Genomic DNA, 144179 nt, shown 5'->3' on the forward strand with positions numbered 1-144179 from the left:
TGTTTTCTTTTTAAAAATTATGAGAATTCCTTTAGAATGATTTAGAGATGCTGGAGTTGGACTGGGGCGAGCAAAGTTAAAAATCACGTGACACTATGTTATAGTCCAAAAGGTTTATTGGTAAGCCCTAACTTTCAAGGTGCTGCCTCTTCATCAGGCGATCTTCATCTCTTCATCTGCTCGGACTAGAGAATAAGGATTGGTGTACGGGAGGAGTTGAAATGCACAATAATGATGTGTTAAATGTTTATTGAAACTCTTCTGCAGAATTAAGTTCACAGAATAAACAAGTAAAATCCTGTTGCCCACCATATGAATAATACCCGAATGTATTTTGATTAAACGAAATGAATTTCATTACAGATACTTTAAAATTTTAAAAACTGCAGTGTCCTCAAATCTAAAATTTAGATATAATGTAATATGATACATAATGTTATTAATGACCTGAGGGTAATAAATTGCAGATTGAGAGATTATTGGAATGAACAACAGACAGAAGCAGATCCAAAACTGGATTGAAAATCAATTCAAACTCTGCTTAGATATTTTCTAATCACCAAACTGCTCTGGCATATCTCTGTTGGAGAAGGGAACTGAACCCACACCTCCTAGTCTTACAGGAGAGACACTATTAGAGATCCACAAGTGTCTTTCATTATGTTCCTAACAAGGAAGGGTGGGATTATAACCAATTGTGATTACTCAAATGAAAACTAATCAATATTCATTCCGATAATTGGGCTGGGAATTAATTGGACTGTTTCTGTGTGTAATGGACTGAGAATGAAATAGTAATTCCCAATAATGATGGTACTAAGCATATATGCTCTTACTTAAAAATTAACATCATGACAATTGAAAGAAAGATAAATACACTTATTGTAAATTCATGAAAAATATGACTACGGAATGTGTTTAAAGCCGTTTTTATTATCATGAAAAGATAGCTAGAATGCTTAGCAGCAGGATGTAATCACAAAAAAAATCATTCAATGTGACTGTTCTGCTGCAGGCAGCTCCCCTTCCTTATATAAATGCATAACTTCCAACAATTCAAAATTTATTCTGATAAAGAAAAGAACACATGCATGTAAATTCTTTTTTCCTGTTGACAAAAATCACAAATTTGATTTTTTTTAGCTTTAAAATATTTAACTATTACTGTGATCAGAAATACAATAAATCTTCATGTTGAAGAAAAATATAATCAAATCAAAATAAATATCGATATTCACAATAATTGGGAGAGTGAACACTACAATACCTTTCCATCAGTTAATGTACTGAGCCATAATTCCACTGTTATACCCCTTACTGGAAGGATGAATTATTAGATATTAGCAATAAGTAAATTATTAATATGCTGTCAGTGAACTGAATATTAATGAGAAATCTCACATTGCTGTTTGAACGAGCAATTTGTCGAAGTAAACTGTAATTATTAGTGAAATGTCTTAGATGTCTCTTAACCAAAGAGGCTGTGATTACTTTGATTGTTGAAACGAGTAGCATTCAGATATTTATAATGACCATTGGATGGAAATCACTGCTTTTTGGTGCAGAGCTGAAAGATTTTGTTATTGTACTATTGGCAGTAAGAATTAATGGATTAAATTATGAGGTCCATCTCACCTTACTGAATATTTTCAAGTTTTCTAACAGGTTTCTGGTCCAATCTTCAGTTTAACAAGGGTCATTTTGCGACAGCACATCAGTAACTGCAAACATTTTCGAAACATCTCCAACAAAGTTATTAATCTGATAATTCAGAACAAAAATCAAAAAAACTCTGTAAATTAAATTGACTATATTTTGAGATTGTAGTCAAATTCGTTCTCTACTTATTTCCTTCCCACTTCTGACACCAGTGGCTAAATATTGATGAGATTAAATTTCATATGAGTTAGACGTTAACTTTCTCTCACAGGAATTGGTCATTTGGCCCATAACGTTGTGCTGAACATAATGCAAAAGAAAATCATCCCTTCTGCCGACTCTTGGTCCATATCCTTCCAAATTATCAAAATGAACATTAAAGAGCCTTAATGTATCTGCCTCCACCACCAACCATGGAAGTTCATTCCAGACATCTACCACTCCCTGTGTAAAAACAAATTGCCCGTTACATGCCCCTTGAATTTTCCCCCTAACCTTAAAAGCATGTCACATAGTTTTTGATGCTTCAACTCTGGGAAAAACTTTCTGACCATCAACCCTATCTATGTATCTCATGATTGTAGAGACTTCCATCAAGTCTTCCCCAAGTCTCCGCCACTCCACAAAAAAGCAATCTGAGTTTTTCTCGCCTCTCCAAATCCAGGAAGCATCCTGGTAAACGCCCTCTTTACCCTCTCCAAAGCATCCATACCCTTCCTAGAATATGGCGAACAAAAGTGAAAACAACACTTTAAGTATGCCTTAACCAAAGTCTTATAAAGTTACAACATGGCTTCCTGACACTTGTAACCAGTTCCCTGACCAATAAAGGCAAGCATACCATTTGCCTTCCTAACCACCTAATTACTTGCATGGTCACTTACAGGGAAATGGTCTTGAACGCCAAGATCCCTTTGAATAATAAAGCTGTTAATGTCCTGCCATTAACTATCTACTTTTCCTTAACATTTGAGCTTCCAAAGTGAAACACCTCACACTTGTAGGGATTAAACTTCACCTGTAATTACTCTGCCCATAGCTGCAATTTATCTTTTTCCTGCTGCATTATTTGACAAACCTCTACATTGTCCACAACTGCACTGAACGTTATATCATCTGCAAACGTATTAATTTCCCCAGTTAGATTTTAATCCATTTCACTTCTATATATTTGTATCGCAAACAGAAGGGTTCCAGTACAGATCCCTGTGGAAAAAAGACAGATAATGAGGGAAATGCAAAATTTTTGAAGAAATTAGGATTTTTTTCAATGACATAACAATTCTGATGAATAATCTTCGAAGGTGTGATTTTTGTTTTTAAATTAACCCAATGTTTTAATTCTCAGTTTACTGATTTTAATGAATATCCAGTACAAACTGCTTTGATAATATTGAATCATTTTAAGTGTTGAGTTCTAACATTAATTATTATTTAATTGTTATTTCAATTCACACACCATCATGAGATTCACATTTTAGTTGAATCCATTATTTCTTAGTGCCAGTATCATAATGAAATATTAACATTCTTTTCAGGTCAACACACCTGCAGTCAACCAAAGAATGATTGTTGGATGAGAAAACTAACTATCTCATTTTCTTTCATTTGAATTCTCATATTAATGGAAGGATCATTAAACAGTCTTATCAATTAAGAGATGGCTAACTGTTTTTAACATAAATATTTATTTTTTTCCAACATATTGCACAATTACATTGCAATAAGAGTTTTCTCATCATTCTTAAATTTGTTATCAGCCATTTTAAAACTAATTATTGTCAATATCTAACCGGCAAACATTGTTGAAATCCAATATCTCCAACAGTCAATGTGGAGCTATGGCTCAATACATCAACTGACGTAAACAATATTGCACTCTGCAATCTCTTAATCTGAGCAAAAATAATTGTAAGTGTTTACGCTTTGCCAGATTGAATTGGTGGTGAGCAAAAATGCAGTCTGAAGAAAGGTCACTGGCCCAAAAGTATTTTCACTGATTTCTCCCCACAGATGCTGCCAGACCTGCTGAGTTATTTTCCAGCAATTACTGATTTTGCTTTTGATTTCCACTATCCACAGTTTTGTTTACATTCTTGTATTGATTGTATTTCACTTCAATTCTAACATCTCTATATATCTGATTATTACAATAAGAGCTAAATAATTTTCATGTTAAACATTATTTAAATTTTCCAAGTTTCTTGTGTAAATAAACCAGAATTTACAAATGATTGCTCTATGCTTTAACAATAAATCTTGAATTCTTAGCAATCACAATTTTTTGAAAATGAGGAAAGTTATCTTTCGCTGAGTAGTCACATTGAAAGACGAATGCTTTATTTCCATTTCATGTGCATTACAAAGCGTGTTAATTTTTATTTATGCAGATGAATAACTGCTTCAAACATATTGACTGACTTGATTAGCATGAGATCTATGTTTATTTAAGATCATTGTTGCTTCGTTCCTTCATTATTAGAAATAACTAATTCTTTTTATCGATCCATTACACTCTGGAACTGTCTAATACAATCCTAGTCCAATTATAACAATAAATATCTCAGTAGTTTTCCCTGTGAATAAACACAATAAGTATGTGATTATAGTCCTGCCCTTCCTGCAAGGGATTATTATGGAGGACTCGGGTAATGTCTGTACTAGTAGACCAGGGGGCATGGGTTCAATTCCCACCTTCAACAGAGATGTGTCAAATCACCTCAGAGTTGATTAGAAAATATCTAAGTGTCTATTGAATTGCTTTTCAACCAACATTGTCTCAACTTGTAACTGTTGTTCATTATAATGACCACAACATCTTGAATTTATTTGCTTCACATCACTGATTAAAGTATGAATGTTATTACGCTGCTTCTAAATACCTCTCAACTTTTAATAACTTTGCAGTCTTAAATATTCTACGGTGTAAATAATATTTAAGGTGAGGGGGAAAGATTTAAAAGGGGTCTGAGGGGCAACTTTTCCACAGAGTGTGTTTCACATATTAGGATGAGCTGTGAGAGGAAGGGCAGAGGCTGGCACAAATACAACATCTAAAAGACTTTTGGACAGTTTATTGGTTAGAAAACGTCCAAAGGCGTATGGGACAAACACAGGGAAATGGGACTAGTTTAGTTTCGGAAACCTGGCCAGAGTGCCAAGTTAGGCTGAATGGCTTGTTACCGTGCTCTATCAGTCTAGCATTCGACAACTCAAACTTCACTGTGATTGGTCAAGGAAAGAACAAACGGGTGTTAATTGTATTTTGTGTCCATAAAAAAGTGAAATGAATTTTAAATAATTTTGTCACATGAAATAGTTCGCTCTTATTGTGATAAGAAATACAATGATTGTGAGCATTGAAGTGAAATAAAATTAAATCAATTCAACTGTGTTTCCATGGTTAAAATAAAAATTGATATTCACAATCATTGTGAGTTTGTACATTGCAATAACGTCACATTACTTCATGTACTGAGCCATTATTACACATTTATACCCTCAACTGAACTGAAAAATAATTAGATATTAGCAACACTCAGATTTTCGAAAATCTATCAGTACACTTAGAAGAAGGAGATTCAATTTCGCTACATGACTGTGCAATGCGCAGACATGAACAGGAATTTTTGCAGTGAAAAGTAGTTACAGATCTCTGAATTCATAAGGCTGAAATTACTGTGATTATTCAAATGAGCAAAAGTCAGTTTGCAAAGCGTGTTGGATGCAAAATGATTGGTTCCATTGTGGGATCGTTGACCTGAAAACAATAGCATTGTTGCAATGGATTAAATTAAAATATGGATTAAAATAATATATGGATCTGACGATACACGTTAGGAAGACAAACAAATTATTCTGCAAGTATTATAAGGATAATGAATTCATAATAAAAGTTGTATTCTGAACAAATAAATTGACTCAATATTTTAAAAATACTTTGCTCTGATGTTGATTAGACATACACTAAGATCGGTAAACTGAAGACTGAATTATAATACCGAGATTGATGGATTGAGGACAATAAATGAGCCATTCAATAGTTCTTGAAAAGAATTTATATTTTTGTCAAAATGCAGACAATAGAGAAGTAATGCATTTCATTCAATGAGTTTACTTGTAGAAACATGTGTTCTTAATTTATGAAATTTTATTCTGATCGATGTTCAAACATTTGTGTCTGAATTAGGAAGTAAATAAAAAGATAATGAAAGTGAATATGAGAGTGACCACAAGATACAGTCCATGATATTTGATAGAAAAAGGAATTCGCATAATCTTATGAGTATTTAATATTAATAAATAATTAACTCCTCAGGTACTGAAGCAGTCCAAGTCCAAGTACAACAAGACCTGGACAGTATCCAGGCTTGGGCTTACAGGAGGCAAGTAACATACATGCCACACAAATGCAGGCTATCACGTATAAGAAATAACCTAACCACCATCCCTTGACATTCGATGGTGTTACCATGACTGAACACCCACTATCAACATTATCCTGTGGATTATCATTGATCAGGAACTGAACTGGTCTCACCACATAAACACAGTGGCTCCAAGAGTAATTCAACTCCTGGCTCCTGAAATCCTGTCCAAACGCTACCAGGCACAAGTCAGGAGTGTAATGGAATACTCCCCACGTGCCTGGATGAGTGCAGCCCTAAGAAAACTCAAGAAACTTGATACCATCCGGAATAAAGCAGCCCGCTTGATTGGCACTGCCACTACTGAGCATCAGTGGTGGTGAGGGTGGATGCTTGTGGATGTCCTACCTGCAATCTCTGCCTCTTCTTATGAACAACGATAAAAGAATCTTACATTGCTCAACTTTCTCATCAAAACAGCGTACTGTATTCACCTCAACCCTCCAACCACAAGGGATGAACTCAGATTTCTCCAGTTTCCTCATTTCCCCACCCCCTACCTTGTCTCAATCAAATCCCTCGAACTCAGCACCACCTTCCTAACCTACAATCTTCTTCCTGACCTCTCCGCCCCCACTCCATTCAAATCCTATCACCCTCACCTTGACCTCCCTCCACCTATCGCATTCCCAATGCCCCTCCCCCAAGTCCCTCCTCCCTACCTTTTTTCTTAGCCTGCTGGACACACGTTCCTCATTCCTGAAGAAGGGCATATGCCCGAAACGTCGATTCTCCTGTTCGTTGGATGCTGCCTGACCTGCTGCGCTTTTCCAGCAACACATTTTCAGCTCTGATCTCCAGCATCTGCAGTCCTCACTTTCTCCTCCAGCCCTCTATTATACCAACCAGCAGCATTTCCAACACCAATAGCAGCTCCTCTTAAAATATTTTGTCAGTAACTTGTAATAAACTGGTTAATACAATTACAGCTGAAAATGTGTTGCTGGAAAAGCGCAGCAGGTCAGGCAGCATCAAAGGAGCAGGAGAATCGACGTTTCGGGCATGAGCCCTGCTTCAGGAAGATCCTGAAGAAGCAGTGAACCAAATTTTGAAATGATCTTTCTAAACATAATATCGTTCAGGTTAAAACTGAAGTAGGTGTCTTACACAACTTGCTATAAGGACACAGACAGGAGAATCTGTGGTGATCATGAGTATGTGGAGGTGAATGTGGGAGACAAGCTGGGACTGTATTGGAGTAGTCACTGTGAGAGGGAACAAATGGTGGATGGAGGGTTTCAGCAGCTGATGGACTGACGCTCAGACTGACTGAGCCATCGGAAACTGAGCAAGTGACCACCATCTAATAGGACAGAGAAACTGATCCATCAGCCTGAAACTGACTGACCACGTGGCTGTCAGTGACTCCAACACCAGTGAATGGAAACATTGCTCAGAGCCTGTTTCTGGAACATTCAACACAACCAGGAAATGGAAAGTGAATAATTAGCTGAAAACAAAGCCACTGCTCTGTTAGAGTCAAAATCATTCAATGCTCAGTTATTGAACATTATTGACTCACAGAATATTCTAACCTGCAGAATCACAGTAAAAGGGGAAAGTAAACAGCATTCTTGGCAAAGACATAATGAACCAACTGCTTGTATAAAAACAGCTCAGAACAAAGGTGCTGAATCCTCTACAAACTGACAAACACAGGTACCATTAGATTTATAGAGAGAGATTGGAATTCTTCAGAAAAACACTTCCCTGTTTATGGTGTATGGTAGAAACCATTCTCAGTGTGAACTGCCTCTTATTTCCTTTGAAAAGAATCTCTGTTTCCCCTCAGAAAAGCAGGTGTGTCGCGCACTTACAGACTGACTTACAGACAAAGGAAACCTGATCAGGGACTCGCAGGTTAATTAAGCTATTAGTGACAGTCCATTGCACACAACAAGAGCTTAGACCACAACAGATTCTAGTGAAACCAACAATGCAATGAAAAAGGTGAATTAGTTTTTATCATCATGCAGCCTCTCTCAATCAAATAATCCCAGTCAACTTCCAAACATTTAAAAACTATTAATATAATGTGTACATATTTATTTACTTTCCTAATTTCCTCCAAAAATATATCTGATAATTCTCTTCAAAATATATTTTAAATGGTCAATTCATAATCACAATTCATTTCCAATTATTCTTAGAGCAGAACAAATTGCAAACTAAAATTGTTTTCACGTCAATAATGACACTAGAAAATTTGATCTGTAGTTTAACCATATTTCCAAATATTGTTTTGGTTCATTATTGCAGTGAAGCTAAAATTAAACTCTATTTATTTTCTCTGATATCCTTCCATTACTTTATTCCCTAATAACAATGCCCACGGTGTAATGGGTGACAAACATTAAATAAAATTGAATTTTCATTGCAAGAACTTGTACAAATAATCACATATTATTTAGTTCATTCATTGCCGTTGATTATCAGTTATTTTCACTGTATGATCACGTTAAATTTACTTAAATAATCACAGTACAATTCTCACCTCTATAGATATGTCGAATGAATGTCAAATTAATCTTATTTCAAGTAAAAATAAATTTACATTTTGCTCTGTTTTATTCCAGGAATGACAGGATGTGTTGAATTATTATGGGAAACAGGAACAAGTGAAGGTGGTGGCTCTCAGACGTGAGGCCAGGTGGTAGTAACAGTGGGGGGAGGTACCTCGTGCCCCGCTCTCCTCAGAAGGCAGTGAGGATGGTGACAAAGCGCACACGAATGGACAGAGGGACGGCAATGGGTGGGATCACCCACCACCCTGTAAGGCCCAGAAGGCTATGTCCATGGCACCACTGGGCATCAAAGCTCAACTTGGACAGACGGTAGGGAGCAACAAAGGGAACTGTCAGAAACCAAACATGAACAGTTCACCCGCTGAATAACAGATGTTGGTGAGTTAACACCCAGCCTGATAGAGAAATGGTAATAACGGGCCCTATTGGGACAATATGGATGAATTAGTAGAGGTACAGTCTCACCGATGATGGTGTCAGGCCAAAATCTCTCAGGCCAAGATACCCTGACGTGTACATCAGAACCTGTCCCTGCAATGAGAGGGTGAGGGTGTGAGCTGGTCCCCCCCAGTGCACAGGCGATCAGTGTCTCCAGGCATTTACAGATATTAGAGGGACACACTGGGGAGGGGACAGGCTGAATGGGCTAAAATAACCTTGGTGTCTCAGGGACCCAAGGGTAATATCGAGGATCATACAGAGAGGAAGCCTGAGGTGTGTAAGGGCCACGGAGGATTACCAAACCCCAGCCTGTGATGATGACATCATTTTTTTGTTTTTAAACTGGGACCCTATTTAACTGTAATTATATACATGGGACTCCCAGTGGGAGATCATTCTAACCACTTTCTGAATTGGACCATGAGAGCTGAGGCAATCTCAGAAACACAGGGGAATAGCTGCAGTACAGGGAGGGTAACCAGACTGGCAATGTTACAAGGGAAGCAAGAAATGGCACATAGCCAAGGAACGTAGGCAGAGAGAGGGAGATAGATGTTCACATTGTGTGTGTGCATGTGTTCACGTAGGCACATGAATATTCATTGACACTGTGTTTGGGAACCAGCAGAACAAATATTAATACAGGAGCATCTATATCAATGACTGATATGGATTTGTCCCTTACCACCTCAATTACTAAAATGAGAGCAGTCGGAGAAGGAATCAAGGAAGCTGGATGAAATAAACTTCTCCCGACGCAGATCATGCATATGGCAAAATATATTCAGATGTGGGGTGTGGGAAACTGAGGAAGGGACCACTCTGGGAGTTGTCCATTTCGAACAGTTAGGACCAACTATTGATGTAGAGACACAAACTGTAATAAGGGAACAACCTGAACAGGCCTGGGACAGGAAGCAAAGGAGAGTCGACATCTCCAGAGTAGTTACCTTGCAGGGAGACTGGAACAGTCAGGGAATCTGGGGAGTTATAGCTAGGACCCAAGCAGCAGTGTGGGTAACTCAAACAGGAATGTGGGTTATTATTTGTAGATCCTGTAAAGATTAAGGGCCCTCTCACTCCCCACACAAACTGGATCCCATTAAAGCTGAGGAGGCAGTAATTGTGACAGTAACAGATTGACAAAAGCAGGGAATAGTCAGACGGACAGTATCCCAGACTACCTCTCAGAAGCCGGACAGCTCATCCCACCTCACTATTGAGTATACCTTACTCAGTAAATCCGCCACTAAAGTGTATCCTACATTAGCGAACCACACCACTGTATTTAGTGGATTGAAATCGCAACAGGATATCGTCTCAGTCCTTGATATTGTGAATGGGTTCTGGTCCATACCTGTGGACCTGGAATCCCAGAATAGGCTGGCATTTACTGGCTGAGGAAAACAATACACCTGGATCCAGTTACCTCAGGGATCCCACAATATTCCACCATATCCCACCGATATATGGCTGATGGAGTTAGTCACATTGATCTTTCCAACACCTCGTGACCTCAGATATTAAACAGGCAGGCTGGGCTTAAAATTAACCCACAGAGAGTGGGAAGGTAGGGAGAGATGCCACTGCTCTGTTAGAGTCAAAATCATTCAACGTTCAGTTATTGAATATTACTGACTCTCAGAATATTCTAACCTGCAGAATCACAGTAAAAGGGGAAAGGAAACAACATTCTTGGCAAAGACAGAATAAACCAACTGCTTGTATAAAACCAGCTCAAAACAAAGGTGCTGAATCCTCCATAAACTGACAAACACAGGTACCATCAGTTTATAGATAGACAATGAAATTCTTCAGAAAAACACTTCCCTGTTTATGGTGTGTGGTAGTAACCATTCTCAGTGTGAACTGCCACTTATTTCCTTTGAAAAGAGTCTCTGTTTCCCCTCAGAAAAGCAGGTGTGTCGCGCACTTACAGACTGTCTTACAGACAAAGGAAACCTGATCAGGGACTCACAGGTTAATTAAGCTATTAGTGACAGTCCATTGCACACAACAAGAGCTTAGACCACAACAGATTCTAGTGAAACCAACAATGAAATGAAAAAGGTGAATTCGTCTTAATAATCATGCAGCCTCTCTCAATCAAATAATTCTAGTCAACTTCCAAACATTTTAAAACTATTAATACCAATGTATACATATTTATTTCCTTTCCTAAGTTGCCTCCAAAACTATATATCTGACTATTCTCTTCAAAATATATTTTAAATGGTCAATTCATAATCACAATTCATTTCCAATTATTTTAGAGCAAAGCAACTTGCAAACTAAAATAGTTTTCATATCAATAATGACACTGGAAACTTTGTTATGTAGTTTAACCATATTTCCAAATATTGTTTTGGTTCATTATTGCAGTGAAGCTAAAATTAAAGTCTTTTTATTTTCTCTGATATCCTTCCATTACTTTATTCCCTAATAACAATGCCCACGGTGTAATGGGTGACAAGCATTAAAATAAAATTGAATTTTCATTGCAAGAACTGGTACAAATAATCACATATTATTCAGTTCATTCATTGTCATTGATTATCAGAGTTATTTTCATTGTATGATCACGTTAAATTCACTTAAATAATCACAGTACAATTCTCACCTCGATAGATATGTCAAAGTGAATGTCAAATTATTTCAAGTAAAACCAAATTTACATTTTGCTCTGTTTTATTCCAGGAATGACAGGATGTGTTGAATTATTATGGGAAACAGGAACAAGTGAAGGTGGTGGCTCTCAGACGTGAGGCCTTAAAGCCAAAAGGCCAGGTGGTAGTTACAGTGGGGGTAGGTACCTAGTGCCCCGCTCTCCTCAGAAGGCAGTGAGGATGGTGACACGGACTGGAACGGGTTGGATGGTGAAGCACTCAGGTATGGACAGAGGGACGGCAATGGGTGGGATGACCCACCGTTCTGTAAGGCCCAGAAGGCCGGGTCTATGGCACCACTGGGCATCAAAGCTCAAACTTGGACAGACAGTAGGGAGCAACAAAGGGAACTGACAGAAACCAAACTGAACCATTTATCCAGCTGAATAACAGATGTTGGTGAATGAACACCCGGCCTGACAGAGAAATGGTAATAATGGGCCTTATTGGGACAATATGGATGAATTAGTAGAGGTACACAGTCTCACCGAAGATGATGTACGGACCCTCCCTCGGCCCAAGGTGCCCTGACGTGTACAGCAGAAACTGTCCCTGCAATGAGAGGGTGAGGGTGAGAGTCGGTTCCCCCAATGCACAGCCGATCAGTGGCTCCAGGCATTTACAGATATTACAGGGACACACTGGGGAGGGGACAGGCTGAATGGGCTAAAATAACTTGGGTGACTCAGAGACAAAAGGGTGATATCGAGGATCATACAGAAAGGAAGCCTGAGGTGTGTAAGGACCAAGGGGGATTACCAAACCCCAACCTGTGATGATGAAATCGGTTTGATGTATTTAAAAGATGACATGGGACCCTATTTAACTGTAATTATAAACATGGGACTCTCAGTGGGAGATAATTCTAACCACATTCTGAATTGGGCCATGAGAGCTGAGGCAAACACAGAAACACAGGGGAATAGCTGCAGTACAGGGAGGGTAATCAGACCCACAATGTTACAAGGGAAGCAGGAAAGGGCACATAGACAAGGAATGTAGGCACAGAGAGGGAGATAGGTGTTCACATTGTGAGTGGCCTGTGTTCATGTAGGTATATGCAGAGCCCATGAATATTCATTGACGTGCTGTTAAGGGGCCAACACTTTCATGATTCTAACACCGGAGCATCTTTGTCTTTTATGCCTCACCCTACAACTCAAATCCTCCAACCCTAACAACATCCTTGTAAGTCTTTTCTGAAACCTTTCAAGTTTCACAGCACCCTTCTGATAGGAGGCAGGCTAGAACTGCACACACTATTCCAAATGTGGCCTAAGGAATGTCCTGTACAGCAACATGACCTCCCACATCCTGTACTCAATGCTCAAACCAATAAAGGAAAACATACTGAACACCTTCTTCATCATCCTATCTGCCTGCAACTTGATTTGCAAGGACTATGAACCTGCCGTCCAAGCTCTCTTTGTTGCGCAAACGTCTTCAGTGCCTTGCCATTCAGTGTACAAGTCCTGCCCTGATTTGCTTTTCCAAAATGCAGCACATCACATTTACCTAAATTAAACCCCATCTGATCAATATCTTATTGTAATCTGACGTAACCTTCTTCATTATCCACACCCCTCCAATTTTGTATGACCTGTAAACTCATTTACGATACCAAATTATTTAAATGAATGATGAAACAAATCCAGAAATAAACATCCATTTCTCAGAGTTTGAATGTGCTCTGTGTAAATCCTGCCCAATGACTCTGTACCAGAGAAAGGCTGCACATGCGCCTGGCTGCACCTTGCCCCCTACAAAGCTGGTGGCTCCACATGTGTCCAGAGAATTCTTGCCCCGAATAAAGATGGCGGCACACACTCATACCTGCAGCCACACTGAGGCAATTCCCCGTTTACTGAAAACACGAGACTAGGACGTTAAAATTTGTGTTTTCCGACGTGCACATTTTGTTTGTAAATCCTCTCCGCTCATACAGAATCGCTCTCACCTCCTGCGGTTCCACAGACAGCCTTGATGATTTTTGTGGGTACCTGTTCTCTGCCTGGTTACTTGTTTTTCTTTAGTGTATTTGTACAATCACTCTGGATTCTCCTTAAGCCTATTTCCTGAAGCTATCTCATGTCCCTTTTTTGCCCTCCTGGTTTACCTCGAGTATACTCCTACTGCCCCTATACTCCTCTAGGGATTCACACAAAAACAGCTCTCTGTACCTGCCATATACCTCCTTCATTTTCTTGACCAGGCCCACAATATCTTTCGTCAGGCAGCATTCTTTACACCTACCAGCCTTGGCCTTAACAGGAACATACTGTCTGTGTACTCTCATTGTCGCAGGCCTATGGAGGCAATGGCAGATGAGGATACAGAAGCAATCATTCTCAGTAAAGAGGTAATGTTGGGAAAGATAACAGCCTAAGGGTAGATGGGTATCCAGGATCTGATGGAATGCATCCCAGGGACTAAAAGAGATGGGGGGGGGGGGGGAGATAACAAATAGACCTCGTGATAATTCACTACCATTTGTTGGATTCTGGGATGGTTTTGACAGACTGGAAGATGCAAATGTGGTGCCACTATTTTTCAAAAAGGACCCGTTAGCTTAACTTCTGTAGTGGGGAAAATGCTTGAATCTCTCAAGGAAGTAGTGGTGAGATATCTGGGTCAAAATTGTCTCATTGAGCAGACACAGCATGGATTCATGAAAGGCAGGTCACGTTTAACACATTTACTGGAATTATTTGAGGATACTACGAGTGCGTTGGACAAGGCAGACTCGGTGGATGTGGTGTACCTGGATTTCCAGAAGGTATTCGACAAGTTGCCACACAAAAGGCTGCTGAATAATGTAAAGATGCATGGCATTATGGGTAATGTATTATCATTGATACTGGATCGGTTAACCAACAAAAAATAAAGAATGGGAATAAACGGGTGTTTGGATTAATGTTGGCACTACAACTGTTTGCAATTTACACAAATGTTTTGGAGTTGAGGACCAAGTGTATGGTGTCAGAGTTCATATTTGATACAAAGATGAGGTAGAGCAATGTCTGCAGAGGCCACTGTCAGTCTGCACAGGGATACAGATCGGTTAAGTGAGTGGGTAAGGATCTGGCAGATGGAGTTCAATGTTGGGAAATGTGAGGTCATCCATTTTGGTTGGACTAACAGCAAACTGGATGATGAAATGGTGAAAACGTGCAGCAGGCTGCTGTACAGAGGGAGCTGGGTGTCCTTGTGCATGAATCACAGGAAGTTGGTTTGCAGGTGCAGCAGGTAATTAAGGCAGTGAAGGGAATATTGTCCTTCCTTGCTAGAGGGATGGTTATGCTGCAGCTGTACAGGGTACTGGGGAGGCCACAGCTGGAGTACTGTGTACAGGTTTGGTCTCCTTACTTCAGGAAGGATGTACTGACACTGGAGGGAGTAAAGAGGAGGTTCACTAATTTGAGTTGGGAGTTGAGGATTGGTGTATGTAGAGAGATTGAGAAAATTGGTTCTATAGTCATTGTAATTTAGAAGAATGGGAGGTTGGAGACGAAAAAATAAATTTATGAAGGGGGTAAGAAAGATGGAAGCTGGAAGGTTATTTCCACTGGGGACGGTTGAAACGAGAGCATAACCTCAAAATAAGGGGGAGCAGATTTAGGACGGAGTTCAGGCGGAGCTTCTTCAGCTAAAGGGTTGTGAATCTGTGGAATTCCCTGCCGAGTGCAGCATTTGACGTTATCAACTTGAATGCCTTTAAGGCAAAATGTAGATTTGTGAACAGGAAAGGAATTAAGGGTTATGGTGAGAGAGCAGGAATGTGGAGCTGAGGCCAGGAAAAGATCAGCCCTGATCTTGTGAATGGCAGAGCAGGCTTGAGGGGCCAGATGGCCTACTCCTGCTTTTATTCCTTATGTTCTTATGTTCCCACTTTCCAGCCGTCCCTTTCCCTGGGAATAACCTCCCGCAAACAAATTTTGAAAGTGCTTCCCTTGTGCTGTCAAAATTGGCCTTTGTCTAATTTAGAAACTTAACTTATAGATATGGTCTATTATTTTCTGTAACTATTTTAAAACTAGTAGAATTATCAGAGAATCCCGACAGTGGGGAATGAGACAATTCAGCCCATCACATCGACACTGACCCTCAGAGCCACCTAACCTCCCGCTGTAACGTTGCATTTCCCAGGGCCACCCAACCTCCACATCCCTGAACACTGTGGGCAATTCAGCCTGGATAATCCACCCAACCTCCACATCCCTGAACACTGTGGGCAATTCAGCCTGGATAATCCACCCAACCTCCACATCCCTGAACACTGTGGGCAATTCAGCCTGGATAATCCATCCAACCTCCACATCCCTGAACACTGTGGCAATTCAGCCAGGATAATCAACCCAACCTCCACATCCCTGAACACTGTGGGCTATTCAGCCTGGATAATCAACCCAACCTCCACATCCCTGAACACTGTGGGCAATTCAGCCTGGATAATCCACCCAACCTCCACATCCCTGAAAACTGTGGCAATTCAGCCTGGATAATCCACCCAACCTGCACATCCCTGAACACTGTGGAAATTCAGCCTGGATAATCCACCCAACCTGCACATCCCTGAACACTGTGGGCAATTCAGCCTGGATAATCCACCCAACCTGCACATCCCTGAACACTGTGGCAATTCAGCCTGGATAATCCACCCAACCTGCACATCCCTGAACACTGTGGCAATTCAGCCTGGATAATCCACCCAACCGACACATCCCTGAACACTGTGGAAATTCAGCCAGGATAATCGAACCGACCCAGCATATCTTTGCACTGTGGAAGGAAACCAGAGCACCCAGATGAAACCCACGCGACAACCCCAATAAGGAGATCATCCCTTCCTTATTTCCCTGTTCCACCCAAATAACTTCACTGTACGTAGTCCCAGGAATGTCCTCCCTCAGCATAACCATAATGCTGTCCCTAATCAAAAATGCCACTCCCCCTCCTCTTGTCCTCCTTTCTATCCTTCCTATAGCATCTATACCCGGAAACATTAAGCTGCCAGTCCTTTCCATCTCTGAGCCACGTTTCTATAATACCCATGATATCCCAGTGCCATGTTCAAAACCATACCCTGAGCTCATTTGCCTTCCCTGTCAGGCCTCTTGCATTGAAATAAATGCAGTGTAACTGCTAAATCCCACCTTGTTCTGTGCCTTGCCCTTGCCTGCAATGACTATTTGCCTTCTGAATTGTACCCCTCAGAGATACCTCTTTCCTCACTATCTATTTGCGATCACACCCACTCCTCGCTGGTTTACTGCCTCCCGAGTAGCATTAACAAGTCTCCCTGCCTCGATATTAGACACCTTCCAAATCAGGTACAATCCATCAATTCTACTCCAGAGTTGATCACAATGATCCAAAAATGTGAATCCTTTTCCCCTGCACCAGCTCCTTAGCCACTCATTGAGCACCTCCTCCTCCTCTGTAATATGGACATTTTTAAAGATGTCACCATTTATTTCCCCACATTCTATATCTCCCATGTACTTCTTCACAGTAAACACTGATGCAAAATACTTGTTTCCTATCTCGCCCATCACCTGCAGCTCCACACAATGGCTGCCTTGCTGATCTTTGAGGGTCTCTATTTTCTCCCTAGTTATCCTTTTGTTCCTCATGTATTTATAAAAGCCCTTTGGATTATCCTTAACCCTATTTTCCAAAGCTATCTCATGTCTCCTTTTTGCCTCCCGATTTCCCTCTTAATTATACTCCTACTGCCTTTATACTCAAAGGATTTTTGGATTGGAATAAATGCAAAATATTACATCTTGATAAAACAAACGAAGGCGGGACGTACACTCATTAAACGTAAGGCGTTGAGTAGTGATATGGAACAAAGAGACCGAGGGCTTCACGTCTTTGAAGTTTGTGTTACATGTAGACAGGACGGTTAAGAAGGTGTTCAAGCACACTTACCTTCATTGTTCACACCTTTGAGTATAGGAGTTGGGACGTTATATTGAGGTTGTACAGGATGTTGGGGAGGCCTCTTCTGGAATTCTAATCCCAGCTCTGGTCATGCTGTTATAGGAAGGATATCATTAAATCGGAGCAGGTTCAGAAGAGATTTACTGGAATGTTAATGGGAATGGAGGGATTGTGTTATCAGGAGAGGCTGGGACTGTTTTCACTGGAGTGTAGGAGGTTGAGGGGTGACCTTATTAAAAGGTTTATGAAATCGTGAAGAGTGCAGATATAGGTGAATGGCCGGGAGAGAGGGGAATTCAAAATTCGGGTGCATTCATTTTGAGAAGAGATGAGAAAGATTTGAGAAAAGACATTAGGGTTTTTTTTTTAAATTTACACGTGTGGAATGAACTTCCAGAGGAAGTGGTAGTTGTGAATACAATTACAATATTTAAAAGACATTCAGATAAGTACATAAATAGGAAATATTTGGATGGATGTGGACCAAGCGGAGGCAGGTACAATTAGTTCAGTTTGGAATTATGGTTGGCTTGGACTGGTTGGACCACAGGGCCTGTTTCCTTGCTGTATAACATTAGGACTCTAATCCTCACTAACTCTAAATTCCTCCATCCTCACAACTCTCCCGATCACTGTCACCTCATCCAGCCTCACAACTCTTTCTTATTTATATGATTCCTCTCCAGCCACAGAACGCTCCCCATCTCTAATCTCCTCCAGTTTCTCAAATCTCTGCGATATGTGCCTTTCTTTAGTTCCAGCCTTGAGGATGCCCTCATTCGCTCCGATTGGTTGGAAGACAAACTGGTCCTGTCTGGTCCTCCAGTCCCACCCTCTGCCTCCTATTGGCCTGTGCTAACATCAATCATCGGGGCCCATTGTGAGGTGAGTGGTGGTATCCTCCCTCTCTCTGCCCTGGGATGAGCTTCATCATTCACAGTCAATGGGGCAGTATCACAGAGCACAGGGGCTGGGGCTATTCAGCCCATATGGGATGTACCCTCTCCCTCTGGAGATGCTGCATATCTGTCCCAACTCCCCTCCCATTTGCCCATAGCCCCCCAAATCTTTGCTTAAAAAGTAAAATTCCAAATCTGCTTATGAATAACTGCTGAATCTGTGTCCAGCTGCCATTCAGACTGTTCCAGATGCTCAGAATTTACTGAATAAAATAATATTCACATATTCATCCTGCATTAGTTGCCAATTACTTGAAAATAGTTATTAAAATTGTGACGTTGTTAACAATTCCTCTCTCTCTCTGTAAATTAAATACCTTGGAAACAAATCTGCACCTGGTTGAAATCATTGCTTTACCTTCTCAGCTCCAAGGATAATTATCTGTGCTTCTGCTAGCTCTCCACAAAAGAGGAACACATCTTATTTTCATTTATTAGTGTCATAGAGATGTACAGCACAGAAACAGACCTTTGGTCCAATTGGTCCATGCCAACTAGGAATCCTAAAGTAATGGGGTCCGGTTTGTCAGCTATTGGTCCATATCAGTCGAAACCCTTCCTATTCATATACCCAATCGGATGCCTTTTAAATGTTGTAATTCTATCAGCCTCCACTACTTCATCCGGCTGCTCATTCCACACAGCTCAGCTTGAACACGTGGCCCCTTAGATCCCTTTTAAATTTTTGCCCTCTCAACTTAAGCCCACGTGCTCTTGTTTTGGACCCATCTAACCTGGGGGCAAAAGACTCCGGCTGTTCACCATATCCACGCCCCTCGTGATTTTATAAATCTCCGTAAAATCACCTCTCAGTCTTTGACTCTCCAGGGAAATTAACCCGAGCCTATTCAGCTTCTCCCTTTAACTCAAATCCTCCAACCTGGCAAAATGGTTGTAAATCTTGTCTGAACTCTTTCAAGATTCACAACCTCCTTCCCACAACAGGGAATTTTGAACTTAAAACAGAATTCCTGAATGGCTTAATCAATGTCCTGTCCAGCCACAATATGACATCCCAGCTTCTGTATTTAACGCATTGACCAATAAATATAAGTGTACCAAACGCCACCTTCACTCGCCTTCCTACCTGCAACACCACTTTCAAGGAACAATGAAACTGCACACCATGGTTTCTTTGTTCAACAACACTCCCAAGGACTTTACCATTAAGTGCATAGTCCTGTCCTGATTTGCCTTTCCAAAATACAACAGCTCACATTTATCTAAATTGAACTCCATCTGCCATTCCTTGCTCCAATGGCTCATCTGATCAACATCCTGTTATATTCTGAACTAACCTTCTTCACAGTCCACTACACCTTCAATTTTGGTGTCTTCTGTAAACCTACTGACCATACTTCATATTCACATCCAAGTCATTTATTTAAGGGCCCAATATCCATTCCTGCAGCACATTGCTGCTCACAGGCCTCCAGTCCACAAAGCAACCCTCCAACACCACCCTCTGCCGCCTACCTTCAAGCCAGTTTTGTATCCAAATGTCTGGTTCTCCCAACATTCAATGTTATCTAACCTTGCTAACCAGTCTGCTTTGTGGAACATCGTTCAGTGTCCATATAGACAACGTCCACAGTCTGCCTTCAAAAAAATTCAATCAAGTTAGAGAAAGAGACTTTCCCACACACAAAGCCACGTTGACTATCACTAATCATTCCTCGACTTTCCAAATACATGTAAATCCTTTCCCTCAGAATCCCTTCCAACAACTTGCCTGCCACTGATGTCAGGGTGACTGTCCTCTTGCTCCCTGGCCTTTCCTTACCACTTTTTAAAATAATGGCACACATCTTCCAGCACCTCATCTGTCACAAACGATGATTATAAATATCTCAGGGAGGGGCACTGCTATCACTTTCCTAGCTTTCCACAAATTTCTGGGATACATCTTGCTATGATCCAGTACATCCACCTCTGTAATATGGACACTTTTCAAGTTATCACTATTATTTCTCCAAACTCTCTAGAACAGAATAGCACAGTATCTCTCCCACTTCCTGTTGTTACATAGATGGCCTTCTTGATCTTTAAGGTGCCCTATTCTCTGCCTGGTTATTCTTTTATCCTTGATGTATTTGTAGAATCTCTTTGGATTCTCCTTAAACCATTTCCTAGAGATATGTCATGTCCCCTTTTTACTCTCCTGATTACCCTCGAGTATATTCCTGTAAAAACGTGATCCTGTACTCTCAATTCCTCTGCTTCTGGCATATCTGCTCCCAGGCGAAGCAATTCCACTCCAGGATATCTCAGAAAGATTTTCTATTTCAAGGACCACATCTCCCTTCCACGTGATCAACAATGCCCCTCAATGCATATCCTCCACTTCCTGCACCTTCGCCTTTACACCACCCCTCCAACCACAAGAAGAATATAATCCACCGATCCTCACTTGCCACCCCACTTATCACCAGATACAGCGCATTAACCTCTGCCATTTCCGCTACCTACAGTCAGACCCCACCACCAGGAATATATTTCCCTCCCCAGCCCTTTCTAAGTTCTGCAGAGACCATGGGATCTTTGGTGCTGATGTGCTGCCCCACGGATACCTCAGTCACTCACCCTGCCAAATGGCCTAGTGAGATTATCACTAGATGGATAATCCAGACACCCAGATAACGTTCTGGGGCCCAGGGTGTGAATCCTGCCACGGCAGATGGTGGAATGTGAATTCAAAAAACATTTGGAATTAGGAATCTATGAAATACTATGATTCCATTGTTGATTGTTGCGAAAAAAAAACCCCATCAGATTCACTAATATCCTTCAGGGTCCGAATCTGCCATTCTTAACAGGTCTGGTCTACATGTGACTCCAGACCCACAGCAATGTGACTGCCCTTTAGGCCCAGCCAGGGACACCCTCATCCTGTGAATGAATAAAAAAGTTCAAGTCTTGTATACAACCATACTATTCTTACAGATAAGTGATGTCTTCGTAAATTTGCTTCTCAATTCCCTGCTGACTATTGGGGAAGTGGGGGGCGGTCAATAATACCATCCCAATAAGGAGATCATCCCTTTCTTATTTCTCAGTTCCACCTGTATAACTTGCCTCGATATACTCCCAGGAATACCCTCTTGAAACCCAGCTGGAATGTTATACCTAATCAAAAATACCACTTCCCCTGCTCTGTTGCCCCCTTTCTATCTTTGCTATAGCATCTAGCCCTATCTATCCCTGAGTCATGCCTCTGTAATTGCGATAATATCCCAGTGCCATGTTCAAAACTATGCCTTGAGCTCATCTGCCTGACCTATTGGGCCTCCTGCATTGAAATAAATGCAGGGTAACTGCTCAGTCCTACCTCGTTCTCTGCCATGCCTTTGCCTGCCTTGACTATTTGACATCTGAACTGTACCAGCGTCAGACTGAGCTCTTCCCTCACTCTCTCTCTGGGTTTACCCACATTCCTTCACTGGTTTAATGCCTCCTGAATAGCACTAGCAACTGTTCCCTTCCAGTACCAGTACAATCCATCCTTCTGATGGACGTCAATTCTACCCCACAAGAGATTCCAATGATCCAACAATGTGAACTCTTCTATTCCTATGTCATTGATACCAATAAACAACAGCCTCCCTTCAAAATGGTTATTCTCCCCTTTAAGAATATTCTGCTCCCTCTCTGAGACATCCTTATACAAAAATTACACATTCGAATAATAAACCTTACACTCATCTGGTCAGCATAAAAGGATTACATGACACATTGAAGGTTTGGGGAGACCTTTTGAGAGAATGCGATGATTCCAAGGAGAATTTTTAAGCAGCAAATGGGATTGATCTGGAACACAATACTCTCACACACAATGCGAATATCCAGATCCTGATATACTGAGTAATTCAATCAGAGTTTAGCAGAATATTTACTGAGATTACCATCTGAACGTCCACTTGTAATATCCTGTAATACAAGTTTATAAAATCTGTCACAATCAGTTCAAGTTAGAAACTCACACCATCCCCTCCTCGTGGCCCAGGATTACTGTACATATTACCCTTGACTACTCAGCAGTCAACTCAGGGGGAAATCTGTGGGTTTCTTGGAGATTCCAACTTGAGATCTCACGTGACTGAACACAGCAGTTCTTTGACACATTGGAGAAAATGATCCAAGCGTCAGTGAGTTATGGGGAACAAGAATTACTTTCTTTTCTTTCATTCCGTGCTGCCGCTCTGCCTCATCAATAAGACATGGGTGTGAAAGGCTAATGCCTAACGATGGGCAAGTTGTCTCCATCCTGACCAATGTGAAAAGAGAGAGATGCACAGGAGAAGGGGGCAACAAGTTGCCAGATGGGGTATAACTTGGGAAAAATGGGAAATTGCTCATTTTGGAGGAGATAATAAAAGAACAAAGTACTATTTAAATGGTAGAAACTGTAGAAAGCTGCACCACAAAGGGACCGGGGTAATTGTTCAGGAAACACAGAAAGCTACCACACAGTTACACCAGGGAATCAGGAAGGGGAATCGAATGTTTTGTTTCAAAGTTTTTCAGTATTAGAGTTTGGAGTATATACTTGAGAGTAACGTGTGGAAGTGCTGGTGAGACCACCATATCTGCAGGAATGAGAGCAGTTTTGGTCCCTTTAGATAAGGAAATGTCTCACTTTATTGGAGGCATTTCAGGGAAGATTCAATGAGATGATCCCTGGTTTGGAGGGATTATCTTTTAAATAAAGGCTGAAAAGGTTGGGACTCTACTCACTGGATTTTGGAGAAAGAGAGGTGATCTCATTGAGACAGATGGGATTCTGAAGGGGTTTGACAGGATAAATACAGAGGGGATGTGTCTGAGGGTAAATACTGAGAGGGGAGTCTGAAACCAGATTCTGAGTCATGGAATCAAGGGTTCTGTTTTGGATTCAAGTTTAAGGCGACACAGACGTGGGTAAGGGGTTTCAGTAGCAATAGAGCTGGGGTGAGGTGGAGAAAAGCAACGTTTAAGAGATTGGAATTCCTGGTGTTTGTGATTGTGTGGATGTCTGATCAGAAGGTCACCTTGGGGTCAGATATAACAGCAATATTGTGAAGAGTGTCGTTCTGCTTCAGAGAGTTCCCAGTGAGAGGGAGGGGCTCAGCAGAAAGGTAAAGGTAAGGCAATGGGTTTAACCATGACAATGTTTCATTGGCTGAAATTGCAGCTAATCGAATAGTGGGAATGTGACAAGCAGTTTGATAACTGAGTAACAGTGGAGTAATGGAGAGGGATGATGGGGAGGGAGAGCAGGGCATCGTCAGTGTACATGTCAAACCTAACACAGTGTGTTTGGATGATATCACCTCCTGGCACTATGTACGTGAGATACAGGAGAGACCAAGGATAGATCGTTGAGGGACACCAAATGCAAGGAATTCCGAAAGGAAAAGGAGAGTGGAGATGGAGCACGATTTTCCTACACCGGTGAGGTCAAATATCAGTTTTTCACAAAATGGGAGAGAAGGACATAACCAAAAAAAGACCAAAAGACAGAACAAGGAACAATATCTATGAATTGGCGAGGGGGAGTGATGAGGCGGCAGTGGAGGAAAGAGAGTTGGAAAGTGAGTTTAGTGAGATTCGGGTAAAGGGTCAAGGTGAGCTCTGATAAGGCTTGATAAGACACTGGAGAAAGATGTAGGTTTAGGACAAAACCAGGAACACCACGTGAGGCAGTTTGGCTCAGTGGGCTAGTGGGAGGGAGAGAAGCAGCAGATCGGATTATCTCAGTCTTAGTGACAGAGAAACTCCATGTGCTCCTCACTCGTTGTTGGAGGGGAGGATGGAGGAGACAGGATGATGGGCAGTGTTTTACAAAGAAACAAAACCAGGATTAGTGATATTTGAAATGAGTGAACAAACCTGATGTATTTAGCTTTTACCCAGAATATTAAAACAAACGGCTGAAGTCTGATTCGAATCCCATCTTGGCAGATGGTGGAATCTGAATTCAAGAAAAAAAAACAACATATTAGGAATCTCCTGATCTCCATGAAACCATTGTCAATGGCGAAAAAATCCTGCCAACCCGATAGTGGCCCAGCCAGCTACTCACTGTATTAATCACTGCAAAGTCTCAACACAGGAATGAAACTGGATGGACCAGTTGGCAACTAACAAGGCACCAGAAATTACAACCACAGAATCAGCCCTCTCGATGGTGCAACGTCCTCCAGACTAACATATGGTTTTTGGTGCCAAAATGTGGAGAGCTGTCTCACAGACTAGTCAAGGAACAGCCTGACATAGTCATACTCATGGAATCATCCCTTACAAAGATGACCAGAAACCACCATCACCATCCCTAGATATCGAGAGTGTGGTGCTGGAAAAGCACAACAGGTCAGGCTGCATCCGAGGAGCAGGAGAATCGACGATTCAGGACTAAGCCCTTCATCAGCCTGACCTGCTGTGTTTTTCCAGCACCAGACTCTCGACTCTGATCTCCAGCATCTGCAGTCTTCACTTTCTCCTAAAATCTCTGGATATGTCCTGTCCCACCGGCAGGACAGACCAGGCAGAGGTGGTGGCACAGTGGTCTACAGACAGGGAGGATTTGCCCTGGGAGTACACAGCATTGGCCCCGGAGACCAGTAGGTCTCATGGCTCCTTCTGATTACCACGTACCGTCTTCCCTTGGCTGATGGATCAGTTCTCCTTCATTTTGAACAGCACTAGGAGGAAGCACTGAGGAAGTAAAATGGTGTCAAACGTACCCTGGGTACAGGATTTCAATGTCCACAATCGAGACTTGGTATGCAACAGAATTACTGACTGAGCTGGCCAGGTCCTAAAGGATATAGCTGCTCAACTGAATCTGCAGCAGGTGGTGAGGGAACCAACAAGAGTGTAAAACATACTTGATCTCATTGTTATGAATTGACCAGCGGCAGATACATCTGGCCATGATAGTATCAGTACGAGCGACCATCACACATTCCTTTTGGAGACAAAGTCTTGCCTTAAAGTTGAGAAAAACATCCATTGTGTTGAGTGGCACTATCATTGTTCTAAATGGGATAGACTTCAAAGAGATGTAGGATCTCAAACTGGGTATCTATGAGGCACTGTGGGACATCAACAGCAGAACTGTACTCCAGCACAATCTGTAATCTCATGGGTTTGTAAACCCTGCTCTCACCCATCACAATGGACAGTAAACGAGGGCATGCCATGAGCAGCACCAGGCAGACCTAAAAATGAAGTGCCAACTCGGTGAAGCTACCAAACAGAACTACCTGCATATCAAACAGCATCAGCAGCAAGCAACAGAGCTCAGTGATCCTACATCCAGTGGAACAGATCGGAGCTCTGCAGTTCTGCCACACCCAGTTGTGAACGGTGATGGACAATTAAACAACTCACTGGAGGAAGCATCACAGATATCCCCACCCTTACTGATGGAGGGGCCTCACACACCCATGCACCAGATAAGATGACAGCATTTGCAGCAATCTGCAGCCAGAAATGCAAAGTGGGATGACCCATCTCAGCCTTCTCCAGTCGTTTCCAACATCACAGATGTGAGTTTTAAGCCAGTTCGATTCAGTTTGAATAACATCAAGAAATGGTTAAGTAGTGCAAAGGCTACGTGCCCTGCCAATATTCTGGCAATAATACTGATATCTTGTGCTCCAGAACTTGCCACCCACCAAGCCAAGTACCGCTCCAGCACTGGCATCTACCGACAATGTGGAACATTGCCCAGGGATGTTCAACACAAAAACACAGGGCAACCCAACCCAGGCAATTTCCATCTATCAGTCCACACTCGATCAGCAGTAAAGTGATGGCAGGTGTTATAAACAGGGCTATCAACCAGCAACAGCCAGCTGAGTGACACTCATTTTAGGCACCACCAGGGCCACTCAGCTCCCGATTGTGTTACCGCCCTGATTCACAACCTGACAACTAACTGAATCCCAGAGGTGAGGTGAGGGTGACAACTCAGTCCCACTCCAAGATCACGAATTCTAGCTGATTCCACCCTCACCTCAGCTCATATAATGAAACCCTCATCCATTGTGTGTTATCTCCACACTTCATTTTCCAAACACTCTCAGGGTCAGCTTCCCACATTCAACCTCCCTGTAATGTCAAGAAAGTCTAAATCTCTGCTTGTTGATTCATCAAAAGGCTCCTAATTATAATCAACATACAGCCATAGAGATGTACAGCAAGGAAACAGACCCTTCAGTCCATCCCGTCTATGCCGACCAGATACCCCAACCCAATCTTGTCTTACCTGCCAGCACCTGGCCAATATCCCTCAATTTAAAATTCTCACAGTTGATTTAATTCCTGGCTGTGATCATCCGTAGCTCCCTGCACCACACACACTTTGAGACCTCGACAACCCATTTTCTTCGAGACTCCCAACCATTTGTTAATTCATTACTTCACCTGTGTGGCTGTTTCTAAAGTTGCTGAAACAGCTTGGTCTGAAATTCGCAGCCAAAACCTCACAGGTCTGCTTTCCACCTTTAAGACATCCCTCAAAACCTGCTTTTTGGCAATGCTTTTGGTCACTTGACCTAATATCTCCATCTATGACCTTATGTCTAAAGTTCTCAATAGTATTTTTGTGAAATTATAAGCATGATAATAGAAATACAAACAGTTGTTGATTTGGATATTATTTTCAAATCATCATCACTGTTGCTGAATGAATACTCTGTAATGTCTCTTATCCAACCACATTGTAGGAGCACCTTCACCACACAAACTGCAGCTGTACAGAAAGTCAAACATCACCCTCTCCACAGGCAACAGGGCTTTGGCATTAATCACTGGTATCTGTGGAAGTAGAAACACAGTTAATGTTTCAGGGAGTGCAAAACAGATTACAGGGAATGAAAATGGTGCAGAATTTGATAGTCAGAAATGGAAGGAAAATACACTTGCTTGTTGGAAAAAGAATTCTTGACTGTCAAAAATATTGAAGAAAAAAGTAATCTGATAATAGAGCAGTACATGGTCAGGGGCTGGGCCGCAGTGAAAAACCCTTTGTCTATAAATTACTTTCGAGACTGACGAGGCTATATATTGACAAAGTGGTCATGAGGGAGCCCAGAGGTGAATCAGAGCAGCATTGGCTGCTCTGACCCCAATGACTCTATACCAGTGAAAGGCTGCACATGCGCCTGGCTGCACCTTGCCCCCTACAAAGATGGCGGCTCCGCACGGGTCCAGTGAGTCTTTGTCCCGAATAAAGATGGCGGCGCTCACTCAACCCTGGAGCCGCTCTGAGGCAAATTCCCCATTTACCGCAAACACGGGACTGGGACGTTCAAATTTGTGTTTTGCGACATGCACAATTTGTTTGTAAAACCTCTCCGTTCATAGCAACACAGTTTTTCCCCCGTTTCCCTGTTTATTTCTTTCCTTACCGTATCGTTTCGCTCCATAACTTCCCGAACATTCATTACAGCGACTCGGCGCCGCGCGCGAGGGTGATCACATGGTTTAGTTTAGCTCCGCCCTTCATTTACTTTGATTGGTTGGAGGACCAACATCCCGTTAGGTCATCCAGATCCGCCCACCGTCCTTTCATTGGTCCGGTGCTGACATCAATCACTCGCGGGTCACTTTGTTGGCTAGAGCATGCGCAGTGCGGCCTGCTTTTGCTGATAAGTTGGGTAATGTGATGGGAGAGTTTACTGAGGGGAAGGATCCCTTTGTGTGAGCTCTGCAGTAGATTTCCTTTATTCATGGAGGGAATTGCCTTCCTACTCATGACTGTATAGCTGTGATTTATGAATCAATGCCATTTGAATTAGTACATAAACACCCCATTTTCACAACATCTGAGATCTTTAGCACATTGTATCATGCTCTTCTTTAGAAACAAAAAAAAAACATGAAACGGAGCCTCAAGGAATCGGAGCAGGAGTAGGGCATTCATCGCCTTCAGCTTGTTCCCCCATTCTATCAGATCATGGCTAGGCCAACCCAGACCTCAACACCTCTTTTATGCTTGATCCACATAGCCCTCAACTGCTCAATAGTTCAAAAATCTACCTGCCCACTTTTAAAATAATTTGAGACAGAATCACAGATTCCCTACTATGTGGAAACAGGCCCTTCTGCCCAACAAGCAGAACAACTCTCCAAAGAGTAACCCAACCATTCCCCTCCCACATTTAACTTTCACAATTGTTTGGGTGAGAAAATTCTAGCCATTCACTGAGAGAAAAAAATCTTTACTTTTTCTAAAATGAATGTTCCCTTATGTAATGTCCCCTGGTTTGAGACTTCACTGGTGCTAGAATATCTAGTCAACGTCTACCCAGTCAAGCTCCTCAGAATCTTGTTTCCATAAGATCACCCCTGCTTATCTATTCTTGATTGGTCAACCCTTTTGTCCTCAAAGCAGCTAAGTGAATCTTTTCTGAATGATCTCCTATGTTGGTTTATCCTTTATTAAATATGGGAGCTAACATTGTATACAGTACTCCAAGTGAGGTCTCAGCAACAGCCAGTGTGGTTAACAAATCTTCAGTCCATGCTAATACATTACCCCGATACCATGAGCTCCTAAATTGTGCAAATAACTTTTATGTAGCACCTTATCATTTGCATTTTTAAAATCCAAATACAGAACATCATTGGATTGCCCTTTATCACCCCTGCTTGTTATCTCCTCAATGAACTGTCGCAAATTTGTCAAATATAGTTTCTCTTTCACAAAACCCAGTCCACCATGTTTAATGATAAGCTTTTCTAAATATCCTGCAATTTCTTACTTGAATATTTGACCTCTGTAGATTCTTTCAGTAGATTTGCTAAGTATAATTCCCCTCTCTTAAATCCATGTGGACTCTGTCCAATCCTGTCACTGTTCAGTAAGAAACTTGACTGTACTCCAATATAGTTAGTAAATGTATCTGTATTTATTTTAAAAAAATGATTACTTATAAATGCTGGACCCATGCAATATCAATGAATTAGTGACTCTGAATTAGGGTTATAATGTTTTTTCTGTTAATTCCTTTTCGTACTGTGTTCTGCAGACAGCACCAAGTGATCACTCTTAATTGTGAGTAACTTTGAAAATAATATATTTTAAAAATGACATCCCAAAATGCTGCCTCATTATTGTGCAAGGAGGATTTTGCATTCAATAGTTTGCAGATAAAATTGAACAGATTTTTGCTGCAATTTGGCCAGACGGCAGGTTACACCAAAGTGGCAACTCTGCTCTCAAATTCTTACTTGACACTGCCCAAGGCAATACTGATGGGACTTCACTTTGCCATTCTGGGTCACCAGCTTTATTTCCAGGTTTAATCCTATAATCATCCTACAGCTTATAATTTTAGACAACTTCTCTTTTAGGTACATATGTAAATATCATACTGAAATGTTGCACTGAATGGTACCAAATCTGAAATTAGTCTCTAATCTGACCCTTCTACATATGTATTGGCATAAGTCTATGCCAGTTATTTTTCTGAAGCCTGTGATTCCTGATGAAGGGCTTATGCCTGAAACATCAACTCTCCTGCTTCTCGCATGCTGCCTGACTTGCTGTGCTTTTCCAGCATGACAGTTTTCGACTCTGCTGTCCAGCTTCTTTGGTCATCACGTTCTCCTTTGAGAAGTTTAAACCAAGAATAATTTTGGTTGATCAAAGTGCAATAGGAAGCAATTCATGAAATTCAGATATCTCACATTTACCTTAACTATGTGAAGGCTAAGACATTACTAAATTATTGTCAGTAATTGAAACCATGCTGACAAACTTGTGCAGTATCAGTGCCTCACCTTTAGAGTGTTCCCAGATATCGCGCAGCTGCAGTATTTTGTTTTGCACTGAGCTATATGTTATTTTCACTTTTTTCTTTGTGAAAGATTACAAAATTAACTTGGATGAATGAACTTATAATTTCTTTAACCAATGTTGGGAGAAATAAAAATGTCAGGATTTCAAGTGCTGATAAAGTAAAATAAACTGAATCAATAGAAAGGGTTTAAGATGGGAAGATTTTTTCTTATTAAAGTGCACAGCTCCAAGCCTTCGGCCTCACTCTCTCGGCGGAACAAGTAACGGCTGTCTGGTGGTGTTTTTGTAAGTCACGGTATAGTCCAGTTATTGTTTTTTTAATGGGTAAAATTTAAAGTATCTTTTTAAGCGCCGAGCGGACCCGGAAGCTGGTGTCGCGCTAGCTTACCTGGGAAGGTTTTTTTCTTATAAAAGCGCGCAGGCGAGGAACCCGAGGCACTACAGGGGTAGAGCCTCCTACCCGCCCTCCTCCTCTAACCTATAATAAGACCCATTGTGACAAGCAGGTAAGTGCTGCATTTTGCTTGATTGTTACTTTAGATCTAGTTTTTAAAGTTTCTCTTTTAGAGGGATGGCAGCGAAGGCAGTGCAATGTTCCTCTTGCAACATTAATGAGGTGAGGGAAGCCATTAGCGTCCCTCCTGATCACACTTGCAAGAAGTGCACCTATCTCCAGCTCCTCCAAGACCGTGTTAGGAAACTGGAGCTGGAGCTGGAGTTGGATGAACTACGGATCATTCGGGAGGCAGAGGTGGTCATAGATCAGAGCTTTAGGGAAGTAGTTACTCCGAAAGTTATAGAGAGATGGGTGACAGTGAGGGGGAGTGGGAGGAAGCAGCCAGTGCAGGGACCCCCTGGGGTAATTCCCCTCAAGAACAAGTATACCGTTTTGGATACTTGTGGGGGGGATGACTTACCAGGGGTAAGCAACGAGGTTCAGGCCTCTGGCACGGAGCCTGTCCCCGTTGCTCAGAAGGGAAGGGTGGAGAAAGGTAGAGCGATAGTTATTGGGGACTCAATAGTGAGGGGCACAGATAGGCGGTTTTGTGGGGGCGACAGAGACTCACGATTGGTATGTTGCCTCCCAGGTGCAAGGGTACGTGATATCTCTGATCGTGATTTCCGGGTCCTCGAGGGGGAGCAGCCCCAGATCGTGGTCCACGTTGGCACCAACGACATAGGTAGGAAGAGGGGTGAGGATGTTAGACAGGCTTTCAGGGAGCTAGGTTGGAAGCTCAGAGCTAGAACGAAAAGAGTCGTTGTCTCTGGTTTGTTACCCATGCCACGTGATAGAGAGTCGAGCAATAGGGAGAGAGAAGAGTTAAATGCGTGGCTGCAGGGATGGTGCAGGAGGGAGGGATTCCGGTTTCTGGACAACTGGGGTTCTTTCTGGGGAAGGTGGGACCTCTATAAACAGGATGGTCTACAACTGAACCTGAGGGGCACCAGTATCCTTGGGGGGAGGCTTGCTAGTGCTCTTTGGGAGGGTTTAAACCAACTCTGCAGGGGCATGGGAACCTGGACTGTAGATTTAGGGTACAGGACCTTGAGTGTAGGGAGGTTAGGAACATGGCTTCGATCTCGAAGGAGGGTACCTGTAAACAGGAAGGTTGTTTGAAGTGTGTATACTTCAATGCCAGAAGTATAAGAAATAAGGTAGGTGAGCTTGCAGCATGGGTTGCTACCTGGGACTTCGATGTTGTGGCCATTACAGAGACGTGGGTAGAACAGGGACAGGAATAGCTGTTGCAGGTTCCAGGGTTTAAATGTTTTAGTAGGGTCAGAGATGGGGGTAAAAGAGGGGGAGGTGTGGCATTGCTTGTCAAGCATAGTATTACAGCAGTAGAAAGGGTGTTGGAGGAAGACTTGCCATCTGAGCTAGTGTGGGCGGAGGTTAGAAATAGGAAAGGTGAGGTCACCCTGTTAGGAGTTTTCTACAGGCCTCCTAATAGTCCAAGAGAAGTAGAGGAAAGTATTGCGAGGTTGATTCAGGAGAAGAGTGAAAGTAGCAGGGTGGTTGTTATGGGGGACTTTAACTTCCCAGATATTGACTGGGAAAGCTATAGCTCGAGTTCGTTAGATGGGTCGGTGTTTGTCCAATGTGTGCAGGAGGGTTTCCTCACACAATATGTAGACAGGCCAACAAGAGGTGAGGCTATACTGGATTTGGTTCTAGGTAATGAACCAGGCCAGGTGTTAGACTTGGAGGTAGGTGAGCACTTCGGGGGCAGTGACCACAACTCGGTGACTTTTACTCTAGTGATGGAGAGGGATAAGTGTGCACTGCAGGGCAACAGTTATAGCTGGGGGCAGGGAAATTATGATGCAGTGAGGCATGACTTAGGATGCGTGGATTGGAAAAATAGGCTTCAAGGGAAGAACACAAATGATATGTGGAGATTGTTCAAGGAACAGCTAATGGGTGTCCTTGATAAGTATGTACCAGTCAGGAAGGGAGTAAAGGGTCTTGTGAGGGAGCCGTGGTTTAATAAGGAATTTGAATCCCTTCTGAAAGGGAAGAGGGCGGTCTATGTAAAGATGAGGCGTGAAGGTTCAGTTGGGGCGATTGAGACTTATAAGGGAGCCAGGAAGGATCTAAAGAGAGAGCTAAGAGCAGCAAGGAGGGGACATGAAAAGTCATTAGTTGGTAGGATTAGGGAAAACCCAAAGGCTTTCTATAGGTATGTCAGGAATAAAAGGATGACTAGGGTAGGTATCGGTCCAGTCAAGGATAGTAGTGGGAATTTGTGTGTGGAGGCGGAGGAGATTGGTGAGACACTAAATCAATACTTTTCGTCAGTATTCACTCAGGAACAGGACACTGTTGCTGATGTGAATATTGAGTCACAAGTGATTACAATGGATGGCCTTGAGGTATGTAGGGAAGAGGTCTGGGGAATACTGGAAAGGATGAAAATAGATAAGTCCCCAGGGCCTGATGGCATTTATCCTAGGATCCTCCGGGAAGCTAGGGAGGAGATAGCGGAGCCATTGACCTTGATTTTTATGTCGTCGTTGTCTACGGGAATAGTGCCAGAAGACTGGAGGATAGCGAATGTGGTCCCCTTCTTCAAAAAGGGGATCAGGGATAGCCCGAGTAACTATACGCCAGTGAGTCTCACTTCTGTTGTGGGCAAAGTCTGAGAGAGAATTGTAAGGGATAGGATTTATGAACATCTGGATAGGAATAATGTGATCAAGGATAGTCAGCATGATTTTGTGAAGGGCAGGTCGTGCCTCACAAACCTTATTGAATTCTTTGAGAAGGTGACCAAGGAAGTGGACGAGGGTAAAGCAGTAGATGTGGTGTATATGGATTTTAGCAAGGCATTCGATAAGGTACCCCATAGCAGGCTAATGCAAAAACTACGGAGGTATGGCATTGAGGGTGCATTAGGAATTGGCTGGCTGGAAGGAGACAGAGGGTAGTAGTTGATGGTATAGGTTCATCTTGGAGCGCAGTTACTAGCAGTGTTCCACAAGGATCTGTTTTGGGACCATAGCTGTTTGTCATTTTTGCAAATGACCTAGAGGAGGGGCTTGAAGGCTGGGTGAGCAAGTTTGCGGATGACACGAAAGTCGGTGGAGTTGTGGACAGCGAAGAAGGATGTGGCAGGTTACAGCGCGATATAAATAAGTTGCAGAGCTGGGAAGTAAGGTGACAAATGGAATTCAATGTAGCTAAGTGTGAAGTCATTCACTGTGGTAGGAGTAACAAGAAGATGGATTACTGGGCTAATGGTAGACTACTTGGTAGTGTGGATGAGCAGAGGGATCTTGGTGTCCATGCACACTGATCTTTGAAAGTTGCCACCCAGGTAAATAGTGCTGTGAAGAAGGCATATGGTGTACTGGGCTTTATTGGTAGAGGAATTGAGTTCCGGAGTCCTGAGGTCATGTTGTAGTTGTATCAGACTCTGGTGCAGCCGCAACTGGAGTATTGTGTGCAGTTTTGTTCGCCATACTATAGGAAGGATGTGGAGGCATTGGAACGAGTGCAGAGGAGGTTTACCAGGATGTTGCGTGGCATGGTAGGAAGATCGTATGAGGAAAGGCTGAGGCACTTGGGGCTGTTCTCATTGGAGAAAAGAAGGTTTAGGGGAGATTTGATAGAGGTGTACAGGATGATTAGGGGTTTAGATAGGGTTGACAGTGAGAACCTTTTTCTGCGTATGGAGTCAGCTGTTACTAGGGGACACAGCTTTAAATTAAGGGGTGGTAGGTATAGGACAGATGTTAGGGGTAGATTTTTTACTCAGCGGATTGTGAGTTCATGGAATGCCCTGCCAGTAGCAGTGGTGGACTCTCGGTCTTTATGGTCATTTAAGCGGGCATTGGACAAGCATATGGAGGTTATTGGGCTAGTGTAGGTTACGTAGGCTTCGGTCGGCGCAACATCGAGGGCCGAAGGGCCTGTACTGCGCTGTATTTTTCTATGTTCTATGGATATGGAACAAATGCTGGCAAATGGGACCAGATTAATTTTGGATATCTGGTCAGCATGGGCAAGTTGGATTGAAGGGTCTGATTTTGTGTTGTACAACTGTGACTTCATTCTCTCAATTATTCAAGAAGTTGAATACTTCAAGGAGGAAAAGGAGAATTTATTCAGAGAATGCACTTGAAATGATGATTGAGGTATATCAAACTCACATTGTTTCATGACCTTTTCCTCTGGGTTATTCAATGAACAAACTTGTTTTATTATCTGAATAACTATGTATCATATGATTTGTTTTGCACAAAATATTTCATTAGGATCTGGTGAACTATTAAGAAGTGTTCATTTTTTAAATTTAGGTAGCTTGATTATTAAGCAAGAAAAGGTTAGCGTTTCACTCCCAGTGAATCATTCCTCTATAAAAGGTAACAAGCTTTTTATCACTTCTGGGCACTGAATATATGGAAGTCAATTCTGAAGGAAAAAAAATCCTCGTCGGTAATGTTCCCACATATGTGGAGTAATTGCTTCTGGTCAGTCTTCAGGTTATAGAGGCTCGGAAAGAAATGAGTTGGCCAAAGTTAGCAACATCATTTGGATGGACTATGCTCATTGGGGAAACTTGCAGGATCTGTAGAAGGAACACGTGTTTCAGAGTGTATGCAATAAACCTGAACATTGTTATTTTTTCACAGAGTTTGTGACCCGACTGGAGCAGCAATGAAGCTCGAATTGTTTTTTAAATTTCCGAGCTTGCCAAATTATTGTCGGTAAATGCAGGTGACTTTATCAAAGCACATTTCACACTCCCCAGCTAGGAATTTGATTCCAATTCTGTCAGTCCATCCATTCCTATGGATAACAGGCATTTTAAATGTGAGCACTCCACTTAACTATTTGAATTGAATACTTCAGTGGTTACGTCCTCTTGGATTCTTAATTTCAAATTACACAGTGATTTTTTTGTCCCTCCTGAATTTACCAAGCACTGGGCAGTTCGGGAATATTGCAAATATTTACAATAGATGCATTTACACTATTGAAGGCAACCTGGCAGATTTGAATACTATTCAGGTAGTCAACAACAATACATAAGTAACTTTATGAATTGCTTACTGTACACCAACACCGCAAGCCAAGTATTAGTGAAACCACAGATTGTCTGCCATGGATTCCCAAATCTAAACAGTGCATTCCAGATATGCTCACTCTCACCATCTGGGAGCAGTCTCCCAAAGTGCTCCCAGAATTTAGAAAGCACACACACTGCCCTCCAAAGCTAAATCTGCTGTCACAGGCTTCACTCTTATTGCACAATGACATTTATTGTTCAGTTCTTTAACGTGACAAATGATTTTACAAACAATTTGTAAAATACTTTAAATCCTGAAGAAATGTGGTGTCAGCCCTTTGTAGAAGTGAATGGAAAGTGTGATGTTTGATTGACTTTTGGCTCTATGTATCAGACTGAACTGAACCTTTAGCAAGATGTGGGATGTTTCCCACACACTTTGTTTAAAAAAGCAAAGATTATGCTCTGAGATTTAAATGTTCAATCAGGTTTAATAAAAATCCTTCCAAAAACTGAGTTTGACTTCAGTTCCTTTAAAGAGACATGCTCTTGTCCTTCAATTTTGTGCCATGTGATCATTCTTTGGTAAAGGTGGCTGTGTGTAACACTGCAGGATGTTGGGCTGAAGTGCCTCATTGGGTGGAGGAGCTTTATTACTGGGGTAACTTGGCTAATTTTGAGATGGAATATTATTGTGAGTTAAATCTTGTTTTTAAACTGAGACGTGCTTGTGTAACTCAAGTGTGGAAACTATGCTCACGTTTGCAATGAACCTTTCACTTTTGGAGATTAGTATTTTTCTGATCGGTTTTGTAAATAAAGTTCACTAGAGAAAGCACAGTGCTGGAGAACTGCAGGTCCAGCAGCATCTCTGAGGGGAATAAAACATTGGAAGCTCCAAGTCTCATGACCATTTGTCCGTTCAGACGAAGAGTCACTGAAATTGAAATGTAACATTATTTTTCTCTTCACCGATGCCCTCAGAACTGCTGAGTTTCTCCAGCACTTTGTTTCTGGGATTCAGATCTCCAGCACCTGCAGTTTATTGTTTTGTTATAGATCTATGATTTGACTTGGGGAGCGAGAGGCAGCAACTGCGATCAACTTGGATAAAACTCTCCAACCATGGAAAACAAACACATAGTTCTTTATACTTTGCAAAACACAACTGTAAATAAGAAATACAATTAAGCTAAGTGAAAGGCGGCATACCACCTGCCTTGTCTCAAACTTGCTACTCATCTTTGAGAACTAATCTGTCAGAATTGTGTTTGCTCCCTTCCTTTGAGATCACAGTCCACAAATGTCCCAGTTGCAATTCCTAGGCCGGGCCCAGTTACCACATTGCAGTGGGGTGGGGAGCTTTGTGTCAGCCTGAAGTTTTTGTTAAGAGCAACATTGGGTGTTGAAGTTGACGGTTTTGGCGAATATTGCGTCATCAAACTTGGAGGAAATCCTTCCGAATATATTGATTAACTGGACTGAGCCTGTAAACATGCAGCCCTGTTCGTAGTGCGGTCATATTCTCAGTTAATAATCACACAATACCAGGTTATAGTCCAACAGGTTTAATTGGAAGCACACTAGCTTTCGGAGCACCGCTCCTTCATCAGGTGATTGTGGAGGGCACAATTCTAAGGCACAGAATTTATAGCAAAAATTTAGTGTGATGTAACTGAAATTATCAATTGAAAAATACCTTGATTGTCTGTTGAGTCTTTCATCTGTTCGAATACCATGATAGTTTCACTTTTTTCATGTGTAAATCACAAAACCTTTTTTTTAAAGTTGCATTCCTGACAGTGGCCCATCAAATCACTCATTGTATTAATCACTGCACAGTCTCAACAAAGGAATGAAACTGGATGGATCACATTACATCTACCAATGCACTGGAAAATACAACCACACAATCAGCCCTCTTGACCCTTCTGTCTCACTGTGGGCCAACAACAGCAGCAGAACTGTATTCCAGCCCAATCTGAAATCTCATGGCCTGGTATATTCCCCACTCAACCATTAACATCAAGGCAGGGGATCAACCCTAGTTCAATGGAGAGTTCCGCAGGGCATGCCAGGAGCAATACCAGGCATAACTAAAAATGTGGTGCCAACCTGGTGAAGCTACCCAACCTGCATGCCAAACAGCGTAAGCAACACCAAATAGAACTATGTGATCAAAAACTCATGGATCAGATCGGAGCTCTGCAGTTCTGCCACACCTAGTCAGGAATGGTGATGGACAATTAAACAACTCACTGCAGGAAGCATCACAGATATCCCCACCCTTACAGATGGAGGGGTCTCACACATCCATGCGACAAGAAAACAGCATTTGCAGCAATCTTCAGCCAGCAGTGCCAAGTGGATGAGTCTTCTACATTGGTCCCTGACATCAGAGACGTGAATCAACTTGGTTGAAAACTTATTTCAAATCAGATCAAGAAATGGAGAAGTAGTGTAAAGGCAGTCAGCCCTACCAAAATTGTGGCAATAATACTGATGGCTGTGCTCCAGAAATTGCTGCCCACCAAGACAAGTCCAGCACTGGCACCTACTAACATTGTGAAACATTTCCCAGGGATGTTCAACACAAAAACGCAGGACAGAGCCAACGCATCCAATTTCCCTCCATCAGTCGACATTCACTCAGCAGTGAAGTGATGGAAGGTGTCATCAACAGTGCTGTCAAGCAGCTGCTCAGCAATAACCTTCTGTGACACCCAGTTTGGGTTCTGCCAGAGCCACTCAGTTCGTGATCCTGTTACAGACTGGATTCACAAACTGACAAACAGCTGAATTCCAAAGGGGAGGTGAGGGTGATAGCCAGTCCCACTCCAAGACCACTATTTCGACTTCAGTGATATCACCGGACCTCACCACAGTCTCAGCTCATTTACTGAAACTCTCATTCATTCATTTTGTTAACACTAGATTTCATTATCTAAACCCACTCCTGGCCAGCATCCCACAATCACCCTCCCTATAATCTCCAGAATATTGAAAACTCTACCGCCCAAGTACTCACTTGTACCAGAACTTGCTGATCCATCAAAAGGCTCCCATTTATAAGCAACAACAATTTACTTTCACACCCTTGATTTAATTCCTGGCTGTAATCATTCCTATCTTCCTGCACCACACACCCTTTCATATCTCAATAACTTAGTTTAGACTCCCAATGATGTGTTTATTTTTGAGTTCAGCTGTGTGACTGTTTTGAAAGATTCCAAGGCAACGTGGTCTGGAATTCCCACCCTCTAAGATCTGCTTTCTTCCTTTAAGGCATTCCTGAAAAATTGCTTATTTGGCAATGGTTTTGGTCACTGGACATAATATTCTCCAGCTGTGGCCTTATGTCAAAAGTTCTCAATATTTTTGTGAAATTAAAAACATGTTGATTTGTACAGATATCTTCTACTTTTCACTATCGCTGAATGAATAATCTGTAATGTCTCTTGCCCAACCACATTGTGGGAGCACCTTCACCACACAAACTGCATCTGTACAAGGAAGTCAAACATCACCCTCTCCACAGGCAACAGAGCTTTGCCAATGATCACTGGTATCTGTGGAAGGAGAAAATACACATGATGTTTCAGGGAGTGCAATATGAATTATATGGATTGAAAATGGTGCAGAATTTGACTGTCAGAAATGGAAGAAAAATCCACTCACTATTGGAAAACAAGAATTCTTGACTGTCAAAGATATTGTGTAAAAAAAAAACCTGATAATGGAGCAGCATACGGTCAGGAGTCGGGCAGCAGTGGACAATCCATTTACAAAAAGGTCTGTGAACGTCGTAGTAAAATACTAAACGTGGCAAAAATACACTCATGTGAGACTGAGGAAGCTGGATAACGAACAAGTGGACATCAAGGAGCCCAGAGGTGAATCAGAGCAGTGTTCACTTTTATGATCCCACAGTCAGAGATGTCTAGCACAAAAACAGACTCTTCAGTCCAAGCCATCTATGCAAACCAGATATTCTAACCTAAACTATTCCCATTTGCCAGCACTTGACTGACATCCCTCTGAACCCTTCCTATTCAAATGCCTTTTAAATGTTACAATTTTGGTTGACCTTTAGGCTCCTTTTGAATTTTCCCCTCTCACCCTAAACCTATATCCTCTCGTTCTGGGTTCCACCACCCCAGGGTAAACACCTTGTCTATTTACGCTATCCATGCCCCTCACGATTTTATAAACCTCTTCAACATCACACCTCAGCCTATGACACTCCAGGGAAAATGGCCCCAGCCTATTATGCCTCTCCCTGCAACTCAAATCCTCCAACCCTGGCAACATCCTTAATAAATCAATTCTCAAACCTTCCATGTTTCAGTGCCTCTTTCTGATAAGAGGGAGACCAGAATTCCACACAATATTCCAAAAGTGGCCTAACCAATGTCCTGTACAGCTCCTTCACTCAATGCTCTGACCAACGAAGGGAAGAATCGCAAACAATTTCTTCACTGTCCTATCTACCTGTGACTCTACTTTCAAGGAACTATGAACCTGCATTCCAAGGTCTCTTTGTTCAGCAAGACTCTCCAAGACCTTACAATTCAGTGTGAGTCCTGCTCTGATTTGCTTTTCTAAAATGCAGCCCCTCACATTTATCTAAATTAAACCCTATCTGCCACTCCGCAGCCCATTGGCCCATATGATCAATATCCCATTGTATTCTGAGATAACTTTTATCACTGTCCACAATACCTCCAATTTTGGTGTCATCTGCAAACTTATGAACAGTACCGGCTCTATTCACATCCAAATCATTTAAATGGATGAAGAAACAAATCCAAGAAAACAAAACATCAATTTCTCTGGGTTTGAATGTGCTCTGGGTAAATCCTGCCCTCTGAATCTCTACCAGGGAGGGCTGCACATACATCCCTCTGAACTTTGCCCCCAACAAAGCTGGCGGCTGCGCACGTGTCCAGTGAATCTTTGCCCCGAATAAAGATGGCAGCGATCACACAATGAGGTTATTTTCCAGTTTACTGCAAAAACGGGACTGTATGTTTCAAATTTGTATTTTCCGATGTGCACCAAATGTTTGTAAAGCCTCTCAGCCCATACCAATACCATTTCCGTCCAACCTCCTGCTGTTTATTTCTTTCCTTACCAACAGCTCTCCATCCACATGTCCCGCACATCCGCGCCCACCGCAAGGATGATCACGTGGTATAGTCTCGTCCCGTCCTTCTTTTACTCTGATTGGTCGGAGGACCAAATGCCCCGCCAGGTCCTCCAGCTCTGACCCTGCCTTTCCATTGGTCTTCCGCTGACATCAACTACCAGGGGCCCATTGTTGCCTGGAGCATGCGCACTGCTTTGTGGCTTTTGTTGCTGTTTATCAGTTACAAGAGTGAGACACAAAGTTAAAAATCACACAACCACCTGATGAAGAAGCTGCAAAGCTAGTCCTTCCAAATAAACCTGTTGGACTATAACCTGGTGTTCTGTGAATTTTAATTTTGTCCATCCTAATCGAACACCAGCACCTGAAAGTCAAGAGTGTGGGAGGAATGCAAAATATAACAACAAAAGAACTAGGAACAGGAGAAGGCCGTCCTGCCCTTTGAGCTTGCTCTGCCATTCATTAAGATCATGGCTGATCATTTTGTGGATGCAGAACCATTTACTAACGTTCTCACCATATCCCTTAATTAATTAAGTAATTCTTTTTTTAAAAAAAAGCTACCTTAGCTTTAAAAACGTTTACTGAACTAGCATCAACAATTTCCTTGGCAATGAATTCCACAGAGGTCAAGAAGTTCTTCTCAATTCAGTCCTAAATTTGCTGCCTCTAGTCTTATGGTGATGCCCTCTTGTCCTGGCTTCACCTGCCAGTGGGAACATTCTCTCTACTTCTGTTTTATCCATTCCATTCATTATTTTATATGTTTCCCATTCTTCTGAATTCCAATCAATATAATCCCAATCTACTCAGTCTCTGTTAAGCCAACCCCCTCAACTCCGGAATCAACCTAGTTAACCTCCTCTGCACCCCCTCTAGTGCCAGTACATCATTGAGCAAGTAAGGAGACAAAAACTGCATGCAGTACTCCAGATGTGGCCTCACCAGCACCCAATACAGCTGGAACATAACCTCTGCTTTTAAACACGATCCCTTCAGCAATGAAGGCCAACATTCCATTTGCTTTCTGAGTTGATTGTTGTACCTGGTGACCAACCTTCATGCAGAAGGTTACTCAGGTGCCCCTGCATAGCAAATGATGCAACTTTTTAAAATTCAAGTAATAATCTCTTTTTTAATGTTACTCCAACCAAACAGTAGGACTTTACATTTATGAACATTCTATTCCAAATGCCAGCCCATTGCCCACTCACTCTCTGTATCTCTGTTCCTCTGCAAAGTTTCACAGTCCTCCGCACACTTTGTTCTGCTACTCATCTTAGTGTCATATGTAAACTTTGACACCCGACATGTGGTCCCCAACTCCAAATCATCTGTATCAATTCTAAATAATCGCAGTCCCAACACTGATCCCTGAGGCACACTATTAGTCACTGATTGCCAGCCGGAATAGTACTGATTTATCCCCACACTTTGCTTCCTGTTAGTCAACCAATCTTCTATCCATGATAATACTCTACTCCTAATGCCATGCACCTTTATATTATGCAACAGCCTCTTGCACAGCACCTTGTTGAAGGCCTTTTGGAAATCCGGGTACACCACATCCACTGGGTCCTTGTTGTCCACCTTGCTCGAAATGTCTTCATAGAATTCCAAAAGGTTTGTGAAGCATGACCTGCCCTACATGAACCCATGCTCTGTTGTCCAATGGGACAATTTCTATTAAGATTCCCTGCTATTTCTTCCTTGACAATAGACCCAAGCATCTTTCCCACTACAGAGAATAAGCTAACTTGTGTATAATTCCCCACCTTTTGTCCACCTCCTTTTTAAAAACGTGGCATCACTTTTGCTGCTTTCCAATCTGCTGGGACTGCCACAGAGTCCAGTGAATTTTGGAAAATTACTGCCAGTGCATTTTCTATTTCTCCTGGCATCTCCTTTAGTACCCTGGGATGCATTCCATCAGGCTCAGAAGACTTTTCTGTCATTAGGTCAATTAACTCCAACAGTCCAACACTCGCTGTTCTGTAATAATGATGGTTTCCAAATCCTCACCTATCTTTGTCTCTTTGCTAATTATTGGCAAGATATCAGTTTCCTCCACTGTGATATCCCATAATTAAATGTTCCTTCTCATTTTCCAAAGGACCAACATTTACTTTAGCCACTATTTTCTCATTCAATATGAAATTTTGTTTTCTGTCTTTATAGTCTGTGCTAGATTTTTTTCTCATGTTCTATCTTACTTTTCTTTATAACTCTTCTGTGGCTTTCTGTTGACCTTTATAGTTTTCCCAGTTCTAGTTTCAGGCTGTTATTGGCCACTTTGCATGCCTTCTCTTTCAATTTGATTGCTTTCCGTAGATACCCATCACAGAGTATGCCTTTTCTTACAGTCCTTCCTTTTCACTGAAATATATCATTGCTGAGCACTTTGTAAAGTACCTCTGAAAATCTTCCACTGCTCATCAACTGTCCCACCATAAAATCTTTGTTTCCAGTCTACTTTATCCAGGTTCTCCCTCATTCTAGTGTCGTTTCCTGTGTTGAAGCACAGGACCCAGGTATGAGATTTTATCTTCACACTCTCCATATGTATTCTAAATTCAACCATACAGTGATCACTTCTTTCAAGAGGATCCCTAACTCTGAGGTCATTAATTATTCCTGTCTCATTGCACAGGGCCAGATGCTGGATAGATTGCTCCCTTGTCAGTTCCATTTCATACTGTTCAAGAAAACTATCATGGATACACTTAATAAACTCAAGGCTACCTTGACTGAGCTGGTTTGATCAACCTACATGTAGATTAAAATCACCCATGATAATAGCCATACCATTTTTACAGGCAATAGTTATTTCTTTGTTTATTGCCCATCCCAATGTGATGTTATTATTTGGTGGCCTGCACACTACACCTGTCAGTGACTTTCTTGTTGGAATTTTGAATGCATCATTCCTGTTTCTCCTATTGTACAGCAATAACAACAACTACTTGCATTGTATGGAATCTTTTACAATGGCAAATCTCCTAAGGTGCTTCCTGGATGATCAAAACGTTGATTAAAGAGAATGATTTTAAAATACATCTTAAAGGAGGATAGAGAAGGTTAGGGAGGGTATTCCACAGACTTCTGCCCTTGACAGCACCATTCGTGGAGTGATGCAGGTGGGGTGGTTTGGAAAGGGAACATGCAAAGGGGAAATGGAGGAGCACAGGCAGTGCATAAGGTCTTAAGGACAGAGGAGGTTCCAGATTGAGTCTCTCTGTCACAGAGTATGGCTGCCTCATGGAGTTTGAAGCTCTGCAATGGGTCCATGCATGTCACATTAGTCGAGGAGAGTATAACGGTGGCTGAGAGAACTTTTGATGAGGACTAGTCGCCTGAGGTAGTGTGCGCTGAGGTTAGAAACAGAAGAGGAGAGGTCACACTCCTTGGAGTTTTTTTATAGGCCTCCACAGAGTTCCAGGGAGGTGGAAGAGAGGATTAGCAAAATTATTCTGGATAGGAGTGAAAGTAACAGGGTGGTCATTATGGGGGACTTTAACTTCCCCAAAATTGACTGGAAATGCTATAACTAATAGATTGGATGGATCAGTTTTATCCAATGTGTACAGGAGGGTTTCCTGACACAGTATGTTGAAGGGCCGACAAGAGGGGCGGCCACATTGGATGTGGTCCTTGGTAATGAACCAGACTAGGTGTTTGATTTAGTTGTAGGTGAGCACTTTGGAATGTGACCATAATTGAGTTAAGTTTAGTTTAGCAAGGGAAAGGAATAAGTACATGCCACAGGTGAAGAGTTATTGATGGGGCAAGGGCAATTATAATGGTATTAGGCAAGAATTAGATGCACAGAATGGGGAAGCAAAATGCAGGGTATGCAGACAATGGAAATGTGGAGCTGATTTAAGGTATTGTGTGTCCTTGATAGGTATGTCCCTGTCAGGCAGGCGGAAGTGATAAGGTAAAAGAACCTTGGTTTACTGTGGAAACTGCATCTCTTGTTACGAAGAAGAAGAAGGCTAAGATGTTGATGAGGCAAGATGGTTCAGATGAGGCGATGGAGAATTAAGATCAGCTAAGAAGGATTTAAAGAGAGAGTTAAAAAGAGCAAAGAGAGGACACGAGCAGTCTTTAACAAATAAAATAAAAGAGAACCCTAAAGCTTTGTATAGGTATGTGAGGAATAAAAAGATGATTAGGGTAGGAATAGGGCCAATCACAGACAGAATGGGAAGATGAGTGTTGACCCTGTGGAGATTGGAGAGATGCTAAATGAACATTTCTCATCAGTTTTCACTCAGGAAAAGGAGAATATTTTGGAGGAGGAGAATGAAGTATGAGATATTAGACTAGAAATTATCAAGGTTAGTTACGAACACGTGTTATCAATGATGGAAGGAGTGAAAATAGACAAGTCCCCTGGGCTGGATGGGATTTATCCGAGGATTCTCTGGGAAGCTAGGGAGAAGGTAGCATAGCCTTTGGCTTGGATATTTGAGTTGCCATTGTCTGCAGATTTGGTACCAGAGCACTGGAAGATTGCAAATGTTGTGCCCTTGTTCAAGAAGGGTAGTAGAGAGCCTTACTTCTTTTGTAGGAAATGTTTAGGAAAGGATTATAAGAGATAAGATTTATAATCATCTGGCAAACATCAATTTGATTTCAGATAGTCAACTTGGCTTTGTCAAGGGCAGGTCATGTCTCACAAACCTCATTGAGTTTTTTGAGAAGGTCACCAAGCATGTAGATGAGGGTAGGGCATTTGACATGGTATACATGGACAAAAGTAAAGCCTTTGACAAGGTTCCACATGGTAGGCTGTTGGAAAAAATGCAGAGCCATAGAATTGAGGGTGATCTAGCAGTTTCGATTAGAAACTTGCTTTCTGAAAGAAGGCAGCGAGTGGTGGTTGATGTAAAATATTCAGCCTGGATTCCAGTTACTAGTCACGTGTCACCAGGATCTATTTTGGAACCACTGCAGGGAGAGGTGAATGGATTAGGAAATTTGCAGATGCCACTAAAGTCAGTGTAGTAGTGGACAGTGTGGAAGAATGTTACAGGTTGCAAGGGGACATGGATAAACTGCAGAATTGGGCTGAGAGGTGGCAAATAGAGTTCAATGCAACTAAATGTGAGGTGATGCACTTTGAGAAGAATAACAGGAAGGCTGAATACTGGGTCAATGGAAAGATTCTTGGTAGTGTGGTGTGCAGAGGGATCTTTGAGTCCATGTACATAGATCCCTGAAAGTTGCCACCCAGGTTGATAGTGCTGTTAAGAAGGCAAACGGTGTGTTAGGTTTCATTCGTGGAGGGATTGAGTTCCGAAGTTGATATACCATACTGCAACTCTACAAAACACTGGTGCAGTCACACTTGGAATATTGTGTTCAATATTCCTCTAGCTTATCTCTCCATGCTTCAGGCTCTCTGCCTTTATACCTGATGAAGGGCTTTTGCCCGAAACGTCGATTTTACTGCTCCTCGGATGCTGCCTGAACTGCGGTGCTCTTCCAGCACCTCTAATCCAGAATCTGTACCCGACCACATCACTTTGCCCCACAATCGTGGTATCTGGTTGTACAGAAGGAGGAGTGGCACAGTCTGTACTGAGATGCACTGGGGCCCTGAAACACATGGTAAAGACTGAAATCACCAGAGCATTGAGAGCCCCACCACATTGTTTGCATGTTCTATTGTTTATACACTGTTCCTGCCTTCCCTTGTTTTTTCTTAATCAAGTTGTTATTATACACACCTGCACAAGCTGTGAAATGAACTCAGCCCTCTCGATCCAAGATTCAGGATATTTTCACCACATCACAAGGCATCGACTCTAACCTCCCCTGTTCCTTAGCCGACTGAGTCGCGCCTGAATCAACTCCGCAATTGGGAGGAAGGGGCGGAACAGGAGGACCGAGCAGCAGCCGGTCGGCTAACCAGAGTGAGTTAGGAGCGGGGCCAAAGCATTCTCGGGAGTGAACGCTTCAGGATTGGTCAGAAAGCAAACTATTTTGCAGGATTGATCATTCTCACTACATAGTGGAGCATTCAACCTTTCTCATGAATCAATGTGAGATTTTTACAAAATAGTTGAGATGTAAATCTGATAACGTACATTAGGGAGATTTAAACAATCCTTGGATAAACACATGGGTGATTTTGCAAAAGTTTAGGGGGACGAGCTGAGAATAATTCACAGGTCGGCGTGAATAATTCACAGGTCGGTTTACACAATGCGAGTAAGAAATTTATTTTCAAACTCCCAGAACGATTGGTAATTTACATACCTGGCTAGTATGGTTAAATTGGACCGAACAATCTATTTGTATACTAATGATCTCAATGACTGTAACTCGACAGAGCAACTGTTAATGACTAATATTTCACCCATGACCCTGTGCAGATATGAATATTCTCTATAAACTCACCGATAATCTCAGACGCACGCGCGGTTTGGTTTCTATGTGGAGCATGCGCAGTGTCACATTGATCAGGACACCGAGAGAGAGACATGGAGCGGCTTTCTCCGGCAGCGGCTGCGATCGGATTCAGAGAGTCACGCTTAGAGCCGGTGTGAGGGAGCCTCGCTGGGAAAAAGGAGCGGAGAGAATTCACAATTTCCTGGATACAGGTTAAAAATAACTCGAAAAAGACCCTCCAGGCCCGGGTAAGGAGGTGGCGGTCTCTGATAAGGGAAGGGGCCCAGGGTCACGGCCGCCATTTGTTTGAGGGAAGAGGGAGCGCGGTCCTGAGGGCCGCCATCTTGAGAAGGTCAAGGTGCAGGAGGGCGGGGCTCTCGGGGTCTGTAGAACAATCAGAGGAAAGGGAAGCCCAATTGTTATTGATTAATCCCACGAACACAGCTTCACTGGGCGATCCTGCGGGAATATCCTCTCTCAGTCCTCCTGGGATGTTTCACCCAATCAGAACCAGCAGCTCTCCTCCTCTCTCAGCTCCCCTTCTGTCCTTCCTGCAGCATCTGTCCCCTGGAACATTGAGCTGCCTGTCCTGTCCCTCCCTCAGCTGTTGTTTCTGTAAACCCTGTGATATCCCAGTCCCATCTTTGATTACTTCACTAAAGACAGGAATGCACTCGATGGATTTTTCTTAACATCAGCAATTGTTTAATACTCACTTACAGGTTTTTAATTACATTGTTTTTGAAGCATTTACTTCACATTCAATCATTTGCAATGGTGGGATTTGAACCTGTGTCCAGAGAACACTTGCTGAGTTTCTGGATAAATTGTCATACAATAATGCCTCTAGGCCATCACTTCGCCTGCTCACAGTTTGTATATCCCAGTGCAACATGAATCAAAACTCTTTCTTCCAGCACAATTGTTTGACCCGGCATTCTGATGATGTGACTCGGTAACTTTCCATGTGGTATCCCTCACTGTGTGGGTCTAATTGCTGCCTCTGTCAGCGTCTCTCACTTTTGAAGCTACTCCAGATCATGAGCCAACAGAATTCTCCACTCCAGAGAGATGAGGCAACACAGGTCAGGATTTTCCAGATCTCTGTGGGCTCAGTGCCATTCTATATGTGTAACCCTCAAAGCATTCGTCTAATTGCCCATTCTGCCTATTTCTGTGTCCTCTACAGGTACTCATGAAGTTCCAGACTCAATAGACTTGCCAACTGCTGGTTGGGATGATGGTTGGTCAGCCAGAAAGACAAAGTCAGGGAGGTCGGGAGTCTTCAATAAATCCTGCTGCCAGGTAAGATCATTCCAGTGCACAGAGCAGAAAGTAATAATCACCACGCCTGCTGCAAGTTTTGTTGCAATGAGACAGCATCGGGAGTTCCCAGTTATCAGTCCAGGCCTGTGCTTTCTTAGGGAGCATCAGAACAACTGAGGGGAAAGCAGGCCTCCCACGAGAGGGTGGTAATGCAGCCTGGGATCTTTCTGTTCCCTATTCCCTCTCCAACATTGTATCTATGGCTTGTATTGAGGACCAGTGTCTTCAATCATTCTAACTCCTATAACAGTTCCTATCTCTGTCATCTCCTCCCCTCTCACCAATTATTTCACATATTTGAAACCTCCAGTCCAGATGACCATCTGTATCGCTGTAACTTGCTTCAGTCTCTACAACATGCCTTGTCTCGATAGTCTCCTCCTCCAATAACTGGAGACATAGGGTCTGTTTCTGTGTGGTATGACTCTTCGGCCGAGGTTTCCTAAATGGAATGAGTCGGGTTTGCCTGTGTTTGGCTCATATCCCTTCAAACCTTCTCCTCTCCATGTACCTGCCCGAGTGTCTTTTCCATGTTGTAATTGTACTTGTTTTTACCATTTCCTCTGGCAGTCCATTCCGTCTATGCACCATCCTCTGTGGATAATGTTGCCCCTCAGCTCCCTCTTTAAATCCTTGCTGTCTCACGTCACGTTTATGCCTCTATCTTTGGACTCACCTACCCTTGGCAATTCACCTTACTTAGACCATACATGGTTTCATAAACTTGTAGAAGGTCACCCCGTGGCCTCCTCTGCCCAGGAAAAATATTGACGACAGAGTTACCAATATCTCCAACTCATGTACTCAATGCTCTCACCAATGCTCTCACAAGTGTGCCAATTGCCGCTTTCAACACCCTGTCGCCCTGTGAAGCCAGTCAAAGGAACAATGTAACTGCACCCCTTGGTCTCTCTCTTTTCTACAACACTGTTCAGGGCCCAACCATTACCCGTGTTAGTCCTCCTTGGTTTGTCTGAACTAAATCCAACAACTGAATTAAACTCCATCTTTCATTCCTTGGCCCCTTCGTCTATCATTTTGGTCACATCTTGAGCAAACTCCAGTCAAGCTTGTGGGACATGTTTTCCCATGCACAAAGCCATGCTGGCTGTCCGTAATCAGGCCTTATCTTTCCAAATGCATGGACGGCCTACCTCTCAGAATGACCTCCAACAACAGACCCACCCTGATGTCTCGCTCATCAGTCTGTAGTTCCCTGGCTTTCTCTTGCAGCCTTTCTTAATTAATGACACAACATTATAATCATAGTTGGAGGCATACCGCACTCCGCACTGTTCAGTTAACGCTAACCATACTCTAAAACAGATCTCATCCCACCTGCCTGTTTCTGGATCATATCCCTTCAAACCGTTCCTATTTCTGTACTAATCTAAATGTCTGTTAAACATTGTAATTGTCCCCAGGTTCTTGGGAAGTTCATTTCACACACAACCCACCCTCTGTGTAACAATGTGCCTCTCAAGTCTTTTTTTTAAATGTCTCTCCTCTAAACTTAAAAATGTAGTGCCTTGTCTTGAAACTCCCCTGTCCATGGGAAAATACAACTCCCATTAACTCTATCTATCCCCCTCATGATTTTATAAACTTCTATGAGGTCATCTGTCAACATTCAGGTTTCAGTGAAAAATACCAACCTATTCAGCCTTTCTTTATACTGAAGCCTTTCGTACCCAGCCACATCCCAGTAAATCTCCTCCCAACCCTTTCCAACTTAATAATATCCTTCCTATAACTGGGCGACCAGAACTGGACACAGTATTCCAGAAGAGGACTCACCAATGGCCTGTATAATCTCAATGCGACTTCCCAACTCCTATATCCAAAGGACTGAGCAATGAAAGCAAGTGAGGCAAGCACCTTTTTTTAAACTATCCTGTCTCTCCATGTTACAAACTTCAAAGAATTATGTAGCTGAACCCTGAGGTCCCTCTGTTCTACAACACTGCTGAAGGTCTTGCCATTAATTGTATAAGCCCTACCCGGGTTTGTTGTACAAAATGCATTACCTCGCATTTATTCAGATTGAACTCCATCGACAGTTTTTCAGCCATTCACACCTTTCATCAGGATCCCTTTGTAATCCCAGAAAACCTTCTTCACTGTCCACAATCCCACCCTCCAGTCTAACAGCCTATCACACATGGCTCTCTATGATACAAATATCTCTGTTAGGGGCCCTACAATTTCTTCACCAGCTTCCCACAATGTCCTGAGATCCATTTGATCAGGTCCTGGGGATTTATCTACCTTTGTGTTTTAAAACCTCCAGCACCTCCTTTTCTATAATGTGGACTCATTTCAAGACGTTGAGTCATAGAGATGTACAGCACAGAAACAGGCCCTTCGGACCAACTCCTGCATGACGTTTCTCGTCACATTTGCCACAATTTTGCCAATATCCCTCTGAACCTTTGCTATTCATACACCCATCCACATGCCTTTTAAATGTATTTCTATCAGCCTGCACTATTTGCTCTGGCAGCTTATTCCATCCACTCTGCGGGAGCCAGTTGTCCTTTAGACCCCTTTGAAAAGTTTCCCTCGCCTGGGGAAATGACCTTGTCTATTGACCCTGTCGATGCCCACCATGATTTTAAACACCTTTTATCAGGTAACTCCTCAGCCTCCCATGTTCAACTGAAAACAGCCCCAGCCTATTCAGGCTTTTCCCTGAAGCACAAACCCTCCAACCCTGGCAACATCTTTGGTCATTTCTTCTGAACACTTTCATGTTCCACAACATCCTTCCGATGGCAGTGAGACCAGAATTGCACACATTATTCCAATAGTGGTCAGGCCAAACACTGTTTAGTTTCTTGAGCGCCCCAGTCTTTATCCACACTAAGTTCCAAAGTGAAATATTTGTTTTGGATCTTGTAGTTTCACACATTGTTGCCTTCATTGATTATTAAGGAGACCGGGTTTGTCCCGAGCTCTTCTTTTGCTCTTAATACACTTGTAAAGTCTCTTTGGATTCTCCTTAACTTTCTCTGCCAACGCTATCTCGTGTCCCCTTTTTACATTCCTGATTTCTATCCTAAGTGTATTTCTACAGCCCCAATGCTCCTGAAGGGATTCCCTTCAGGAGAATCAGTTATATCAGTTATATCTGACATGTGACCCCCTTTTTCTTGACCACAGCCTCGAAACTCAGCCAGTGTTTCCTAATTCAGTCAGCATTCAGCTGCACACTAACAAGAACACACTGGCGCTGAACGCTCCTTTTATCTCGATTTTAAAATATTCCTACTTGCCAGATTTCCCTTTATCTGCAAATACTCTCCCCTGATCTACTTTAAAAATTCCTGTCTAATACTATCTTGCTCCATTGAATAACTTTAACTTGTGGACCAGGCCTGTCCTTTTCCATCGCTATTTTCAAACTAATACAATTGTGGTAACTTTCCAAAGTGCTCCCCCACTAACACCTCAGTCCCGTTCCCTACCTTGGGGAGGTCAGGTTTGGCCCCATGCTCCAGTTGGGCCACTTACATAATGACTGGGAGTTTTCGGAACACACTTAACAAATTCCTTCTAACCAAATGCTTTACTTAGTAACAATCCCAGTCCAGGTTTGGAACGGTTAAGATCCCCTATCATTACAACCCTATTATTCTAAGAGATGTCTGAAATCTCCTGACATATTTGCTCCTTCATCTCCATTTGCCTATCGCTGTAGTCTGACCGTAGAAAACTAATGACCAATTTTTATTTCTCAGTTCCACTAATATCATTTAACTGGGTGATCCTACATGAATCCTCCCTCTAGTTACTGCTGGGATGTTTCACCCAATCAAACCCACCAGCTCTCCTCCTGTTTTGCCTCCTGTTCTCTCCTTCCTGTAGCATCTGTCTCTGGAACATTGAGCTGCTGGTCCTGTTGCTCCCTCAGCTGTGTTTCTGTAATATCTATGAGATCCCAATCCCATGTTCCCATCCATGCTCTGGGTTCATCTAACTTATCTGTTTGGCCTTTTGCATTGAAATAACTGCAGTTTAATCCACCACTTTTCCATAATTGTCTGCTATGTTCTTGCCTGCCTTGTCCACTTATATTCCTCTGTTGAACCTATTTACCAGCCTCAACTTTCTTTCTGGCCTTATGACTCTTTGGGGTCACACAGCCCTGCCAGACAAGTTTAAATCCTCTCGAGCAGCTCCAGCAATGTTCCCCACCAGGATGTGGGTCCCCCTCCTGTTCCCAGTTCAGGTGTGTTCCCCACCCTGTCTACCTGTGCTGACAACTTCAGACATCCAGGGACTTGCCCACCAATGTCCCTGTATTCCTCAGTACTCCAGGAGGACCTAACATTCATGATGTATATCATTCATTTATTAGACTTCCCACAGTGCATTACCTCACAGTGACCAGAAGTAAACTCTGTCTGCCATAACTCTGCTCAGTTTATCATCTGATCGATATCAGACTGCAGCCTGAGTCCATCCCCCTCACTGTGGACAACACCCTCACCTTTCATGTTATCGGCAAACCTACTAATGTTACCGTCTGCTTTCACATCCGAGTGATTAATGTCCATAATGAACAGCAATGGCTCCTGCACAGATCCCTGTGGTACATCCGCTGGGCAAAAGCTTTCAGTCACAAAACCAACCCTCCACCATGTGTGGAGCCAATTTACCAACTGACCTTGGATCCCATGGGATCTTCCCTTTTGGACCAGCCTTCCGTGTGGGACCTTGTCAAAGACCTGAATGAACTCCATATAAACCATATCATCTGCACGGCCCTCATCAATATCAGAGGACAGTCGTCTAACAAATCCATACAGACAATCCCTAATGAAATTGCGGGGGGAATCCGTTTTTGGTGGATACATTCTTCCTCTTTTTGCGGTTCTGGTGTACTGCAGTGTGTTGTGGCCCTTTTGAACAGTGTCTTGATGCAACTTCTTTTGTGTGTGTTGAGGTGGTTGCTTTCATAGATCAGGACTTGGTCTGTGTGTGTTGCTTTCCTGTATACCTTTGTGGTGAATTCTCCATTCGGTGTTCTCTGTACCGTCACGTCTAGGAATGGGAGTTGGTTGCCCTTTTCTTACTCTCTTGTGAATCGGATTGCGGTGAGTGTGGCGTTGATGATCCGGTGTGTGTTCTCTATTTCTGTGTTTTTAATGATTACAAAGGTGTCCTCCACATATCTGACCCCGAATTTGGGTTGAATTTGCAGTAAGACTGTTTGTTCTAATCTTTGCATTACCACTTCTGCTATGAGTCCAGAGATGGGTGAGTCCATGGGTGTGCCGTTGATTTGTTCATATATTTGGTTGTTGAATGTGAAGTGTGTTGTGAGGCACAGGTCCAGTAGTTTCAGTATGCCGTCTTTGTTGATAGGTTCAACGTCCTGTTGTCTGTTCTGTATGTCCAGCAGGTTGGCTATTGTTTCTCTGGCTCGGGTTTTGTCGATAGAGGTGAACAGTGCCATTACATCAAATGAGACCATAGTTTCTACCTTGTCTATGAGTATATTTCTGATGATGTCCAAGAATTCCTGTGTTGACTGTACAGAGTGTCTGGATCCGCTGATCAGGTGTTTCAGTTTCTGCTGTAGTTCTTTAGCCAGTTTGTGTGATGGTGTCCCTGGTAGTGATACGATGGGTCTGAGTGGGATGGCTGGTTTGTGCACTTTATGTAGTCCATAGAATCTGGGGGTGTTGTTGGTTTCAGCTTTCATTCCCTGTCGGTCAAACCTGGTTATCTGTCCGTTTTTTATTGTAGGTTTCTCAGTGTGTTGTTTATCCTATTGGTGAGCTGCGGGGTGGGGTCAAACTCCACGCAATTTCATCCACAGATGCCTCAGGGAAAGACAACGGAATGAAGACATGCCACGACCCAAAGGACTAGCCACACTACCATATATCAGGAACATTTCCGAACTGACAGCCAGACTACTGCGACCACTAGGACTCATAACAGCACACAAACCAACAGCCACTCTCAGACAACAACTCACCAGGACGATGGACCTGACACCCAGCATAAGCAAAACCAATGTAGTGTACAAAATCCCATGCAAGGACTGCACAAAACACTACATAGGACAAACAGGAAGACAGCTAACGGCCCGCATCCATGAACACCAAACTGGCCACGAAACGACACGACCAGCTATCCTTAGTAGCCACACATGCAGATGACAAGCAACGTGAGTTCGACTGGGACAACACTACTATTATAGAACAAGCCAAACAGAGAACATCCAGGGAATTCCTCGAGGCATGGCACTCATCCACAGATTCAATCTATAAGCACATCGACCTGGACCCAATATACTGGCCACTACAGCGGACAGCTGGATATGACAACCGCAAGCGGCAGATACAAATCACTATAAATCCCGGAGGAAAGATCACAGAAGCGCTTCACAGGAGGCTCCCAAGCACTGAGGATGTCACCTAGATAGGGGACGAAACGTCTGCAACACAAATTCCCAACTCGGCGAACAGAACCACAACAACGAGCACCCGTGCTACAAATCTTCTCCCAAACTTTGAAGCCCTTTAGACTCTACTAAGCTCAGTCATGAACAAGCCACCATCTCTCTATTTCCTTTGCCTTGTTCAGTGTCTGCAACTTTCGCTGTATCTTCCAGTAAAGTTCTTTAGATACTGCAGGTCTGCCGAGCTCCCCAGATAACCTGTTTCATCCCCTACAGCTCCCTCAATCACTGTAACACCCTCTGCTCTGTCTAATCCTCCCCTTTCCCACTGTCTTCCAGGCACAACGGCGATCCTGTAAGAGAGCAGTGTGGAATGGGATGTTATAAATCTCAGCTGAGGCTTGAGGCCTACCATTACCTGGGAATCACAAGGGGAGAGAAGCTGAGAGAGAGCAGCACAAAGTGGGAGAATATAAATCAGCAGCGAGGGTCAAGGCCGACTGGGACTTGGCGTTGGATATAAAGCAGAGCAGGAGGCTCGAAATCAGCTCTGAGTCACAGAGGGAGTGACCGTGTGAGGGAGCAACTTGGAGCAGGAGCTTGAGGCTGACTCACACCTGGGAGAATATAAATCAGCCCTGAGGATCGAGGCCTAGTTGTACCTGGGAGTCACAGAGACGGTGACACTGTGAGGGCGCAGACTGGAGTGAGAGCTGGATAATTACATGTCCGAGGAGACACATCACTGTGTGTGCACGTGTCCCTCCATTGTTCTGTGTTTGTGTGTGTATGCGTGCGTATCCCCTTCCCTCGCTGTGTGTGTGTAAATCTCCTCACTTGTGTGTTTGTACCTCCCTTGCTGTGTGTGAGCATGTCCCTCCTTCACTATGTGTGTGAGCATATCCCTCCCTCACTGTGTGTGTGCATGTCCCTCCCTCGCTCTGTGTTTTTGTTTGTGTGTGCGTATGTCTGTGTGTCACCATCCCTCACTTTGTGTGTGTGTCCCCGCTCGCTTTCTGAGCAATGTCCCACCCTCGCTGTGTCTGCGTGTCTCAACCTTCTTGTGTGTGTGCGTGTCCAACCCTCGCTGTGTGTGTGTGCGTGTGCCCCTCTTGCAGTGTGTGAGGGTGTCCTCTCCTCGCTCTGTATGTGTGTGTATGCATATCACTCACTCACTGTGTGTCTGTGTGTCCGTCCCTCGCTGTGTGTGTGTGTGTGCGTGTGCGCGTCCCTCTCTCACTGTGTGCGCGTTGCACTTGCTTTGTGTGTGTGTCCCTCCCTCGCTGTGTGTGTGTCCCTCCCTCGCTGTGTGTGTCTGTGTCCCTCCCTCGCTGTGTGTGTGTGTGTGTGTCCCTCATCGCTGTGTGTGTGTGTGTCTGCGTGTCCCTCCATCACTTTGCGTGTGTGTGTCCCTGTCCCTCACTGTGTGTGTCCCTCCCTCGCCGTGTGTCTGCATGTATCCCCCTCACTGTGTGTATGTGTGTGTCCCTCCATCGCTTTGCATGTGTGTGCACCCTCTCAATTTGTGTGCACATGCCCTACCCCTTGCGGTGTGTGTGCTTGTCCCTCCTTCACTGTGTGTCCCTCTCTCGCTATGTGTGTGCGTGTCGCTTCCTCGCTATGTGTGTGTCCCTCACTCTCTGTGTATGTGCGCATGCATGTCCTTTCCTCACTGACTGTGCATGTCCTTCCCTCGCTGTGTCTGTGTGTGTGTCTCTTCGCTGCGTGTCCCTCCCTCACTCTGCATGTGTGCGTTCCTCCCTCACTGTGTGTGTGCGTGTCCCTCCTGCTGTGCGAGTGTGTGCTTGGCCCTCCCTCGTTGTGTGAGCATGTGTCTCCCCCCTCGCTGTCTGGGCGTGTGTCCCTCTCTTGCTGTGTGTGTGTGTCTGTGTGTGTCTGTGTGTGTGTGTCACTCTCTCGCTGTGTCTGTCTGTGTTTGTGTGCTTTCTCATGCATGTGTCGCTCCCTCACTGTCTGTGTGTGCGTGTCCCTCCCTCGCTCTGTGTGTGCGTGTCTCTCCCTCGCCGTGTGTCTGCATGTATACCCCTCGCTCTGTGTGTGTGTGTGTTTGTGTGTGTGTGTGTGTGTGTGTGTGTATTTGTGCGTGTCCCTCCTTTGCTTTGCGTGTGTGTGCCCCCTCTCAATTTGTGTGCACATGCCCTCCCCCTCGTGGTGTGTGTGCTTGTCCCTCCTTCGCTGTGTGTCCCTCCCTCGCTGTGTGTGTGCGTGTCGCTCCCTCGCTGTGTGTGTGTGTGTGTCTCCCACGCTGTGTGTGTCCATGCTCCCTCCCTCGCTGCGTGTATCAGCGTGTCCCTCCCTCACTGTGTGTGTGTGTCCCTCGCTCTCTGTGTATGTGCGTGGGCATGTCCTTCCCTCGCTGTGTCTGTGTGTGTCCCTTCACTGCGTGTCCCTCCCTCGCTGTGTGTGTGTGTGTGTGTCCCTTCCTCGCTGTGCGTGTGTGTGTGTTCTCCCTCAACTTGTGTGTACGTCCCCCTTGCTGTGTGTGCGTGTCCCTCCTCACTGTGTGTGTGTGTGTATGTGTGTCCCTCCTCACTGTGTGTGTGTGTGTGTGTGTGTGTGTGTGTCCCTCCTCACTGTGTGTGTGTGTGTGTGTGTGTGTGTGTGTGTGTGTGTGTGTGTGTCCCCCTCCTCACTGTGTGTGTGTGTGTGTGTCCCCCTCCTCACTGTGTGTGTGTGTGTGTGTGTGTGTGCGTCCCTCCTCACTGTGTGTGTGTGTGTGTGTGTGTGTGTGTGTCCCTCCTCACTGTGTGTGTGTGTGTGTGTGTGTGTGTGTGTGTGTGTGTCCCTCCCTCGCTGTGTATGTGTGAGTTACTCCCTTGCTCTGTGTGTGTCTCCCTCTTGCACTGCATGTGTGTGTGTGGCCCTCCCTCGCTGTGTGTGCCTGAGTCTCCTCCTCACTGTGTGTGTGCGTGACCCTCTCTTGCTCTGTGTGTGTGTGTGTGTGTGTGTGTGTCCATGTCCCTCACTGGCTGTGTGTGTGCGTGCCCCTCTCTCGCTGTGTGTCTGTGTTTGTGTGCTTGGGCATGAGCGTGTCCATCCCTCTCTGTATGTACGTGTCCCCTCTTGCTGTGAGTATGTGTGACCCGTTTACAGTGTATGTGAGTGTCCTTCCCTCGCTGCGTGTGTGTGTGTGTGTGTGTGTGTGCCCCTTCCTTGCTGTGTGTCTATGCGCGTGTCCCTCCCTTGCTTTGTGCGTGTGTGAGTGTGCCTCTTGCTGTGTGTGCGTGTGTCACTTCCTCGCTTTGAGTGTGTATCCCTCCCTTGTTCTTTGTGCATATCCCCACCATTGTGTGTCCGCATCACCCCTTGCTGTGTGAGTGCCTGTCCCCCCTTGCTGTGTGTGCGTGTGTCCCGTCTCGCTGTGTGTATGTGCCCCCTCTCAATTTCTGTGCACATGCCATCCCCCTCACCGTATGTCTGCTTGTCCCTCCTTCCCTGTGTGTGCGCGTGTCCCTCCCTTGCTGTTTATGTGCGTGTCCGTCTCTCGCTCTGTGTGTTGGTGTATATCCCTCCCTCGCTGTGTGTGTGCATGTCCTTCCCTCCGTCTGTGTGTGTGTGTCCCACTCTCACTGTGTGTGTCCCCCTCTTGCTGTGAGTATGTGTGTCCCTTTTGCAGTGTATGTGAGTGTCCCTCCCTCGGTGTGTGTGTGTGTGTGTGTGTGTGTGTGTGTATGCATGCGTGTCAATTCCTCACTGTGCCTGTGCGTCACTCGCACGCTGTGTGAGTTTGTGTGTGTGTGTGTGAGTTCGTGTGTGTGTGTGTGTGTGTGTCCCTCCCTTGCTCTTTGTGTATATTCCCCTCGCTGTGTGAGTGCATGTCCCCCCTTGCTCTGTGTGATTGTGTCCCTCCCTCGCCGTGTCAGTGCCTGTCCCACTCACTGTGTGTGCGTGTCCCCTCACTTTCTGTGCACATTTCCTCCCCCCTCGCCGTGTGTGTGCTTGTCCCTCCTTCCCTGTGTGTGTGTCCCTCCCTCGCTGCATGTCTCAGCACGTCCCTCTCTCGCTGTGTGTGTGTGTATCTCTTCCTCGCTGTGTGTGTGTGTACGTGTTACATGCTCACAGTATGTGTTCTTGTGTCACCCCTTCACTGCGTGTCCCTCACTCGCTGTGTGTGCGCGTGTCTCTCCCTCGCTGTGTGTATATATGTGTGTATGTGCGTGTCCCTCCCTCTGTGTGTGTGTGTGTGTGTGTGTTTGTGTGTGACCCTCCCTTGCTGTGTGTGCATATCCCTCCCTGGTTGTGTGTGTGCGTGCGTGTCCCTCTCTTGCTCTGTGTGTGTGTGTATATGTGTACCTCTTGCTGTGCGTGTGTGTGCATGTGTCTCCCCCTCGCTGTGTTTGCGAGTGTCCCTCTCTTGCTCTGTGTGTGTCTGTGTTTGTGTGTCCCTGCCTCACTGTGTGTCTGCGTGTATCCCCCTCTCACTGTGTGTGTTTGCATGTCACTCCTTCACATTGCGTGTGTGTGTGTCCCCGTCCCTCGCTCTGTGTGTGTCCCTCACTCTCTCTCTGTGTATGTGCGCATGCATGTCTTTCCCTCACTGTGCCTGTGTGTGTGTCCCTTCGCTGAGTGTCCCTCCCTCACTGTGAGTGTACGTCCTCCCTCACTCTGTGCGTGTGTGTGTGTCCCTCTCTCGCTCTGTGTATGTGCGTGTCCCTCCCTCGCTGTGTATGTATGACTTTCCACGCTTGCTCTGTGTGTGTGTGTGTGTGTGTGTCCCTCTTGCTGTGCGAGTGTGTGCTTGGCCCTCCCTTGTTGAGTGAGCATGTGTCTCCCCCCTCGCTGTGTGTGTGCATGTCCCTCTCTTGCTGTGAGTGTGTGTCCCTCACTTGCTCTGTGTGTGTGCGTGTCCTTCCCTGCCTCACTGTGTGTGTGTTTGTGTGTGTGTGTCACTCTCTCACTGTATGTGTACGTTTCACTCCCTCGCTGTTTGTGTGTCCTTCGCTCGCTGTGTGTGTGAGTCCCTCCCTCGCTCTGTGTGTGTGTGTGTGTGTGTGTGTGTGTGTGTGTGTGTGTGTGTCCCCATTGCTGTGTATGTGCGTGTCCCTCCCTCGCTGTGTATGTGTGACTTTTCCCCCTTGCTCTGTGTGTGTTTGTGTGTGTTTGTGTGTATGTGTGTCCCTCCCTTGCTCTTTGTGTACATCCCCCTCACTGTGTGAGTGCATGTCCCCCCTTGCTGTGTGTGCCTGTGTCCCTCCCTCGCCGTGTCAGTGCGTGCCCCCTCTCACTTTCTGTGCACATTTCCTCCCCCTCGTCATGTGTGTGCTTGTTCCTCCTTCCGTGTGTGTGTGTGTGTGTGTGTGTGTGTGTGTGTGTGTGTGTATCCCTCGCTGTGTATGTGTATGTCTGTCCCTCGCTGTGTGTGCCTGTCCCTCCCACACTGTTTGTGCATGTCCTTCCCTCCCTAGCTCTGTGTGTGTGTGTTTGTGTGTGTCCCTCCCTCGCTGTGTGTGCATGTCCCTCCCTGGATGTGTGTGTGTGTGTATGTGTGACTTTCCCCCCTTGCTCTGTGTATGTGTGTGTGTGTCCCTCTTGCTGTGTGTGTGTCCCACCCTTGCTCTTTGTGTATATCCCCCTCACTGTATGTGCGCATCTCCCCTCGGTGTGTGAGTGCATGTCCCCCCTCGCTGTGTGTGCGCGTATCCCTCCCTCGCTGTGCCTGTGCGTATCCCCAGTCGCTGTGTGTGCGTGCACCCTCTCAATTTCTGTGCACTTGCCCTCCCCCTCGCCGTGTGTCTACTTGTCCCTCCTTCCCTGTGTGTGGGTGTCCCTCCCTCGCTGTGTGTGTGCATATCCCTCCCTCGCCGTGTGTGTGTGTGTGTGTGTGTGTCCCTTCCTTGCTGTGTGTGTGTACGTGTCATATCCTCACTATATGTGTTTGTGTGTCCCCCCCTTCACTGCGTGTCCCTCCCTCGCTGTGTGTGTGTGTGTGTGTGTGTGTGTAAGTGTGTCTCCTCCCATGCTGTGAGTGTGCGTGTCCCCCTTGCTGTTGTGTGTGTGTGCGTGTCCCTCCCTCGCTGTGTATGTGTGAGATCCCCCCCTTTGCTGTGTGTGTGTGTGTGTGTGTGTGTGTGTTTGTCCCTCTTGCTGTGCATGGCCCTCCGTCGCTGTGTGCATGTGTCTCCCCCTCGCTGTGTGTGTGTGTGTCCCTCTCTTGCTCTGTGTGTGTGTGTGTTTGTGTGTGACCCTCCCTCGCTGTGTGTGCATGCCTCTCCCTGGCTGCGTGTGTGCGTGTCCCTCTCTTGCTCTCTGTGTGTGTGTTTGTGTGTCCCTCTAGATGTGCACGCGTGTGTCTGGCCTTCCCTCTTGTGTGTGCATGTGTCTCCCCCTCGCTGTGTTTGTGAGTGTCCCTCTCTTGCTCTGTTTGTGTGGACCTCCCTCGCTGTGTGTGCATGTGTCTCACCCTCGCTGTGTGTGCGTGCGTGTCCTTCCCTCACTGTGTGTGTGCGTGTGCCTCCCCCCTCGCTTGTGTGTTTGCGAGTGTTCCTCTCTTGCTCTGTATGTGCGTGTTTCTGTGCGCGAGTTCCTCCCTCGCTGCATGTGTCTGTGTTTCTGTGCTTGCACATGTCCCTCCCTCACTGTGTGTGTGCCCCCCACTTGCTGTGAGAATGTGTGTCCCTCTAGGAGTGTATGTGCGTATCCCACCCTCGCTTTGTGTGTGTGTGTCCCTCTTGCTCTGTGTGCGTGTGTCACTCCCTCGCTCTTTGTTTGTGTGTGTATGTGTCCCTCCATTGCTCTTTGTGTATATCCCCTCATTGTGTGTGCGCATCCCCCCTCGCTGTGTGTGCGTGTCCCTCCCTCGCTGTGTGTGTGCGTGCCCCCTCTCAATTTCAGTCCACATGCCCTCCCCCTCGACATGTGTGAGCTTGTCCCTCCTTCGCGGTGTGTGCGTGTCCCTCCTTGCAGTGTATGTGCGTGTACCTCCCTCGCTGTGTGTCTGCGTGTATTCCCCTCACTGTAAGAGTGTGTGTTTGTCCCTTGCTCTGTGTTTGTGTGTATGTGTGCGTGTCCCTCCTTCGCTTTACGTGTGTGTGTCCCCGTCCCCCGCTGTGTGTATGTGCGCGTCCCTCCCTCGCTGTGTGTGTGTGTGTTCCTGTCCCTCGCAGTGTGTCTGTCTGTATTCCCCTCACTGTGTCTGTTTGCGTGTCCCTCCCTCGCTTTGTGTGTGTGTGCCCCCTCTCAATTTGTGTGCACATGCCTTCCCCCTCGCTGTGTGTGTGCGTGTCCCTCCCTCGCTGTGTGTGTGCGTGTCTCTCCCTCGCTGTGTGTGTGCGTGTCTCTCCCTCGCTGTGTGTGTGCGTGTCGCTCCCTTACTGCGTGTTTCAGCGTGTCCCTCCCTCGCTGTGTGTGTGCGTGTCGCTCCCTCACTGCGTGTCTCAGCGTGTCCCTCCCTCGCTGTGTGTGCATGTCCTTCCCTCTCTGTCTGTGTATCTGTGTGTGTTTCCCTTCACTGCGTGTCTGTGCGTGTCCCTCCCTCGCTGTGTGAGTGTGTGTGTGTATCTCCCTCGCTGTGTGCGTGTCCCTCCCACGCTGTGTATGTGCATGTCCCCTCCCTCACTGCGTGTCTCAGCGTGTCCCTCCCTCGCTGTGTGTGCATGTCCTTCCCTCACTGTCTGTGAGTGTGTGTGTGTGTCCCTTCGCTGCATGTCTGTGTGTGTCCCTCACTTGCTGTGTGTGTGCGTGTCTCTTTCCTGCTGTGTGTGTGTGTGTGTGTGTGTGTGTGTGTGTGTGTGTGTGTATGTGCATGTCCCTCCCTCGCTCTGTGTGTGCGCGTGTCCCTCCCTCGCTCTGTGTGTGCGCGTGTCCCTCCCTCGCTCTGTGTGTGCGCGTGTCCCTCCCTCGCTGTGTGTGTGCGCGTGTCCCTTCCTTGCTGTGTATGTGTGTCCCTTCCTCGCTGTGTATGTGTGTCCCTTCCTCGCTGTGTATGTGTGTCCCTTCCTCGCTGTGTATGTGTGTCCCTCCCTCGCTGTGTATGTGCGTCCCTCCCTCGCTGTGTATGTGTGTCCCTCTCTCGCTGTGTGTGTGTCCCTCCCTCGTTGTGTGTGTGTGTCCCTCCCTCGCTTCGTGTGTGTGTGTGTGTCCCTCCCTCGATTTGCGTATGTGTCCCTCCCTCACTGTGTGTCTGCGTGTATTCCCTCACTGTGTGTGTGTGTGTGTGTGTGTCCAAAATTTGCACCTTCAGTGAATTGGCCATCATAAATTGATTGTGGTATTCAGGAATGTGTGGTTTAAATAAGTTCACCATGAGAAATGCAGGGTTTAATGTATAGGTAGAGGGGTGGGTCTGGGTAGGATGCTCTTCAGAGTTTTGGAATGGACTGGTTGGGCCGAATGGCCTGGTTGCACACGATGGCGATTCTATTCAGGTTATCTTCCAGCACTGTCAACCATCCCCGTCTCTTACACCTTGCCTTATCCCCAGTATTCTCCTCAACACAGTAATCTCCTCCAGACTCTAAAACACTCCTTGCCTATGTAACCTTCTCCAGTCCTTACAAAGATCGATATGTCTGTCACCTCTTCCTGCTTTTAGAACCCTCCCTATAACTATTACCATTTGGTACAACACTCCCAATCATTGTTCCCTCTTGAAACTCCCATAAACATTTGTGTCTCTGAAAACTAATCTTGACTGTCTCAACTTCCCTTTGACAGTTACATGCTGAGACCTGCTCTATATCAGTGAAGAAATTAAGTCTTGGCAACAACTCGCTGTTATAATCTCCCTCCAGCCTTACAGCACTGAGGATCAGTAGAAGCTCTTTTCAACCCGACAGCCATCCCCGTGTCTGTAATCTCCTCCACTCCCCATAATACATTCTCTCTGAGCTCCTCTGTAGTCCACTAAACACTCCCTAACACTGTCTGTATCAGTATAACCTTCTCCAAAACACACAACCTTCTCTATCTGTGTAAATCCCTACACCGGACCCTATCCCTCTCAGCTCCGTCTAACAATACAACTCTCCATGTCTGTGTATTCACCTTCAGCCCCTACTCTCCTCCCGATCTGTGTAACCTTCTCCATGCATTTTTGCTTCAGTCTCTTCAACTGTCCCTGTCAGTGTAACCTCTTCCAGACGAGAAAACTCTCCTCTTTTTGACTTACTCAGACCACACAACCCTCACTATCTATAACCTACTCCTGTCTGAGAAACCTACTTCTGCAGTTGCTCCAACTCTCCATAAGCTCCTGCAGCTCTTACATCCCTCCCTATCTACCAAATCTCTTCCAGTCCCTAAACACCAACAGTCTGTGGAGACCCGACCACCATCCCTATCAGTGTAATCCTCTCAGGTCTCTGCAGTAATCCTGATCTGTCGAACTCACTCCATGCCTGTGCCTCTCCCAATCCGGTCCCTACAAAACCCACTATCTATTTAACACCCTCCTGTCACTATCACCCCCATGTCAATGTAAGCTCCTCCTGTGTCTCCACCATCTACCCATCTCCATAACCTTGTCCAGCTCTTACACCACTATCTGTTTAAACGTCACCCTCCTCTACAACTTCCTCCTGTTTGTGCTATGCTCCCTTATCTGTGAAACTGTTTCTGACCAAAATTGCTATCCCAGTCTCTGAAAAGAAATCCAGATTCCACAGCCTCCATAACCCCCAGAACCTAATCCTTCCTATGTCTATAAACATCGTTAGTCACGATACCCTGCATATCTCAGTTTGTTCTTCCAGTCGATACAAATATCTTTATCTCTGTAATCTGCTCAGCTCCCTAAAACAGTCCCTGTCTGTGATTCAGCCCTGGCCTACAAACATTCTTATCCCTGTAAACTTCTCTATCCCTCCCAACATTCCCAACTCCATGAACCCCTGTCAGCCCTACAGCTCTCCACATTTCTGTAACCTCCTGTGGGTCTATGGTCCTCCCTCCCTGTGAAATCACCTCCAGTCCCCCCATCCCTCCCAATCTGGGTCCTCTGCTCCAGATCAGGCCATTGCTGTCTCTGTAAACACCTCCACTCCTGACAACTCTTCCCATTTGTGTAACCTCGTTCAGACCCCATACTCTCCAGCTTCCTGAATCCTCTTCCTGCATTGCAACCAAAACCATGTTTGTGTAACAATCTCAAGTGCTTAAACCTCCCCAATTCCGTAACCTTTTGCAGTCCTAACAAAACACCTAAACTATGAAACCGCTCATTTCCATACAATCCTCCCTCCCTCCCTCCCTCCTCAAATGCCTTCATCACCATGAAACCTCACAATTACTGAAGCCTCCTTTTGGCACTGCAAACCTCCTAATATCTGCAAAATCCTCGTGTCCTGATATCCCTCCCTATCTCTGTAACTCCCTCCACCCTCCAGTGTCATTCTGGGGAGCATGGGAGAGGAGAGAACGTTTGTAGAGTTTGGACCATATTACGGAGGTAGAATTCTGGGAATTACAGATTTAGTTTTATGTCTGTGGTGTGCAGATTATTGGCGAGGACTCTAAAGACAGGATATACGACTACTTGGAAAACCATAGTTAAATTAGCCACAGTCAGTATGGGTTTGTGAGCGGTCAGGTCATACCTCACAAACCTTATTGAATTCTTTGAGGATATGGCAGAATATGTTGATGGCTCATTCAGAAAAGAAGGAAAATTGGGATACAGGGAAATCTGTCTGTCTGGATACAGGATTGGATGGCCCAGAGAAGACAGAGGGTGGCAGCAGATGGACAGTATTGAGCCTGGAGCTCAGTGACCAGTGGTGTTCTGTAACAATCAGCTCTGGGACTCTGCTCTCTGTGAATTTTGTAACTGACTTGGATGTGGATGTTGGAGAGTGGGTTAGTAAGTTTGCCAATAACGTGAAGTTTGGTGGAGTGGTGGGGAATGTGGAGAGCTGTTGTAGAATGCAATGGGACATTGACAGGACACAGAGCTGGGCTGGAAGTGACAGATGGAGTCCAATCCGGAAAAGTGTGAAGTGATTCATTCTGGAAGGTCGAATTTGAATACAGAATACAGGGTGAAAGGCGGAATACTTGGCAGAGATCATGGGGTCAGTGTCCATAGATCCCTCAAAATCGCCACGCACGTTGGTAGGGTTGTTAAAAAGGCACTTGTTGTGTTGGCTCCCCTTAGAAGGGGATTGACGGTAAGAGCCGTGAGGTTTTACTGCATCTTTATAGCGTCCTGGTGAGACCACACTTGGAATATTGTGTTCAGTTCTGGTCCCCTGTTTACAGGAAGGATGCGCACGATTTAGAGAGCGTACACAGGAGATTTACCAAGATGCTGCCTGTAATGGAGGGCAGTTCTTACAAAAAAAGGTGAGGGAGCGAAGGATTTTTTCATTGGAGTGAAGAAGGGGGCGGGGCGACTTTGTGGATGTGAACAAGATGATAAGAGGCACAGAGTGAGTGAATAGTCAGAGACTTTTCCTCCTTTGGCATAAATGGCTATTACAAGGGGGTGTAACTTTAAGGTGAATGGAGGATGGATAAGAGAATAGAGAATGGTAGGTGGTTGGATGGACTGCCAATGGTGGTAGTAAAATTAGGCACATCTGGGACATTTAATAGAATCTTGGACAGACACATGGATAATAGTAAAATGAAGGGGATGTAGTTTATTTTGATCTTACAGTTGGATAAAAGGTTGGCATGAAATCATGGCCGAAGGGTCTTGGGCTGAACTGTTCTGTGTTCTGTGTTCTGTCTGGTAAACTGGGTAATAAGCTCAGATCAGTGTCAAAGGATATGGCTTTCAGGAGGAGCTCGTGAACTGGATACAAAATTTGCTTGATGGTAGGAGACAGAGGGTGGTGGGAGTCATGTTGTTTTTTTCTGGCTGGAGACATGTGACCAGCGGTGGAGTGGGTCCACTGGTGTTTGTCATTTGGATAAATGGTTTGGATGGGAATATTGGTTTCCTGGTAAGTAATTGTTTTGTGTGACACTGAAATTGGTGGTAAAGTGGATAGTGGAGAATGTTATCTGTGATACAACAGGATGAACAGTACTGCTGGGATAGTGGGCTGAAGAATAGCAGATGGAGTTTAATTAGATAAAGGTGAGGTGTTCCATTTTGGTGAAACAATCCAGGGCGGGACTTGTACAGTTATTGTTCGGGCCCTGGGTAGTGTTTTCAGTCAGTGATCCAGTGACCCAGGTACACATTTCTTTGAATGTGGTGTCACAGGTAGACAGGCTGGTGAAGAAGGCATTTGGGATGGTTACCTTCATTCGGGAGAGCATTAAGAGTAAGAGTTGGGATGTCATGTTGTGGCTGTAAAAGACATTGGTGGGGCCACCATTAAAACATTGTTGATCAGTCGGAAGAACTCATCTAGTTCACTAACCTCCTTTAGGGAAGGACATCAAATATTCTAACCTGGTCTGGCCAACATGTGACTCCAGACCCACAGCAATATGGCTGACTCTGAGCTGCCCTCTGGGTAATTAGCAGAGGGGTCAAAGAACGTTGTTCCAGGCAGTGACACCCACATCCCATGAATGATATACCTCTGTCCCTCCGTACCTCTGCAAACCCCTCCAGCTGCAGCAATCCGTCCTGGCTTTGTAACACCCTGACCACTCTCTGTAACACTCTCACCACCTCCAGCACATTCATCTCTCCCTGTTCCTATCGTGTCATTAAACCTTGACAATGATTCCCCTTCCCACTGCCCTCCTCCTGCTAGCAGACCCATTGCAATTACTCCTAAAACACTCTCTCACTTCAGGCTTTTAAGTACTTTTTGGTGATCTTCTCAGCCTCATTATCTAGTATGATTCGTTTTGTCCTGAGTAAAGGATCAGTGGGAATTTCTTGCTGAGGTTTTTACTGTTTCAATTGAATGTCCTTTTGTTGAGTATTTTGCATTGTCCCTTCAAATATTTTCCACTGTTCATTTACAGGCACATATTTCAGTCTGTTTCCCGCGTTTACCTTGGTCAGTTCTCCTGTCAAACTCATGTAATTGTCTATTTTTATTTCTAGTTGCAGATTTCCTTTCTGTGAATCACTTTAAAACTTTATTTATTTTAACTGCACTTTACCACATTTCCCGAAGGATCTCTGCAGGTGACATTACTCATTCACTAAGTTTCATTACATGGTCGCTCTGCGATAGTTATGTCCCTTAACAGTTGCACAATGTGTTTTTCAAAGAAACACTGAAAAAAAATTAACCAAACTCATCTTCCAATACCAATGGTGACTGTGTGATTGTCCCAGATTATACAAATATTTAAGTTTCCCAAAGTTATCACAATGTGTTTGTTAAAAAAATTCCAATGAGTTCGTGTGTAATGCAGTGATGAACAATGGAATGCTGTTCAGTGGCTAAAACTGTTCTGCTGCTTGTGTCCTTGGCAAGTAGTAGCCAGAATGTACATTCAGACTGACTCTACTTCATGATCTGAGGCCAAATGCTTTCTCTGTAATGCCTTTGTTATCCATTATTGTTATCGTTGCCCATTTTGCCTGAGTTTGCACAAGATTACAAACCACTGAATATTTTTGTTCACCCTGTATCCATGTCTCCCTGGTGTCTAAATCTCTCTTATCTCTGTGTCACAAATCCTTCGACCATATTGCAGCAACGTTGTCCGTTTAAAAAAAAACATAATATATTCTCTTCCACAATTTTCCGTCACAAATCTATTTGCTGATGTACAATTTTAGATGAGATTACTTACAGTGTGGAAACAGGCCCTTCGGCCCAACAACTCCACACCGACCCGCCGAAGTGCAACCCACCCATACCCTTACATTTACCCCTTACCTAACACTACGGACAATTTAGCATGGCCAATTCACCCGACCTGCACATCTTTGGACTGTGGGAGGAAACCGGAGCACCCGGAGGAAACCCACGCAGACAAGGGGAGAACGTGCAAACTCCACACAGTCAGTCGCCTGAGGCGGGAATTGAACCCAGGTCTCTGGCGCTGTGAGGCAGCAGTGAGAACCTCTGAGCCACCGTGCCGCCCCGATAAGTCAACACTGACCCTGCGAAGAACAGCCCACCCAGAACCATTCCCCTACACCTAACACTGTGGGCAATTTTCCATGGCTAATTCACCTAACCTGCAACTTTTTGGACTGTGGGAGGAAACCGGAGCACCCGGAGGAAACACACACAGACACGGGGAGAATGTGCAAACTCCACACAGACAGTTGCCTGAGGCGGGAATTGAGCCCGGGTCTCTGGTGCTGTGACGCAGCAGTGCTAACCACTGTGCTATCGTGCCGCCCTCAACGTAAAAATTTTAGTTAAACTCTGTCTCCTCCTGTTCCTTTCTGCTTGTCTTCAGTCACATTCCCATGCTGCTCCCATACTTCACCTTTCTTTTGTGGTTTTGGAAAGATCCTTTCACTTGAATCCTGTCCCTGCATCCTCTCTGTCAGTTTAATGCCCTGTCCATAAACCTACCAACATGATTAGCCAGGACACTGCTCCTAGTACAGTTCCAGGGGGACCATCCTAATAGATTTTTTTTAAATCAGGTATGGGATGTGTGAGTCTCTGTCTGACCAGCCTTTATTGCCCAGTCCCAGAAGCCCTTGAACTGAGTAGCTTGCTCGGCCATTTCAGAGGGTAATTGAGGGGCAAACCCTTTGCTGTGGGGATGTCGTGCAGACCACGTGAGGATGGGCAGATGTCCTTCTCTAAAGGACAAGTGTTTGGATTTGTTGTACATCAGTAATGGTTTCATACTTATTTGTGGATTAATAATTATTATTTTTAAAATTATTGATTTCAAATGTCTCCTTTTCAGATGGCGGGATTCAATCCTGCCTCCCCTGAACATTAGCTGAGGTTTTAGATACATTCTCTCGCAATAATACCACTCGGCCATTACTTCACCTGCTCACTGGGTGCTCATCCCTGAGCACTGATACCAGGGCATCATGAAGCTAAACCCATTCTTCCCACACAATTGTGTGATCCTGACATCTTCCAGCAATCTGGGACTATTACTTAATATTGCTCCATTTTCCAGATCTCTGTGGGACTCTGTGCCATTCTCCATGTGTAACCTTCACTGCATCTGTTTAATTTCCCATTCTGTCTATTTCTCTGTCTCCTGTAGGTACTGAGGAAAGTCCTGACTCAATAGCCTTCCCAGCTGCTGGGTGGGTCGTCCATCACCTCATTGAATGCAGTTGGTCTGCCAGAGAGAGACAAAGGGAAAGGAGATCTGGAGCCTTCAATAAATCCTGTAGTGAGGTAAGGTCACCCACAGTGCACAGAGCAAAGAACAATGAGAGGGCTCCAAACATCTGTGAACACAACATGACATAGATACAGTGCTGGAGGGGAGTACAGTGCACACACACCCCCCAGGCTCAATCCCCACCCCAATGTAAGTTCTGTTATATTAAAACTCACTACTCTGCAACAGTGTATCTATGGCATGTCTTGTGGTCCAGTGTCTTCGATAATTTTTAATCCTGTAACAGATCCTATCGCTGTAACCTCCTCCCTTCCCGATAGTCCCTCCACATATTTGAATTGTGCTGCATTCCAGACTACCATCCCCATCGCTGTAACTTGCTTCATTGTCTACAACATGCCTTATCTCGGTAGTCTCCTCATGGACTGCAGATGCTGGAAACCAGAGTCTAGATTAGAGTGGTGCTGGAAAAGCACGGCAGGTCAGGCAGCATCCGAGGAGCATGAAAATCGATGTTTCAGGCAAAAGCCCTTCATCAGGAACAGAGGCCGGGAGCCTGCAGAGTGGGGAGATAAATAAGAGAGGGGTGGGGATGGGGAGAAAGTAGCATAGAGTACAGTAGGTGAATGGGGTGGGAAAGAAGGTGATAGGTCAGAGTGGAGGATGGGGGAAGGTAGCAAAGAGTACAATGGGTGAATGGGGGTGGGGATGGGGGTGATAGGTCAGAGAGGAGGGTGGAATGGATAGGTGGGAAGGGAGATAGGCCATTAGGACAGGTCATGAGGGCGGGGCTGAGCTGGAAGGCTGGAGGTGGGGTGAGATGGGGGAAGGGGAAATGAGGAAACTGGTGAAGTCCACATTGATGCCCTGGGGTTGAAGTATTCCGAGATGGAAGGTGAGGCGTTCTTCCTCCAGGCGTTGGGTGGTGTGGAAGTGGCGGTGGAGGAAGCCCAGGACCTGCATGTCCTCGGCAGAGTGGGAGGGGGAGTTGAAATGTTGAGTCACAGGGCGGTGGGGTTGATTGGTGCGGGTGGCCCAGAGATGTTCCCTAAAGTGCTCTGCTCGGAGGTGTCCAGTCTCCCCAATGTAGAGGAGACCGCATCGGGAGCAACGGATACAATAAATGATATTGGTGGATGTGCAGGTAAAACATTGGATGTGGAAGGCTCCTTTCGGGCCTTGGATGGTGGTGAGGGGAGAGGTGTGGGCGCAGGTTTTGCAATTCCTGCATGGCAGGAGAAGGTGCCAGGAAGGGAGGGTGGGTTTTTGGGGGGCATGGAACTGACCAGGTAGTCACAGAGGGAATGGTCTTTGCGGAAAGTGGAGAGGGGTGGGGAGGGAAATATATCCCTGATGGTGGGGTCTGTTTGGAGGGGGCGGAAATGGCGGCGGATGATTTGGTTTCTGAGAAGGTTGGTCGGGTGGAAGGTGTGCACCGGGGTGTTCTGTCCTTGTTACGGTTGGAGGGGTGGGGTCTGAGGGCGGAGGTGCAGGATGTTGACGAGATGCATTGGAGGGCATCTTTTACCACGTGGGAAGGGAAATTCCGATCTATAAAGAAGGAGGCTATCTGATGTGTTCTGTGGTGGAACTGGCCGACCTGGGAGCAGGTACGGTGGATGTGGAGGTATTGGGAATAGGGGTTGGGAATTTTGCAGGCGGTAGGGTGGGAACATGTGTAATCTAGGTAGCTGTGGGAGTCGGTAGGTTTGTAAAAAATGTCGGTGTCAAGTCGGTTGTCATTAATGGGGATTGAGAGGTCCAGGAAGGGGAGGGAGTTGTCTGAGATGGTCCAGGTAAATTTAAGGTCAGGGTGGAATGTGTTGGTGAAGTTGCTGAATTGCTCAAACTCCTCGAGGGAGCACGAGGTGGTGCCAATGCAGTCATCAATGTTGCGGAGGAAGACGTGGGGAGTAGTGCCAGTGTAACTACGGAAGATGGACTGTTCTACGTAGCCAACAAAGAGACAGGCATAGCTCGGGCCCATACGGGTGCCCATGGCTACCCCTTTGGTCTGGAGGAAGTGGGAGGATTTGAAGGAAAAATTGTTAAGGGTGTGGACAAGTTCAGCCAAACGAATGAGAGTATTATTGGAAGGGTGCTGTTGTGGATGTCGGGAGATGAAGAAACGGAGGGCTCGGAGGACCTGGTCATGGTGGATGGAGGTGAAGAGGGATTGGATATCCATGGTGAAGATGAGGCGTTGGGGGCCTGGGAAACGGAAGTCTTGGAGGAGTGGAGGGTGTGAGTGGTGTCTCAAACGAATGTGGGTAATTCCTGGACTGGGGGATAGGACAATGTCGAGGTAGGTAGACAAGGTAGACATGCGTTTGATGGAATAGGAGCATGCTGAGAGAATGGGTCGGCCAGCGTGGTCAGGCATGTGGATCTTGGGAAGGAGGTAGAACCGGGCAGTGTGGGATCCCGGACAATGAGGTTGGAAGCTGCGGGTGGGAGATCTCCTGAGGTGATGAGGTTCTGTCTGCTCTGGGAGATGACGGTTTGGTGATGGGAGGTGGGTCATGGTAGAGGGGGTGGTAGGAGGAGGTGTCTTTGAGTTGGCATCATGGCTTCAGCTGTGTAGATGTCAGTGCACCAGACTACCACTGCACCCCCTTTATCTGCTGGTTTGATGGTGAGGTCGGTATTGGAGCAGAGGAAGTGGAAGGCTGCACGTTGTGAGGGTGAGAGGATGGAGTGGGGGAGGGGGTAGATAGGTTTAGGCAGTTAATGTCTCGGTGGAAGTTGGAAATGAAGAAATCGAAGACAGGTAATAGGCCAGCGCGGGGTGTCCAGGTGGATGGAGTGTATTGGAGGCCGGCAAAGGGGTCCTCAGAGAAAATAGGCGGGAGTCTTCATTGTAAAAGTAAGCTCTGAGGCGGAGGGGGTGGAAGAAGTGTTCGATGTCACGGCGTGTATTATATTCATTGATGTGTGGATGGAGGGGGATAAAGGTGAGGCCTTTGCTGAGGACTGATCATTCATCCTCAGTGAGGGGTAGGTTAGGGGGTTGGTGAAAACTCGGCAGGACTGGGAGCTGGGACCAAGCGGAGGTGTGGAGCTGGGGGAGGCGACGGAGCCTGTAACTGGAGTGGGTGTGGTGTTAGGGAGAATGGGGATGGAGTCATGAGCAGGGGTGGTGTTCCCCTCAGGGTTCTGGGGGCAGGGATGGTGACGGTGGGACTTGGGGGTGGTGTCAGCAAAATGCAGGTGAGTGGCGTTGGTGGGGCGGAAGTGGTGACAAACACGGAAGTGGGGGGGCGTGGAAGTCACTGAGTGTGTGACATCAGCGATGATGTGAGGGGCGGAAGTGATGTCACTTGTGGTGAATGAGGAATTGTGAGGGGCGGAAATGGCATTTACTTTATTTTAACCAATAATTTCCTGTCACAAATCTGTTTGACAATGTCATATTTTAATTAAACTCAGTCCCTTACTGTTTCTTTCTTTTGGTCTTCATTCACATCTCCATGGTGTTCCAATATTTCAATCTTACTCTTTGGACTTGGGAATTTCCATTCCCCTCAGACCTGTCCCCCTCCTCATCTGTGTCCATTTATAGCACACTGCATAATCCTGATACCTGGGGAGCCTATCCCAATAAAATAGCTCAGTCTTCCCTGAGTACTGGTAGCAGTGCTCACTGGTCAGAACCACTTCTGATGATACCATTGTGTGATCCTGAAGTCTTCCAGCACTCTGGTGATATCACTCAGTCTCTCTCCATGTGCTATCCCTCACTGTGTGGGTCTAATTGCTGCCTCTGTCAGTGTCTCTCACTCTTGCAGCTACTCCAGATCCTGAGCCAACAGCATTCTCCACTCCAGAGGGAAGCAACTGCACAGGCCAGGGACGGAGACTGGGAATTTCCAGTTCTCTGTGGGACTCAGTGCCATTCTCCACGTGGAACCTTCATTGCATTAATCTAATTTGCCATTCTGTCCACTTCTCTGTCTCCTGTAGGTATTCCTGATGTCCCTGACTCAGCAGAATTCCCAATTCATGAATCGTCCAACACCACATTGAAGACAGTTGGTCAGCCAGAGACAGATGGAGAGGGAGATCTGAACCCTTCAGTAAATCCTGCAGCCGCTAAGATCACTCACAGTAAACAACACAGGGAGGAGTTAGTGGGCTTTAATTCAGACCCTGAGGGCATGATGTAGGAACAATGCTGGGCAAGGAACATGAGAAAATTCTCAGGCTTCATTATCACCATCTTGTCTGTAAATTCATCTGTTCCACAGAACCCTCCCTATGTCTGTCAGTTTCTCCATTGTCTGTTTCATCGATACCACTTCCCCTATCTCTATCAGCCCCTACAATCCTGCTTATCCCTGTCAGCTCCTCATATCAGTAAAACTCTCCAAGTTTCTGCCTTTGCCTTTAATCCCGGGTTCTGTCACATCTCTCCTTTACTGGAAAAAAAACAACTCTTCAGTTCCTTAAGCCATCATGGTCAGTATAGTCCTTTCCAGACCTGAAAAACCTCCCTGTCTTTGTGACTTTTTTGAACTCCTACTACCTTCATGATCTCTGTAACCTTCCCATCACGACAACAAAAAAGCTCTTTTCCTTAGTAACCTCCTCCAGCTGTGAGACTCCTCCTTGTCTCTGGGCACAAAGCAGAGTGACCCTGCTTCTCTCATAAATTAGTTTCTGCCTTTATAATGATGACTATGAACTCCTCCTGTCTCTAAAACTCAGTCTCTGTAAACACTGCTGGTCCCGATTGATGTAATTTCCTTCGGTAACAACAAATCTTTATACCTTAAATCTCCTCCAGACGCGACCACACAGTTTATTTCTATAACCTCAATGAGTGATAGAGTCCTAGAGATATACAGCACGGACACAGACCCTTCGGTCCAACCCGTCCATGCCGACCAGATATCCCAACCCAATCTAGTCCCACCTCCCAGCACTCGACCCATATCCCTCCAAACCATTCCCATTTATATACCCATCCAAATGCCTCTTAAATGTTGCAATTGTCCCAACCTCCACCACATCCTCTGGCAGCTCGTTCCATACACGTTCCACACTCTGCGTGAAAAGATTGCCCCTTAGGTCTCTTTGATATCTTTCCCCTCTCACTCTAAACCTATGCCCTCGAGTTCTGGACTCCCTGACCCAAGGGAAAAGACTTTGTCTGTTTATCCTATCCTATCCATGCCCCTCATAATTTTGTAAACCTCTATAAGGTCACCCCTCAGCCTCCGAAGCTCCAGGGAAAACCACCCCAGCCTGTTCAGCCTCTCCCTCTGGCTCAAATCCTCTAATCCTGGCATCATCCTTGTAAATCTTTTCTGAACTGTTTCAAGTTTCACAACAATTCTTCCGATAGGAAGGAGACCGGAATTGCACAAAATATTCCAACAGTGGCCAGACCATTGTGCTGTACAGCCGCAACATGACCTCCCATCTCCTGTACTTAATACTCTGACCAATAAAGGAAAGCATACCAAATGCCGCCTTCACTCTTTTATCTATCTGCGATTCCACTTTCAAGGAGCTATGAACTTGCACTCCAAGGTCTCTTTGGTCAGCAACACCCCCTAGGACTTTACCATTACGTGTATATGTCCTGCTAAGATTTGCTTTCCCAAAATGCCGCACATCGCATTTATCTGAATTAAACTCCATCTGCCAGTTAGCCCATTGTCCCATCTGGTCCAGATCCTGTTGTAACCCTCTTCGCTGTCCACTACACCTCCAATTTTGGTGTCATCTATAAACTTACTAACTATACCTCTTATGCTCGCATCCAAATCATTTATGTAAATGACAAAAAGTAGAGGGCCCAGCACTGATCCTTGAGACAATCCACTGGTCACAGGCCTTCAGTCTGAAAAACAGCCCTCCACCACCACTATCTGTCTTTTACCTTTGAGCCAGTTCTGTATCCAAATGGTTAATTCTCCCTGTATTCCATGAGTTCTAACCTTGTTAATCAGCCTCCCATGGGGGACCTTGTCGAATGCCTCACTGAAGTCCATATCGATCACATCTATCACTCTGCCCTCATCAATCTTCTCTGTTACGTCGTCAAAAAACTCAATCAAGTTTATGAGACATGATTTCCCACGCACAAAGCCATGTCAACTATTCCTAATCAGTCCTTGCCTTTCCAAATACATGTGCATTTTGTCCCTCAGGATTCCCTCCATCAACTTGCCCACCACTGAGTTTTGGCTCACTGGTCTATACTTCCCTGGCTTGTCTTTACCACCCTTCTTAAACAGTTGCACCACTTTTGCCAACCTCCAGTCTTCTGGCATCTCACCTGTGATTATTGATGATACAAATATCTCAGCACGAGGCCCAGCAATCACTTCTCTAGCTTCCCACAGAGTTCTCGGGTACACCTGATCAGTTCCTGGGGGTTTATTCTCCTTTTACTGTTTCAAGACATCCAGCACTTCCTCCTCTGTTTCTCTGGACATTTTGCAAGATGTCACCATCGATTTCCCTACAGTCTATATCTTCCATATGAATTTCTACAGTAAATACTGATGCAAAATATTCATTTCGTATCTCCCCCATTTTCTGCGGCTCCACACAAAGGCCGCCTTTCTGATCTTTGTGGGGCCCTATTCTCTCCTTCGTTACCCTTTTTTCCTTTAATATATTTGTAAAAACCCTTTGCATTCTTCTTCATTCTCTTTGTCAGACCTATCTCATGTGCGCGTTTTGCCCTCCTGATTTCGCTCTTAAGTATACTCCTACTTCCTTTATACTCTTCTAAGGATGCACTCGGTCTACCCTGTCTATTCTTGACATATGCTTCCTGCTTTTTCTGAACCAAACACTCAATTTCTTTAGTCATCCAGAATTCCCAATAATTACCAGCCTTCCCTTTCACCCTGACAGGAATATACGTTCTCTGGATTCTCATAACCTCATTTCTGAAGGCTTCCCATTTTCCAGCCGTCCCTTTAGCTGCGAACATCTGCCTCCAATCAGCTTTCAAAAGTTCTTGCCTTATACCGTCAAAATTGGCCTTTCTCCCATTTAGAACATCAACTTTTAGATCTGGTCTATTCTTTTCCATCACTATTTTAAAACAAATAGAACATCAACTTTTAGATCTGGTCTATTCTTTTCCATCACTATTTTAAAACAAATAGAATTATGGTCGCTGGCCTCAAAGAGCTCCCCCACTGACAGCTCACTCACCTGCCCTGCCTTATTTCCTCAGAGTAGGTCAAGTTTTGCACCTTCTCTAGTAGGTACATCCACATACTGAATCAGAAAATTGTCTTGTACACACTTAACAAATTCCTCTCCATCTAAACCTTTAACACAATGGCAGTCCCAGTCAATGTTTGGAAAGTTAAAATCCCCTACCTTACCTACCCTATTATTCTCACAGATAGCTGAGATCTCCTTACAACTTTGTTTGGCAATTTCATTTTGACTATTGGGGGGTCTGTAATACAATCCTAATAAGCTGATCATCCCTTTCTTATTTCTCAGTTCCACCCAGATAACTTCCCTGGATGTATTTCTGGGAATATCCTTCCTCAGCACAGCTGTAATGCTATCCCTTATCAAAAATGCCACTCCCCTTCTCTCTTGCCTCCCTTTCTATCCTTCCTGTAGGATTTGTATCCTGGAATATTAAGCTGCCAGTCTTGCCCATCCCTGAGCCATGTATCTGTAATTGCTATGAGATCCCAGTCCCATGTTCCTAACCATGCCCTGAGTTCATCTGCCTTCCCCGTTAGGCCCCTTGCATTGAAATAAATGCAGTTTAATTTATTAGTCCTCCCTTGTCCCTGCCTGTCCTGACTGTTTGACTCCCTTCTGTTCTCAGCTGGACCCGTCTCGGATCGAGCTCCCAAAATCCTCCCTGTGATTGTTATCACGTCCCATCGCCGCATTCCTCCAAATCTCTGTAAAGTCCTCCCATTCCTAAAACCCGCCCTGTATCTGTCACCTGTCCCAGCTTCCACATCCCTCCCTATCTCCCTATCTCCGTAAGACACCATCCCCCCACCCACCCCCGTCCCAGTTACTACATCCCGCTGTATCACGAAATGCCAGTAGTCACTATAATATCAGATTAAGGCGTGAAAGCAGGAATACTGTACTGGGTTAAATGATCAGTCGTGATCACATTGAATGGTGGGACCGGCTCTGTGGTCAAATGGCCGATACCTGCTCTTCTTTCCTGTGCTTCTCTATAAACATACGATCCATATAACCTCCTTCAGTCCCCACATCCCTCCCTCTCTCCATAAACTCCTTCAGTCCCCATGACTCTTCCTATCCATGTAACCTGAATCATTCCCCAGAAACCTCCCTAACTCCATAACCTCCAAAAGGTCCCACAACCCTCCCTATCTCCATAATCTCATCCTGACCCAATGACCCTCCCGTTCAGAGTAACCTCCTTCAATCCCCATGATCCTCCTGATCTGTGCAACCTCCTTCAGACCCAACAGCCCTGCAGATCTCTTTGGCCTCTTTCAGGCCCCACATCACTCCCTATCTCCATAATGTCCTTCAGTCACCACTGCACTCTCTGTGTCCATAATCTCATACAGTCCGCACATCGCTCCCTATCTCCATAATTTCCTTCAGTCCCCACGACCCTCCTTATTCCCAAAACCTCTATTACCTGTTGAACCTGTAAGCTACCTTTTTCAGATTGATAAACACGAACTCCCATAACCCTTTCTGCTGCCAGTCTGAAACCAAGCAGTGTTAGCCTGACAGTAGGTCGGTAGCTGAAATATGTTTGAAAGGATATGTCAATGAACAATAACTGGACCCTTAGAAACGCTTTTAATAAAAAGAGAATATGTTTTTGAGCATGTTGGATTTTATTTTTATTGGTAAGAATATAAATGGCAGAATAGATACGGGTGTAGGAGTGGTTGTACCGAGGAAACGGTTTATTTGAATTTTCAGAAACCTTTACACAAGTTTCAATAAGGGCTAAAGAGTAACTTGTTAGAGAATAGGGCACCTTAACTGTCAGGACGTGGGTGAGATATTAGACGAAATAGTGTTGTCAGAATTTACTGTGGAGAAAGACATGGAAACTCGGGAAGTTGGGGACATAAATAGTGATGTCTTGGAAAGAATCCTCACCAGAGAAGAGAAAGTGCTGCAATATTAAAATAAATAAAGGTAGATCAATCCTCAATCACTTGTTAGTTTGATCCTAGAATATTGTGGGAATCTGGGGAAGATATTGCAGTGTCCCTAACAGAGATATTTATATTATCAACATACACAATGAGTTACTGGAAGACTGGAGGGTGTTCCATCACTTTAAGGCTTCAGGGAGCAGCCAGGAAATCACAGCCCAGTGATCCACTGGTATGTTGTTGGAGGAGATTCTGAGAGAAATGAGCTACATATATTTGGAAAGGCAAGGGCTGATTAGAGATAGTCAGCATGGCTTTGTGAGTGGGAAACCGTGTTTCACAAACTCTTCGAGGAGTTGACCAAGAGATCGATGAAGGCAGAGCAGTCAACGTTGTCTACATGAACTTCAGCAAAGCATTTGACAAGGTTCCAGGGATGTAGAACATCTAATCAAGAGGAAGAAGGAAGCTAGCTTAAGTTTGAGGAACCAAGGATCAGAAGCTCTAGAGAGTTACATGGGGCAGCACGGTGGCTCAGTGGTTAGCACTGCTGCCTCACAGCACTAGGGACGCGATTTCAATTCCAGCCGCAGGCGACTGTCTGTGTGGAGTTAGCACATTCTCTCCATGTCTGTGTGGGTTACCGACAGGTGCTCCGGTTTCCACCCACAGCCCAAAGATCTGCAGGTTAGGTGAATCAGCCATGCGTTGTTCAAGAAAGGGAATAGAGATAATCCTGGGAATCACAGCCCTGTCAGTCTTCTGTCTGTGATGTGCAGATTATTGGAGACTCTGAGATCCAGGATTTATGATTCCTTGGAAAACCATAGTTTGATTATTGAATGTCATTATGGCTTTGTAAGGGACAGGTCATACCACACAAATCTTATTGAATCCTTTGAGAATGTGACAAAACACATTTATGGCTCATTGAGAAAGCACAGAGCATGGGATACAGGGAAACCTGCCTGCCTGGATACAGAATTCCTGGCCCATAGAAGACAGAGGGTGATGACAGATGGAAATCATTCAGCCTGGAGCTCAGTGACCAGTGGTTTTCTGCAGAGAGAGGTCAAAACATCTCTGCTCTTTGTGATTTTATGTATGACTTGGATGTGTGAGTGGAAGAGTGGGTAAGTAAGGTTGCCAATGACACGAAGGTTGGTGGAGTGGTGAATAGTGTGGATGTCTGCTGGAGGTTGCAATGGGGCATTGACAGGATGTAGAGCTGGGCTGAGAAGTGGCAGATTAAGTCAAATCTGGAAAAGTGTGAAGTGCTGCATTTTGGAAGGTGAGACTTGAATGCAGAATACAGGGGTAAAGGCAGAATACTGAATAGTGTGGAGGAACAGATGGATCTTGGATTTCATGAGCAGAGATCCCTCAAATTTGCCACCAACCTGATAGTGTTGTTAAGAAAGAATATGTTGTATTGGCTTTCATTTGCTGGGGGATTGAGTTTTAAAGCAATGAGGTTATGCTGCAGCTCTATACAGTCCTGTTTAGATCTCAATTAGAATATTGTGTTCAGTTTTGTTCCCTTCATTACAGGAAGGATGTGGAAGCTTTAGAGATTGTAAAGAGAAGGTTTACCAGGATACTGCCTGGACTGGAGGGCATGTCTAATAAAGAAAGGTTGAGGGAGCTAAGTCTTTTCTCATTGGAGTGAAGAAGAGTGTGGTGTGATTTGTTAGAGGTGAACAAAATGGTGTGAGGCAACGATAGATTGAACAGTGAGAGACCGCTTTATCCCATGGTACAAGGGGTCATAATTGTAGGGTGATAGGAGGATAGGTAAGGGGGGATTTCAGAATTAGTACTTTACACAGAGAGTGGTGAGTGGGTGGAACAGGACATTTTACCAGACTCTTGGATAGGTACATGGATGATAGCAAAATGAAGGGTATGTCAGTGAGTTTGATCTCACAGTCGGATAAAAGTTGGGCATGGCACCATGGCCGAAGGGTCTTGTGCTGTACTGTTCTGTGTTCTACGTTCTGTCTGGTAATCTGGGTAATAAGCTCAGATCAATGTAAAAGGATATGGCATTCAGGAGGAGCTAGTCAACTGGATACAAAATTGGGCTTGATGGTAGGAGACAGAGGGTGATGGGAGACATGTTGCCTTCCTGACTAGAGACATGTGACCAGCGGTGAAGTGGGTCCACTGTTGTTTGTCATTTGGATAAATCGTTTGGATGGGAATATTGGTTTTGTGGGAAGTTTTTTGAGTGATACTGAAATTGTTGGTAAAGTGGACAGTGCAAAACGTTACGTATGATACAACAGGGCGAATAGTACGCTGGAGTAGTGGGCTGAAGAATAGTAGATGGAGTTTAATTAGATAAAGGTGAGGTGTTCCATTTTGGTGAAACAAACCAGGGTGGGTTTGTACAGTTAATGTTCGGGCCCTGGGTAGTGTTGTCAGTCAGAGACCCAGGGATGCAGGTAGATTTATCTTTGTAAGTGGTGTCACATGTAGACAGGCTGGTGAAGCAGACATTTGGGGTGGTTACCTCCATTCGGGAGAGCACAAAGCGTAGGAGAAGGATGTCATGTTGTGGCTGGAAAAGACATTGGTGGGGCCACCATAAAACATTGTTGATCAGTGGGAAGAATTCATCTGGTTCACCCACCTCCTTTAGGGAAGGACATCAAATATTCTAACCTGGTCTGGCCGACATGTGACTCCAGACCCACAGCAATGTGGCTGACTCTGAGCTACCCTCTGGGTAATTAGCAGTGGGGTCAAAGACCGTTGTTCCAGGCAGTGACACCCACATCCCGTGAATGAATATATAAAAATACCGATGTCCCTCCGTACCTCTGCAAACCCCTCCAGCTGCAGCAATCCGTCCTGGCTTTGTAACACCCTGACCACTCTCTGTGACACTCTCACCACCTCCAGCACCTTCACCTCTCCCTGTTCCTATTGTGTCAATGAACCCTGACCGTGGCTCCCCTTCCTACAGCCCTCCTCCTGCGAGCAGACCCATTCCAATCCATTAACATTTACTCCTAAAACACTCTCTCACTTCAGGATTTTAAGTACTCTTTGGTGATCCTCTTCGCCTCATAATCTAGTATGATCCCTTTCGTCCTGAGTGAGGGATCAGTGGGAATTTCTTGCTGAGGTTTTTACTGTTTCAGTGGAATGTCCTTTTGTTGAGTATTTTGCATTGTTCCTTCAAATGGTTTCCACTGTTCATTTACAGACATATGTTTCAGTCTGTTTAGCTTGTTTATCTTGGTCAGTTCCCCTCTCACACACACATAATTGGCTATTTTTATTTCGACTTGTAGCTTGTCCTTTCTGTGTTTCACTTTAAAACTTTGTTTATTTAAACTGCACTTTATCACAATTTCCCGAAGGACCTCTCCAGGTGACATTACTCATTCACTAAGTTTCATTACACGGTCGCTCTGCGATAGTTATGTCCATTAACAGTTGCACAATGTGTTTTTCAAAGAAACACTGAAAAAAAATTCTCCGAACTCCTCTTCCAATATCAATGCTGTCCGTGTGATTGTCCCAGATTATAGAAATATTTACGTTTTCCAAAATTATCACAATGCCTTTGTTAAAAAATTCCAATGAGTTCCTGTTGAATGCAGTGATGAGCAATGAAATGCTGTTCGGTGGCCAAAACTATTACTCACCTTGTGTTTTTGGCAAGTAGTAACCAGAATTTACATTCAGACTGACTCTACCTCATGATCTGCGGCCAAATGATTTCTCTGTAATGCCTTTGGTATCCATTATTGTTAGCGTTACCCATTTTGCCTGAGTTTGCACAAGATTACGAACCACTGAATATTTTGTTCACCCTGTATTCATGTCTCCCTGTATTCATGTCTAAATATCTTTTATCTCTGTCTCACAAATCCATCGACCTTATTGCAGCAACGTTGTCCATTCAAAAAAAAACATAATATACTGCCTTCCACAATTTTCTGTTACAAATCTATTCACTGATGTACAATTTTAGTTAAACTCTGTCCCATCCTGTTCCTTTCTGCTTGTCTTCAGCCACATTCCCATGCTGTTCCATTGCTTCACCTTTTCCCTTTGGATTTGGAAAGCTCCTTTCACCTGCATCCTCTCTGTCAGTTTAATGCCCTGTCCATAAACCTACCGACATGATTAGCCAGGACACTGGTCCCAGCACAGTTCCAGGGGGATCATCCTAATAGATATTTTTAAAAATCAGGAATGGGATGTGTGTGTCTCTGGCTGACCAGCCTTCCTTGCCCAGTCCTAGAAGCCGTTGAACTGAGTAACTTGCTCGGCCATTTCAGAGGGTAATTGAGAGGCAAACCCTTTGCTGTGGGGATGTCGTGCAGACCACGTGAGGATGGGCAGATGTCCATCTCTAAAGGACAAGTGTTTGGATTTATTGTACATCAGTAATGGTTTCATACTTATTTGTTGATTGTTACTTATTATTTTTCAAATTATTGATTTCAAATGTCCCCTTTTCAGATGGTGGGATTCAATCCTGCCTCCACTGAACATTAGCTGAGGTTTTGGATACATTCTGTCGCTATAATACCACTAGGCCATTACTTCACCTACTCACTGGGTGCTCATCCCTGAGCACTAATACCAGGGCATCATGAAGCTAAACCCATTCTTCTGACACAATTGTGTGATCCTGACATCTTCCAGCAATGTGGGACTATTACTTAATATCGCTCCATTTTCCAGATCTCTGTGGAACTCAGTGCCATTCTCCATGTGTAACCCTCACTGCATCTGTTTAACTTCACATTCTGTCTATTTCTCTGTCTCCTGTAGGTACTCAGGAAAGGCCTGACTCAATAGCCTTTCCAGCTGCTGGGTGGATCGTCCATCACCTCATTGAATGCAGTTGGTCTGCCAGAGAGAGACAAAGGGAAAGGAGATCTGGAGCCTTCAATAAATCCTGTCGTGAATTAAGGTCACCCACAGTGCACAGAGCAAAGAACAATGAGAGGGATCCAAGCATCTGTTAACACAACATGACATAGTACAATGCTGGAGGGGAGCACAGTGCACACACACACCCCAGGCTCAATCACCACACCAATGTAAGTTATGTTATATTAAAACTCACTACTCTACAACAGTGTATCTATGGCATGTCTTGTGGTCCAGTGTCTTCAATAATTTTTAATTCCTATAACAGATCCTATCGCTGTAACCTCCTCCTTTCGATAGTCCCTCCACATATTTGAATTGTGCTGCATTCCAGACTACCTTCCTTATCCCTGTAACTTGGTTCAGTGTTAACAACATGCCTTATCTCGGTTGCCTTCTTCTCCAATAATGTAAACACAAGGACTGCAGATGCTGGAAACCAGATTCTAGATTAGAGTGGTGATGGAAAAGCATGGCAGGTCAGGCAGCATCCGAGGAGCAGGAAAATCGACGTTTCGGGCAAAAGCCCTTCATCAGGAATAGAGGCCCGGAGCCTGCAGAGTTGGGAGGTAAATGAGAGGGGGGTGGGGATAGGGAGAAAGTAGCATAGAGTATAATAGGTGAATGGGGTGGGGAAGAAGGTGATAGGTCAGAGTGGAGGATGGGCGAAGGGAGCAAAGAGTTCACTGGGTGAATGGGGGTGGGAATGGGGGTGATAGGTCAGGGAGGAGGGTGGAGTGGATAGGTGGGAAGGGTGTTAGGCTGTTAGGACAAGTCATGGGGGGCTGAGCTGGAAGGCTGGAGGTGGCGTGTGAGATATGGGAAGGGGAAATGAGGAAACTGGTGAAGTCCACATTGTTGCCCTGGGGTTGAAGTATTCCGAGGCGGAAGGTGAGACGTTCTTCTTCCAGGTGTCAGGTGGTGACGAAGCAGCGGTGGAGGAAGCCCAGGACCTGCATGTCCTCGGCAGAGTGGGAGGGGGCGTTGAAATGTTGGGCCACAGGGCAGTGGGGTTGATTGGTGCGGGTGTACCAGAGATGTTCCCTAAAGTGCTCTGCTCGGACGTGTCCAGTTTCACCAATGTAGAGGAGAGCGCATAGGGAGCAACGGATACAATAAATGATATTGGTGGATGTGCAGGTAAAACTTTGGATGTGGAAGGCTCCTTTGTGGCCTTGGATGGTGGTGAGGGGAGAGGTGTGGGCGAAGGTTTTGCAATTTCTGCAGTGGCAGGGGAAGGTGCCAGGAAGGGAGGGTGGGATTTTGGGAGGCGTGGACCTGACCAGGTAGTCACTCAGGGAACGGTCTTTGCGGAAGGCAGAAAGGGGTGGGGAGGGAAATCTATCCCTGGTGGTAGGGTCTGTTTGGAGGTGGCGGAAATGTCGGCGGATGATTTGGTTTATGCGAAGGTTGGTAGGGTGGAAGGTGAGCACCAGGGGCGTTCTGTCCTTGTTATGGTTGGAGGGGTGGGGTCTGAGTGCGGAGGTGTGGAATGTGGACGAGATGCGTTGGAGGGCATCTTTAACCACGTGGGAAGGGAAATTGCGATCTCTAAAGAAGGAGTCCATCTGGTGTGTTCTGTGGTGGAACTGGCCCTCCTGGGAACAAGTATGGCGGAGGCGGAGGAATTGGGAATACGGGTTGGCAAATTTGCAGGCGGTAGTCTGGGAAGAGGTAATCTAGGTAGCTTTGGGAGTCGGTAGGTTCATAAAAAATGTCGGTGTCAAGTCGGTTGTCATTAATGGGGATGGAGAGGTCCAGGAAGGGGAGGGAGGTATCAGAGATGGTCCAGGTAAATTTAAGGTCAGGGTGGAATGTGTTGGTGAAGTTGATGAATTGCTCAAACTCCTCAAGGAAGCACGATGTGGCGCCAAATCAGTCATCAATGTAGCGGAGGAAGACGTGGGGAGTGGTGCCAGTGTAACTACGGAAAATGGACTGTTCTACATAACCAACAAAGAGACAGGCATAGCTCGGGCCCATACGGGTGCCCATGGCTACCCCTTTGGTCTGGAGGAAGTGGGAGGATTTGAAGGAAAAATTGTTAAGTGTGAGGACAAGTTCAGACAAATGAATGAGAGTGTCGGTGGAAGGGTTCTGTTGTGGCCGTCAGGAGATGAAGAAACGGAGGGCTTGGAGGTCCTGGTCATGGTGAATGGCGGTGTAGAGGGATTGGATATCCATGGTGAAGATGCGGCGTTGGGGGCCTGGAAAACAGAAGTCTTGGAGGAGGTGGAGGGTATGGATGGTGTCTCGAATGAATGTGGGTAATTCCTGGACTGCGGGAGAGGGCAATGTCGAGGTAGGCAGACATGAGTTCGGTGGGGTAGGAGCATGCTGAGAGAATGGGTCGGTCAGGATGGTCAGGCTTGTGGATTAGATTAGATTAGATTACTTACAGTGTGGAAACAGGCCCTTCGGCCCAACAAGTCCACACCGCCCCGCCGAAGCGTAACCCACCCATACCCCTACATCTACATTTACCCCTTACCTAACACTATGGGGATCTTGGGAAGGAGGTAGAATCGGGCAGTGGGGGATCCCGGACAATGAGGTTGGAAGCTGTGGGTGGGAGTTCTCCTCCTGAGGTGATGAGGTTCTGTATGCTCTGGGAGATGACGGTTTGGTGATGGGAGGTGGGTCATGGTAGAGGGGGTGATAGGAGGAAGTGTCTTCGAGTTGGCATCATGGCTTCAGCAGTGTAGAGGTCAGTGCACCAGACTACCACTGCACCCCCTTTATCTGCTGGTTTGATGGTGAGGTCGGCAGAAGAAGTGGAGGGCTGCACGTTGTGAGGGTGAGAGGATGGAGTGGGGGAGGGGGTAGATAGGTTGAGGCGGTTGATGTCTCGGTGGAAGTTGGAAATGTAGAAATCGAAGACAGGTAATAGGCCAGCGCGGGGTGTCCTGGTGGATGGAGTATGTTGGAGGTGGGCAAAAGGGTCCTTGAAAGGTGGGTGGGAGTCTTGATTGTAAAAGTATGCTCGGAGGCGTCAGAAGAAGTGTTCAATATCTCAGCGTGTATTAAATTAATTGATGTGTGGACGGAGGGGGATAAAGGTGAAGTCTTTGCTGAGGATTGATCATTCATCCTCAGTGAGGGGGAGGTCAGGAGGAATGGTGAAAACTCGGCAGGACTGGGAGCTGGGACCTGGCGTAGGTGTGGAGCTGGGCGAGGCGACGGAGCCTGTAACTGGAGTGGGTGTGGTGTTAGGGGGAATGGGGATGGAGTCATGAGCAGGGGTGGTGTTCCCCTCCGGATTCTGGGGTAGGGATTGTGATGGTGGGACCTGGGGGTTTGTCAGCAGAATGCAAGTGCGCGGCATTGGTGGGGGCGGAAGTGGTGACAAACACGGCAGTCGAGGGGGGGGCATGGAAGTCACTGAGTGTGTGACATCAGCGATGATGTGAGGGGCGGAAGTGATGTCATTTTGGTGTGTGAGGAATTGTGAGGGGCAGAAATGGCATTTACTTAATGTTAACCAATAATTTCCTGTCACAAATCTATTTGACAATGTAGTATTTTAATTAAACTCAGTCCCTTACTGTTTCTTTCTGTTGGTCTTCATCCACATCTCCATGGTGTTCCAATATTTCAACCTTCCTCTTTGGACTTGGGAATTTCCATTCCCCTCAGACCTTTCCCCCTCCTCATCTGTGTCCATTTATAGCACACTGCATATTCCTGATACCTGGGGAGCCTATCCCAATAAAATAGCTCAGTCTTCCCTGTGTACTGGTAGCAGTGCTCACTGGTCAGAACCACTTCTGTTGATACCATTGTGTGATCCTGATACATTCCTCCACTCTGCAGTCCTCCAACCTTATGCAGTCACACAGTTTATTTCTATAACCTCCATGAGTGTTGGAGTCATAGAGATGTACAGCACGGAAACAGACCCTTCGGTCCAACCCGTCTATGCTGACCAGATATCCCAACCCAATCTAGTCCCACCTGCCAGCACCCGGCCCATCTCCCTCCAAACCCTTCCCATTCCTATACCCATCCAAATGCCTCTTAAATGTTGCAGTTGTACCAGCCTCCACCACATCCTCTGGCAGCTCGTTCCATACACGTACCACCCTCTGCTTGAAAAAGTTGCACCTTAGGTCTCTTTTATATCTTTCCACTCTCACCCTAAACCTATCCCTTCTAGTTCTGGACTCACCGACCCCAGGGAAAAGTCTTTGTCTATTTATCCTATCCATGCCCCTCATAATTTTGTAAACCTCTATAAGGTCACCCCTCAGCCTCCGACGCCACAGCCCCAGCCTGTTCAGCCTCTCTCTGTAGCTCAAATCCTCCAACCCTGGAAACATTCTTGTAAATCTTTTCTGAACCCTTTCAAGTTTCACAAAATTTTTCTGATAGGAAGGAGACCAGAATTGCACAAAATATTCCAACAGTGGCCTAACCAATGTGCTGTACAGCCGCAAGATGACCTCCCGACTCCTGGACTCAATACTCTGACCAATAAAGGAATGCATACCAAACGCCGCCTTCACTCTCTTATCTATCTGCGATTCCACTTTCAAGGAGCTATGAATATGCACTCCAAGGTCTCTTTGTTCAACAACACTCCCTAGGACCTTACCATTACGAGTATAAGTCCTGCTATGATTTGCTTTTCGAAAATGCAGCACCTCGCATTTATCTGAATTAAACTCCATCTGCCAGTTAGCCCATTGTCCCATCTGGTCCAGATCCTGTTGTAACCCTCTTTGCTGTCCACTACACCTCCAATTTTGGTGTCATCTGCAAACTGTACCTCTTGTGCTCTCATCCAAATCATTTATGTAAATGATAAAAAGTAGAGGGCCCAGCACTGATCCTTGTGACACTCCACTGGTCACAGGCCTTCAGTCTGAAAAACAACCCTCCACCACCACTCTCTGTCTTTTACTTTTGAGCCAGTTCTGTATCCAAATGGCTAGTTTTCACTGTATTCAATGAGATCTAACCTTGTTAATCAGTCTCCCATGGGGAACCTTGTCGAATGCCTTACTGAAGTCCATATAGATCACATCTATCACTCTGCCCTCATCAATCTTCTTTGCGACTTCTTCAAAAAACTCACTCGAGTGTGTGGGATATGATTTCCCACGCACAAAGGCATGTTGACTATCCATAATCAGTCCTTGCCTTTCCAAATTCATGTACATCCTGTCTATCAGGATTCCCTCCAACAACCTGCCCACCACTGAGTTCAGGCTCATCGGTCTATACTTCCCTGGCTTGTCTTTACCACCCTTCTTAAACAGTTGCACCACTTTTGCCAACCTCCAGTCTTCTGGCATCTCACATGTGAATATTGATGATACAAATATCTCAGCACGAGGCCCAGCAATCACTTCTCTAGCTTCCCACAGAGTTCTCGGGCACACCTGATCAGGCCCTGGGGAGTTATCCAGCACTTCTTCCTCTGTATCTGAACATTTTGCAAGATGTCACCATCGATTTCCCTACAGTCTATATCTTCCATATCCTTTTCCACAGTAAATACTGATGCAAAATATTAATTTAGTATCTCTCCCATTTTCTGTGGCTCCACACAAAGGCCGCCTTGCTGACCTTTCAGGGGCCCTATTCTCTCCATAGTTACCCTTTGTCCTTAATATATTTGTAAAAACCCTTTGGATTCTCCTTAATTCTATTTGTCAAAGCTATCTCATGTCCCTTTTTTTCCCTCCTGATTTCCCTCTTTAGTATACTCCAACTTCCTTTATACTCTAAGGACTCACTCGATCTATCCTGTCTATACCCGACATGTGCTTTCTTCTTTTTCTGAACTAAACCTTCAATTTCTTTAGTCATCCAGAATTCACTATACCTACCAGCCTTCCCCTACACCCTGACAGGAATATGCTTTCTCTGGATTCTTGTTATCTCACTTCTGAAGGCATCCCATTTTCCATCGTCCCTTTACCTGCGAACATCTGCCTGCAATCAGCTTTCAAAAGTTCTTGCCTAATACGTCAAAATGGGCCTTTATCCAATTTAGAACTTCAACTTTTAGATTTGGTCTATCCTTTTCCATCACTATTTTAAAATGAATAGAATTATGGTCGCTGGTCCCAAAGTGCTCCCCCACTGACACCTCAGTCACCTGCCCTGCCTTATTTCCTTAGCTTAGGTTAAGTTTTGCACCTTCTCTAGTTGGTACACCCACATACTGAATCAGAAAATTGTGTTGTACACACTTAACAAATTCCTCTCCATCTAAACCTTTACACTATGGCAGTCCCAGTCGATGTTTGGAAAGGTAAAAACCCCTACTATATCTACCCTATTATTCTTACAGATAACTGAGATCTCCTTACAAGTTTGTTTGGCAATTTCCCTTTGACTACTGTGGGGTCTATAATACAATCCTAATAAGGTGATCATCCCTTTCTTATTTCTCAGTTCCACCAAATAACTTCCCTGATGTATTTCTGGGAATATCCTCCCTTAGCACAGCTGTAATGCTATCCGTTATCAAAAATGCCACTCTCCCTCCTCTCTTGCCTCCCTTTCTATCCTTCCTGTTGCATTTGTATCCTGGAACATTAAGCTGCCAGTCCTGCCCATCCCTGAGCCATGTTTCTGTAATTGCTATGAGATCCCAGTCCCATGTTCCTAACCATGCCCTGAGTTAATCTGCCTTCCCTGTTAGGCCCCTTGCATTGAAATAAATGCAGCTTAATTTATTAGTCCTACCTTGTCCCTGTTTGACTCCCTTCTGTTCTCAGCTATACCCGTCTCAGATCGAGCTCCCAAAACCCTCCCTGTGATTGTTATCACGTCCCATCCCTGCATTCCTCCAAATCTCTGTGAAGTCCTCCCATTCCTAAAACCCACCCTGTATCTGTCACCTGTCCCAGCTTCCACAACCCTCCCTATCTCTGTAAGACACCCCCCCCACCCCACCCCCACCCCCCCCCTTCCCAGTTACGACAGCCCGCTGTATCACTAAATGCCAGTAGTCACTATAATATCAGAGTAAGGTGTGAAAGCAGGAATACTGTACTGGGTTAAATGATCAGTCGTGATCATATTGAATGGTGGGACCGACTCTGTGGTCAAATGGCCAATACCTGCTCTTCTTTCCTGTGCTTCTCTATAAACTTACTATCTATATAACCTACTTCAGTCCCCACAGCCCTCCCTATCTCCATAAACTCCTTCAGTCCCCACGACTCTTCCTATCCATGTAACCTGAACCATTCCCCACCAACCTCCCTAACTCCATAACCTCCAAAAGGCCCCACGACCCTCCCTATCTCCATAATCTCATCCTGACCCAACGACCCTCCCGTTCAGAGTAACCTCCTTCAATCCCCATGATCCTCCTGATCTGTGAAACCTCCTTCAGACCCAACAGCCCTGCAGATCTCTTTGGCCCCTTTCAGGCCCCACGTCACTCCCTATCTCCATAATGTCCTTCAGTCCCCACGACCCTCCTTATTTCCAAAACATCTATTACCTGTTGAAACTGTAAGCTACCTTTTTTCAGATTGATAAACATGAACTCCCATAACCCTTTCTGCTGCCAGTCTGAAACCAAACAGTGTTAGCCTGACAGTAGGTCAGGAGCTGAAATATGTTTGAAAGGATATGTCAATGAAGAATAACTGGAACCTTAGAAACACTTTTAATGAAAAGAGGATGTGTTTTTGAGCCTGTTGGATTTTATTTTTATTGGTGTGAATATAAATGGCAGAATAGATACGGGTGTAGGAGTGGTTGGACTGAGGATACGGTTTATTTGAATTTTCAGAAAACTTTACACAAGTTTCAATAAGGGCTAAAGAGTAATTTGGTAGAGAATAGGGCACCTTAATTGTCAGGAGGTGGGTGAGATATTAGACAAAATAGTGTTGTCAGAATTTACTGTGGAGAAAGACATGGAAGCTCAGGAAGTTGGGGTAATAAATAGTGATGTCTTGGAAAGAATCCTCAACAAAGGAAAAAAAAGTGCTGGTATCTGAAAACAAATAAAGGTAGATCAAATCTTAATGTCGCATATTAGGTCGAATATTGTGGGAATCTGGGGAAGAGATAGTGTCCCTAACATATATTTATTTTATCAATACACACAATGTGTTACCGGAAGACTGGAGGGTGGCTAATGCTGTTCCATCACTTAATGTCTGCAGGGAGCAGCTAGGAAATCACAGCCCAGTGAGCCAGTGCTGGGTAAGTTGTTGGAGGAGATTCTGAGAGAAAGGAGCTACATATATTTGGAAAGGCAAGGGCTGATTAGAGATAGTTAGCATGGCTTTGTGAGTGGGAAGCCATGTTTCACAAACCGGATTGACTCTTCGAGGAGTTGACCAAGAGATCGATGAAGGCAGAGCAGTCAGTGTTGTCTACATGAACTTCAGCAAAGCATTTGTCAAGGTTCCAAGGGATGTAGAACATCTAGTCAAGAGGAAGAAGGAAGCTAATTTAAGTTTGAGGAACCAAGGATCAGAAGCAGGGCTCTAGAGAGTTACATGGGGCAGCACGGTGGCTCAGTGGTTAACACTGCTACCTCACAGCACTAGGGACGTGATTTCAATTCCAGCCCCAGGCGACTGTCTGTGTGGAGTGAGCACTTTCTCTCCGTGTCTGCGTGGGTTTCCGACAGGGGCTCCGGTTTCCACCCACAGGCCAAAGATGTGCAGGTAAAGGCAGAATACTGAATAGTGTGGAGGAACAGATGGATCTTGGATTCCATGAGCAGAGATCCCTCAAATTTGCCACCAAGCTGATGGTATTATTAAGAAAGAATCTGTTGTATTGGCTTTCATTAGCTGGGGGATTGAGTTTTAAAGCCATGAGGTTATGCTGCAGCTCTATACAGTCCTGTTTAGATCCCAATTAGAATATTGTGTTCAGTTTTGGTCCCTTCATTAAAGGAAGGATGTGGAAGTTTTAGAGAGGGTAAAGAGGAGATTTACCAGGATGCTACCTGGACTGGAGAGCATGTCTTATGAAGAAAGGTTGAGGGAGCTAAGGCTTTTCTCATTGGAGTGAACAAGAGTGTGGTGTGATTTGTTAGAGGTGAACAAGAAGGTGTGAGGCAAAGATAGAGTGAACAGTGAGAGACCTCTTTATCCCATGGCATACATGGTACATGGGGGCATGATTGTAAGGTGATTGGTGGATGGGTAAGGGGAGATTTCAAATGTAGGTTCTTTACACAGAGAGTGGTGGGTGGGTGGAACGGGACATTTTAACAGACTCTTGGATAGGCACATGGATGATAGCAAAACGAAGGGTATGTCAGTGAGTTTGATCTCACAGTCGGATAAAAGATGGGCATGGCATCATGGCCGAAGGGTCTTGTGCTGTACTGTTCTGTGTTCTACGTTCTGTCTGGTAAACTGGATAATAAACTCAGATCAATGTAAAAGGATATGGCATTCAGGAGGAGCTAGTCAACTGGATACAAAATTGGGCTTGATGGTAGGAGACAGAGGGTGATGGGAGACATGTTGCCTTCCTGACTAGAGACATGTGACCAGCGGTGAAGTGAGTCCACTGCTGTTTGTCATTTGGATAAATGGTTTGGATGGGAATATTGGTTTCCTGGTAAGTAAGTTTTTTTGAGTGGCACTGAAATTGTTGGTAAAGTGGTCAGTGAAGAAGGTTATCTATGATACAACAGGACGAATAGTACACTGGGATCGTGAGCTGAAGAATAGCAGATGGAGTTTAATTAGATAAACGTGAGGTGTTCCATTTTGGTGAAACAAACCAGGGTGGGACCTGTACAGTTTATGTTTGGGCCCTGGGTAGTGTTGTCAGTCAGAGACCCAGGGATGCAGGTAGACAGTTCTTTGTAAGTGGTGTCACAGGTAGACAGGTTGGTGAAGCAGGCGTTTGCGATTGAGAGTAGAAGTTGGGATGTCATGTTGTGGCTGTAGAGGACATTGGTGAGGCCACCATAAAAGCATTGTTGACCAGAAGGAAGAACTCATCTGGTTCATTTACATCCTTTAGAGAAGAACATCTGACATTCTAACCTGGTCTGGCCTGCACGTGACAGCAGACCCACAGCAATATGGCTGACTCTGTGCTATACTCTGGGTAATTAGCAGTGGGGCAAAGAATGTTGGTCCAATCAGCGACATCCTCATCCTATGAATGAATAAATAAAAATATATATATCCCTCCCGACCTCTGCAAACACCTCCAGTTGCAACAATCTGTACTGGCTTTGTAATACCGTTCAGGCCCTGACCCCTCTCTGTAACACTCTCACCACTTCCAGCACCTTCAGCTCTCCCGGTTCCTTTTGTGACATAAAACCTTGACAATTATTCCCTCTTCCATCTGACCTCCTCCTGGGAGCAGACCCTTTGCAATCCCTTTAAAACATACTCCGAAAACATTCTCTCACTTCAGGATTTTAAGTACTTTTTGGTGATCCTCTAAGCCCGATAATCTAATATGATCATTTTTACTTGAATGAGGGACCGATGGGGATTTCTTGCTGAGGATTTGTCTGTTTCAATGGAATGTCCTTTTGTTGAGTGTTTTACACTGTTCCTTCAAATGTTTTCCACTGTTCATTGACAGGCACATATTTCAGTCTATTTAGCCTGTTTACCTTGGTCAGTTCCCCTCTCAAACTCATGTTATTGTTTATTTTTGTTTCTAGTTGTAGCTTGTCCTTTCTGTGATTCACTTTAAAACTTTATATTTCCTTAAATTGCATTTTATCACAATATTGCAGAGGATCTCTCCAGGTGACATTACTCATTTACTAAGATTCATCACACAATGGTCGCTCTGAGGTAGTTATGTCCCTAGCCAGTTGCACAATTTGTTATTCAAAGAAACACTGAAAACTAATTTTGTGAACTCCTCTTCCAATATCACTCTTGCCAGTGTGACTGTACTACATTTTGTGAATATTGATGTTTCCCAAAATTATCGCAATGTGTTTGTTAAAAAAATTCCAATGAGTTCCTGTGTGATGCAGTAATGAGCAGCGGAATGCTGTTCAGTGGCTAAAACTGTTCTGCTGCTTGTGTCCTTGGCAAGTAGTAGCCAGAATTTACATTCAGACTGATTCTACTTCATGATCTGAGACCAAATGCTTTCTCTGTGATGCCTTTGTTATCCATTATTGTTAGTGTTACCCATTTTGCCTGAGTTTCCGCAAGGTTGTGATCCATTGAATATTTATGTTCACCTTTTGTTCACCCTATAACCATGTCTCTCTGTTGTCTAAACCTCTTTTATCTCAGTGTCACAAATCCATCTACCTTATTGATAAGACTTCGTCCATTGAAAAAAAACATAATTTACTCTTTCCCACAATTTCCTGTCACAAACCTATTCACTGATGTACAGTTTTAGTTAATCGCTGTCCCATCCTGTACCTTTCTGATTGCCTTCAGCCACATCCCCATACTGTTCCGATGCTTCACCTTTTTTCTTTGGATTTGGAAAGCTCCTTTCACCTGAACCCTGTCCCTGCATCCTCTCTGTCAGTTTAAAGCCCTGTCCATAAACCTACTGTCATGATTGGCCAGGACACTGGTCCCATCACGGTTCCAGTGGGACCATCCTATTGGATTTTTTTATAAATCAGGTAGGGGATGTGGGTGTCTCTGGCTGACCAGCCTTTATTGCCCAGCCCTAGCTGCCCGTGAGCTGAGTAGCTTGCTTGGCCATTTCAGAGGGCAACTGAGAGGCAAACACTTTGCTGTGGGTATGTCGTGCAGACCACGTGAGGATGATCAGATCTCGTTGTCAAAAGGAAAGTGCGCGGTACGCTGGCTCAGTGATTAGCCTTCCTGCCTCACAGCACCAGGGTCCCAGGTTCGATTCCAGCCGCGGGCGACTGTGTGGAGTTTGCACATTTTCCCCGTGTCTGCGTGAATTGCCTCCAGATGCTCCGGTTTCCTCCCACAGTCCAAACGCACGTAGGTCAGGCGAATTGGCCATGCTACATTGCCCATGATGTCAGGTGTATGAGGTCGAGGGAGATGGGTCTGAGTGGGTTACTCTTTGGAGGGATGGCATGGACTGGTTGGGTCGAAAGGCCTGTTTCCACACTGTAGGGAATTTAATCTAAGGGATTGTGATTTTTGTACATCAGCAATGGTTTCATATTTGTTTATGGATTGTGAATTGCTATTTTTAAAATTATTGATTTTAAATTCCACCATATCTTATGATGGGATTCAAACCTGCCTCCCCTGAACATTAGCTGAGGTTTTGGATAAATGCCCGAACAATAATGTTACTAGGCCGTCACTTCACCTGCTCACTGGTTGCTCATCCCTGAGCACTGACACATGAAGCTAAACCCATTCTTCCAACATGATTGTGTGATCCTGAAGTCTTCCTGCACTCTGGTGATATCACTCAGTCTCTCTCCATGTGGTATCCCTCACTGTGTGGGTCGAATTGCTGCCTCTGTCAGCGTCTCTCACTCTTGCAGCTCCTCCAGATCCTGAGCTAACAGAATTCTCCACTCCAGAGAGACTCAACAGCACAGGCCAGGGATGGAGTTTGGGATTTTCCAGATCTCTGTGGGGTTCATTTCCATTCTCCTTGTGTAACCCTCACTGCATCAGTCTAATTTCCCATTCTGTCTATTTCTCTGTCTCCTGTAGGTACTCAGGAAGTTGCTGACTCAATAGACTTCCCAACTGCTGTGTGTCTCATCCATCACCTCATTGAAGATGGTTGGTCAGCCAGAGAGACAAAGGGCAGGGAGACCGGGAGCCTTCAATAAATCCTGCAGTGTGGTAAGATCACTCATAGTGACAGAGCAGAGAACAATGAGAGGGCTCCAAACATCGCTACCAAGACAGGACGCAGATACAGTGCTGGATGGGGAGCACCGTATAGACACACCCCGTGCTCAATCACCACGTCTACTTTAACTTATGTTGCAGTGAGACAGCATCGGGAGTTCATAGTTATCAATCCAGTCCTGTGCTGTCTTAGCGAGCATCAGTACAACAGAGGGGAGAGTAGGCCTCCGACAAGAGGTTGTGAATGCTGCCTGGGATCTTTCTGTTCTGTGTTCTCCCTCCAACACTCTACTAAGACTCACTACTCTGCAACACCATCTGTGGCATGGCTTGTGCAGCAGTGTCTTCAGTCATTTTTAACTCCTACAATAGTCCCTGTCCCTGTAACCTCCTCCCTTCCCGATACTCCCTCCACATATTTGAGACATACTGCATTCTAGACTACCATCACTATCGCTGTAACTTGCTTCAGTGTCTACAACATGCCTTATTTTGGTACACTAATCCTCTTTAGCTGGATACAGAGTGATACAGCACGGAAACAGAACCTGTGGTCAAACCCCTCAAGGCTGCCCATGTTTCTTATACTCAATGAGTCTCATTTGCCTGCATTTGACCCTTATCTCTTCAAACCTTCTCCTCTCCATGTACCTGCCCAAATGTCTTTTCCATGCTGTAATTGTTTTTGTTTCTCCCATGTGCCTGAGGCAGTCTGTTCCGTTTATGCACCATCCTCTGTGGATAATGTTCCCCTCAGCTCCCTCTTTAAATCCTTGCTCTCTCACCTCCTGTTATACCCTCTAGTTTTGGACTCACCGACCCTTGGTTATTCACCATTCTTAGGGTCACCTCGTGGCCTCCTCTGCCCAAGGGAAATATTTAGGACAAAGTTACAAATATCTCCAACATATGTAACAAAGTGCTGGCCAATGTCGGCAAATGTGCCAAATATCGCTTTCCCCACCCTGTCCACCTGGTATGCCACTTCCGAGGAACAATGTAACTTGCACCCCCTGGTCTCTCTATCTCTCTCTCTCCGACAACCCTGGCCAGAGCCCTTCCATTAACTGTGTTAGTCCTCCCTGGTTTGTCTTAACAAAATCCAACCCCTGAATTAAACTCCATCTTTCATTCCTTGGTCCACTGGCCCAGTTGGTCAAGATCCCCTTTGATAACCGTATTCACTGCCCACTACACCATTCATTTGATCATCAACAAACTTTCACACAATCACTCCTATATTTTCAACTAAATTGTTTATGTCGATGATGCACATCAGTGGGCCCAGCCCTGATCCTTTCTTCAATAATGGAATCAAACCATATTCTTGTCATAACGCCATACAGCATGGAAACTGACCCTTCAGTTGATACTCACCATAATCTAAAACTAAACTCTTCCCAGCTGCCTGTTGCTGGCCCATATCTCTCCAACCCTTCCCTATTCACCTGTTTATCCAAATATCTTTTAAACATTGTAATTGTACCCACATCAACCCCTTTCTCAGGAAGTTCATTCCACACTCAAACCACCCTCTGTGTAGCAAATTGCCCCATATCTTTTTTTTTGAACACCTCTCCCCTCTAACCTTAAAAATATGGCCCCTGATCTTGAGACTCCCCCATCCTGAGGAAAAGGCAACTACCATTAAATTGATCCATATATCTCATTTTTTTCATAAACCTTTATAGCATCATGTCTCAACCCCCAGGCACCAGTGAAAAAAGACTCCGCCTATCCAGCCATTTTTCAGATCTCAAGCCTTCCATACCCAGCAATATCCTGGTAAATCACTTCTGAATGTCCTGCAGCTTAATAATATCCTCCCTGTTAACTGCGCGACCAGAACTGGACAGAGTCTTGCAGAACAGGCCTCACAAATGTCTATGCAAACTCAACATGACGTCCCAAATCCTACACTCAATGGACTGAGCAATAGTCAGGCATGCAAAGCACTGTCTTATTCGTCCTGTGATGCAGCCTTCAAGGATTATGTACCTGAACCCGGAGGTCCCTCTGCTCTAAAAGACTTATCAAGGCCTGAGCATTAATTGTATAAGCTCTACCCGTGTTTGTTTTACAAAATGCATTACCTCGTATTTATTCAGATTGAATTCCATTTCTACTTTTTCAGCCCATTCATTCACCTCATCAAGATCCCTTTGTCATCTCACAAAACCTCCTTCACTGTCCATGATGCCACCCTCCAGCCTGCCAGCCCATCACACATGGCTGTCTGTAGTACACATACCTTTACTCGGGCCTCCACAATTTTTTCCCTAGCATCCCACAGTGTCCTGAGATACACTTAATCAGGTTCTGGGACTTGCCATAGCTTTGAGTTTTAAAACCTCCAGCGCCAGCTCTTTTATAACATACACTCTTTTCAAGTCATAGAGATTTACAGCATAGAAACAGACCCTTCGGTCCCCAACTCGTACTGGCTTACCCGGTCTAAATAAATCCATTCCCTTTTCCAGCATTTGGCCCATATACGTCTATACCCTTTTAGATTAGATTACTTACAGATTAGATTAGATTACTTACAGTGTGGAAACAGGCCTTTTGGCCCAACAAGTCCACACCGGCATGCAGAAGCGTAACCCACCCATTCCCGTACATTTAACCCTTCAACTAACACTACGGGCAATTTAGTATGGCCAATTCACCTGGCATGCGCATCTTTGGACTGTGGGAGGAAACCGGAGCACCCGGAGGAAACCCACGCAGACACGGGGAGAATGTGCAAACTCCACACAGTCAGTCGCCTGAGTCGGGAATTGAACCCGGGTCTCTGGCGCTGTGAGGCAGCAGTGCTATCCACTGTGCCACCATGCCCCCCACCCTTACTATTCAGATGCCAATTTTAAATGTTGTAATTGTATCAGTCTCCATTACTTTCTCTTTCAGCTCATTCCATACACACATCACTATGTGTGTGAAGAAGCTGTCCCTTCAGTCCCTCTGTAAACCATTCACCTCTAAACTTAAATCTATTCCCTCTATTTTTGGACTCCCCAACTTCTGGGAAAAGGCCTTGAATGCTTACCCTATCCATGCCCCTCATGTTCATATAAACCTCTGTGAGGTCATCCCTCAGTCTCCGATTCTCCAGTGACAGTAACCCCAGCATATTCAGCACCAACCCGGGCAATATCTTGTTAATCTTTTCTGAGTCCTTTCAAGTTTCACAACATTCTTCTTGTAGCAGAGAGACTGGAATTGCAGAGAACTCCAATTGTGGCCTAACGTATTACTCTTGTTCCCTGAATTCCCCAGTCTTTCTCCACAGTAAGTTCTGGAGTGAAAAAAATTGTTTAGGGTCTTAGCAAATATCCTGCAGTTCCACACATCGATGGCCTCATTGATCACTAAAGGACACTATTTTGTCCTGAGTTACTTATGTACTCTTAATATACTGATACAATCACTTTTGGATTCCCCTTTCCTTCTCTGCTGAGGCTATTTCATGTAGCCTTTCTCCAATCCTGTTTTCTACTCAAAGTTTATTCCTACAGCCCCTGTATATCCTCAGGAATTCCTTTGATCCAGCTGGCTATACCTGACATGTGCCCCCTTTTCCTTGACCAGACCCTCAATAGACAGCCAGTGTTTCCGAATGCTGTCAGCATTGACCTGCACACAAACAGGAACATGCTGGCGCTGATCGATCAGTTTATCTTACTTTTAAAATATTCTCACTTGCCAAACTTCCCTTTCCCTGTAAATAATTCCCTTCCCCAATCACATTTTCAAAGTTCCTGACTAATACGGTCAAGATTGGTCAGGCTCCATTTTATAACTTGCACTTGTGGACCAGGCCTGTCCTTTTCCAAAGCTATTTTCAAACTACTAGAACTGTGATCACTTTGGCAAAACGCTTTCCCAAATCTCAGTCCCTCTCCCTACCTTAATTCCCAAGTGGAGGTCAGGTTTTGCCCCTTTCTCTTTTCAGGCCATTTACATATTGATTGGGAGTTTTCTGGAACACAATTACCAAATTCCTCCCTTGCAAACACTGAACACTGGCAGTCCCAGTCTAGGTTTGGAAAGTTCATAAACGCTACTATAACAGCCCTATTATTATGGTTGATATTTAAGGTGTCCCGACATATTTGTTCCTCAGTCTGCCACAGATTATTCGGGGTCAGCAGTCGCATCGTATCAAAGTGATGACCCATTCTTATTTCTCAGTTCCACGAACATAGCTTCACTGGGCAATCCACAGGAATATTCTCTCTAAGTACTGCTGTGATGATTCATGCAATCAAAACCCACCACCACACGTCCTCTCTTGCCTCCCCTTCCTGCAGCATCTCCACCTTGAAACAATGAACTGTCAGTCCTGCCCCTCCCTCAGCTGTGTTTCTGTAAAACTATAATATCCCAGTCCCATGTTCCAATCCATGCCCTGAGTTCATCTTCCTTAGCTGTCTGGCCCCTTACATTGAAATTAATGCAGTTTAATCATCAGTTTTCCCCCATTCCCTGCTATGTTCTTGCCTGCCTTGTCTGCTGAAATTGCTGTCTTTAACTCGTGTACCAGCCTCAATCATCTTTCTGGCCTTACGTTTATTTAAGGTCCAACACCCTGCCAGACTGGGTTATAACCTCTCAAGCAGCTCTAGCAATTCACCCCACCAGGATATTTGTCCCTCTCCCGCTCCCAGTTCAGGTGCCATTCCCACCCTGTCACCCTGTGCTGACACCTTCAGGGATATATGGACTTGTCCACCAAGGTCCCTGTATTCCTCAGTACTCCGCAAGGACCTACCGTTTATTATGTCTGTACTTCGCTTATCGTACCTCCCACAGTGTATTACCTCATTTCGATCAGAACTAAACTCTGCTTCGATTATCATCCGATCGACATCGGACAGCAGACAGAGACCATCCTCCTCACTGTGAACAACACCCTCACCTTTCATGTCATCTGCAAACCGACTAATGATACCTTCTGCTTTCACATCTGAGTTATTAATGTTCAATGATTCCTGCACAGTTTCCTGTGGTACACCCGGTGGTGAAAGTATGCTATCCACCAATTTTGCATCCAATTTGCCAACTTGCCTTGGAACCCAGTCCTTTTGAACCAGCCTTCCATGTTGGATCTTGTTTAAGGACTTAGTCAAGTCCATGTAAACCACATCATCTGCAGCGCCTTCATCAATATACTTAAGCATCATTTTAAAAAAAAAGCTGAATTGAATTCCTCGGACAGTATCTTCCTCTGCCAAATCCATGATGACTAAACCAAGTTGATCCTTACCTTTGCAAGTGTTGATTCATCCTCACAATTGTTTCCAATAATTTCCCTCCTCCTGCTGTCAGACTATCTGCTCTGTAATTACCTGGCCTATCCCTGCTGCCCTTCTTGAACAAAGGAACCATATTAGCGATCCTCCAGTCATTCAGCACTTCACCTGTGGCCAGCAAAGTATTATATTTATCCAGCAATTTCTGGGTAATTAGCATGGGGTCAAAGAATGCTAGTCCAGGCAGTGACACCCACATCCCATAATAAAATGGATAAATAAATAAATAAAAATACATATGTCCCTCCCTACCTCTGCAAACCCCTCCAGCTGCAGCAATCCGTACTGGCTTTGTAACACCGTTCAGGCCCTGACCTCTCTCTGTCACTCTCTCACCACCTCCAGCACCTTCACTTCTCCATGTTCGTATCGTGTCAATAAAACTTGGCAACGATTCCCCTTCCCATTGCCCCCCTCCTGCGAGCAGACCCATTGCAATCCCTTTAAAACTTACTCTAAAACTCTCTCTCACTTCAGGATTTTAAGTATTTTGTGGTGATCTTCTCAGCCTCATAATCTAATATGATCCATTTTGTCCTGAGTGAGGGACCGGTGGGGATTTTTTGCTGGGTTTTTGTCTGTTTCAGTGGAATATCCTTTTGTTGAGTATTTTTCACTGTTCCTTCAAATGTTTTCCACTGTTCATTTACAGGCGCATATTTCAGTCTGTTTAGTCTGTTTATTTTGGTCAGTTCTCCTCTCCAACTCAGGTAATTGGCTATTTTTGTTTCTAGTTGTAGCTTGTCCTTTCTGTGTTTCACTTTAAAACTTTATAGTTCTTTAAACTGCACATTATCACAATTTCCCAGAGGATCTCTCCAGGTGACGTTACTCATTCACTAAGTTTTATCACACAACAGTCGCTCTGAGACAGTTACGTCCCTCGCCAGTTACACAATCTGTTATTCTAAGAAACACTGAAAAAAATTCTCTGAACTCCTCTTCCAATGTCACTGTTGTCAGTGTGATTGTCCCAGACTTTGCGAATATTAACGTTTCACTGAGTGTTCACCATGCTTGTATTGCCCTCCATATGAATATTTGTTTTTCCAATCTATACAACCCACGTTTTCTCTGTAATCTGCTCCATTCACCTGAAACATTCCTGTCTATGTAAAACACCCCATCCTACCAACATCCTTATCCCTGTAAACTGCTCCATTCCTCCCAAACTCCCCATCTCCATGAACCCCTGTAGGCCCGACAGCTCTCCACATTTCTGTAACCTCCTGTGGCTCAAAGGTCCTCCCTCCCTGTGAAACCACCTCCAGTTCCCACACCCCTCCCAGTCTGGGTCATCCGCTCCAGATCAGGCCATTGCTGTCTCTGTTACCTCATGCAACCTTAGCAACGCCTCATATTTGTGTCTCTTCATTCAGATCGCATCCTCTCCCGCTTCCCGAACCCTCTTGCTGCCATCATAACCCTTGCTATTTAGAAAATGGAATAGCACATTCCAGTACAAGTCCTTCCGCCCTCAATATTGTGCTGACCTTTTATCCTACTCTGAAGATGAAACGAACCTACATATCTTACATTTTACTATCATTGATGTGCCTATCCAAGAGTTGCTTAGATGTCTGTAATGTGTCTGAATCTACTACCACGGCTGGCAGTCCATTCCACGCACCCACCACACTCTGTGTAAATAACGTACCAGTCCCGTCCATGCCGACAGGATATCCCAACCAATCTAGTCCTACCTGCCAGCACTTGGCCCATATCCTTCTGATATCTAAGCTAAACCTTCCGCCAATTACCTTAAACTTATGTCCCCTTGTGTTAGCCATTTCGCCATGGGAAGTAGTCTCTGGTTATCCACTCTATCTGTGCCTCTCATTCCCTTGTCCACCTCTATCATGTCACCATTCATTCCTCCTTCGCTGTGATCAGAAAAGCCCTAACTTCCACAACCTACCTTCTATGGGCATGCCCTCCAGTCCAGGCAGCATCCTGCTAAATCTCCTCTGCACTGTCTTTAAAGCTTCCACGTCCTCCCTATAATGAAGCGAACAGAACTGTTCACAATATTCGAAGTGTGGTCCAACTGGGGATCTGTAGAGCTGCAGCAAAATCTCACATCTCTTAAATTCAATCCCCCTGCCAATGAAAGCCAACACACCATCCGCCTTCTTAACAGCCTGTCAACTTGGGTGGGAACCTGAGGGACACAGGATCCCTTTGTTCCTGCACGCTGCTAAGAATCCTACCTTTAACCACGTAAAGGTTTTCTGCAGAATCCTCCAATCGAAAACTATCCCTATCTTTGTAAGTTCCTCCAGTCCCTACAACACTCATAAACTGTGAAACCTTCTCAAGTCCATATATTCCTAATGTCTGCAATATCCTCCTGTCCTGATGTCACTCCATATCTCTGTTACCCCCACCATCCTGCAGTGCTCTTCTGGGGAACATTGCAGAGGAAGGAGGAGTTGGAGAGTCTGGGCCATGTTACAAGGTATGAAGGGCTGCAGAACTTGGAGGATGGTACAAATGTCGGAAGGGACGTGGGACTTGAAGAAGGTTAGGTGTTCCGGGATTCATTGAACCTGCAGGATAGGACAAGGGATGGCTTGTGGAACCTGGAGGATATTATGATTTGAACCACAGGTAATTTTTGATTGGAACATTCAGCCGATCTTATAGTCATAGAGATGTACAGCATGGAAACAGACCCTTCATTCCAACCCAGCCATGCCCACAGGATATTCCAACCCAATCTAGTCCCACCTGCCAGTACCTGGCCTATCTCCCTCCAAACCCTTTCTATTCATATATACATCCAAATGCTTCTTAAATGTTGCAATTGTACCATCTGTAAGACTGGCTGAAAGATCCAATCAAACATTACCTGTGGTTCAAATCATAACATCCTCCAGGTTCCCCAACCCATTCATGGTCCCATCCTGCAGATCAGATATCCCAACCCAATGTAGTCCCACCTGCTAGCACCCAGCTCATCTCCATCTAAACCCTTCCTATTCATATACCCATCCAGATGCCTTTTAACTGTTGCAGTTGTACTAGCCTCCACCACTTCCTCTGGCAGCTCATTCCATATACTTACTATCCTCTGCGTGAAAATGTTGCCCCTTTTTATCTTTTATATCTTTCTACTCTCACCCTAAACCTCGCCCTATAATTCTGGATTCGCACACCCCAGGAGAAAGCCTTTGTCGATTTACCCTATCCATGTCCCTCTTGATTTTATAAACCTCGATGAGGTCACCCTCAGCCTCCAACTCTCCAGGAAAAACAACCACCACCTGTTCAAACTCTCCCTATAGCTCATCCCTGGCAACGTTGTTGTAAATCTTTTCTGGACCCTTTCAGGTTTCACAACATCCTTCCGATCGGAAGTAGAACAGAGTTGCATGCAGCATTCCAAAAGTGGCCTAACCACTGTCTTGTACAGCCACAACATGACCTCCCAACTCCTGTACCCAATACTCTGACCAATAAAGGAATGCATACCAATCACCTTCTTTGTTATCCTAACTACCTGTGACTCTACTGTCAAGGAACTCTTTATTTCATTTGAAAGATTTCATAGACAGGTAGAGTGGCCCGAGGTCTTCTGGGTAATGCTAGTTCAGTCTAAGCTGGTAAGCAGAGCCAGTGAAATATTTGCAGCGCTGTCTCTCGAATGGTCGAGTGATAATGCACAAGTCAAACAGGCTATTTTAAGTGCTCATGGATTGCTTATGAAAGGGAAGCCACTACAATTCCCTTTACCGTACCATCGCTATCTGTCAAAGCTCTTTCAGGTCTATATCCTCCGAATTGTTGAAACCTGCTCTCACAATTGCAACTCCCGTTATTTCCTAACATTGTTGAGTCTCTAAAACCATCCCTTTCAGGTTAATCTCCTCCACTGCATACAACACTCCAAGCTTGTGTAATCTCTTCAATTCCTTCAGTTCCTATATACCTATGAAGAGGTGTGACTGCTTTGTGGCCATTGTATCCTCATTTATATCTGCAAAAGGCTCTGCTCACTGTAGCATATCCTATGCCCATAAGTGAATCTGGTCTCTCATAAGATTCTCTATCACTCTCTCCTCCAGTCTCTACAAACTTCCCTATCCCTGTCGTATCTTGCAGCATGCACACCACGCACTCTCTCTGACATACCTTCCAGTGCATAAATTCATCTCTCCTTCTAACTGTATCCAGTCTACAACTTCATCCCTGTCCGTGCAACATCCTCCAGTCCATATACTCCTCTCTATTGCTGCAGCATTCTCCAGCTTATATCATCTTCCATGTGCTTGCAACATTCTCCAGTCCATACGACCCTCCCTTTCCCTGTAATATTCTCCAGTCCATACGACCCTCCCTTTTCCTGTAATATTCTCCAGTCCATACTACCCTCCCTTTACCTGTAATATTCCCCAGTCCATACCATCCACCCTATCACTGTGATATTCTCCAGATCCCACAACTGTTGTTAAATGTACGACATCCTGGAATCCTGTGAATGTTTCTATGCCCTGATCAACGTTGTCCATGTAACGATCCACAACCCTACACACATCCCTATCTCTGGAATCTAATCAAATACGCTTTATCTCTCTATCTTCCTCCAAACAATAAAATGTTTTCTCCTGCGAACAATCTGTAGCAACTGTAACTATGTTTAACCCTGCAACATTGTCACACCCCCAAACATCTCTCCCACTCTGTGACCTCTAACCATCCCTCAAAGGCCCTCTCTCGGTGACACGCGCCATGCATTTGCAACAAGGCAGATGGAATGACAGCATTAACTGAAGGGAACAGATATGATCGAACTGTTATTGTGGAGGTGTGGCTGCAGCATGACCATCGCTGGGATGTGTTTATTGAGGGGTTGTAGGGATTTAGGCAGGATCAGCAAAAAACCAATCAAGGTCCCGTTTTGTTGTGAAGAAAGGACGCAGTCAGTGCATTAATGAGACAGCCAATTTAACCTGGGAATCAAAATATAGAGTCATTTTGAATCGACAGCTTCCAAATAGCAAGGGAGATCTGGGAGATCAAATCACAATCCATGCATGTTGTTAAGTCGGATGCAATATTTTCTTGGTGATAGTAGACAGAGGCATGTGCAGTGGTCAATTTCTGATTGGACGTCTGTTTCACAAGGATCAGTGCTGTGATGTCTGTGTGTAATTTATATCTGGGATTCAGATGAAAAGGTCAGCAGTTTGAGTGGTAATTTTGCAGTCGACATTTGGAAAGGCATGTAATGATTAGGGATAGATAGGGGAATTGTGGATAGTGAGGAAGAGTGTTCATGGTTGCAGCAGTACATACATCAGCTGTAATGTTGGGCAGAGATGTGGCAAATTGAATTTCATCGGGACAGGTGTGAAGTGATATATTTATGAAGTCATATGGAAGAGAGAAGTACACTAATTGACTAGTTGGAAACATTGATAAACAGATAGACATTGGAAGCAAATCCATAGCTCCCTAAAAATAACAACACAACAGGATGTGGTGGTCGAGGGGGAGTATGGCATGCTAACCTTTATTGGGCACAGTATTGAGTACAGACTTTTGCATGTCATGTTGTGACTGAATGAAACTTCATTCGACCATGTTTGGAAAGTTGCGTGTCATTCTCATCGACACACCACAGGAAGGATGTGGAGGTTTTGGGGAGGTTCCAACAGAGGGTTGGCAGAATATTGCCTGGATGACTGTGTTTAAGGAGGTTGGACGCAGTTGGATTGTTTTGCGAGAATATCCGAGTCTGAGGGGTGACCTGGTACAGGTAAAGAGCATGAGGAGAGGCGTGAATAGTGTGGATAGTTGGAATCCTCCTTCCAATGTCGAAATATCAAATACTAGGGCGCATCGGTTTAAGGTGAGAGTGAGAAGTTTTAAGTGAGATGAATGAGGCCAATTGTCTTTACCGAGCAATGTGATTATTGAGGGGTTGTAGGGATTTAGGCAGGATCAGCAAAAAAACAAACAGGAGGTGGGAGAGGTGGCAACAAGAGCAAACATTTGAAGGGCATTTAGACAGAAACATGAACAAACAGAGAATAGAGGGATATCGCCCATGTGCAGACAGATGGGATTAGTTGAGAATAGCATCATGGTCAGCACAGCCATGGTGGGCCGAAGGGCCTATTACTCTGCTGTACTGCTCGATTTTCTAACTTAACGACATCTAACCTGTCAAAGCCCCTCCGAATCCTGGATGTTTCATTCAATTTCTCTCCCATTCTTCAAAACTCCAATAGGTTCAAGGGCAATCTCCTCCACCTCTTCTCATTGGAAAATGCCGCCATCTCCAGGATCAGCCGAGCGAACCTTCCCTGGCCTGCCTCCAACACAAGAATGTCTTTCCTTAGGGCACACATACTATTCATTATAATCTAGGTGTGGTCTGACTTGTACCTTGCATCGTTTTAGCAAGACCTCCCTATATTTAGACTCCATTCCCTTTGCCTTCTCGATTACTTGCTGGTCCTGTAAGCTACCTGTTTCAGATTGAATCACAAGGATTCCCAAAATCCTTTGTGCAGTCAGTCTGAAACCAAACGGTGTTAGCCTGACAGTAAGTCGGGAACGTGCTGGAATGTGCTATAAAGAATATGACAATAAATGAGAACTAGATACTTAGAAACAATGTGAGATGTATGATTTTATAAAAGGGGAATATTTTTAAATCTGTTGCATCCTATATTTTGGTGTGACCATAAATGGCAGAATAGATAAGGGTGGGGAAGGCTAGTTGCAGTAGAGGGATATTTGAAATTTCAGAAGCATTTTGACAAGTTTCAACAAGGGCTAAAAATTAGCTCATGAGAGAATAGGGCCCCTGAAAGGTGAATGAGGCTGTCTGTGTGGAATCACTGCTGATGGGGGAGATACTGAACAAGTATTGTGTGTTAGGCTTTACTGTGGTGAAAGACATGGAAGCTCGGGAACTTGGGAAAATACATAGGGATGTCTTGAAAAGAGTTCACATTGGAGAACAGGAGGTGCTGGATGTCTTAAAATGCAAAAGTTAGATAAAACCTTTGGACATGATCAGATATACCCCAGCGCCTTGTGAGAAGCGAGGGAGGAAATTGCAGGGCCCCTCTCAGAGATATTTGTATCATCGACAGCTACTACGGACCAGTGAGACTGATGGCAGGGGTGGTAAGTTGTTGGATGAGATTCTGAGAGAAACGATCATCGTGCATTTGGAAAGGTAAGGACAGATTAACGATCGTCAGCATGGCTTTGTGCATGGGAAATCATGCCTCAAATGTGAGTGTGGAGGTAGACAAGTGAGAGGTCAAAGCAGAGCAGTACACGATGTCCACATGAACTTTAGCAAGGCCTTTGACAAGGTTCTGCATGGCAGACTGGTAAGTAAGTTTAGATCAGACATACCCAGGGAGCGCTCACCAACTGGATACAAAACAGGATTGACTATAGGAGACAGAACATATTCATAGAGGGTTTCTGCCCAAACTGCAGGCCTGTGACCAACGGTGTGCCATGGGGTTCGGTGCTGGGTCACTGTTGTGCATCATTTATATAAACAGATTGGATGATAATACAGGATCCATGATTAGCAAGTTTGTGAGTGAGACTGAAATTGGTGATAATGTGGACAGTGAAGAGGGATATCGAAGAGTACAATGGAATCAACAGTACTGCTGGACCACTGAGGTTAGGAATAACAGGTGGAGAAATGCAAGATGTTGTATTGTGGTAAAGCAGACCAGGCTGGACTTGTACAATTAATGTTTGGGCCTTGGATATTGTTGTGAATCATTTCATTGACCCAGGGATGCAGGTACACAATTTTTTGAAAGTAGCGTCACGGGTAGACAGGCTGGTGAAGCAGGCGTTTGGGATGGTCACCCTTCATTGGGCAGAGCATTGAGAGTAGGAGTTGGGATGTCATGGTTTATCTGTAGAGGACATTAGTGAGGCCACTGTATAAGCATTGTTGATTATCTGGAAAAAATCAACTTGTTCACGTATGTCCTTTAGGGAGGGATATATGATATTTTTACCTGGTCTGGCTCACATGTGACTCCAGTCCCACAGCAATATGGCTGGCTCTGAGTTGCCTCTGGGCAATTAGCAGGAGGGCAATGGATGCTGGTCCATCCGGTGATATCCTTAGGCCTTGAATGAATCAATGAAATACACATATGTCTATCCCTACCTTGGCAAACAGCTCTGCTGCAGCAATCCATACTGGCTTTGTAACGTTGTTCAGGCCTTTGCCCCTCTCTGTAACACTCTCACCACCTCCAGCACCTTCAATTCTCCCTGTTCCACTACTCTGATTAAACACTGACAATATTTCCTCTTCCTAGTGCACTCCTCCACATTTCTAAATGTTGGTTACTTCAGAATTGATCGGTTCTTTTTCATCTCTTAATCAAATCGGCCAAGACCGTCTGAAGTGGGAAGGAGCATTGGGAAGGTGTCAAGCACCTCGAGACTTTCTGTGGGGAAAACGGGAATCCAGGAGAAAACAGCACAAGGAGCGCGCTGTCATGTCAACACCCCACCCACCCCCTTTCCACGTTCACCTTCTGCCTCAAGTGTAACAGAGTCTGTGGAAGGCCACATCGGTCTGTACAGCCAACTCCAGACTCCCCCACCCCCACTGAGAGTGGGAGACAGTCAGCCTCATCTGTGAGCCACTGCCAAAGAGATGATGAGATAGGAAGGTTGAATCCCCTCACAATTATTCCAGTGTCTTTGTTACAAATTGAAACAATTTACTGTTGATGCAGTGTTTAATAATGTCATATCACTCAGTATCTCTCCATGTGGTATCCCTCACTGTGTCAGTCTATTTACTGCCTCTGTCAGCATTTCTCTCTCTTACAGATGGTCTGAGATCCTGAGTCAACAGAATTGTCCATTCCAGAGAGATGCAGCAGCACAGGCAAGGGATGGAGACTGGGATTATCGAGATCTCTGCTGGACTCAGTGCCACTCTGCATGTGTTATCCTCATTGCATCAGTCTAATTTCCCATTCTGTCTATTTCTGTCTCATGCAGGTCATCAGGATGTTCCTAACTCCTGTCTCATCCATCACCTCATTGAAACTGGTTGGTCAGCCAAGAGAAATGGAGAGGGAGATCTGGAGCCTTCAGTAATTCCTGCAGCTGGTAAGATCACTCACAGTAAACAGCACAGGGTGGAGGTAGACCAGGAAGACAGGACAGAGATATAGAGCTGGGTAAGGAACAGCAACATTCTAGACTTCATTCTCACCATCTTGTGAGGGTCCTGCTTTCACCTCTTCTGTACTAGTCTTCAATGCGACAGCACAGGGGATCGCAGGCATCAATCCTGGCCCATGCTGTGTTCGTGATCTCTGTAATATCCTCCAGTCCCGATAATCCTTCCTCTGTTTGAAATCTCCTCTAGTCCACATCATTCTCTGTGTCTCTGTCTCTGTCTCTGTCAGGTTCTCCAGTCCCTAACACCCTAATCCCTAACCTTCTCCAGTAGGTACTAAATTCCTTCATCCCTGTAAACCCTGACAGCCCTGTCTATCCCTGTAAGCTCCTCCCACCAATACCACCCTCCATGTCAATGTATTTGTCTTTAACCTCTCCATCCGCCCCTATCTATGTAATCTTCTCCAGCTCCTACAACCCTTCCTTAGCTGTGAAAAATTTGTAATCTCCTTATCCTTCTCCAATTCTTTGATCTTTATCTTGTTAAATTTCACCTTCATTCCCGACACCATACCCCTCCCGACCACAGGAACCTCTTTCAGTTTGTGCAACCCTCCCCATTTGTGTAACTGTCTTCAACCCAGTAACCTGGAATTCTCCATTGCCTTCCTATCTATGTAGCCTCCAGAGCCTAGAAGCCTTCTTATATCTGTAAATGTCTTCAATCACAACAACCTTGCATATCTCTGTTAGTGTACACAATAATCTCCTAGATGAAACAGCCCCCTGTCTGTGTCTCTCAGTCTGCCTGCCTCTTCCTAACTCCATCCCTATCCCTCTCTCCAGAATCTAATCCAGCTCCCTCTCTCTCTGTAAATTCCTCCAATCCCCAAACACCTTTGTCCCTCTGACATTCTTGACCAGATGTAACTGTGTTTAATTCTTAGCCTCCCTATCTCTGTAACCTCTACCCATCTGTCCAACCCCCCACTACTGAGGTGCGACTCCCTGTATTCGCCATAAGGGAGATGGAATGACAGTGAACAGATCTGATGGAACTGTCATTACGGAGGTGTAGCTGCAGAATGACCATCGCTGGGAAGTGAATACTGAAGGGTTGTTTGCATAGAGTCATAGAGTCATAGAGATGTACAGCATGGAAACCGACCCTTCGGTCCAACCCACCCACGCTGTGCAGATATCCCAACCCAATCTAGTCCCAATATGCAGACTAGGCAAAAAGCTAACAAGGTATGAAGGAAGGATGAGGTTAATGCATTAATGAGACAATCATGTGGATCTGAATTTGAAAAGTAGAGTTGAGAATAAGCAAGCAGCAGCAACCGTTAGCAGGAATTCTTTTGTAGGCACCAAACAGTGATGGGAATGTCAATATGGTTACAGTCGGGACACTGAATGTACTTATGGCAAGGGCAGTACAGTAATGGTGTGTGACAATGGTCTCCATGCCGACTGATCCAGCAACGAGCCTGTTGGATTGAATTTGTTGGTGTGAATATAAATGGCAGAATTGTAAGGGTGTAGGAGGGGTGTAGTGGTATAGGGGATATGGTGTATTTGAATTATCAGAAGCCTTTATGCAAGTTTTAACAGGGAAAAGAACGGACAAAGGAAGCACATGGTGAGGGGAAGAAACTGACAGGACAGCGTACCTGCAGAGTTACTGCCTTTGCTGTTTGAATTCATGTATCGCTGGATATCGGAGTGCATTTATCAGATTTAAAGGTTACTGCAGATTATATCTGCAATAAATGCTTCTGCTTGTGAGTCCTATCAGATCGAATAGATTGGTTGGAGAGACAGTTTAAGACAATACAGAATTGGTAACACAACAGTATGTGATGGATGGCAGTTATAGGAAGAGGGACAGTCTCAGATAGAGTTACATAGATGGGTTAACTCCAAAAAAGGCAAGAGAGTTTAGTAGCTAGTGCAGGAGTCTTCTGTGGCTCTCCCTATTTTAAACAAATATGCTGTTTTGGAAAATGTAGCGGGTGATGGATTCACAGGGGAACGTTGCACAAACAGACAAGTTTGTGGTATGGAGACTGGCACTAATGCAACAAGGGATACGTCGGATTCCACGAAGTCAATTGTGTTAGGGGACTCGCTAGTCTGAGGTACAGACAGATGGTTCTGTGGACAGCAGAGAAATAAGCAGATTAGTGTGTTGCTTCCCTGGTGCCAGGATCAAGGATATCTCAGAAAGGATGCAGAATGTTCTGACAGGGGAGAGGGTCCAGCAAGAGGTCATTGACCAAATTGGAACCAACGACATAAAAAGGGAAAACGTTTGAGATTATGGACGGAGATTGCAGGGTGATAGGCAGAAATTTAAAAAAGAGGATCTTGACAGTAATAATATCTGTATTACTCCCGGCGCTATGAGCTAGTGAGGACAGGAATAGAGGGATAGAGCAGATGAATACATGGCTTTGGAGCTGGTGTATGGGAGAAGTATTCACATTTTTGGATCACTGGAATCTCTTTTGAGGTAGAAGGAACCTGTACCAGAAGGACGGATTGCACCTAAATTGGAAGGGGGCGAATATACTGGCAGGAAGATTTGCCACAGCTGCTCGAGAGGTTTTAAACTAGTTTGGGTGGTGGGGGGTGTGGGGGGGGGGGGGGAGCTGGGGGCAGGGAGATAGTGAGGAAATAGATCAATCTGAGATTGGTAAACTGAGAACAGAAACGAGTCAAACAGTCAGGACGGGCAGGGACAAGGTAGGATTAATAAAGTAAACTGCATTTATTTCAATGCAAAGGGGCCAAATAGGGAAGGCAGATGAACTCAGGGCATGGTTAGGAATATGGGACTGGGATATCATAGCAGTTACAGAAACATGGCTCAGGGATCGGCAGGACTGGCAGATAATGTTCCAGGTTACAAATTCTACAGGAAAGATAGAAAGGAAGGGAGGACAGGAGGGGGAATGGAGTTTTTGATTAGGGATAGCATTACAGGGGTACTGAGGGAGGATATTCGTGGAAATACATCGAGGGAGGTTATTTGGGTAGACCTGAGAAATAAGAACGGGATGATCGCCTTATTGGGATTGTATTATAGACTCCCTAATAGTCAGAGGGAAATTGAGAAACAAACTTGTGAGAAGATCTCAACTATCTGTAAGAAAGTAGGGTGATTATGGTAGGAGATTTTAACTTTCCAAACATAGACTGGGACTGCCGTAGCGTTAAGAGTCTAGATGGAGAGGAAGTTATTCAGTGTGTACAAGAAAATGTTCTGATTCAGTATGTGGATTAACCTACTAGAGAAGGTGCAAAACTTGACCTACTCTGGGGAAATAAGGCAGGGCAGGTGACTGAGATGTCAGTGGAGGTGCACTTTGGGGCCAGCTACCATAATACCATTAGATCTTAAATAATTATGGAAATGGATAGACCAGATCTTAAAGTTGAAGTTATAAATTCGAGAAAGGCCAATTTTGACAGTATTTGGCAAGAACTTTCAAAACCTGATTGGGGGCAGATGTTCACAGGTAAATGGACGGCTGGAAAATGGGAAGCCTTCAGAAATGAGATAACAAGAATCCAAAGCAAGTATATTCCTGTTGGGATGAAAAGAAAGGCTGGTAGTATAGGGATTGCTGACTAACTAAAAGGTTTGATTCATAAAAAGAAGGAAGCATATGTCAGGGATAGACAGGATAGATCGAGTGAATCCTTCGAAGAGTATAAAGGCAGTAGAAGTATACTTAAGAGGGAAATCAGGAGGGCAAAAAGGGGACATGAGATAGCTTTAGCAAGTAGAATTATGGAGACTGCAAAGGGTTTTTACAAATACATTAAGGACAAAATCATAACTAGGGAGAGAATAGAACCCCTCAAAGATCAGCAAGGCAGCCCTTGTGTGGAGATGCAGGAAATGGGGGAGATACTAAACGAGTATTTTGCATCAGTATTTACTGTGGAAACTGATATGGAAGATATAGAATGTCAGGAAATAGATGGTTACACGTTGAAAAATGTCCATATTACAGAGTAGGAAGTGCTGGATGTCTTGAAACGTTTCAAAGTGGATAAATCCCCAGGACCGAACAGGTGTACCATAGAACTCTGTGGGAAGCCAGAGGAGTGATTGCTGGGCTTCTTGCTGAGACATTTGTACCGTTGATAGTCACAGGAGAGGTGCCAGAAAACTGGAGTTTGGCAAACGTGGTGCCACTGTTTAAGAAGGGTGGTACGGACAAACCATGGAACTATAGGTCAGTGAGCCTGTCGTCGGTGGTGAGCAAGTTGTCGAAGGGAATCCTGAAGGACAGGATGTACATGGAGTTGGAAAGACAAGGACTGATTAGGGATAGTCAACATGGCTTTAACCGTGGGAAATCATATCTCACGATCTTGATTGAGTTTTTTGAAGAAGTTACGAAGAGGGCAGAACAGTAGATGTGTTCTATATGGACTTCAGTAACGCGTTCGACAAGATTCTCCATGGAAGACTGGTTAGCAAGTTTACATCTCACGGAACACAGGGACAACTAGCCACTTGCATACAGAACTGGCTCAAAGGTTGAAGACAGAGGGTGGAGGTGGAGGGTTATTTTTTAGACTGGAGGCCTGTGACCAGTGGAGTACCAAAAGGATCAGTGCTGGTTCCTCAATTTTTTATCATTTACGTAAATGATTTGGATGCGAGCGTAAGAGGTATTGTTAGTAAGTTTGCAGATGACAACAAAATTGGAGGTGTAGTGGACAGCGAAGAGGTTTACCTCAGAGTACAACAGGATCTTGATCAGATGGGCCAATGGGCTGAGAAGTGGCAGGTGGAGTTTATTTGAAATAAATGCGAGGTGCTGCATTTTGGGAAAGCAAAGTTTAGCAGGACTTCGACATTTAATGGCAATGGGTGTGTTGCTGAACAAAGAGACCTTGGAGTACACGTTCATTGGTCCTTGAAAGTGGAGTCGCCGGGAGGTAGGATTGTTAAGGTGGTGTTTGGTTTGCTTTCCTTTATTGGTCAGAGTATTGAGTTTTGGAGTTGGGAGGTCATGTTGCGGTTGTACGGGACACTGGTTAGGCCACTGTTGGAATATTGTGTGGAATTCTGGTCTCGTTCCTATCGGAAATATGTTGTGAAAATTGAAAGGGTTCAGGAAAGATTTACAAGGATGTTGACAGAGTTGGAGAATTTGAGGTATAAGGAGAGGCTGTACAGGCTGGGGCTGTTTTCCCTTGAGCGTTGGAGGCTGAGGGGTGACCTTCTAGAGATGTACAAAATTGTGAAGGGCATGGAGAGGATAAATAGAGAAAGTCTTTTCCCTGGCGTCGGGGAGTCCAGAACTAAAGGGCATAGGTTTAGGCTGAGAAGTGAAGGATGTTGGGTGGCACAGTGGTTAGCAATGCTCCCTCCCAATGCCATGAGACTCAGGTTCAATTCCCGCCTCAGGCTGTGTGGACTTTGCACATTCTCCCTATGTCTGCGTGGGTTTCCTCCCACAATCCAAACTTGTGCAGGCTAGGTGAATTGGCTATGCTAAATTGCCTGTACTGTTAGGTTAGGGGGATGGATCGGAGTGGTTTGTGCTTTGGTGGGTCGCTGTGGACTTGTTTCCACACTTAAAAAAATGAAAACGTGAAAGAGACCTAAGGGGCAACTTTTTCACACATACGGTGGTACGTGTATGGAATGAGCTGCCAGAGGATGTGGTGGAGGCTGGTACAATTGCAGCATTTAAAAGACATTTGAATGGTTATATGAATAGGAAGGGTTTGGAGGGATATGGGTCGGATGCGGGCAGGTGGGAATAGATTGGGTTGGATATCTGCTCGACATGGACGGGTTGGACTGAAAGGTCTGTTTCCATGCTGTACATCTCTATGCCTCGATAACTCACAGAGTGAGTTTGTAAATGCAGTTAGTGTGAATGGTATTTGGAGCAATACATGTAATTGGAAAGTTAAAGTTAGGTTGGAGTTTGTTTAAAGGGATTGGAATAGAGAGGTAAAGGCATCATGAATCAGTTGCATAGAGTGTTGGTGAGAGTGTACCTGAGGTATTGAGTGTAGTGTCGGTGATCTAATCTAAGAAAGATTACACTGATCACAGAGGACGTGCAATGGACATTCTCCAGATTAATTCCTGAGATGACAAGATTTTCTGATGGGGAGATTTGTCCTGCGACCTCTCCAGTTTCAAAGCATGAGAGGTGATCGCAGTGAAATTTCAAAAATCTATGATTCATGTGATGAGGTGGAAATAAACAGGATGTTTCTCTACCTGTCTACTCTATATTTAAGGCAAATAATGACAGGATAAGGGATATGCCATTTAAGACCGTAATAAGGAGGAAATTCTTCCCTCGGAGGGGACTGACTAACACAGGGGCATGGAAGCCTGTTAGCAGGGCAAGATTAAGGAGAATCCCAAGATATTCTTCACGTATATCAAGTGGAACAGAACAACCAGGGAACATGTAGGGTCTATTAGTGACTTGGCAAGTTGTATCCAAACTCAACTTCATGGGAGAAGGCTGTTTGTGTGACTGGAGCCCAATTTCCCTGGTGTACCCGGTAGAGATCAGTGCTGTGTTCCGTATTATTTGTGGTATTCATAAGTGATGTGAATGTGAAGTGGGTAGGGGGAGTGTGATAAGTAAGTTTGTGTTTGACACAAAGATTGGCTGTGTGGTTGGCAGTGAGGAGGGAGGTCTTATATTACAGGAAGATACAGATAGAATAGTCAGATGGTCAGATCAATGGCAAATGGAATGTAACTCTGATAAATATGAGGTGATGCACTTTGGAAGAAGGAAACAGACAGGGGAGGACTCAAAGAACGGCATCACACTAGGAAGCTCAGAGCGTGCTTCTCCACACATCCCTGAATGTGACTGGATATGATAATTGATGAGTTCAGCATGACTGTAGATAAAGCCTTTATTCATTGACCCAAAGATTATCCGAGTTTTATATAGCACTTCGGTAAGGCCAAATGAAATATTGTGTGCAGTTCTAGGAGCCGCGTTACAGGAAGGATGTGATTGTACTGGATGAGGTGCAGAAGAGATTCACCAGAATGCTTCCTGGGATGGACCATACGAGCTGTGGAGAGAGGCTGGGTAAGCTCGAGTTATTTATTTTGAAGCAGAGGAAGTTGAGTTGGAATGTAATTCAGATTTAAGATTACAAGGGGCATGGACAGGGTGAATAGACAACAGCTGTTCTTTTTAGTCAAAGTTTCAGATTCTTTACAGAGTGAAACCAGGGAATGGAGAATGGAGAACAGAGAAACATGACACAGCTACTTCACTTCTGCCTTCACAGAAAAATGCATAAACAAAGCCTTCCCAGCAATAGGAGAAAACCTGAGTCTGATGAGAAAATGATGTGGAATGAAACTAGTAAATAAACTAATTTGGAGAAATTATTGGAACTGAAAATAATGGGCATAGAAAAAAAAACAACACAGATTGATGAAATGGGAAACATTTGAGAAACTCACTGGTAGATTAATTAAAGAAAATACAATAGAGGCACTGAACTAGGATTTTCAGCAAGGATTTTAATAGAGTCCCAACCCTTGTAAGCAAAGTAAAAGCACATGGGAAAGGGGGTAATATATGAACATGGTGTTAAAATGGGAGTGTTGACAGGAAACAATGAGGAGGAATAAATGGATGGGTTTCAGTTTGGAAGGCTCATGAGTCATCACAATGATTGATGCTGGGGCGCCAGATATTCACAATACATCTCAAACATCTCGTTGAGGGATTCAAATGCAAAGTTTCCAAGTCTGCTGACGGAACTAGGATTTTGAAAGTGAGGAGAATGTGAAAAAAACTTAAAGGAGAATGAAACAAACGGAGTGAATGAGTAAACATGTGGCAGATGAAGAGCAGTGTGGATAGATATGATGTTGTCTACTTTGTTGTGAAACACTAAAGTTCCAGCCAACCATTGGAAAAGGAAGTGGTTGAGAAATGTCGATCTATGAAGGGAACTGCACTTTTCTTCTGTTATTGTTTAGACAGACATCTGTGTTCCATGCAGGGCAGTGAGTTCTGCAGAAAGAAGCCAATACAGGGAATACATTGGCACACTGACCAGTTTACACAGACCCACCAAGTGGGGAGCTGTAACATTGAAAAGGATCTGGGATCTCCCTGTACACCAGTCACTGAAAGCAATATTGCAGGAGCAGAAAGCAGTCAGGAAGATAAATTGTTGTTGACCATCATTTCAGAAGGACTGGAGTCCAGGGGTAAGGGTGTCTCAGTGCAGCTGTACAGGCCCTTGGTGCGACCTCAACTCGAACATTGTGCAGTGTTGTGTGCAGTTTTGGTCTCCGTACCTAATAAAGAACAAACCTGACATTGAGGGAGTGCAGCGAAGGATGACCAGACTGATCTCTGGGATGACAGACTTTTTGTGGAGCAGAGTTTGGGGCAACTGAGCCTGTATCGCATGGGGTTTAGGAAGATGAGTGGAGATCTCAGTGAGATATATAAAACACTGACAGGGTGAGTTAGATTGGAAGCAGTGATGATAATTCCCCTGGCTGGGAAGTCTAAAACAAGAGGCCACAGTATTAAATACAGATGGGTCACATTGCATTTAGATACGAATAAATGTCTGCACTCAGAGACTGGTGAACCTGGGAATTCTCTCTCACATAAGGCTGTGGAAGACAAGGCACTAAAGACTAATAAGGATGTCTAGACACCAAAGGATGGGGGAGAGGGCAGGAGTATGGTGTAGAAATAAAGGGTCAGCAATCATTATATTGAATTGGATAGCAAACTCGACAGACCAAGGGGACGACCACAGTTCCTATTTTATAGCTTCACAAGGTTAATCACATTAAGGGGTGTGTAAAGTGTGTGGGGAATGTGGATTGAGGAGATGTTCAGACATTAACTAGAATGGGGCAGGCTCAGTGTGCTGTATGGCCTATTACATTCCCGATATTTCTGTGCGGTTTGTGGGAAAGCTCTGTAAATGTTGTCACAAGTTCACAGATGTTAGGAAGGACGTCTCTGCTGGCTCAACAGGACTGTGTTTCCCGTTCCCTTTTCCATACCGAGGTTGGGGGCTGGGTGTTCTGTCAGGTTTTATCCTTTTAGACTTCAGAGCAGTTTGATACGATAGAGTGTCTTGCTTGGCCTTTTCAGAGACCATTGAAGAGTGCATCACATGTCTGTGTGTTTGGAGTCACTTTTAGGCCAGACCAGGAGAGCACGGGAGATTCACTTCCTGAAAGTACATTGGGGAAGGAAATTGGTGTTTACAATCGACATTGACTTCAAGGCCATTGTTACTGACACCAGATTTGAGATCTCGATATTTTATTAATTGTTTTTAACTTCCACCAGCTGCCAGAGCATTAGCCTGGTCTGGATTATTCATCCAGTGACTTTTCCAAAACAGCACCATCTCCACATGGGGACCGATCAGAAACCACACTGAGCAAGTTTATGTCTGTGCTGCTTGACAGCTCTATCAAAACGAACTCCCAATTTGACTATCATGATGAGACTGAGAGGGTTGTAATTGTCCAGATTGTAATTATTCCCCGACACTGAGTAATTTTCCACATTGCCAGGGAGATGTCAGAGTTGTAGCTGGAAGGAAACCGCTTCCCCAGGGGCACGGCTTGTTGTACAGCACAAGTCTTCAGTCCTATTGCAGGAATGGGGTCAGGACTCATTGCATTTGCCTCTCTACTGTGTTCAGCTTTTTCTTCATGGCACGTGCAGCGAATTGAATTGGTTGAAGACTGATCTGTGATCCTGTGGGCATCATGATGACGGTGAATTGAATTATCGACTCAACACCCCTGGCTGAGGATGGTACAGATACTATTTCCTTGTTTTTTACACTGATGTGCAGAGCTGATCCATTGATAGAATGGGGATAATTGTGAAGCCCTCTCTAACAGTTAGTTGTTTAATCGACTATCAGGATTTTTTGCCGGATGTGGCAGTCTGCAGAGGTTTCATCTGGGTGTATTGACCTTGTGACAATTTCTCTCTCTCGATCATATGATTTGGTTTTATTTGATTTGATAGGATTCGTTGTCGCATGTATCTAAGTAGAGTGAAACTCTTTGTTTATACACAGTTCTGGCAGATCATAGTGAGAGTTGGAGCTGCCTTTTTTTAGAGACATGGAGTGGCCGAAAATTAAAAGTCTACTTCAGCTGTCTGTTTCTGAAGATCCACAAAATAGACAGAAATTAAAATAGATTGCTTCAGCATCAGTGAAAAAAAGGCCTTTGAACAGGGAAGTATTCCAAAGCAAAAGAAAGTATAATCTGATTCGCAAGATTCTGAAACATGCCTATATAGTGGTAAAGAAGGTTTTTTTTTAAAAAAAAGATGATTTGTTACAGAACACAGATGAAAAAATGAATTTGTAGCACAAAAACTTTGAAGAATCACTACACAAAGTAACTTATTCTGATCTCAGTAAGGATTATTTTCATCCACAAAAATAGCATCTCAAGTTATCTTTCAGAAGCTAGCTGTGCCTTTGAAACTGTTTACAATAGTAATAAGTTCTAGTTAAATATTTGGTAAATAATCATGGACACAGATTTCAACATAATAATAAAACCTTAACGAGATGCCTGGCTTGTCTTGTCGAATTCGCGAAGAGAAAGGTTAACCGTAGAAATAATAATATTACGTATTTTGTATCAGAATCAGCTTTTCCCTGTAAAATGTGATCACGGAATTTGATAAGAGATAGCCTGCCCATTGGAGAATAGAATTTATGCAATCCTTCAAGATAAACAATGAGGGATATGACTGAAAAGAGCAGAGCCCCGAACTTTGGAATGCATTATAGAAAGATCCCAAGGACTAGAGATAACAACAATCGTTAAACTTCCGAAACAAATCAGAACCTCGGGCTGTCCCTGGGAGTGTCCATCATTGATCAGTTGTTTTACAAGATTGGTTCTGCAGAAGGGGAGTGGAGGGTACACTGACAAAGTTGTGTATGATCACTGCAACACAGAACGTATAAAAATACTGTCTTTTTACTGCAAAATCGAAGTGTGTCATTGATTTGCCTTCTGATCTGAGCTAAAGCTTAAGGAAAGGATTGTCTTCTCATGTCAAAGCCAGATTCGAGGAAGATCCTTTGGGATTCTCCCAGCATTAGCCAGGTTTTGCTTGAATTAAAGTCCATTCCGTGCCTGTGTCCTGTCTGCCTCCAGAATCTTTGTCCCGAGCTGGGGAATCTCGCTCCTACAATAAGCAAGGACATACAGGTCATAGGGTAAAGGAAAAACTTAGACTGAGGCATACAGGCTACACCAGAAAGTGTATGCTATAGGCAACATCAATGTGAGCAAGATCAGCATTATTTGAAGTTAGTGAGTCCATTCCTCAGTTTAATAATGGCTGGGGAGATGCTGTTGATGATCCGCTGGTTTGTGTGTTCACGATTCTGTATTGTCTGCATGATGGAAGAGATTGTAGGAGATCCAGGGTGCGATGGGTCTTTGATAATGTTGTCAGCCTTTCCGTGGCAGTGAGCTGTGTAAATGGAGACAATGGATAGGACGTTGATTTCCGTGATGGCATGGGCTGTGCACACAACCTTCTGTCATTTCTCTTACTGTCCTGGGCAGGGCTGTGGCCACACCAGGTCATTATGCACACAGATAGTTTGCTGTCAGTGGTGCATTTGTAGACATTGGTGAGGGTCCTTGTGGACATGTCAAATGTCCTGAGCTGCCAGAGAAAAAAAGAGGCGTTGTTTCGCCATCTTGGCTATCACGTCTACATGGGAGGTCGGTTATCATCACTCCAAGCAACTTAATGCTTTCCACTCTTTCAACTTCAGTTCCATTGATGCAGATGCGGGCACGTTCTCCTCATTTCTTTCTGAAGTCATTGATCAGTTGGTTAGTTCTGCCGACGTTGAAAGAGAGGATGGTCTCAGTGCAGCATATCACTAAGTAAACTATTTCCGTTCTGTATTTTGACTTGTTATCATTAAATACCTGTCTTACTATGATGGTGTCATCAGTGAACATGTAGATGGCATTCGTTCAAAATTTGGCAACACAGTCGTGGGTGTACAGAGAGTATAGTAGGGGGCTGAGGACACATCCTTTGGAATTTCAGTGTTAAATGTTATCATGGAAGAGACACACTTACCTATTTTCACTGATTGTGTACTGTGGGTCAGAAAGCTGAGGATCTAATTTCAGAGGGCAGAGCCAAGACTAAGGTCAGGGAGTTTTGTGATCAGTCTGAAGGGAATAATGGTGTTGAAGGTGAACCTATAGTCAATGAGCAGGCATCTGACGTGGGTGTCCTTGTTGTCCAGGTGTTCCAGGGATATGGCACCCACTATGTACCCATTCTACTGGTAGGAAAATTGTAGGGGATCGAGGCAGGCTGGGAGACTGGAACTGATGTGGGCCATGACTAGACTCTCGACGCATTTCACTCCCCTCAGTCTCCAGCGCTCTAAAGAGGAATGTCCCAGCTTATCCAACCTCTCCCTATGACTCAGACCCTTGAGTCCTGGCAACATCCTTGTAAAGTTCCAGTTTTATACCATCCTTCCTACAGCAAGGTGACCAAAACTGAACACAATGCTGAACGTGGACATATTTGGAACTGTAAGTTTTACTCTGCTGCCAATTATTATCTGCTGTGATATTGCTTTTTATTGTTATTCTGAAATCTTATTATTCATTGAATCCCCTGACGGCAATCCCCTCCGGTGAACGTTCTCCTGACTGCTTGAATTTGAATCAATCTATTTTGTTTGGACTGATATTTTGATGCCGCTGTATATCAGAGAACAGGAAGAGATGTTGGATGGCAGTGTGTGTCCTTTACTGGACAAGCTTGACTCTCCAGGTACGTAAAGCTTTTATTGTGGACCAGAGTGCCTCAGAATCGTTACATAACAGAAGGAAGCTATTGAGCCCATTGTCGGTCCATGCACATAGAACATTACAGCTCAGTACCTACAACATCCTTCAGCACTGCCGACGGATCCACCGACATTACTGACAACCGTAAATTTACTAACTCATCCTTCTATACCCTCATTAAGGTCATTTTCAAAAGGACAAACAACAGTCACTCCAAAGCAGATCCTTGCAGTATACCACTAGCAACCAAACTCCAGGATGAACATTCCCCATCAACTATCACCTTCTGTCTGCTTTCAACCAGCCGATTTGTGATCCAAACGCTAAATCACCCACAATTCCACGTCTCCATATTTTCTGGGAGAAAGTAAGGACTGCAGATGTTTGAGATCAGAGTCGAGATTGTGGCACTGGAAACGCACAGCAGGTCAGACAGCATCTGAGGAGCGAGGAGAAAATGAAGACTGCAGATGCTGCAGACCTTAAAACTGATTACTGATAAAGGTCTTACAAGAGAATCATCAACTTGCATGCATCTTGGACGCTGCCTCATCTGTTCTGCTTTTCCAACACCACACTCTCCATATTTTCTTCAATAGCCTACCATGGGGGACCTTATCAAACGCTTCACTGAAATCCACATACCTCACTTTACTCTTATCCACCTGTTTGGTCACCTTCTCAATGAACTCGGTAAGATTTGTGAGGCATGACATACCCTTCACAAAACCTTGTTGACTATTCCGAATCAAATGTTTCCTTTCCAGATGATAGTAAATCCTATCTCTTATAATCCTTCCCAACACTTTACCCACAACTAACATAAGACAGGTATATAATTACCAGGGTTATCTCTTCTCCATTTCTTGAACAAAGGGACAACATTTGCTGTTTTCCAATCTTCTGGCACTATTCCTGTCGACAATGGCGATGTAAAAATCCGAACAGTTGGTTGCGTAAACTCCTCCCTAACTTCTCAGAGAATCCTAGGATAAATCCCATCTGGCCCAGGGGACTTATCTATTTTCACACTCTCCAGAACTGCTAACATCTCGACGTTACGAACTTCAATCCCGTCTAGACTAATAGCCTGTTTCTCAGTATTGACCTTGACAGCATTTTCTTTTTCCATTGTGAATCCTGATTCAAATATTAATTTACAGCCTGTCCTATCTCCTTAGACTCCACACACAACTTAACACTACTGTGTTTGATTGCCATTAATCTTCATTTGGTGATTCTTTTATTCGTGACATGCAGATAGAATGCTTGAGGGTTTTCCGCGATCCTACTTGCCAAAGACTTGTCATGCTCTATCCTGGCTATTCTTAGCTTTTTTAAAAAGTCCTTCCAGGCTAACTTGTAACTCTCAAGCATCCGAACTGAGCCTTCATGTTTCATCTTTACATAAGCCTCCTTCTTCCTCTTGACAAGAGATTCAACTGCTTCAGTAAACCACAGCAGCCTCACTCGACCATTTCCTCCTTTCCTGGCAGGTATAAAATTATCAAGGACACACAGTAGCTGTTATTTGAAAAAAACTCCACACTTAAATTGTACCCATTCTCTGCAGTTTCCTTCCCCATCCTATGCATCCTAAAACCTTTCCTAATTGCATCATAATTGCCTTTCCCCCAGCTATAACACTTGTCCTGCAGTATACACCTGTCCCTTTCCATCGCTAAGGTAAACATAACTGAATTGTAGTCACTATCAGCAAAGTGTTCACCTACCTCCAAATCTAACACCTGGTCTGGTGCATTACTCAGTACCAAATCCAATTTAGCCTCGGCCCTCTTTGGCCTATCTACGTAACGTGTCAGGAAACCATTCTGCACATATTGGACAAAAACTGACCCATATAAAATATTTCTACTGTACCATTTCGAATCAATATTTGGAAAGTTAAATTCTTACATAACAACTGCTCTGTTATTTTCGCTCCAATTCAGTATCATCTTTGTAATCCTTTCCACTACCTCTCTGGAACATTTCAGACGGCAATAGAGAACTTTCAACAGGGTGACCTCTCCGTTTTTGTTTCTAACCTCTTACCATGCTACCTCATTAGACGAGTCCTCATCAAGCTTCCTTTGTATCAACGTAATGCTGTCTTTGATTTTCAATGCCACGCTAACCTCCACCACCCCAACCACCACTGTTAGTACTTTCTTTTTTTTCAATGAAGCATCTAAACCCTACAACGATCAGTCCTGTCCCTGCTCTATCCATTTCTCCAAAATGGCCAAAACATCAAGCTGTACAACAGCACAATTTGGAAACAGGGATGTTAAACGAGGGTGAGTTGGATAGATCAGAAGACAGCATGAGGGGAGATAGAAAGGAACGGACAGAAAATGGAAGTTTTATTTAGAAATTCTCATGGACTGCAAGGCCTTTATCTATTGCCATACCGTTTGAGCACTGTGAGGATACTGGCTGTGGTCCCAGAGCATTTATCGCCAATAATATCACAGAGCTCAGTTGCTGACAGTTAAACAGAGTCCAAAAGGCCAAGTGATTTTTTATTTCTCTACAGTGAGAAGGTGGTTTAATTTAAATAGACTGGGTGAACAGCAGTAGGAACTGAGAACCCCCTCACTACTGAGATAATGCGCCAGAGAATCTCAATGAGGTGGATCACTGACAGAGGGGAAATCAGCATCTCAGCTGTGGATCAAATAATGATTGAGAAAGATTGCACACCACTTCCGTGGTTTTCTCATGCACATTTCAATTTATGTAGCTCAATATCACGAGTGTATCTTATTTCTTCGTACTTCCCATAGTTTAGAATGGACGGAAAATCATTTTGTCCCCGTATTTTGTGTTCAATAAACAGAACTAATACGGTGATAAAGTCCATGTTATTTTTAACTTGGTTTACATGATTGACCCATCAGTGGGTCAGCAGGTTGGAGGAATTGTTGAAGGCCTTCCAGCACTCGGGTAGCTGAAGGGCCTCTTCCCAGTGTGGACCCGCCAGTGCTTCAGAAGGGAGGAATTGCTGAAGGCCTTCCCACACTTGGGGGAGAGGCCTTTCAGCTGTCCCAAGTGCAGGAAGGCCTTCAGCATTTCTTCCACCCTGAAGCACTGGTGGGTCCACATGGTGGAAGACTTAATAGACTCTGAGAACGTTCCTCTCACTCCACGCCACTCCCCATTTCGATTGAGAGAGAGAGAACCAGTCTTTAACTAAACTCTTCCAACATTTATCCAGTGCATTTGGTGTGTGATCATACTTCACGTTATCCACCATCGCGACAGGAGCCACAATACCTTCATTCTAAAACAGATAGCCATTCCCACCAGCTTCTGATCCCCACAGAGAACATGGGTCTGTCTTCCTGGAGATGGAAGATGCCTCCTTGAGGCTTGGCACAAAACATTTGGCTTCCTTCCTCACTGCCGGCAAAACACGTTAAAGAATCATTTGTTCCACAGGCAATGGAGCCTCGAGGAACATTGTGAGCAGTCTATGAGTGCAGTCTCTGCTCCATTCGTTTTCCAGGTTGGAGCATCAATGACACCCTCCTATTCCTGTGTAAGTGTCTCGAGGTGTGAATGGTCTCCTTTTTGTTCCATAGAACAGGTTTAGGGGTCTTACTGGACTCTGCCTGTTCCTGTTTAACAGTTCAATGTACTGACCAGACGCCTCCTCTTCCTGTCGAACAGGCAGGAGGATTGAATGGGCTGTCCCTCTTCTTGATCAGTCATTTCGATGGGCTGAATAGTTTCCACTATCCGGGTGTAACCAGCTTGAGGTGCTGAATGAGCTTCTCTTTTAATTGTGGAAATGTGCAGTGCCTGGCTGTTGTGTTACATGAATGTTACCGACACTTTAACAGCACAAACGTGAATGTTGTTTGGGTCTTCTTGAATATAGACACAGACCGGTTCAGGAGCTGAGTGGGGACAAAATGTTCTGAATATTGTGTGATCTTCAGTGATCACTCCACTTCTGATCTTGGGATAGATGAAGGGCGACGGGAATGGGGGCACATAGACGTTGACGAAGGAGCTGAAGATGTTTGTGCTGCGGAAGTTAATCTGAGGATCTCCTGAAGAGATGTCCCGGGACTGAGAGGATTGTTGGCCACCGACCACAAACATCTTCCTTTGTGCTCTGAAAGACACCAACCAGTGAGGAGGTTAGACCTGATTCTCAGTAAGCTGAAAAAACTAGGTGGTCCCGATGACATCCTCAGTCAACTACTGCCTTGATCTCAAGGCCATTCACTCTTTCCTGAGCCCCTGTGTTCACCTCTTGTTCATATCAATAGGTGACGGTGTATGTGTAGGGAGTGTTTTCCTCTCACAGAGGGTAATCAATGTCAGGAATTATCTGGACTAGAGAGTTAGGGGAGCTACATCACTGAAAGTATTTAAAGAGGTGGCACATGAATCTTTGACCTGTCAGTGAGCTGAGGAGTGTGAATAACTGGGCATTAAGGAGGAGTTAATGCTAACAGTAGATCAGCCATGATCGCATACAATGGCTTGACCATCCGAACTACATATTCCTGTTCCTTATGTTTTCATTTTCTGTAATTTCAAAGTAAACAGCTATAATTTTCCTGAATGTTCTGTTATTGAACGTTGTAATCAGAGAGAGCAAAGCATTTTTGAGTCATCTCTGAGTGAGGCTCTACCATGCACTATGATCTAATTAAGGTCTCAGCAGCACTTTTCTGTCAGTGTACCATTTTACTACATTCATTTGTCTATCAAATGTCTGACATAGACAATTTTGAACAAATGGAAATATCCAGGCATCGCAATCTTCTGGGGAAGGGAATTCACACCTTCACAAACCTATGAGAATCTCTTGTTCATGTTCTGACCAATGTTGGAGGGTCACTCATGTCTTTTCCCACTCCTCTATTCGTGAAAGCAAATTTTAAATGTAACCAGTTGAGTGCTGTGTCCAATGATATAGGTATCGGACTGGGTAATTTTCCAGAAAAATCTGAGACACAGAAATTTGAACTGTGAACAAATGGTAAAATGATAGAGTGTCCCAAATGTTTTTCTGACTTTGAACTTATTCTGCTCACGCAAATGTCTGGGAATGCGGATTTCTTCCCGGAGCAGTTGAATTTGGCTGAATTCCCTTTGCTTCGAGCTGTACAGAGATTCCTATGAATCCTCATCAGGAATCCTCCACGAGTTGTAAAGATGACTCAGGATTTTTGTGCTCTCACGTCTTGTTTTCAGGCAGAATAAAGTAAGAGAGAGAGACCAATTGGCAGCTGCTTCTGAAGCAAGGAATATTTTTCTCCGTCTCTGTGCGGAAAAAAAATCAAGAATGTCAACTGAAAACCAAACTGGACCATGTGCGCTCTCCATGTACATTCTCTGGAGTGGATGATAATAGACTGTATGCTGTATGCAGCATCATTGCTGTTGTTGTGCACAGTGCCTTTCATTAGCAAATGAAAATAATGTGCCCGTTTTATGATTTGATGAGATGTTTATATACATCTGCGTAATTTTTAAAAATGGGTTGATACCTTCATAATATTTGTGTTAATACCAATGCATCTCATTCAAAAAGTTATTATCTAGCTTTAGTCTTCTTAACAAGAGAAAATATGTATCTAGCTGAAAGACTTCTCTGAAAATCGTGGTTTAATAAGATTTCTCATCTTAGATCTAAACAGATAATCCCGATTGCAAAAGGCCTTCATTTCAAGAGTGAGTCAAGGGAAGCATCTTTGAACATCTTTGAAAGGAATTGTATCCGGTTGTATTTTTAGTTTAGAGGATCAAAACTGCACCCAGTGTATCTGATGTGGTCTCAGCAATGCCCTGTACAGATACAGTGAAATATTCCTAATTAAACCCAATACCCGCTGCCACAAACAGCATCATTCCACTTACATTCCGAATCACTTGCTGCATCTGCAGACAGAATTCATATGATTCATGTACCAAGAACATGAAAAACATCTGCAATCTCTCTCCATTTAAATTGTTCCCGACTGCAATAGACAACTCACATTATATTATTTCTGCTGAGGGTATGCTCACTAACCTTCCCTGTCTACATCATAATGCAGATTCGCTGCCTCCATTTGAAGATCTATTGAATGATCATTTTGGTGTAAAAGGTAGTTCAGCTTTGATCCATTCAGTCCCTTCATTCAGATATTTTACATAGATTATTGATCATTGATGACCCTACAGTGATCTCTGAGTCAAAACTGGTAAGTGTTTTGTTTAAAAAATCATATATTTCTACTATTTCCTGTTCGTGACAACATCCCTGTTCCTGTGAAGCAGTTCAGGCGGGTTGAATGGCCTCGTCCTGGGCGTGTAATGTACTCAACGAGCTGAAATACTTCATCCTATATTCCTGTGTAATTCTTTGGAGGGGCAGAATGGTCTCCTTCTGTCTCATTGTAACGATCCAGTCTGGTTGAATGGGATGGTCGTCTACACTTTAATCGCATCGAGGGGTGGATTGAGGGAACAACGCACGGGGTAGGGAGAGCAGTATATCTCTGTAACGGCCGGGAGGGTGGATTGAGGGAACAATACATTGGAAAGGGGCAGCAGTTGGCCATTTGGTGGCACCATTCAGAATGCTCATGGCTGATCCGAGTGTGTCTGACCATCCGTCTCCTGTCTGTTCCCAATAAACATTGACTCTCCTGTCCGGCAAAGATCAGTCAAGCTCAAACTAAAATACCTAAATTAACAGAGTCTTCACTGCTCCCTGAGGATGAGGACACCACAGATAGCACAACAGTAAAGGGAAAGGGACTCCTTCTTTCATTGTGGGACGCATTTTTTAAAAAACTGTGTTAACCTCATATCAAATCACTGCCCCTTTTCGGATATAGTGGTATAATAACAAGGAATAGACATTAAACATTCTGCACTCCAATCTTTTCCCATATTACCACTGACTGTTTCCAATCAAATATGTTGCTGCTGTCTCAGGAAGAGAATACCTGATAGCATAACACCACACGAGCATTTAATAAAGGAGCAGAATTAGACCATTTGGCCTATCGAGTCTGATATACCATTCAGTCATTTCGCATATGTTCCTCTACATCATTCTCCTACCTTCTCCCTAGAATCCTTGATCTCCTTATTAATCAAAAACGTATTTATTTGTGTCTTAATGGCACTCGTGTCTGTGTCTTAATGTGTATTTAAGTGTGTGTGTCCATGTGCTTGTTACTTTTTTTATTTCTGTGACTATGTGTGTCTGTCTTTGTATCAGCCTGTGTGTTTCTATCTGTGTTTGTGTCTATTTGTGTGTGATTGTTTATGTCTTTGTGTGCTTCTTCGTGTGTGCATGCTTATCTCATTGTATCCATTGTGTATGTTAGTATATTGGGGTATTTACCAATACATCTGTGTATTTCAATGCCTGCATCTCTGTGCAATGGGGTATCTGTTCTTCTACGAGTGAGATAGATGCGGTTGGAACTGACAGTAGGTTTGAATTGAGAATTGCTCTTTATTGAACACTACTCCTTATTTAGTTGGTGGGACGTGGATGTTTCAGATATTCAACACAAGGCCTCCTGGTCCTCTCCGGCTCTCTCCAGGTTCCTCCCCACATATCAGGGTAGGGGGATGAGGGAACGGATATCCGGCACTCCACCACCCGGCGTGGCCCGTTCTGTCCTATTCCAGGCTGGTTCCCCTGGAATGGGAGAAAGGGAGGGAATGAGTGTGGGTGGGAGTGGATGGTCCTGCTGTTCGTGCTGGACTCGGTGAGGTGTGATATGGAGAGGTGGCCGGAGGGAGTCTGTCCATAGTATTGTATCCATGTCGTGCTATTAGTGTGCGGGGCTATTGCATCAGGGGCAGAAAATGTGGGGGAGGGAAGGTGCTGAATTCAACAGTGAGTGTGGTCGTGCTTGAGCCTTATTTGGAGATAGAGTGTGAGTCTTGGACGAGGGTCGGTGCAAAAAGAGACATACAGTGAGTGTGAGGGAGCTGTGAGAATATACAGTGACACTTATCCTGACAGAGTGGAATGGATATTGATGCTTGTCCTGTGTTGCTGGACATGTCTTCAGATCATCTCAGCATCGAGGTGAACCTCCCTGAATGTCTTATCCACGTCTATCACTAATAACGACACAGGCTCTGTCCCTCAGATTCCACAGAATGAGTTTGGGTGGGTCTTACAAATAGCAAGCAGAAACAAACTTGTGTATATATCTGAACTAAAACTGTCGCGCAAATATTTTGCAACATATGCTCTGGAAATTATCTATGCAACTATATATAAAGGGAAGCTATGACATAGTGATATTATCGCTGGGCTCTTAACCCAGAGACCCAGGTAATGTTCTGGGGACATGGTTTCAAATCCTGCCATGGCAGATTGTGGAATTTGAATTCAATAATTATCTAGAATCAAGGGTTTATAATGATCAGGAATCCATTCCTGATTGTTGGAAAAACTCATCTGGTTCACTGATGTCCTTTAGGGAAGGAAACGGCTGTTCTTATCTGGTCTGGCCTGCATGTCACTCCAGATCCAAGGCAACGCTGTTGACTCTTAAATGCCGTCTGGCATGGCCAGGAAATGCTGGTTATCCAGCTAAGCCCCCATCCTGTGAATGAGTAACAAATACTCGTGGGTTCTGCAGTAATAATGGATGGTGTCAAGTTGCATCGAGACTGAGTTAACTAAGTGACTGCTAATGTTGTGAAAAATAAATTCCATAAGTGTATATCAGGTGGGTTGGAGAGTATGTTGTGAATCAAACTAGAGAGCAGATTATTTCGGATTTGGTGTTGTGTGATACTGATTGAGGATGATCAGCCATGATCATATTGAATGGTGGTGCAGGCTCGAAGGGCAGGATGGCCTACCCCTGCACTATTGTCTACTGTCTATTGTCTATTGTCTATTTTCTATTGTGTGGTCGGAAGCACTAATTACTAACCTTGCTCTGAAGCAGCTTTGGAGGAATAGTGACATTAATATGTTGTATTTTACACGGCATCTGCATTCAATGTGGAATGTTTGAACATTCTGGTCAAACACCATGAAAGCCCAGAGGTTAGAATGTCAAGTTCGCTCCAGTGAATTGGGAAAATACAATGAAACATTCAGTTGGAGAACAATGGTTGTTAGAACCATATACTCTTACAGCACGGAGACAGGCCATTCGGCCCAAACTAGTCCATTTCGAACAAAATGTCCATTCACACTAACCTCATTTCCCTGCCATTTCCCTGTATCCTTCTCAAAGACTGCATAAATCTATGTTCTATATTTCAAAAAAAAGAGAAAAGCATAGTCAAATGTGGAAATCTGCAATCAGGAGAGACGAGCTTATTATGGATAACAGGGAAATGGCCAAGTAAATAAACAGTTACTTTGCATTTGTCTTCATGGAGGAAGATCCAGAAAATCACCCAGAAATACGACGTCATCATATAGGACTTGTGGATCGAAAGGCATAAACTCAATTTATATCAGTAACAAGGCTCTACTTAACATACAGCTGGATTGAGCATTGCTAACATTGACAAACCAGATGTACCTCATACCACAATCTTCAGAAATAAACCACTAATAGAAGTATTCATTGCACTGTCGATGACTGTGTTTATTACGAAGTGCATTCTGCATAGTCTGGATCCAAGCACTAGAGATAAACAGTAGTGATCAAAGCATCTACAAAGGGAAGAAGAGATAGTGTGGAGAACTGCAGACCAATTAACTTGACATTTGTGGGCAAACTGTTGCAGTCTATCATATAGGATGTGATATTCGTTATTTAGAAATTAACAGCAACATTGGAGAGAATCAGTATGCATTTCTGAAAGGGCAATCATACTTGACAAGCTTCGGAATAGTTTGAAGTTGATTCTTACAGCATAGATAATGGGGAACCATTATAATTGGCATATTTTAGATTATCAGAAGGCTTTCTATAAGAACGCACACAATGAGTTCGTAAATGCAATGAATGTGAACGGTATTTGGAGGAATATATGCAAATGGTAAGTTAAAGTTTGGATTGCCTTCCTTTAAGGGAGTCAGATTATAGATGGAAAGACATGTTGAAGCAGTTTAACAGCGTGTTGGTGAGTACTGTACCTGTAATATTGAGTTCAGTTTTGGTCACCAAATCTGAGAAAGAATATACTGAGGAGAGGGTGGAGTGGATAGGTGGAAAAGAAGATAGACCACCTATCCAATCCACACTTACCTCCTCATCACCTTCATCCCCTCCCCCACTCACCCATTGTACTCTATGCTACTTTCTCCCCAGCCCACCCTCCTCTAGCTTATCTCTCCACGCTTCAGGCTCACTGCCTTTATTCCTGATGAAGGGCGTTTGCCCGAAACGTCGATTTCGAAGCTACTTGGATGCTGCCTGAACTGCTGTGCTCTTCCAGCACCACTAATCCAGAATCTGGTTTCCAGCATCTACAGCCATTGTTTTTACCTCATGGAAACCTGCTGCCAGGGCAAGATTAGGGAGAATTCCCAGATATTCTACAAATGTGTCCAGCGGAACAGAATGACCAGGGAACAGGTAGGACTCATTAGTAACTTTCTAAATTGCATCCAAATGAAGTTTAGTGGTAGGAGACACAAGGTGGTGGTTGACTCCTTGTGTGACTGGAGGCCAGTGTCCAATGGTATACTACAGGGATCAGTGCTGTGTCCCTTATTATTTGTGATTCGGAGGTGCTGGTGTTGGACTGGGTGGACAATGCTAAAAATCGCATAACACCAGATTATAGTCCACCAGGTTTATTCGGCGGCACTACCTTTCAAAGTTCTGCTTCTTCATCAAAGCGCACAATCACCTGATGAAGAAGGAGCGCTTCGAAAACCAGTGCCTCCGAATAAACCTGTTGGACTGTAACCTGATGTTGTGTGATGTTCAACTTGAATATTTGTGGTAATCATGAAAGATGTTGCTGTGAATATGGACGAGGGGTGGGGAGTGTGATAAGTAAGTTTGTGTTTGATACGCAGTTTGCCCGGTTGGTTGGCAGTGAGGAGGAAGGCCTTAAGATACGGGAAGATATTGATGGTATGGTCAGCTGGGAAGATCAATGGCAGATGAAATGTAAACCTGATAAATATGAGGTGATAGACTTTGGAAGAAGGAACCAGACGGGGGAGGACTCAATGAATGGTAGCACACTAGGAGGGTCAGAGGGTGCTTGTCCACACATCCCTGAATGTGATGTACAGGTTAGTACACAGTTTGGGAAAGCATAAGGGACTGTAAACATAACCTTGATTCATTGAGGCACAAATTATAAGAGCTATGCAGAACTTTGGTGATGCCAAGGTGGAATACTGTGTGTAGTTCTGGGAATCACAATACAGGAAGGATGTGACTGCACTGGAGGGGGTGCAAAGGAGATTCCCCAGGATATTCCCTGGGATGGAGCACATCAGCTTTGGAGTGAGGCTGGATAAGCTTGGGTTGTTTAGTTTGGAGGAGAGCAGGCTGAGGGGAACGTGATTCTGAAGGATAGGTTCCGAGGAGCATGGACAGTGTGGATGGACAGCTGCTGTTCCTTTTAGTCAAAGGGCCACACTTTTAAAGTGAAGGGTTTGGGGTTTAGTGAGGATTTGAGGATTGCTTTTCACCCAGAGTGTGTTGGGGTCTGAAATGCTTTTCTTGAGAGGCGAGTTGTCATGGTAACCTCAAAACCATTAGAAAATACATGGTAGTGCACTTGAAATGCCTTAAGATTCACGGCAACGGGTATTGTGTCGGAATGTGGGACTAATGCAGACCGTGCTGTATTTCTGATAGTACAGAGTCTTTGCTTCTATGATTGTATGGCTGTGGAAGGCCAATCACTGAGTACCTTAAAATAGGAATTGGGAGGATTCTGCAGAATATCTTAACAAACTTTTACGCAAAACTTGTAATATTTTCTGAAAATATGTCAATGGCAAAATTAGGGGAAAAAATGTGCAGCTTTCCTACAGTTTGATACCAGATAATTGAGGACAGGAAAATAGCAGAACTATGGAGCAAATACTTCAGTTATGCCTTCACAGAAGAAAGCAAAACACAAAAGAAAACTTCCTAGCAATACGAGGGAACTTTAGTCTGGTGAGAAAAAGGGAATAGAATTAAATTATCAACTAAACGGTTTCGAGAAAGTATCAGACTGAAATTAATGGGCATAGACAAACTCAACAGAAATAGGAATCATATTTGAGAAAGTGGCTTTTAGCAAAATTATGTAGAAGCTATCAATGCAATACGAGTGGAATTTCAGAAAGATTTTTGATAAAGCCCCAAGCCTACTGTGCAAATTTGAATCCTGTAGGACTGGGGCTAATACATGGACATGGTTCTCGAAGGACAGAGCTGGCAGGAAACAGTGAGTAGGAATAAAACAACCTTTTTTTTATGGAAGGCTAGGAGCATACAGCAAGGATCGTGGCTTGGGCGCCAGCTATTGCCAATACACATCATATATTTGGTTGAGTGTCTCAAATGCAATATTCCCAAGTTTGCTGACAGCACTAAACAATGTCAGCTTGTGAGTGGGTGAGGAGGATGTAAAAAAGCTCCAAAGTGACTGAAACAAGTGAAATGACTGGGCAAATACGTGGCGGATGGAGAGCAATGGGAGAGATGAGATGTTGTGTACTTTGGTGGGAACAATAGAATGGCTGCCTATCATTTGAAAAGGGAGTGGTTGAAAAATGTGGCTGTATAAAGGAACTTTAGCAGCATTTTTATTTATTTCTGTGCAGCCCTCAGAGTCCATGTCAGGCAGTGAGTTCTGTATCCATGAGTCAATATTGGTAATGGCATTGGCACGCTGACCAGTGTATATAGACCCAGCGAGTGGGGAGCTGTAACATTGAAAGGAAACTGGAATCCCTGTACACCAGTCACTGAGAGCAATATTTCAGGAGCAGCAAGTAGGGAGGAACATAAATGCTGTATTCAACTTCAATTCAGGGGGATTTGAGTACAGGAGTAAGAGTATCTTACTTCAGCTGTACAGGGCCTTGGTGAGACACCATCTCGAACATTGTGCAGCATTGTGTGCAGTTTTGTCTCTGTTCCTAATAGAGGACATACCTGACATTGAGAGATAGCAGTAAAGGATGACCAGACCGGTCTCTGGGATGACAGACTTGTTATGGGATCTGAGTTTGGAGGGACTGGACTTATGTTCCATGCGGTTTAGGAAAATGAGTGGAGATTTCAGTGATATATATAACACTCTGATTGAGTGAGACAGATTGGAAGCAGGGTTGGTAATTCCCCAAGCTCGGATGTCTAAAGCAAGGGGCCACAATATCAGGTACAGACAGGCCGCTTTGCATTGAGGTGAGAATAAATGTCTGCACTCTGAGACTGGCGAACCAGGGGTACTCTCTCCCAGATCAGGCTGTGGAAATCATGGCGCTGAATATAAATAAGGATTTCTGGAAATTAAAGGGATGGGGAGATTGCAGGAGTATGGTGTGAAGATCGAAGATCAGCTATCAGTCCAGGTTGTTCTCCAATAACACGGTAACTGTGTTTCTGAGCAACACTGCGTTGTCGAAAATCGTGCAATATTAATTATGGGGTCTATGGAAAAAAAGAGGGTAAGGGGCGAATCCCCAAAAAATATCAGTAAACCCAAAAATTAAGTTTAGTCTAACACACACACTAGTTCAGTCTAAATAAATCTTTAAATCACATGTTGTGATGGAACAGTGCCATAACTGTAACACTTTCACACTACAGTCACTCACTGGAGCATTGTACCTTTCACCAGAAAGCACGTGGGGGCTGAATAACCACGCGATGCCGATGGGGAATTCCGGGTCTCCTCAAGATTCTCTCCACAATTTGAAATAAAGTTCTTTCTAAATGTAGTCTACAATTTCCAGTTTCAGCCTCAGTTTCAAGGCTTCCTGAGCGCATTGCATTCCTGTTTTAGCTGACCACATTGTTTGTACATTTTGCAGAGAGAGGATACAGAGGCAGGGTTTTGCTGTCCAGCTGGTTCCCGGCAAGGAATCGCGTCACAGTGAACGGGAATTCACTTTATAGAAAAAAGATTCGCGAATCACATTGTAGCCAAATTGTATTTAATCAACACGTGTTATCGGAGACCTGCCTGTATATTGAATGGAGGAGCAAAACCGATGGGCTGAAGGGACTACAGCAGTTCTCATTTTATATTTCACAATGTTTCAATATATTTAGGGATATGATTATTGTATGGGGAAAACTGCACTGAGGAGATGTTTGGCCATTAACTACACAGGGAAAGCTCAATATGTTGTATGACCTACTCCTCTCACAATGTTTCTGTGCAGTGTGTGGGAAAGCTCTGCAAATATTGTCACAAGCTCTCGACTGTTAGGAAAGAGGTCTCTGCAGGGTCGACAGGATTGTGTTTCCCATTCCCTTTTCTACGAACGAGGCTGGGGCCTGGTGTTCGGTACGGGTTTATCATTTAAGATTTCAGTGCAGTTTGATATAATTGAGTGTCTTGCTTGGCCCATTCAGAGATCATTGAAGAGTTTATCACATGTCTGTGTGTCTGGAGTCACTTTTAGGCCAGACCAGGAAAGCACGGGAGATTCCCTTCCTGAAATACATTGGGGAAAGAAATCGAAGTTTACAACTGATATTGAACACAAGATCACTATTACCGACACCAGATTTTAGATCTTATTAATTTCTTATTAATGGTTTTTAATTTGCACCAGCTGCCAGAGCATTAGCCTGTTCTGGGTTAGTAATCCAGTGGCATTTCGACAACGCCACCATCTCCACATGTGGACCTATCGGAAACCACACTGAGCAGATTATTTCTGTGCTGCTTGACAGCTCTGTCAAATTTGAGCTCCCACCAATTTAACTGTCGTGATGGGACTGAAGGACTAGTAAAGAGTCAGCTTGCAGTAATCCTCCTCTTAGCGGATGGGATATAGTTGAGCAACTTTCCACACGGACAGGGAGATGTCAGAGTTGGAGCTGGAATGAAACAGCTTCCCCAGGGGTGTAGGGGGTAGTGTAATTTTTAAACGGTTAGCTTCCTTTTAGTCTTTTCTACCTCATAGTAAACACAAGCAGACACTCAACTGTTGCCGGACCTCCCCCACGTTTATATGAATGAAACAGTTGTAACAGCTTTCCTCGATAGTTGAGAGGCCGCCCTTAACCACAGTTGTACAACATCATCCATATAAGGGAAGAATGGGAAGCTCAAACACTGATTGGCCAAGTGAATGATAAGAGAATCGCAGGCACCAGAACCCAAAAAAGGAAAACAGTGGGGAATCCGAGCACTCGTTGGCCAAGGCAGCAGTAGTAAACCCAGCCCACATATACATGTATATAATGTGTGGAGATTACTATGCTTGTGTGTGTGTACCTTTGGGAACAGCACCCGACTTTGCAAAGTTGAATGAAAAGTTTTGGACTGACTCCTCCGTGTCTTTGTTCCTGGGAAGGGAAATAAAAAGTGCCGTAGATGGGGCTGGACAGCCACTTATCTCGCACAATTGGGGGCTCCTCCGGGATGAAATAATTATTGCCGGGGGGGGCAGTCTCTTCGGCTCACGGATCAAGCCTGATTACAACAAAGACGCGTCTAGTATATATTTATACTTCTCACTGATCGGCTTGGTCCGTTGGCCGTCGGCCAAGAGACGACGTGACCCGGCTCATTTAAAAATAATTTTGAATCCTGGAAAAGGAACACACGGACGGGTGCTGGGACGACCGGTTAGTGACTATACACGGGGGTACACACATTTAAAAAGGCCAGACAACTCCGTGCACGGATCAAGGTAAGAGATTCTTTTGTTCTTCCTTGTTGGCCGCGTGGTTTTGACGGTCATCTGTGAAAACGCTTTGGGCGTTTAAGACCAGGACTGAAGATAAACCACGGGAAATTGTGGTTTTGACGGTCATCTGTGAAAACGCTTTGGGCGTTTAAGACCAGGACTGAAGATAAACCACGGGAAATTGTGGTTTTGACGGTCATCTGTGAAAACGCTTTGGGCGTTTAAGACCAGGACTGAAGATAAACCACGGGAAATTGTGGTTTTGACGGTCATCTGTGAAAACGCTTTGGGCGTTTAAGACCAGGACCGAAGATAAACCATGGGAAATCAGACTTCTAGATTTACTAAGGAAAAGTCAGGGAAGACTGCAAATGGGAAAGAAATACCCCCCGATAGTCCATTAGGTCGGAAGTTAAGTCTATGGACGGACAGTAGTAGAATGAAGGACTTAAAGAAAGAGACCATGATAAAATATTGTTGTTTTATATGGACCAAAGAACCTATCCGCGCCCCCTCGGTAGTTTGGCCCGAGTATGGGTCTGATGAAGACTGGGTGTGTCAAATCCTAAATGTATATGTTAACAGAAAACAACCGTTTGACCCAGAGGAGAGCAAATATGCCGCCGCCTGGTTGGCGGGAGACGGCGAGAGTCCCACGCGTCTCTATCCTCTGATTCCCCAAACAGACCCGAGGAAGCCCCAGAAGTCTTGGGACATCCTCACCGACGGTTTGCCACCGTCTTCCCCGCCCCCGTATATACCACCCGCGCACGACCAGGCGTCCAGCGCGGACCTCCCTCCTGCGATGGATAATTCCGAGTCCCAGCAGGCTACGACCAGTGAGGAAGGGACTGCTGGAGGGGGTACAGGAGGGGGCACAGAACTCACCCCAGGCACTAGGAAATCAATCCGACTCGAGATGCGGAGAGGTCGAGAAGAGGGATTGAGAGCTGGGAGGAGTGACAATATTGAACAGCTGAACCCCTTACGAGAGGTGCCGTTTGGGAACGAACGGACCGGGTTCGTAGTACAACCTTTAAATTCTGGGGATATCCGGCAACTCCGTAATGAACTACCCCATCTACTGGACGACCCCGTCAGTGTGGGAATACAACTGGACCAATTTCTGGGGCCCAGTATATACACATGGGCTGAACTGCAGGCCATGATGAGAATACTATTTAATTACGATGAAATTGTTATGATCCGGAATAGTGCAATGGCCATTTGGGATAGGGAGCATCAGGACGGCCCTCAGCGTGGAGAGCAGAAGTACCCCTTAGAGGACCCCCGGTGGGATCATAACGACGCGGGGGGAAGGGCCAATATGACAGACCTCAGAAGCCTTATAATCAGGGGAATCCAAACCTGCGTGCCCAAACAGCGGAATTTAGCAAAAGCATTTGAAGTTGGACAGAAAAAGGATGAATCCCCGAGTGAGTTTTTAGACCGTTTGCGGGAGTCCATGCGAAAGTATTCAGGTTTAGACCCCGATGGGGAAATAGGCAAGAGCATGCTTAAGGTGCACTTTGTGACTAAGTCATGGCCTGACATTCAGAAGAAATTACAGAAAGTGGAGGATTGGGCTGAAAAGGATGTTGCAGAATTATTACGGGAAGCACAGAAGGTGTACGTTCAGAGGGATGTAATAAGGGAGAAACATAAGACAAAAATGATGGTGGCAGCCGTACGGGAAGCTTGTAAGTCCACCGGAATGGGGGAGGGAGATTATGGGGTGGAAAGAGGAACGTCGAAGAAAAGTTGGAGAGGGAGAGAAGCGAGACGGGGCAGAAGTGAGAGAGGAAGAATTAGCCGTTACCATGTCATACCTTAGTGAGTCCCGATTGACAGAGATAGACCCTAGGGTTTGGGTCGCCAAAGGGAACTGGGGGGGACTCGCAATTCGACCTGTGGAGGTAAAATTAAAGCCCCAGAGCCCCGACGTCAGAGTGCGCCAATACCCCATCTCTTGGGAAGGGAGGCAGGGCCTGAAGACAGTTATGGAAGACCTAATAAAAGATGGATTGGTAGAGCCCTGTATGTCACGATACAATTCCCCCATCCTGCCGGTCCGAAGTCGGATGGGAGCTACCGAATGGTCCAAGACCTAAGGGAGGTAAATAAAATTGTCCAAGTACGGCACCCTGTGGTACCGAACCCATACACTATTCTGGGGCGAATCCCCCCGGACCACGGCTGGTTTAGTGTTATAGACTTAAAGGATGCCTTCTGGGCGTGTCCCCTGGACAAGGACAGTAGGGATCTTTTTGCTTTTGAATGGGAGGATCCTGATACTGGCAGAAAACAACAGTACAGGTGGACCGTACTCCCCCAAGGATTCACTGAGTCCCCGACTCTGTTCGGGCAGATTCTGGAACAATTATTGGAGGGACTAACCTTGTCCCCGGCCCTTAAGCTTATACAATACGTGGACGATCTCCTTTTATCCGGACCGGCGGAGGAGGACGTCCTACTTGGGACTAATGCCCTGTTAAATTACCTAGCTGAGAAGGGGTTAAGAGTGAGTCAGAAGAAGCTCCAATATGTCGAGAAAGAGGTTAAGTACCTGGGACACTTGATAAGCCAGGGACAGAAACGAATAAGTCCGGAAAGAGTGCGGGCAATAATCGAACTCGGCCTCCCAATGACCAAGAGGGAGTTGCGGAAGTTCTTGGGACTCTTAGGCTATTGTCGGTTATGGATAGACGACTATGCCCCCCCTTACTAAAGACTTGTACCTAAAACTCATTGAGGAGGCACCCAACAGAATAAAATGGGAGAAGGAGGAGAAAAAGTTAATTGAAATCCTAAAAGGAAAATTGATGGCCGCACCTGTTTTAAGCTTGCCGGATTTTAGTAAGACATTTCGTCTCTTTGTGAACTCCAGAAAGGGAACCGCTCTTGGAGTATTGACCCAGGACTGGGGGGGTAAAAGGAAGCCCTTGGCTTTCCTGTCAAAAATTCTGGATCCAGTCTCCCGAGGGTGGCCGGAGTGTGTCCAAGTGGTGGCAGCCACGGCAAAGCTGGTAGAGGAAAGCAGGAAGTTGACTTTCGGGGCCCCCTTGACAGTCACTACTCCCCACCAGGTTAGAACTATCCTGAATCAGAAGGCCGGGAGGTGGCTGACTGACTCGAGAATTCTGAAATATGAAGCCATATTGTTAGACCGAGAAGACCTCCGAATAGAAGTCAGGGGCTGCCAGAACCCGGCGGACATTCTTTGGAAAGGGGAAGGGGAGGAGGAACTGGAACACTGCTGTTCAGACATAATAGAGTACCAGAGTAAAGTGAGGGAAGATCTGAGGGATACCCCCTTATATGCAGGTAGGCGGTGGTACATTGATGGGTCCTCTCGAGTGATAGATGGGAAGAGACACAACGGTTATGCAGTCATTAGTGAGACTGGTTGGGAATTAGTGGAAAGTGGACGGCTACCGAATGCCTGGTCCGCACAAACGTGCGAATTGTACGCCTTGCACCGGGCTCTGAGGAATTTAAAGGGAATAGCCGGGACAATCTACACTGACTCTAAGTATGCCTTTGGGGTAGTACACACCTTTGGGAAGATCTGGAAAGAAAGGGGAATGATAAATAGTAGAGGAAAGGAGTTGGTCCACGAGGAACTAGTAGCCATGATCTTGGAGGATTTGTTGCTGCCACAAGAGATTGCTGTAGTACATGTGAAAGGACACCAGAAAGACGATAAAATAGAGACCCTGGGGAATCAATTGGCAGATGAACAGGCAAAATTGGCTGGGATGGGGAAGGAAGTAATAAACTGCCTGGTAAGGATTCCACAGATATCCGAAATTACCGAAGTGCCCACGTTTACTGACAAAGAAGAAACACTTCTCGCATCTCTGGGGGGTACAAAGGATAGGGAAGGCAAGTGGACCTTACCCGATAGCCGCCAGCTACTAAATCGACCGTTGACGCGG

At 44.7% G+C, this 144179-nt stretch overlaps 2 long non-coding RNA genes across 4 annotated transcripts; one reads left to right on the top strand and one right to left on the bottom strand.

Annotated features, from left to right (window-relative positions):
• Nucleotides 1-913: 913 nt before the first annotated feature.
• Nucleotides 914-28036, bottom strand: LOC140479198 (uncharacterized). 2 transcript variants are annotated; one of them, XR_011960972.1, is made up of 4 exons: nt 28019-28036; nt 24492-24573; nt 17653-17757; nt 4424-5419 (listed from the first exon to the last, which is right to left on the bottom strand). It is a non-coding gene; the product is annotated as an uncharacterized lncRNA (long non-coding RNA). The 2 variants fall into 2 exon arrangements; XR_011960971.1 differs by lacking the exons at nt 4424-5419; nt 17653-17757 and adding an exon at nt 914-1761.
• A 20325-nt stretch (nt 28037-48361) lies between these two features.
• Nucleotides 48362-121480, top strand: LOC140479199 (uncharacterized). 2 transcript variants are annotated; one of them, XR_011960973.1, is made up of 8 exons: nt 48362-48560; nt 48665-48780; nt 70286-70422; nt 84268-84539; nt 96969-97103; nt 111446-111627; nt 118569-118677; nt 121292-121480. It is a non-coding gene; the product is annotated as an uncharacterized lncRNA (long non-coding RNA). The 2 variants fall into 2 exon arrangements; XR_011960974.1 differs by lacking the exon at nt 121292-121480 and adding an exon at nt 120730-120921.
• The last annotated feature ends 22699 nt before the right edge of the window (nt 121481-144179 follow it).

Source organism: Chiloscyllium punctatum, chromosome 6, assembly GCF_047496795.1.
Source record: "Chiloscyllium punctatum isolate Juve2018m chromosome 6, sChiPun1.3, whole genome shotgun sequence".
NCBI lineage: Eukaryota > Metazoa > Chordata > Chondrichthyes > Orectolobiformes > Hemiscylliidae > Chiloscyllium > Chiloscyllium punctatum.